This window comes from Myxocyprinus asiaticus, chromosome 28 (assembly GCF_019703515.2).
Source record: "Myxocyprinus asiaticus isolate MX2 ecotype Aquarium Trade chromosome 28, UBuf_Myxa_2, whole genome shotgun sequence".
NCBI classification, from domain to species: Eukaryota; Metazoa; Chordata; class Actinopteri; order Cypriniformes; family Catostomidae; genus Myxocyprinus; species Myxocyprinus asiaticus.
This window is the reverse complement of record NC_059371.1, coordinates 33,536,113-33,680,291: the sequence shown is the minus strand read 5'-3', so window position 1 is coordinate 33,680,291 and position 144,179 is coordinate 33,536,113. Positions and strand designations below refer to the sequence as shown.

Below are 144,179 nucleotides of genomic sequence, written 5' to 3'. Positions count from 1 at the left end.
TCGTAATGTAACTTTAAAGAATTTGTTACTTGTGCTACCTGTCTTAACTATTTTTAGAAATGTATTGCTCCCTTGGTGGTCTTGGAATTGCATGTTGTGCTTTGGACAGCAACTTGGAAGGTGATTTTGCTCTTGCTGTGCCACTGTCAGCCAAGAGGTGGCGCTGCATACATAAAACACAATGACGGGGGACAATTGAATGAAAGAGCAAACTTATCACTTGCTCTTGGTGGTTGCCATGGTAAAGTTTGAGTTCAGTGGAGTTTTAGTACAAGTATTAGCATTTCTTGCCTAGATTTATTCCAAATATCATAACTGTCATCTTACTTTGATTTGATTTACCTTGCTGTAATTTAAACCATTTGTTCTTTTATCATGGTAATTTAAGGAATATTCAGGGTTTAATACAAGTTAAACTCAATGGACAGCATTTGTGGCATAATGTTGATTACAGCAAAAAATATTTTGACTTGTCCCTTCTTTTCTTAAAAAAAAGAAGCAAAAATCAAAGTTACAGTGAGATACTTGCAATGGAAGTGAATGGAGCCAAATTTTGAAGGGTTTAAAGGCTGAAATGTGAAACTAATAATTTTATTAAAGGACTTACATTAATATTTCTTTCAATTTTATGTATTATTTGAGCTGTAAAGTTGTTTAAATCATCATTTCTGGATTACAGGGTTTACGCAGTATTGTTGTAAAATCGGCTTTACACAGAAAAGGTTAATAAGCAATTTTATCACACTAAAATCATGTTAACACACATATTGTTTACATTTTGTGGCTATACTTTGTATAACAAGTACTTGCAAAACCCCATTTACCTCCATTGTAAGTGCCTGTAACTTAGATTTTTGCTTTTTTTTTTTTTTTTTTTAAAGAAAAGTAGGGACAAATGTAAATTAATCAAAATTATGCCACAAATGCTGTCAACTGAGCTTAACTTGGATTGAAGATGGTATATTCCTTTAATACTGGAATAGAAATTATGCAGTATGTGGTTGCAATTTGTCTTAATGATTTGCCACTGGCTTTTGGGGAATTTCATCAAACAAATATATTTAGATTAAAAGATTTTGAGAAATGCATGTGATTTTAAGAGTTTTTGAACATTACAAAAAGAACTTTGAATATATTCTCACAGCTCCTAAATATGTAATCTGCCAGTCCTGGGGCGAAGTGAACATTACAGTTAAACAGAATTTTTGTATTTCTTATTCTAAAAGAATTGAACAGTCAGGCAGTTCAGCACAAGCTAAGATAAACCATTCCATAACTGTACAGAAACATATTAAATTACTATATAAAACATCTTATACAATATAGATTGTGGTGCTACATTTTTCATGTTGATTTGACAAAGTCTTAACAGCATCTGGCGAGTGGACTGGGGCTGTTCTTTTAATGATAGACCTCCAGTTCAATTCCCGTGTCCATGGAAGTCAGGTCTTGAATGAATCATTTAAGCCTACATAGTTTTAATCAAGGGAGTGTAAGCCTGGCATGCATAAATGAGCACTGGAACCTATTTGCACTTATTTTGTGGGGGAGAGCAGTCAGTGTTTGCATCTGAAGTTGCAGGGAAATGAGGGGCAGCACTCTGGAACGCTAAATGACCAGCCACTGTTTGGAGTGCCCTTCAAAGAGGAGCGACTCAAAGCACCTCGTTTTTTGTCTCTGTTTTTGATTAGCTCTCCGTCTAATGGATTGCACAGATGCCTCTACGAAGAGTGAGAGCAGATGCAGAGGTGGCAGTGACAGAATCAGGACAGGTTTTTTTGGGGGGGTTTTTGCTCTCAGGTGGGTAGATTTGGCACCAGAAAAGAGTGACAGGCCAAAAGGTGTGCGTGCAAAAGACTGGGTAATCATTAGCGGGATACAAATGTTGGTTTGGACAGGGTAATGGATCAAAGGTGTGAAATGCTGTGGTACACACAGTAGTGACAAAGGCAGTGCACTACTTTTCCACAGTGGCATTTCGCTGCTATGCTGCTGCCATAGACTTTCAGTAAATGAAGCCTTTACACAGCATTACTGCAACTGCCTTTTCCCTTCACTTAAAGGGATAGTTCACCCATAAATGAAAATTGTGCCATCGTTTACTCAACCTCATATAGTTCCAAACCCATATAACTTTTTCTTCTGTGGAACACAAAAGGAGATGTTAGGCAGTATTTTAGTTTCAGTCACCATTTACTTTCATTGTGTAGAAAAAAGATGCAATGAAAGTCAATGGTGACTGAGGCTAACATTCTGCCTAACATCTCTATTTGGGTTCCATGGAAGAAAGAAATTCATACAGGTTTGTAACAACATGAGGATGAGTAAATGATGGCAGCATTGTCATGTTTGGGTGAACTACCCCTTTAACAGCCCTCTCTCCCTCCTCATCTGCAGGATCCCAGCCCAGCCCACTGTATAATTGCATACTAATAATACATCCCCAACTGCACAAGGCCATTAGTACTACATACGCAGCATACAAAAAACATGCATGCAAGTCCACCTTTCACCTTAGATGAAGGATCATGGGTTGTTAGATCAGCAAAACAAATAAGTCAATAGCTAGGTTAGGGAGCCCTCCCAGGAGTGGTATCCATCTCGGGAGTGACTGGCAGCTCTGTCGATGAGCAGGAAGGCAGTAATGTGCTGGCATTTGGAGGGAAGGATGAGGGGGAGGGGTGCTGGTAGAGCTGATAAGAGCGGGGGGGAGGCCCATTCTAATCAACACTTTGCTCTATTAATAACACATGAGATAGAGAAAGAGAAGAACTCCCACTGATGAGCTTGGCAGCATTGGAGTATTAGATCAATTTCTTTATAGAGTGGCTTGTAGTGATGGTATGTTTATCGTCCATCGTTTTTTACCGCTTTAATTAGTAACACACAAGAGAGTTGGCCAAGCCTTCAAACCTATGACCTGCTGAGTAAGGGGTAAATTTACAACTTGCAATTACAACTTTATTTTTGCTTTTGCTTAAGAAAATGCCAGTGGTTCTTGCCCGTTCAAAACTGATTTTGATTGAATCAAACCATGATTCTAGGGTGTTCTGGGTGGTTGCCAGGATGTTGCTATGCAGTTGTTAAGGTGCTTTTATCATGTTGCTATGCGATTGCTAGGGTCTTCTGGGTGGTTTTTAGGAAGTTGTTATTAAGGATGTGCATGATAACCGTATGATGTTCAGATAACCACAAGGGTTCACGAACAGCTATTCGGTTATTTGTCGGGACTCAGGAATACAGAACATGTATTACAATGGATATGCATCAGGCACTTCTCAAAATAGCAGGGAATAAAATCCACACAGAGCAATCAGACTGTTCCCACAGTAAAACCGGAAACCCTAGATTGACTTTTCTTTATAAAAAATGTGTCTATGCTTACCAAAATGCGAAACACTGCCCCCAGTGGTCAAAGCGGTCAGTGTTTTTGAGCGCATGGGCAGGTGTGAGTGCCATTTTGTGCATGCATTGTCCATGGAGGGGTGCCAAAAGGGAATTGTGAAGTCAATTGTTTTCAGCTTTACAGGCTATAATACAGTGAAGAGGAATGCATATTTTATAAACTGATCCCTCCAACCTAAGTCCCAAACCAAAACCTAACCAACAGTTGAGTGAAAATGTTACTACCTGGTTTCAACGAGGGATACGAGCCCAGGTCTCCACACACTGCCGATGCAATGTGCTTGAAGTCGCACCACAGGGGAAGGTAAACACCTGAGCCGATGCAAAAATGTCTGGTAAGATGGCGCTTCTCTGTGAGTCGGCATAATGTGGCTGATTTTAGGCTACTGTAACTCTCGAAACAACCCGACTTCCCGTGTGATCGTGTTGGAGCTATGGGCCTAAATAGATCTTCAAATGCTAAAAGTCAAACAAAAATAACCAAACTGTCAAAGCCTGTATCGTAGTATTCCTAACCAATGGAAAATGCATAAATGATGTGCCAAACCTGACATGTGCTCTGCCCGGGCAGGTTGATATTTCCATGAGGCAGTGAATGTTAGTGTTGTCAAGTGTGTGGATTTACACAGCTACGGTTTATTAGCCTCTTTGGGATGCTTAGATTTTTGATTATTGTCTGCACACCAGGGCAAGAAGGAAAAAACATCGGCTTACCGTTTTTTTCAAACGCTGGAACTTTGCCAGGTGAAAAAAAATCTTGAATCATGTGTAAAAGTGTAACAGTCACATTAAGTCCACTATGCAACCTGAACTTTTTTCAGAACATCAAAACTTGTGCTAAAAAATCTAGACGCAGCACAACAAATGAAACAGAACGCAGGTTTCTTGAGAAGCATTTGTAAAAATTGAAGTTCTTTTTAAATTGACAGTGTCTAAAAATGCGGTGGCCCTGTGCAAGAGAAAAACAGTGTGTTGCGGAACAATGGTCAAAGACATCCGTCCAGCGCGTTTAGATAGAAAACAATTACGCAGATGCAAGCAAAAACACGTTTAAACAGGGCCTAACTTAAACTATACTTGAAAAACTGACCCGAACTTAGCCCGAAATCAGACGGTTTGTCAGGTACCATAAGGCTCGTGTCGGATTGAAATGCATGTGTCCTGTATAATAACTGAATAGTGATTTTGGTATTCGAATACAGGCGTGTTAATGGTTAACCAAATAATGACTCTGCAGGTTGGGTTAGGTGTATAGACTGGTTTGTAGCACGTTGCTATGCGGTTGCTTTAGGTGTTCTGGGTGGTTGCCAGATCGTTGCTTGGCTATGTGGTTGCTAGGGTGTTCTGGGTGGTTGCCAGAATGTTGCTGTGTGGTTGCTAAGGTGTTTAGAGTGTTTTTAGCACAATGCACTTTGGTTGCTAGCGTGTTCAGGTTGGTTGCCAGGACATTGCTATGCGGTTACTATTGTGTTCTGGGTGGTTGCCAGGACATTGCTATGCAGATACTATGGTGTTCTGGGTTGTTGCTAGGGGTGTAATAGCTGTTTGTCAGTGTTATCTGGGTGGTTGCATAATGACCTAAATCAAAAAAGCCTGTCCCTAATTTTCTATGATATTTTGGTTCCTAGATATGGCTTTGTTCTGTTCTTTAATGTCTATCTTTCCACCTCTTTTAACATTCACCAGATTAAAAACATAAGTCTGATCACTTAGAAAATTTCTGTAATGGCACACCTCTACTCAATAAACTGCGTGATTTTTCTGTAGCACAAATTGTGCGGGAACATTTACCACAAATCCCTAGCCCTAAGTCTGATCAATAGTAATAGTGATGCATGCCCTAGCGAGCACCACTAATAACTCAGTTTACCACTAGGTTTGGGGATTCTGTGGTTTGTTAGATGCCATGTTTGATTTATTTGTCTGTAAGAATGTGGTTTATTGCAGTGTTTTTACAGCTGGTTTTGCTTCAGCACCCCCAATTTTGCATTGGACAAGATTTTCGTTTTCTTGATATCCAAAAGTAAACAAAAATGTCCTTCTAAATTGATTTGTTATTGGCTTCCAAATGTCCATGAAGTTTCAATAATTTCATGCTCTTGGCAGCTAAAAATTCACATAAAAAATCAGTATGGTTGGCACAAACCATTTTTATCCTCTGTGCACGTAAACCCATATTTACTGTTGTCAGAGTTGCAATCTCATTTACCTCACAGTTTTGTACATGATTTTGAGGATGAAGGCATGATTTGGCATCTGGCTGATTTGGCTACCTTCTACCAAGTGACAGGAGAATTTGTAACACAATATCCTAGAATTTTATTGGACACACGTACAAATAGCAATCATTTTCTCCTTCCTTTTTAAAGTTTATAAGTCTGTCTATTTGTTTTATTATCCTAATGTTGCATAAAATGATTTTTTTGCAGTGTTTTTCCTCTTCTCAGAATCAGAATAGAGAATAGAGCACAGTGCCTTTGCACCTTTTCAGCCACCTTGGTTCTGGAAGTATATTTTCCATTCATTTTTCCCCCAAAGGGTTTTCATAAAATCTGTTGAGGTCATGTAAGGTCTGTCTTTTTTATTATTAAAAACAATTTGCCTATGTAAAAAATTAATGGGAATTTTACTTCGGGAACCAGAGTGGTGCACTCAATAGGTCTGTGACCCTTTTTTAGGTTGCGACCCACCAGTTGAACACGACTGGATTAATGTACAGTGCATACTTTGACAGTCTAAAAACAGTCCTCAGGTAGTCCCACCCAATACTCGTGGTACACCTGCTCCCTTTTTTCCATACCTTTGGAGTGGATATAGAACTAGACCGCTAACTGAAAGGATGCAGGTTCCAACCCAGCAAGTGGCTACCCATGAACTATCACCACCATGCCCTTGAGAAAGCCACTAAACCTTAGGTTGCTCTAGGGGTGTATTGTCCCTGTAATAAGTGTACTGTGAGTTGCTTTGGTTAAAGGCATTAGCTAAATGAAAAATTAGTTAATTCCCTGCTTCTGTTCTGAAATCTTGCTCATTTACCCTATTTCCCACTCTTGCTCTATAATCCTTCCCCGCAATCCAATTTCACATTCTGTCTCCTGAGTCCCTGTCCTGTTCCGCAGTCCTGGTATATTGTCTTGCATCACATTCCTGGCAGTCTTTGAGTCCCCCGAGTGATGGTGTGAACTGGTGAGTAATCTTCCTGCTAGTATGCCTGAGTTTCCATTGATTTTTCTCAGCTTCCAGCTCCCCCAATTACCTCCATTCAAGCCTGTTAGTGGCCATGATGTCAAGGGAGCGATAGTGGATCCTGGTCTTTCCTTTTTGATCTGTTTGTTTGCACAACTAATTGTTCCTGCTGCTTCCTTTCATTAGGAGTAGCTGAGCTACTGGGTTGTCTGGAACACTGTGTGCCTGATCTGTTTAGTGTGCTGGGACTCCAAAGAGTGCCACTGCTGATAATTCAAGGCACAGAGCTTTTGATAGGAGTATCCAAACGTTATCATATACCCTCTTTGTGGGTCTCTGTTTCAAGAGGTGTGCACCCAGCAGTGCTTGTCACATTATAGTCAAGTTTTAATGACATTGTTTGCTGTGCCTTTCAATTGTTTTGCTGCAAGGGCGGAGCTTGACTTTTTAGTGTGTGGGTGCAAGTGAGAAAGTCTATGTTAGGTGCAAGCTCCAGAAATTTTGTATAGCCTCTATCAAAAAGCTGTGAAAAGGAAAACAATGGAAAATGACCCAAAATTGTTCGTGGCACATTTATTTATTTAAATAAAGCATTTTTTTACACAGGAAATTTCATGAACAAAGTGCTAATGGGCTGGGTCAAGTGCAACTTAATTCTGAGTTTCGATATAAACAAAGATAGTACATTCATAAGAATTTGATAGTGTAAATTGGCTGTATGCAATGAATTAGAAGAATAGGAATATTAACTTGCATTCTTTTGTGCATTCCTTGTTGAATGTCTGGCATAATTCTAGTGACACACTCCTTTTATATGTATGGAAAATGTGGTTCTCCTCATGACTTGAGAGTAGGCTCTGTTAAATTAAAGAGAATGTAAGTATTATTAATCAAACTGATCTACTTACACACAAACTGTGGCTAGTATTAACAGTGATTGTATTGGCCTTCAAGGTTAGGCTGTGAATCGAGGGATTGTTTTTTTTTGTTTTTTTTGCACACACCACTTTTACCAGTCGATTTTGCTTTAAAAGTTAAATTAATTAACTGAAAAACGAAAAACTTCAAATCCAAAAATATTTCTAAATTCAAATTACTTTTCAAACTAAATAGAAATATAATTAAACTAATGCACATTAAATTGTATAAAACAAATAAAGAAATAATATAATCACCTCCCCAAATCGAAACATTGTGGAAAAATACTAATACAAATTAGATCATAAATGCAATTGTAATAATGGAATAACGGAAGTGACCCAATTGAGTCCACTTACTATTTTATTTTGAAATATAAAAAAGACAAGAGAAAAAATTTGTTGTTGCAGAGTAAAAGGCACATGTTTGTTAGTGTCATTTTACTTTTAATTTGGAGCCAATCTAATGTTTTGTTCTTGAATTATTTGGGAACATGTGCTTCCACTGTTTGGCGGCCATTTTGGAAGTTGCTCCAAAACTTCACTGTTTTTGATTACCTTAAAAAAAAAGCCATTTTTCTGGAGTCAGAGGAACAAACTGGGCAAGGAATGATAAAAAATGTAAAATTAAATGATACTTGATATTATTTATTTTCTTTGTATTTAACAGCAATACTTTGTATTTGAAAATATTGATTTCATGAGTATCTGGAGCTAGTGCGGGAACCGTAGAAGAACCTTAGAATTGAATTGTACTTGACCCAGCCCGTTAGCACTTTGCGTGCGCAATTTCATCAAACCCACTTGCGCTTAGACTTAGCACATGCTTGCATGAAAATATAAAATCTTAATGGCCATGTCCACTGACTTTGCACGTATGACCTATCACATAGCGCAATAGGGCCCTATACTTGCTTTTGAAACATCTTAGCGCAATGACTTATTTCTGAGGAAAATAGCAAATTGCGCTTTGTGCCACTTCATTAACATACAATACCCCCACAGTTTGCACACAAACACTCCCACCCATGCCCACTTGTGCTTTGCACTTGCACGAAAATTGCTCTTAGAATTAGTGCTCTCACGAAATTTAGATAAGGTGTTGCACACGGTTGTTGTGCGTTGTGCTGCACGTTGTGCTGCGCTGCTCCCATCACGGTCACGAAAATAGAGCCCCTTGTCTATTTAGTTGAGCCAGCCATTGAAGCTATACTATAGCTTTAGTAGTTTGGACATTAAAGTAGTTGGCTTGATTTATTGTTAGCATGTCAATGCTTATTTCTGTTCATTTTATTTAGCTTTTTTTTGCCTCTTATATTGAATTGCTATTTGAAATGGGACAGGAAAGAAGTTGGTGGAAGGGGATCTGGAAATTTTGCAAGCTAAAATCTAACTTGTGTCACCCATTTGAGCACCATCGCTCCATGTGCTAATCCAGGTCTCCAATGAAATGCTAACATTTCTGATACAAACGATAATGCCAAAAGCAATTGTAATTACTGCCCCAGTAATAAAGTATGGGGTAAAGTGCCAGCCTGGTGCCTGGCTTGTGCCTCTCATTGCATCTTGTTCACTAGCGATTGCGTACAAATTTCATCACTTACATGTGCAGAAACAACATGATCGCACAGGAACTCGACCTGTGGCCACCAAGTGTTCTGGTACCCTGACATTGACCCTAGTCTGCATTACTGACAAGTGGCATTTCCCATCAGACATTTTTGCATCAATTGAAATGTGTTTACCATTTCCTTTGGCACTACTGACAGCGCATTGCATCAGCAGCCTCTGATACATAGGTTCTGGTCCCAAGAAAACCAGGAAGTAATTGTGTTCACATAATCTTTTCATTCCAAGATTACATTTTTACTCCACTGATGATTAGATTTAGAATTGGGATTTGGGTTGGGCGGATGGTGAATAAAATATGGATTCCTGTTAATTGTGTTACATAATGTACAAATCTCCTTACAACTCACTTTTGGCACCACTCTGTGGAAATTTCACCTGGAAATTGCAGCTTACACCTGCCCATATGTTCAACAACACAAGCTTTGGCTACTGGGGAGGGCAGTAGTTGGAATTCTGGTAAGCACAGACTGATTTCAGAACTGTTTACCTACTGTTTACGAATACGTAGTGAAATCATTCTGGCAAAAAGCAAGGTTCCCGTGCAAAATTTCAGTTGGATTCACAGCAGGTGCATACGCACATGAATTTGTTCTTAACCATGTTCTAATGTTGATGAATCCTGATTATTCTAAATGAGAGAGTGTATGCCAACAGCAAAAAGCTGGCATCACACTGGCAGATTTTTCAAATGATTTTCAGGCATAAGCTTCATTAACATTATTGCCGGCCAGTAGGGTTAGGGATGACACATGCATTAGCGTCTGCCAGCAAGTGGTCATTAATCCCTTAACTGACAGGACTCCTGACCTGCTGAGTTAATGGTTCCAGCAACTCCACTGGATGATTAGGTATAGAATTGGGATTTGGGTTGGGCGGATGGTGAATAAAATATGGATTCCTGTTAACTGTGTTACATAATGTACAAATCTCCTTACAACTCGCTGTTCCATCGGATTCAAGATGGCGCCAAGTATGGCTGCTGTGTTTTTTGTTTGTTTTGTTTACAATTCTTATGATTTTTGTCTTGGATGTTGTCTGCCTTATTGTCTACGACAGACAAACACTTTTGGACATTGGTTCTGCAATTACACACCGTAAACCGGACTTCAAATTCCTCGATGCCGACCCGCTGTTTACAAACACGCCAGTGGAGCCCTTTGTCTGGGCAGCCCAGCCACGGAAACACAAAAGGAAAAGGGGAAACAGAGCCGGCGTTCTCATCAGAGTAAGACGTCATGCAAATCAGGAGTGGTGGTAGTGTAGTGGACTAAAGCACTGAACTGGTAAGCCAAAGGTTGTTGGTTCAATCCCCACAGCCACCACCATTGTGTTCTTGAGCAAGGCACTTAACTCCAGGTTGCTCCAGGGGGATTGTCCCTGTAATAAGGGCACTGTAAGTTGCTTTGGATAAAAGTGTCTGCCAAATGCATAAATGTAAATGTAAATTGACCCCTGCTACCCAGTATTCTACTGGCAAATGTTCAGTCTCTGGACAACAAGGTCTGTGAGCTGAGAGTGTGGATCTCTTTCCGACGAGGGAAAGACTGCATTATCTTGACTGCATTAACTTGGATGTCTGTGGAGATTCCAGACTCAGCCACTGAACCTGTGGGGTTCTCCATGCACTGAGCAGACAGAGTGAAAGACCTCTCAGGTAAAAGCAGAGGTGGTGTTTTATGATCAAAAAATCCTGGTGTGATCAGAGGAATGTGCATTCTATCAAGTCTATCTGCTCTCCTGATCTGGAATTTCTCATGCTTCTGTGTTGACAATTCTGGCTACCGAGGGAATTCACAGCGGTCATTATCACTGCAGTGTACATCCCGCCACAAGCCGACACAGACCGGGCTCAAGGAACTGTACGGGATTATAAGCAAGCAGGAAACCGTGCACCCTGAGGCTGCGTTCATTGTGACTGGGGACTTTAACAAAGCCAATCTCAAATCAGTCGCACCAAAATACCACCAACACATTTTTGAAACTACACGTTTTTAACACACGAGGGGACCAGATGTAGTGGATGTAACCCCATCCTTCCGACGGGTGAATGTCTGCAAAGCCACGGGTCCAGACGGCATTCCAGGCCGCGTCATCAGAGCGTGTGCGAACCAACTGGCTGGTGTTTTTATGGACATATTCAAACTTTCCCTCTCCTTGTCTGTGGTCCCCTTATGCTTTAAAACGTTCTGCATTGTACCTGTACCAAAGCAATCCAAAATCACTTGCTTAAATGACTGCCGTCCTGTTGCTCTGACCCCCATCATCAGCAAATGCTTTGAGAGACTAATCAGAGATTACATCTGCTCTGTGCTGCCTCCATCACTGGACCCATTGCCGTTTGCTTACCGCAACAACCGCTCCACTGATGATGCCATTGCATCCACAATACACACTGCTCTCTCCCACCTGGAAAAAAAGAACACTTATGTGAGAATGTTGTTTATAGACTACAGCTCAGCATTCGACACCATAGTACCCTCCAAGCTTTATGTGAAACTCTGGGCTCTGGGCTTAAACAGCTCGCTGTGCAGCTGGATCCTGGACTTCCTGTCAAGCAGACGCCAGGTGGTTAGAATGGGCAGCAACATCTCCTCATCACTGACCCTCAACACTGGAGCCCCACAGGGCTGTGTTCTCAGCCCACTCCTGTATTCTCTGTACACACATGACTATGTGGCAACACACAGCTCCAATGCCATCATTAAGTTTGCTGATGATACGACGGTGGTAGGTCTGATCACTGACAATGATGAAACAGCCTACAGAGAGGAGGTGCACACTCTGACACACTGGTGTCAGGAGCACAACTTCTCCCTCAACATCAGTAAGACAAAGGAGCTTGTGGTGGACTTCAGGAGAAGAGAAAGAGAACACAGTCCCATCACCATCAATGGAGCACCAGTGGAGAGAGTCAGCAGCTTCAAGTTCCTGGGTGTCCACATCACTGAGGAACTCACATGGTCGGTCCACACTGAGGCCATTGTGAAGAAGGCTCATCAGCGCCTCTTCTTCCTGAGACGGCTGAGGAAGTTTGGAATGAACCGCCACATCCTCACACGGTTCTACACCTGCACTGTAGAGAGCATCCTGACCGGCTGCATCTCTGCCTGGTATGGCAATAGCACCGCCCACAACCGCATAGCCCTGCAAAGGGTGGTGCGAACTGCCAGACACATCATCGGAGGTGAGCTTCCCTCCCTCCAGGACATATATACCAGGCGGTGTGTGAAAAAAAGCTCGGAGGATCATCAGAGACTCCAGCCACCCGAGCCATGGGCTGTTCTCACTGCTACCATCAGGCAGGCGGTATCGCAGCATCAGGACCCGCACCAGCCGACTACATGGCAGCTTCTTCCCCTAAGCAATCAGACTTTTGAACTCTTGGTCTCTCACGATCAAATACATCAGCACTGCACTTTATTACTCTTATTATCTCACACCGGACTGTCATAAATTATATTCTCTCTTAACAACACATTGGCAACTTACTATCAACTGACAGCCTGAATGTCAATACAGTACAATACAACCTATTGTATATTTTATATATACTATATATACTATTTTTATTGTATGTGTATTCTATATTGTGTGTATTGTATACTGTACATTGTATGTTATTATTTGTATATTGTGTTGTGTGTAATTATGTGTATATTAGATTTTAAATTGTGTTGTGTAAATCTGATTTTTATTGTAAATTGGTATATGTCTCATCACTGTCACGACTACTATGTTGCTCGGAACTGCACCCAAGAATTACACACACTATTGCACTTGTGTATATGGCTGTGTGACAATAAAAGTGATTTGATTTGATTTGAACTGGGAAAGCACAACAAACATGATAGAAAAAAAATTGTTCAGTCTCTGGGCTGGGCTCTTTTGTTCTTTTGACCAATGAGTGACCAATGAGCTCCTTCTTTTACTGAAGAACCGACAATACGTCATGCTGATCTGAAAGCTTTTTCTTGGGGTGCACCTACACTAAAATAACCAATAAAATCAGAAAGCAGATGCAGATCAGTTTGTTTTTATTGAACATAAATCCATACCTTAATGAAGCAGCATATGCTTTCTATGGCAAGCCCCAAGGAGATACAGTCGTGCATATTCACAGGGAAAAGTTACTCCATGAATCGCATATTAAATGCGTATTAAATCTATTATAAATGTTTCTTTTCATGCAGAACTCCTGTTTTTATTTTGGTGAGCTCCATGTGACACACATCTGACTGAAAAGCGTGAGATCTCAGCAAAACAGTAAGTAAATCTCTTGGCCAAAATCGTATTGTTAGGAGTCAGCTAGTGTGACGCCATCGTATAACACTCCCAAACGATCTTTATCCAATATTCCTTTCGAAGACTGAGCTTTAATGCGCATAATTTTTTTTTCCCTCTGAAGTAAAACTTATAAGGTCAATTGGTAATTACATTTTTAATAATAACGTGTTTAAAAAAAAACTTGTTTTGTGGCCTTGGGAGTCCTAATCCTATCCTGTCCATATCTTAAATTTATATTAGAAAAAATGTAAGTGCAAACTTATTGATGTGTAAAAATGTCCGCACAGGTTTTACGCACAAATATGTGTGTATACACAGTTAGTGAATGAAATCCATTGTGCTTTTCAATCATATTTAAATGTTTGGTGATGCTCCTGTTAGCTGGCAAAAGTGAATGTAAAGTGCTTCCTGCGAGAGGTTAACATTTCTGCTGTTTAATAAGACCACTCTAAACAAACCCTTACAACCTGCTAATGAGGACAGGAAGTCAAGAAGACTCTCTCTCATTTCCTCTGAGCCTCAGCCCACTCTTATTTAGTCTGGCTCTAGCAGTCTGTGTGCCTGGGCGCTTGTGTTTGTGTGTTCGTTTTTTTTTGGCCTGTTAAACTTCATTGTAGTGAATTATGTCTGGGAGGGTTGTGCGGGCAAGCAAGACCCTGCATCTGCAGTCCCCCTCCCCCCTTTACCAGCAACCCCAGCGCACTCAGTTAGAGTGGCGAAGAGAGCACAGCCGTGGCTCCTTAATGACTCCCATCCCTCTCCGTGCCACGTTATTAATTAGCTCAATGATCCTTGCCGATGGGACCTGGGCAGCGGATTAGAGGCCCCCGGCACACGCCCGTGGCTGACTCTGTCGGAAAGGTGAAGACGGACAGGACCGCGCAGCGTGTGTCTCTGGAGAACTTGGGCACTGTAGCCAGTATCACTCTCAGAGCCCAGGGGACCAGGTGTATATGTGTAACAGAGAGAGATAGTGAGAATGCAGAATGCACACTGTGTTCATGTGTGTGTGAGAGAGTCAGAGAGATAAGTATGTAAGTGTGTATAGAGTTTTTGTTATATGTTATATGTGTTTGTATTACCTGTACAAAGCCATACGGCCATATCTTCCCCTCATACTGTCTTTCCTCCCAGTATAGAACAGTGCACAAGGGACAAAAGTGAAACCACTGCAGGGCTCAAAAATAAGGATCGCCTACTGGTAGGGAGCCAGTTAACTTATCGGGCCAGTGCTTTGTTGTCAGTAAATTTTACATTTGTTGATCTTGTACATGTGTGTATATGCTTTGTAAACATAATTTTATTTCTTTGATGTTTTGAATATTTCTGCAAATTCTAATGATTTAAACTTGTCACCAAGGTAATGTTATCTAGCAATAGACAGGATTTTGCCAACGTTGTTCAAATGACTTATGATAGTCTAGGAAGCACCAGTAAGAAAAGGCTGAAAATGATAAAGAAACCAGTAATGTTTTGCATATGCCATCGTTAACCAGCAAATGTGTTTCATGTCATTGTAAGTGTAATTTCAAGCTATTAATGCAATTTTAAAACCAAAATATATCATGTATTTTTTTAATATAACATTTAACATTTAAAATACTATATCATAAAATTGTATTATTACAATTAAAATATATAAATTAAATATAAAATATATAAGTAAATGAATATTAAAGGAAATATATGAATGTTTAATTTCTTAATATTTTAATATTTAATTAAAAATGATTTTTTTTTAAAATATATTTACAGTATAAGGCATGTATTTTTATGTGGATCAGAAATAAAGTTTTATTTAAATACATATTTTATTTTATTTATTTTAAGGCTTAATAACATTTTAAGTGGCCGTAGGTCCCTCACTTACCCCAGTACTGTCCTCCTGGCATAGAGCAGTGCACAAATGATAAAAGAGAAGCCTCTGGCCCACCTGAGTGTGACTGAATCTCTCCTCTCCTTGCCCTCCCATCGAATCAGTCTGTTTATCTAAGGCCCAGTGCTGATGACACATACATTTGCAATGGTCAAAATGAAGAAGAAGAAAAAAAAATATATATATTGGGAAAGAGAGTGGGACTGGCCTCTCCAGATGCCTGGCAGTGGTATGGAACAAATTAACATAAATGTCATTGTCAGAATGGAATGAAAAAGAAAAAAATGGGCTTGCGAGCAAGCTGTGCTGCCAGCTGATGACAAGGAGACTCGTTTTAGCACACAAAGAGGTGAAAACAATGATAGGAAAGCATAGTTAGAAGATATTTTATTTAAAGGGATAGTTCCCTCTAAGGGATAGAGAGAACAGAAAATTCTCTCATTTACTTACCTTCATGTTGTTCCGGACCTATATTGACTATAACATTGTTGGTTGACTTCTAAATGAGTGTCTGGTGCTTTTAACATTGCTGTATTTGATTAACTGGTATGATACGTCAACTAAAGGCTTGACTCTAGGGCAGGACTACCTGTTTGGTTGAACAATTGAAGTCGAATCTTTGGAAATGATCATTATGTTGTCTTGACAAAGCCAAAATACTGTTAATCTACAGACTTAGTTTAGAGTTTTTCCAAAAACCCTAAACCAAAACCAACTCCTCCTAGAGCTTCCTAGGTACATCCACCAAACTTGGTACAGACCTTCAGTCTGTTCTGACTTAGTGTGCTAAGTCTTTTCTAACTGATCTTCAGTTTTCCGTAGGGGTGTTACGATTCACTCATCTCACGATTCGGTTTAGTTCACAAAACTGAAATCACAGACTATAAATCAGCCAGCAATATTATCTAATAATTCTGCTTACTAAAAATACAGAATTATGTTCGATACATATGCTGCTTACACACTGCCACTGATTACATACATTTAAAATATTTTACATTAAAAAAATGTTTTTTCGAAAATAGTATTGTCTCTGATAACATCTAAATATTCTTTTCAAATATACATAATGGAAGTGCATGCTTATCCAGTTAAATAACAATTGAATAATAATAATTTAATGTACTGTTGAAATCAAATCAGACATGACATCTGACATTAGTTTCATTTTTAATTTTCTCTCGTGCAGTCAGAGCAGAACACTCTCGCGCTTCAAACTGACGTTCGATCACGTGCGCTGAAAAGACGTGTTGCTCTTCCACTCCTGGTGCTCCCCTGTATTACATTCGCTTTTCTTTTTCAGTTTCAGTTATCCCAGTTACAGCCAAACTCATCGTGCAACACCTGTGGTTGCTACTGTGCAATTGTGTTTTAGAGCACCTTGTGTGCAAGGAAGCAATTTCATTTGTATGCCTGAGTTACGTAGGCATAGGTGGTTGCGAATATTGGACAGAATAGACACTATAATAATAATAATAATAAAGTCCAATCTCCATAATGCGCATCGTTATATTTTTTTAACCGCGTTGTATCATGCCACGATGAACCGTTACACACCTAGTTTTCCTGTTTCTGACCTTCAAATTGGCTAAAAAGTCCCATACACTGAAATATCTATCTATCTATCTATCTATCTATCTATCTATCTGTCTGTCTGTCTGTCTGTCTGTCTGTCTGTCTGACATTTTCATTTTCATGTAAAACCTGCAAAAGTCAAGCTTTTGAAATAATTAAATGTTTTCAAGACAGCATCAAAGTTTGTCTTGACGAACTTTAATTTGCTAGTTATTTTTGTAATTCCCTTTGGTCCAGCTTGTGGTGCAGAAAGTATGCACTTCACCTTTAAATTAGGAAAACATAAAAAGAGATTATGACTTCTCTATAGGGGATGGATCAGAGTATAGATGCCAATTTTTATTTTGGCGCTTTTTTTTCTTCTTTTTTTGGTATTTATTGACTTGATAGTTGTGAGAGGATGAGAGAAGGGGGAATAGGATCAGAAATGTTACAAATTGTATTTAAACTTGCATTGCACCACTGCTCATGTGGGCAATGCACCAGACAGCTTTGGAAACTCATTGGAAACAATAATTATTTTGCAATTCCATTTGATGCCACTAGTGACACGATAATTTCACCTTTAAGCTAGCCAGGCAAACTCACAATGAAAAACCACTTTCCTAGGGTCGGATGTGAGTATAGACCATCAGAACTGTATCTTTATCGGTCCAGCATCTGAGCTTCAACACATGTGGTGTGCCATTTGGGCCCTTTTTGAAAATTGGCATTCAAGTCGCATCTTGCTTGCCGTCTGATCCTGGCGGCGGTGATAATGCTAATAACGGCGTGTTGGCGTGCTGTTGAGACATTCGTTCTCGCGCATCATATGTCTCTATATGGCTCTTGGCATCACCAAGGTGACAGCAATGCGCTGCTTGTGTGATTATTGACTGGGTGAACTCGGCACGACCCCGCTGGTGTGCGAGTAAAGGGCAGGGAGTTAGTGTATGCCGCACTGTCTGTCAGAGACGTCAATACTGTGATGAATGCAGGAGCTGGTTATTAAAGCAGAATTAGAGCGGGGGGCATGTGGAGGGGGGTGAGTTTGGAGGAGGGCGATAAATGATGGTGCAAATGGCTCTGCAGTCGAAGGCTGTAGTGCCGGATGGCACAGCATCAGTGTCATCCATCTTTATTATCCTCCAGGGAGAGGAAAGAGAGAGGAATAGATAGAGAGAAGGTTGAGGAGCAGTCACGGATACAAGAGCCCATCACTGGGCCTCGACTTTCACTGATTCCCCTGCTGGTCACTTTTTCTCTTTTTTGCTCACCTTTTTTCTTGAAGTCATCCTCTTTTCCCTCTCACCCTATTAGTCCTGCTCTCTTTCATTGCCTTCTTGTTCTCCTTCTTTCCCCTCCATTTTCTCCAGCATAGAGGGAGGGGAAGACCCCCTACTGCTATTAATCATGGTGAAGTCTCAAAGCCCAGCGGCTGTGCATACTCATGCACGCAGACGCACCAACATCTACACACACAGGCGATGTGTGGAATGGGCCAGCCGGTGGGTTCACTGCACAGTCACAGAGTGCAGGGAAAGAGGGTGATTGGACAAGCCAGCGATTGGCTGGTCCCTTTGTGACCTGTTGCCATGACTGCAGATGAGGGTGGTGGATACTGCTTGCAATTCGTATTCTGTCCTCATGCGCCACTTAGCCCACAGAGAGGGTTGTTGCTTTTTTTGTAATTAGTGCTTTATATATTGATACCCCAGTTGACATCATTCCTAATTTTGGGGAGACTGAAGAATTCATCTTCTTCAGTTTCTTTATGGCGCTCCAGAGAACATGGAGACATTCAGCTCACCTTCTCTCCATGGTTCCAATATTTATCAGAATGTATTAGAGATGTGCCGATGTATCTGCCAAACATTGGTATCAGCAGATAAAAGCAATTATCGGACATTGGCCGACTGTTTAAAAATGAAGCAGAAAAACACATCAGACAATTAGCTTACAACTCGTGCTGTGTGTGAAAGAAAATGTCTTTTGTGTGGAATCTCTTTTAATTGGGTGACAAAGACAGCAGAGTTGCTATTTGGAAGCTTTGCATTGCTAGAATTTCACAAGGTTGAACTACCCTTAACTTTTAACACAACTCATTTTATTACTTGACACAGCAAGGAATATGAGTTTGTTAAAGCTAAAGCGGAGGCTGCTTCAGCTTAAAAGGGACAAGCTTCATCATTCAGAATTCAGTAAAGAAAATTCAGAGTTAAGGACATTTAAAAATGACCTGACCAATTTAATGTGAGCCTATAACCAGAAACTATTTAGCAAAGACAGCCACTTCTATTAAAATTAATAGGATAAATTGGAATGCCCAGCCAAGGAGTTCACGCCCAATGGTCAACGGATGTAGAAAGGCAGTCCCGCCTTACATGTTAAAGAGCCAATCACCTTGTAGATACAGACACTGCCTGTCAATCAACTCGAGAATGCACATGCACATTAGCAAAACAATCTGGTAAATTGTGTTTTTCAGCGTAATCTGAGGTAATGAAGCACAATTTATGATACCATTGTTGTTTGATTTTACTGCTGATTTAGAATATGTTCTTTGATCGTAATCTTGACCAACCATTTTTTAAATTTCTTTGTTCCCCCATTCAAGTAGAAAGGAGCTGCACTGTCATGACTGGGAATAGCCTCCCGAGAGCATTCCAAAGATGGCCGACAGTGGACTGACTTTCTAGAAAGACTTTGCTATAACAAGAGGCTGTTTAAAATTCAGTTAATGTAAGTTAAAAAATGTAATAGGATTAATAATGTGCTTTATGTTTTAGTATATTCTTTATAACTGTGACCAGTTATTCTGAAACATGAAAGACATATAGAGACATAGTGAATAAAGTTATTTACATTTCAAATCACTGATAATTAATTACACAAGGTAGCATAAAAAAAGAACCACCAAGCTATCAGTATTGGCAGATATTGCTCTGAATAATTGGTATTGGCACACACATTTTTTTTTTATCAGTGCATCCCTAGAATATCTGCTTATTTATTTATGGATTTCAATATATTGCCTTTTTTTCACGAATATTTCCACACATTTGGTCTTTGTCTTAGTCTTCTTTTCCACATCTCAGCTGCCATTATCTGCATGGAGAGCTTGTTGCTTTAGCTTGCCCTGTTTTGGCAAGCGATGCTGTGCCATCTGCGTTCTGTCGTTCCGCCACTTAAGTGAGAGTCTGGAACATTGTTGCTGTAGACAAAACATTTACTCAAGGACTTCAGGAAGAGAGCCAGAACACTTAGAAGGATAACTGTGTTTGAGATTAATATGATCCCAGTTGCTCACTCAAGTCACTCTTATAATCTAAGAGAGACTCTTAACCTCAAAATCTCTTACTCAACCCTCTTAACATCTGAAAAACCAACACAGCAAATCTAAGGAAAAGCACCAAATATCTAGGATGTTTTAAGACAGCCTTTAATTACCAGTCACTCCTTTTCACCAGCATGATATTCACTCTTATTTATGTGTCATCTTAGTGTGCGGCCACTGTAAGACTGATCTCCATAAAATGGGATCTTAACCCCGTGTGTTAAGTTATTCAAAGCTCATGTCCCTTTTTTCCCCACACCAATTTTTTTTATTATCTTCAAGTAAGATAAAACTTGTCTTTGAACTTGCCCTTTTTAGAGCACAGCTAATAATCGTGGAATAAACTCCCTCACTCTTATTTTTTCTTCAGTCAGTTATATTTTGCGCTCAGGTGAATAATTGGGACTTAAAGGAATAGGCCTGTTTCACCCAAAAATGAAAATGCTCTCATCATTTACTCACCCTCACACCTTCCCAGATGTGTATAACTTTCTTTCTTCTGCTGAACACAAATAAAGATTTTTAAAAGAACATCTCAGCTCTGAAGGTCCATTCAAAAAGGACCAAAACTTTAAAGCTTAAAAGCATATAAAGGCTGCATAAAAGTAATCCATATGACTCCACTGGTTAAATCCATGTCTTCTGAAGTGATATGACAGGTGTGGGTGAGAAACAGATCAATATTGAAATCCTTTTTTACTGTAAATATCCACTTTCAAACAGCCTTCCTGAGCACTCTTCTCTCCTGAGAGTTCTTCTTCTTTTGTTTTTGACGATTTGTCTTCTTCGTGCATATCGCCACCTACTAGGCAGGGGGGAGAATTTATAAGAAAAAAGGACTTAAATATTAAACTGTTTCTCACTCACACCTATCATATTAGTTCAGAAGAAACTGATTACTTTTATGCTGCCTATGTGCCTTTTATGTGCTTTTTGGAGCTTCAATATTTTGGAACCTTTGGACTTGCGTTGTAGACATACACAGCTGAGATACTATTCTAAAAACTGTCCTATTCCACAGAAGAAAGAAAGTCACACAACTGGGACGGTGAGAGTGAGTAGATGATGAGATAATTTTCCTTTTTGGGTGGACAGTTCCATTAAACCCTCAGTTAAAGAGATAGTTCCAAAAAGGAAAATTCTTTCATCATTTACTTGTGCTCATGGTGTTCCAAGCCCGTAAGACTTGCTTGCATCTCCAAAAAAGGCAATTTTAGGTATAATGTTTAATCTCAGTCACTACTGACTTTCATTGCATCTTTTTCCATGGTGACTGATGCTGTGTATCCCTAAAATTCTGCCTAAAATCTTTTGTGTTCCACAGAAGAAAGAAATTTATGCAGGTTTGGATTGACATGAGGGTGTGTAAATGATAACAAACATTTCATTTTGGGTGATCTAGCCTTTTAAAACTGTTTTTACCTTCCACTAAGATAAAACTTGACTTAGAGCTTGCCCCTATTAAAGCACAGCTAATGATCTTGGAATAAACTCCCTTCCTTCTATTTTTACTTAAGTCATTTTATGTTTGGCAGTCAGATGATTATGTGGCTGAGGCCTAATTTAATGGCACTACAGTCTACATTAAAGAGATGATAAGCCAAATGGGTCAAATAAGCCCTGCTGTGAGAACCAAAAGGAGCCAATAGGTTAATTAATTATTACATTAGCATCCGCTCCTCTCAGGTGATCAGTCAGTGCCACGGTGCTCCCAGCCTGCCATTCTGGCCACTATCTCGTCCGAACACCTGCAGTGACTGGGTCCTCTTCCCTTCCAATCCTCCATCTCTCCTCCACTCGCCTCTCCGGGCCCTGTTTGCTTCCCCTGTATGCCCAGATGGAGCGCGACCCGGGTGTCACATCAATCCGAGAGTACTGTTTATATTTATGTACAGAAGAGAGAGGGGAGAAACCATTGCACTGTGGGGTTTATTGACTAAGCATTAAGTGGGCATTATCAGACGATAGCGATGTTATTTATGAGGCAGAGGGAGAGACACTGTGGCTGAGTTATGTGTGAACCAGTCTGTGGATGAAAGCTGCTCACACCGAGAGCGCTGATAGCACCCTGCCACTGTCCCCACGCCTTGGTGTGGAAAACAGGGGTGTGAGGTACCCAGACGAAAAGAGCTGCAAATTTATGGGCAGTCGCTTTGTGCCAGCCCATAGGTCAGCCATGGCCTCTTTATCTGGATCTCACTGTCATTGTTATAGTCAGGGATCAATGGCGCTATGCAGAGCAGATGCAAATGTTCACAAAAATGACACCTTGTGCTAGAGAAATGCAGATGTGCGCATAATGTTGGACCTGTGGGAGAAAGAACTGTGGAGATTTATGACATATGGTTGTGATTTTATTTTGTAGGAATTCATGATTTAAATATTAAATGTTAATATGTTGGAAAGGTGTGAAAAAGGGTCACCTTTTTCAACATCGTTTTCATACCTATTTGGGTAAAGTTTATTTATTTACTAATGCGATTTCCTTCAGTTAATTTACTCTCATCACTTCCTCATTAATAATATGTCTTACAGATCAATGTGAAATATGAGTTGTGAACACCAGTGGCAGCCTTGCTTCTTCTATGGACTTTCTTATTTAAAGTGAGTAGTGTACAGAGGTCAGAAAGTGTGTGAATGTGAAAAGGATTTGGAAAAATTATCTATCAGTGAAAGTTTGTAGCATGATGCAAATCAGTTGGCAGTCTTAAAGATTCTTTCATTGTGCAGAGTTTGCATTGACCATAAGAATATCTATGGTTGTTTCTTCAACTTGTGTCACTTTTTTACAATGTGGACTTCTAGAAAGTAGTCTCATTAACACATTTTTCACACCTCACTATTTTATTATTTATTTTTTGTCGATTAACAATGTCCAACAGTGCATGAACATGCATCACAAGAGATTTATGTCATTTTTGTCAGTTTTTCTGAAAGTCATAAAAATTCCCACCACATGTCATTTCCATGGAATTCTGTGGTGGAATTGAGGATGATTTTATTTTGGAAATAAAATGACCTACTGTTTTATCTTGCTGATTCAGTAACATGGTAACACTTTACAATAAGTTTCCATTCGTTAACATTAGTTAATGCATTAGGGATTATGAACAAACTATTATTAATATATTTTTTACAGCATTTATTAATCTTTGTTAGCGTTGGTTAAACAAACTTCAATTGTTCATTGTTAGTTCATAATGCATTAACAAATATTAACTAATAAAACATTTGATTTTAAAAATGTATTAGTATATGTTGAAATTAACATAATAAATGCTGTAAAAGTATTGTTCATTGTTAGTTCATGGTAACTAACGCTGTTAACTAATGTTTACAAATGGAACCTTATTGTAAAGTGTTAACAATAACATTTTATGTATCCTAAAAACACATAATTAAATAATATTTTCACACTTTTTGCACAATTTGACAAAATTACAGTTTGGAAATGATGACGAATACAAATATGCTGCTTACAAGTGATATTTACCTTGACTTTTTTTCTTTAGACATCACTTGTCTCATATTTCATCTCAAGCATGCTTTTTACCGAGACTTTTGATGACTTTAAAAAGTACACTAACTTTAAAAAAATAAATAAAAAAAACTTTATTGAGGGCAAAGTGGTTTGGTGAGATAAAAATGACACCACAACTGTGGGACAGTTGTAATTTTTGGAAAATGAATAAATAAATATTTAATTGCATTTATTTCAGTCTTATTGAATTGAGTCTGATTGCCATTGTTTTAAACATGCAATAAAACATTTTTTGAATGGATTTTCATAGTCAAATATTAAAAGTCTGGGCATTTGAAAAGTACCAAAAATAAATGATGAAGGCCAGGCAAAAAGTTTCCAAGTCAGTTTTAATGTGACCTCCATATAACAAAAAGTAAAAAAGTAAAAATCTCTTTTAATAAAAATCAACCCCTGGGACAGTTGAAGAAACCCGAAGTTGCGTTCACCCCTATATGATTTACAGATAAATTATAGTGCATAATTATAAGTCTTAAACTCCATATTCTCAGCTCAGATTCTCAAAATGGCTCATAGTGATTCCTGTTCAGTACTGTCCCTAAAAATGTGAACATTCTTTGGAGACCATCACTTGATTCATGTGTGACCAAATGCAAGTAATGTTTATAACCATATAACAGTTTAAGTGCTTTCTGCTGAATTATGGTTTGGTTTTAAGACGAATAGACAGAAATGAGAGGAAGGAGTGTTTCATTCACCAACCTCTCAGTTTATTTCAAATTACTTATTGCAATCACAGCTGTTTATTTCGAAACTTAATTGCAGATTTACAGGTCTCATGTTTACCCCTCAGATGCCAGAGGGCCACATAAAAATGAGAAATTGTCCAATGCACTTTCAAGAATAAAACAAAATTCCTTTCCAAAAAGAAATTCAGATGGGTCAGCTGGGCCTTTTAAGGATGAAGCTACATCTGACATCTTATATGATCATGCACACCTTTCCCACTTCCTCACCCTCTATCACGTCGCCCATAAAACGCCAACATGTACAAACACTCACACTTCACCTACCTAAAGCCATCTTTCTCTCCGGTAAACCAGGTCAACAAACAAAAAGCAATTATGTTAGGCAGCTGCCGCCTGGGAGTGGGTAATTACAGTGCTGTGTGGACAGCTTCATTCTAAACAGGTACTAAAAGCATCATTAATCATTTCCATCATGATGCCTCAGTCCGTTAACGATCACGTGACGCGCTGCCTAAGGTCCCGCCAGGGATAGAGGCAGGCTGCTGTGGGAGACGACGCCGTGCGATTGGCTGACGGCAGAAGTCCTTGCGGAGGTCAGCCAGTCAGATTGTCTGACCCACCAATGACCTTGTATCACTTGACCTTTGAAGGGCTGGAGATCACGCCTTGATATCGGCTGGAGAGTGAGCAAAGGAGAGGGAGGGTAAGATAAATGGCACTGAGAAGGAGAGATGTGGAGGGATGGATGAATAGGAGAGAGGGGGAAGATGGAAGATGTTAAAGATGAAAAATAAAACAGTGGGTTGATTGAGCACCGAGGGTTTTCCCCTATGCACCAACTGACCAATAGAAATGCACATCATTATTATGCAGTATTGCTCTTCCAGATGCATTTTTAGGTCATGAGCGAGTCCTGAAACCTTTGGTGCCACCCTTTCTTTTGCTTTTTTGATTTACACCTGTTTTGTATCTATATCACAACTTAAAGACAGAATTAAAATAACATTAAAATGAAAATAAACTGATAAATTGATAGATTTATTATCACAATTCAAATAAGATAGTGTTTAATTTACCAAATTAACACAGTTAATGAGCCTCAGGTGCATGGCTCAGATAATACCATGGTTGCATCCATCATCTTTCTGTGTGAGATGATGTTTCTATGTCGTAGAAAGCTTCGCGGTGACTTGATTTGTGCGCCGCTCTTGAACTGGGTCTCCGTTCGACACGCAGAGGAAGATTGAGCACAATGCTTTATCTGAAAGACAAACAGACAGTGTCCTCTCAGTGTGCCCTGCCTCTTCTCCTCTGCTCCTCTCATTTCCCCCTCCACCTCCTCTTTCTCCTCCTTGTGTCTGTGAAGCTATCACTATGGCAACCTCACCAAAGGCAAAAGGGAAGTGTATGTGCGTCTATGGCAAGGGGGCTGGCTTAGTTCAGACAAATAAGCATTGCATGGCTCATTTATTCCGTTTTTGTTAACCAGAAAATATGAACAAGAAAGGTCAAATATGCTTGCATTTGCAAATTTTTGTTTGTAGCACTTGCGCAATATGTAAGGTAATGTTTCTGTGAATGATGCAACTGCATACAATTTCTGGCAGTACAATTGCGCTTTGTATCTGTTAAGAGAAAGCCTTGAAATATTACTATTAATCTTTTGCCGTTGCTCACTAAAAAATTGTATTTGATGAAGAATATTCAATTTTCCTTTGTTCAGTAAATGTTTTTGCTTCTTTATGTTTTCATACCCCCAAGAAACCCAAATATCAGCAACGGTAGAGTCTACATGCTCTCATTGTCTTGCTTTTTAGGTCCCTGTATTGCTTGTCTGCAACTTTTCAAAGGGCAACCCAAATCCTGAGAGTCCGCAGTACTACACCCCATCTCATGAAAAGTCATACATAATTTATGTGTTGGCTATTTTGCACAATGTTGTTCGCATAAACTCGTAGACTTCATCACGTGCAAATTCCCGGATGTCTAATGCGGAAGCGCGAGTTCCGCGCACAAGGCATTAAGGACATACTTATTAATATTATGCCCTTACCCAAACCCCTTATCTAAACTTAACCAATCAGTAGAGTGTGTAAACATGATAGGAAGCTGTTGTGTGTGACAGAAGCAAGCAATTGTTACCTATTAGATGGAAACGGTGTCCAGAGAAGTCACTGGCTGTAGTGAAAGTCATAGGAATTCAAAAGAGTGCAGTCGCACGATATCATACGAATTAGCCAAATTTAGAGAAGTCGTAAGAATCCTGACATTTTTGCCGTGAGAGTGTGTTGGCAGTACTACACCGCTACAGAGGTCAGCACTGCTTCCCAGGAACCACACATAAAGGCCTCCTTTATTTATACCAGCGAAGCTTGCCGAAGAAGAGCATGCACAGCCGAGTGAGTTGTTGACACACACAAATCAGCTATAGACCCTCTGCATCTCAAAGCTTTGATTGTAAAAATAAAAACCTGAACGTGACCTTGACACAGTTTCACCTCTGTAAGCATTGCCTTTCTCTGCCTCATTATGATTCCTAGACCTGGGCTCTGTGCTCCCCTCCCCCTTCTCCGAGAGCACAATTTCTTAGCCCCAGAAGTGCTGAGTGCTGCTGTTTGCTTTGTACACAGAAATTCGCTGAGGCTGTAACCTGTCCCCAAACGTCTGTTCTCAGGAGTCGTAAATGGTAGGAGAAATGAGGACTAGAAAGTGGTCTGTGTGCACACTCCCTGTGCGATATGCATGCAAGGTGCCTTAAGACCTCATCCACCTTTTGTGTGTGATTGACAAGCAAATAAACAAGCAGCAGTTCTTCATTTTACCGGATGAGGTTGTAGGTTCCAAAGAAGCCAATACAATGTCTGTTTGTTATGGAGTGAGGGTATGCTAGTGGGATGTGAAGAGGTATTGGAAGTTGTGTGTCTCCTTTTGTTAGTGCACAATATAACCAGCCATTTTAAGGACCACCCATCAGAATCATCCACCATAAGAGTGAGCCACACCGGTGAGACATGCAGTGGCTTTTAAAAAGGACAGCTTGAAGGTATTTTAAATTTAAAACAGCCAAATGACATACTAAAGCCATAATAGCAATATTATATAAAGTAGGATAATTAGATCATATTTTGAGTGGGACATTTTCACTCCGTGAAAATTTTATGTCGCCATTTTCTGGGATTATTATTATTATTATTCAAATTATTGGTATCCCTTTAGTTTAATATTGGATGGCTATGATTAGCATGAAACTGCTTGGGAGGATTATAGTGTCTTAATAATATTAAAGCCAGAGAGATCAAAACTGTTTCAATGCATTGCTTATGCAGAAATGTACCATGAGACATGTACAGATTCTATACAGGATAAGCAACTTTTATGTTTAATGTTTAAAGTTGTTAATAAAGATCAAAGTTGCATTAATAATGAGAGGAAGTGCAAGGATGGATATGAGGAATATGAACTTGTGTTTATGTTTAAATTATATCAGTGCTCTCCTTATAAAGAAATCTGATACATGGCCATATATGAACATACTGTATATGTATATAAAACTATAATTCACATATTTGGGTGTATATGTAGCCTACATATTCAAATTCCACTGTAGGGAAACGTATGATGCACATAAATGGCCAGTTTTGTAGTTTTTTTTAAAATAGATGTTGCATATATATACAGATATGTCACTTTTTTATACAGTATATCCGTTAAAATGGTAGGCCTACATGAACATATATGTTTTACATATTGCTTTCAATCAAGTTTTTTTTATGGGTCTGTTTGCATACTGCATAGTTTTATAGTGAAATATATGGGTAATAAATGAAGCGCAATTTCTGCACTCTTGGTACACATCAAACTTTTGCATAAACCAGCGACAGCACTTTAGACTGTGTTGACAGTGCACGACGAAGATGTCATTATGTCAAGCCGATGACGCATCTGGAAGGATCAAGTGTAAAATGCACTGATCCATCACCGAACATAAATGAGCACTACCAAACTACTTTTTTTTTAACAAGAATTAAAATGCTTGATCAGCATTTGAATATCTTTCTTTATGCCAGTCTTTTCTTCGGTGCATCTGTATTTATAGCCATTTTTAGCAATATATATATATATATATATATATATATATATATATATATGTGTGTGTGTGTGTGTGTGTGTGTGTGTCTATATATATATATATATATGTGTGTGTGTGTCTATATATATATATATATATATATATATATATATATATATATGTGTGTGTGTGTGCGTGTGTATATATATATATATATATATATGTGTGTGTGTGTGTGTGTGTGTGTGTGTGTCTATATATATATATATATATATGTGTGTGTGTGTCTATATATATATATATATATATATATATATATATATGTGTGTGTGTGTGTGTGTGTGTGTGTGTCATATATATATATATATAAAGAGGTCTCTGGAGGTCACAAAGTTCAATGTATTTGCGTCTTGAGTCATTGTGCATTCAGAAGCAAATGTTACTTATAGGCCCTTAATACAGAAAATAATGTATGGCTTCGGTCATCATTCTAGCAGCATTGCTTAGGGAGGTAATATCGTTTGCTCTCAATTACTGAGTGAAATGCAACAGCGCAGTGAGGATTATACTTGATCCTATCACGTTATCTGTTTCTGCACCCACATGCCATAACGTGGGCATTAAGCCCCTGTGTGCGGATGTAACTGAGCTAAAATGCACATCAACGTGTGTAGGTGAAATCTAATGAGCTATGCTGAGGAAAACTTAATTCCTAAACGCTGTAAATTGTCATTTGTCAAACTCCCGAGAAGAAAATTGTCAGTAACAAAAACAATTCTGCTTTTCCTATCGCAAAAGCATCAAGTGCGCACATTTAAAAGCGCATAAAAATAATCCAGTCATATATCTGTATTTGCTCTAGAGGTATACATTTGTATTGGCAATAAAAATTATAATGTAAAAAAAAATAAATAAATAATAATAAAAAAAGTACTTATTTTAAAACCCAGACAAAGGTTTTGTGGCTTCATAAAGAAACTTTATTATTTATTTATTTTAATTAAGCCTATTTAATAGCAAGTCGACAATGGGAAAATATATTGCTGTTTAAAACTTTGAACAAACATTGAAAAAACATGCGAGCATGATGATGATGATAATAATAATAATAATAATAATAATAATAATAATAATAATAATAATAATTACTGTTGTATTTACTACTAGTATTTTGTTTTTCTCTTTGTATCATATTGGCATAGCTGAAGTTAATTAAGTTACTTAGAAGCCCACACTGTAACATGAGAATAAACACTTTAAAAAGGAGAGAAGAGTGAAGACACTGCAAGGGCAGCAGCACATATTAATAATGTAGTCTTTTCTCTGTGAGCCACTGACCGGGTCACTGCTGTCTCGAGGCAAAACAAAGGTCAAGAGGTGAAAGGTGAACTCTAGAGTAACTGCATGCAGGCTTAGGCATGCGAGTTGTGCTTCGTGCTTTTAGTAGGCCCAAGTCACAGTGATATACCTCAGAAAATATATTTAACAAGCCCTCTTAAAGAACCTATAATATAATCATTTATTTTAATAAGTAACCTTTATGTTATTTGTTTGATGAACGCATCGATTTGAAGTTTCTGCTCGAAAGTTGCAATGTTATTTAATAGAATTTAAGAAATGTTTTAGATCATTTATCTGCTCTCAAGACTGTATTGCTTTGTTATAGAATTAGGTTACTTTTCTTCGATGAGTAATTTGGAAAATCTATAGAATTAACATAAGGGTATAAGCTAAAGTTTGACCTTTTTTGTTGTTGTTGTTTTGCACAAAAAAAAAAAAAAAAAAAAAAAACAAACAAGAACGAAATTCATGCAGTGAAAATACAATAGGATCAAGTTGTGTTTATTGTTTTTTCTCGCTATGAATTTTGTACTGTTAGTGACAAATTTAATTTGTTGTTATCAGTGTTGCTGATAACCATTTTTAAGTATATACCTACTTCTAATTTAAGTGTGCATTGTCTTAATTTCAGTTACTGGAAAAAAAAAACCAGTGAAACCCCATTCAAATGCTGTAATTATTCAACCCATCAAGTCAAATCAATTAAAAGTCAATTATACTTAAATCCACATATCAATAAATCGACCGTTTAGAAATTACTATAATCTTTCTCATTCAATAATTCCAGCAATTATTCCTGTCCATGCCCATCGATTAGCACAGTGACAACGGGGGAAATTTGGGATCAAACATGGCAAATAAACACTGTGCGACTGAGAAAGAACTGGAAAAGTCATCGTTACTCTATAACATTTTAATGTGGGCAAATCTGGTTAAGTAAAACTGAAAAATGGCATCTCTATAAAATACACCCTGAATGCATTCAAAATAAAAAAAATAGAAAAAATTAATCAAATCAAATAAAATAAACCGTGCTATTTCCAAGAGAAGAGCAATACAAATCTCCTATCTCAGTTCATTCCTCCACCAACATTGTTCATCTACCTATCTATGTGCATCAGTGCTTTGATGCCATCAAAATGAGGAGTTGGTATCAGCGAAGGTTCAACCCGTGGCACTCGATTTAACCTCTTCCAGCAATAAATTGGGGAAATATACGGCTAAGTGGAGGCACTTTGTTCGCTGACAGCTTTTAGCTATTATTTAGAAAGACTAGTATAACGATCATCTTGCGGCGCTCTTTTATTCGCAGATAAAAGCTCAAGCAGCATGGATATGACAGACACAGTATATGTCTGCGAATATCACATAAGGAAAACAGAGAGCTAACCTGTTGAGTGCTTCTAAATGTGTGTGTTGCATGTGATGAAGTCGTATGAGTTTAAGCGAACAACATCGTGCAAGACCATACGAAATAGCCAACTCGTAAATTATGGACGACTTTTCATAGATCGGGTTGGTGTTGCCTATTTGCATGTGTGTGCTTATAAACGTGTCTCTAAAAGTATATAGCATTTCTAAAATTACAAAAATCTGTCCACGTGCATTCAGGATGTATTTTCTTCCCTAGTGTTTTTTTTTATTTATTTAATTTTATTTTATTTTTATTTTTTTCAAAATAGCCTAATAAATTAAAAATATTAGTTTCCCTGTTCTCTGATACTCAGTTCCAAATCTCTGGTTACCAAAATTGAAAATAATCAGTTTTGTCTTGAAGTCTGGAATAAAAATCAAATGAGACCTAATATATAAAATGACTAATTTCCTGAACTTTAATAACATACGCAAATTCAAAATGATAAAACATGATTATAACTAAGTTTATATCAAATAAAACAAAAGATGGGAAAATATGAAACAAGCATTTTCGTTAAATGATTTTCCACTGGCCTCAACAGGTGGGTAAACTGGCCTTTTTATTTATTTGAATTTTTTTTTTTAGTAGAGAGTGACTGTTTTAATTTCTTAATAAGATGGAGAAATTAATAAAAATGTATATTTGGGAACAAACGTCATTTTCTGTGTGTAAATATTGTTGGTCGTTCCATAGGATTATCAATGTCTTGAAAATGTTGACTTGCTCCATGAAGTGCAGATGATCGTCCACGTTTTAGGGAAGCAACATTCCCCAACATTCTTGCCTCACTAAAATGATATTTTCTCTGGAGAGGAACAGGTGTCTGTTTTGTTCGTTGGTGAATCCTCATCACACCCAGGAATCACCATTAATCCTGTAACTAGGCCTTCCCGCAGCATTTTCTTCTGCTTCATGCGTCTGTTTTGAAACCAGATCTTCACTTGTGTTTCACTCAGCTGGAGAGTGTTGGCTATCTCTACCCGTCTAGCTCGAGTCAGATATTTGTTGAAATGGAATTCCTTTTCCAGTTCTGTTAGTTGTTTGGTGGTAAAATTGGTTCGCGGGGCTCCACTGGTTGTAAATCCGCTCGAGAAGTCCTCGTCAGGATCTCGTCCCTGGTCTGTCTTCGGCTCCGGGTCCGAGCATCTACCCAGTTGTATTTTAGCTGTAAAGGCAATGCAATAAATATAAATACAATAGTTGCTCTTTGACGTAGTAGGCTAAAAAATAAAAGTGCTGTTCAAATTCAACATTCACCATCTTTGCATGTTATTTCAAGTTTATAAACAAAAACATTTAGCGGTATGCTATAACGTTACAATTTAGTATATTTACAATGTCAGATCAAAGCATTTTCTTTTTCTAGAAAACGATAAAAAATGATCTATTCAATTAACCAATAGCTAAATATACCTCCATATAAAGCACTATTGCTATTGATTATTAATGATGCCGTTAATGGGACATGCAGCGCAAATTTTGTAACGAACTTATCTACTTTATTTTATTTTTTTAAACAAACAAACAAACAAAAGAAAACAAATGTACATCAACGTTATAAATGTACAGCCAGAATGCATAAACTAGGCTATAATCAAATACGTCTATATTCAGGTGGGTTCATTTGTCTTGGTGTGATAACTTTGTTAAATATATTTCTAAAATATAGCCTGTTAAATATAGGCCTATTAACTAAAACTCGAAAAGACCTTGACAGCATGCATTACAGTTTATGACAGATACAAGTGAGTCAATCAGTGATATCTGTCTGATCCCTGATGTCTGCCTTCAGTTTAAGACTGGGAAACAGTGCAGTTGCATTTGTACTATTTTAGGGTAGCTAGGTTGTAAGAGATCATCTTAAATTAATTAGATTTTTATTTGGAATTTAGATCTATATAAAATCTTCAGACTCTTTGACACTGAAAAAAGCTCTTATTTTCTTCCAAAGATTCCACTTACCAAGCACACATTGTAGCAAAAGTGTATTTTACATTGTAATCACAATTAGTGTTTTTTTCTTTTCTTTTTTCAATTGCAAATAATAATAATAATAATAATAATAATAATAATACAAATTTTCCATTAGGGTGCAGGTCATTCAATCGACTTGTGTGATCTGGAGAGGGTAATTTGCATTGTGTAGGAATTAGTGATTATTAACCTGAGTGCAGAGATCCCTTCTGTCTTTTTAAACTTCGCAGATTACTGTCTATCATGGCATGTCATAAAAACATGCCAGAAATGCTGCTGTGCTGCACAGTGCTTTGCCTACTTTGCATAAGTGCTATGCCTGCATAGGAAGCCTCTAAATACAGCACTCAAGGTGCATTTAAATCTGAATTAAATAAAGGACATCCTAATTTCATCCTGTAAGCAAATTTTAGGATGGGGTTAAACCTGCAGTTGAACTGAGCTACTCAACTAACAACTGTTTTAATAGAAACCATCATGTTTGTTGTTTGCTTCTGGTGTTTGCTCTCTGAAGCACACGGGAAGTTGCATATTCCTTTATGGCATAAACACAGGGGACAGACGGGAAAATACCCTGGAGTGATAGAGGCACACTGAGCACTTACATACTGTTACAGTTGCAAGTGTTTTTCTAACCTCTAATCCATCTGCACAACATATGTGTGTGTGTGCTCTTATCATTTCAGTCAAGGACTTACTGTCTGAACAGATGCAGGAAATGCAAAAGAACAACAAATGGCAAATAAATGCTTTTGGCTGGAATAAAAAAAAAAAGCAAATTTTTTTGCAAAACCCAAACAATCTGCACGAAGAAAAACCACAATACCTTGTCAATTAGAATGCTGACCTAGTGCTGAATAAACTCTTCGTGGCACTAATAGCAAGCTTTTACTCTGACTCTTTAGGCTCAGAGTTCAAACAGTTGATAGTTAATTTTGAGAGCGCTTGGCTCTGATCTTTATTCATTTATTCATTGTGCACAATCAAAATAACTCCCATCTCAACTGTTTAAGTAAACAGAGAGCTGAAAAAGGGCAAATGTAAGGTCACTCTTAATATTCACAAGGGACATTCTAACAATCAGTGCATTCACTGATAAATATGAAGTAATTAAGCAATTTCCCTAGGAAATAATTTTTTTTTTTTTGTGAAAACACTGATGAATGAGTTTCTGGATAATAGAATTGGCAGTTGCCAGAAGGCATAAAGGAATCAGACTAAATATTTGAGGAATGACTTGCAAACTTGGAAATAGCCAGCCAGCCAGAGGGATGACGTGGCCCACTACGCCTAAAAGAGAGCAGAGAAAAGTGGGGTGGGGGATCGATACAGATTGCCTCGGTCATCTGGGCATCCAGCCCACAGTAATTCAGGTGCTGTCAGGGTATAATTGAAGAATGACGCACAGGGACTATGTGCACTGTACTGTGGGATCCAGGTAGACCCCTGTGTAAGCTTTTATTTATATTGAGAATAGGCAACACACTCTCACAACGAAATCGTAAGGATTCATACGACTTTTCTAAATGTGGCTAATTCTTATATTATCATCATTTTGATGTTGCCTAATAAAAACAATAACCTTAACAATGCATGAAACCTCTCACTTTTCTTCCATTTAACTGTAAAACAAAACTGACTTATCCCTGCCTCAACAATTTTTTTATTTTCCTTTTTGCATTAGGTCAAAATTAACTCATGTAACAGTGCAGATAAAATGCAATCGACTACCATTTAAAATGTAGCTTTGGCTGGTGTGTTGATGTGAGTATTATCTTAAGTACTCAGGCTAAGACTTGAGATAAAAACTTAGGCATATAGGAATGGTCACCATTTACAGAGACTGTTAAATAACATTTCATACTGCTCTCATTAAACCTAATGTACTACAGTTAAAACTATGATGGACTGATGACAAACACAAAAGCTGAATTGGGGTGGACAGGCACCAGAAAGACAAACAGCAGAAGCTCCAAAACAGTACACAAATTGTGAACTCCTGGCCTTGCCCCCATTCAAGCTTTTGGGATTTGATAAAGCAGACCTCTCCATCCTATTTTACTAACCACAGCTGCTGTTCATACACTGGGCAATATAGTCTCAAATGCCCTTTTTGCTGACATATTTGCCTGTGGGTTATTTTACATCATCAGTGAGGCCTGGGAAGACATCCTTCTCCTTGACAGTCTAGAGACCATATGAATGCTCTGTTACTGATTTTTAGGAAATGACAAATCAAATAGGGCTCTTCTTGGTTTTGCCATCAAGCCTATTACATGTATTATAATTTATTGAGGGGACAAGTGATTTGCAATTTAACACACAGCTCTCACAACAAACATGAAATACTTTGACATAATACAGGTCAAATGTCATTGAGCATGATATTTTATGAGCACATGTCAAGTAACTCACATTTGAATCACATGAAACGCATACCTATCCAGTCATTACTCTGGTTAAGGATTACGGTGAGATTCTGACAGACATTTTCCAGCATTCAATATAGAAAATTAATTGCAACTTATAAACATTGGGCTGTATTAAGATTTAGGGCTCTGTCAAGAAAAGTGTTTCTCTGAAGTTGATTTGGCTCTGAATAGAGAGCTAGGGGGTGCTGGACTCCATTAAATATGGCCAGAGCTGTTTCTTGTCAATGAATGCATTTTGAGGGGATGCACATTCAGAAAAGAATGGAATTAGCTATTAATAAAAACTGAGGAATTCTGTTTGGCATGTTTTTGCTGACCCTATTGAACACTAGAACTGAGAATAAATTACACCATCATTCATTTTTAAATGTTTCACCTTAAAAATGTTCAGCACTCAGTTTGATGATGGGCAGTCTGATTTGTGAAGCAAGAACTGCCTGCCTCTGACACGTGCCAAAGGCTTTGGAGGATGGGGCGAGATTCATCAGCAGCTTCGTTCTTTTGCTACTTTTCGTGTGGCCTTCAAAGTCTTTACATTAACTTACATACAAATCAGGTGCCTTTAGAAAGCAGTAGAATGTAGTAATGCCTTTACATTTCTGTTCAAACATACACTTTTACTTGATCATCTATTATATATTATTAAAAATGCTAATTACAGTTTATATTATTTCATTTTTTTTTCTATTTAAATTAAATATAGATGTACCCTACCCCTACTCCTATAAGAATATATATATATATATATATACATTTTAGAATTTAAAAAAAAAAGTTTTCCAATTGAGGACATCCTTAGATGACCCCAAGGGAGGTTTTGGACAATTTTGTTCACAGTGTAGTAGTGAGCCCACCTACACAGTTATTTAAGCTATTTAAGTTGTTTAAATGTAACCCCCACTCTGAAGTTTTAGTTTGTTTCTCCTTGCCCTTTTTTGTTCTTGTCCCACTTTGGATTCACCAAAGGCGACTAACTGTAGTTTGGAAATTTTGTGTCATTTTTGAAAAACATGTTCGATATAAAACACAAATAGCGTTATAAGTTAAACCATACCACTAGGATTTCTGAGAAAAATTACCAAATTGGAGGCACAGATGTTGCTGTTTCCCTACGCCAAAGTTATGGAGTGACTAGACCCGGCCAATACATCACCTCACTGTAGGGGTGCGCTGTAGACATTAAAAGTTAAACTCTCCAACTTACCTGCACGTGGCTGATTTCTCCTCACTCTCATCCAATCGAATGTCTTTCCACATTGGAATGTCTCATTTAACGCATATAGAGCCTCGTGTCTGGTATTATTGTCCTTAACTGCGGGGTGATGTCTTGGGCCATCGTATGTGTTGAATGGGCCGACTTCACAGTGCGCACCGGAGAAAGTTCCTAAAGTGTCTGAGGAAGGCGAGAGACCCCGTTCACGACAACTTTGGAAGGAGGGGACTTGGGGTCGGCTGGGGTACACCGGTCTATAGAAATCTTGATTATGGGGGAAGGGGGGTCTGGTCGAATTAGCATGGCCATGGTCCTCACAGAGCTTTGAACACGCGGCTGTCGCCGTGGCACTGAGATTTGTGAAATTATATTGAAGGAAATCCGCCTCACTATTGACATGTCCCTCCTTTCTGGTTCTGAAGTCGGCATTAGCTTCATGATCCTGATGCAGGCGCTTGAGTCCATTAGCATGAAAGCCCTTGATGAAAAGTGAGCTTGTGTCCTCGCCGCCCATAAACCCTTGATAAGAACTCATGAGTGCATTTCATTTATTCCAGAATTTCATCCAAGACGGAAAGCGACAGAAACTCCATCCACTCAGACGCCACTCATAGAGCGTATAAGCACAGAGGCACCGATCTAGACAGGGACATGCCTTGTAGAATCATTCGATCGGTGATGGATGGGGATGACGTGCCCTCTAACTCTTGGCCAATAGCCGGACATCTCCTTCGTCTGAGTGAGCGTTAATTTACCAAAGCAAGCAAGTTTGGACGACTTATTTGACCTGCTAATAAGGTCATGCGGAGTGTGCTGGCGTGTGTGTGTGAAGGGGGCTCAAAATCAGTACTTCATCTTATATTGGATAAAATTATTTTATCATTGCGTGCATCATTTTCTTGGATCATTTTGAGTGATACAAATTTGCAGATGTCAATACATTTGTTAAAAGGGGCATCAAGGGTAGGCTATTAATAAGCTGTTGCTGTCTGTTTCACATCCATAGAATCAAAATCTGATTTTTCATGTAGTATTGTGCTTTATATTTAACAACCTTAGAATTAAGCAAATTAACCCATAAAGAATATTATTTCTTTTCAGGTCCATTTTCTTGTCCATGCATTGTGCTTGTTTTCAGAAGACCCGCACAGAAAATCAATAAAGACATTTTAGCATTGGCTTTCCCGAAATGACTTCAGCTGAGGGAATAAGGTCTTAAGCCAGTCAATAGTTGTTAATTAGAAAACCATGGATTTTGTGGTTCACGCCGGTAAAATAAAACATTTGGCGATTGCAATTGGCCACAACGAAATTTTTAATTGACATGGAAGTTTACAGCTCTCAGGCCTCTTCCAGCGTTGGGTATATATGCAGGTAACTCATGAATGAACTCTTCATTGTGTTTTTAAGAATTGTAACTTTTTCATTGCAGACCATTTCCGTGTTCTTGCACGTTGCTTTCTCGAATTCTTGGCTACAAGGAATCTAACATAACATAACAGCAGAAATGGTTAAAAGTGAATCATAAGGTCATTGTATGAGGAGATATGTGCGCTCTAAACAGCTGTCGTCTCAGGGTCATACATCGGTCAAATTATAATCAGCAGCTGCCTCCCTTGCCATAATGAACCGCTTTGTACAAATAAAGTTTTTCCCAAACAGAAAGAATTTCCAAAATGTTTTGGTCTAACCCGAATGGCAAATTTGTGTGATATATTAAGAAACGTTATTATATATGCAGAATTTTTATGGGCATAAAAGAAAAAATAACAGTTACATTTATATTTAATATTTTTGATATTTCTCCATCAAAGATTTTAGAAATTCGATGATTTCCTCTTAAACTATTTTAAATCCAAATAAATAGTTAACATTAAAATAGTAAGCAATAATAAATAAATAAGCAAAGGGTAAACAGCCGGTAAACAAACAAACAAACAAACAAAAAAAAAATAAAATAAAATAAAAAAGAAAAGTTTTCTTCACTTTTTTAACATATTTTAAATTGTGACGCCATGTACTGTACAATGATTGCACGGGCGTATTAAACTTCAAGTGAAATAGTGCTGTATATGACAATGAAAATGCCGTTTCATGCTTGTTTTTTATTTACTTGTTTACATTTATTCAGCAACGTTGAAAGTATAAACCGTAAAACTATTTGGTCATGTAAGCTAAAATGTGCATCATGTGGTAACGTCACTATTAGCTAACTATATTCAAGAATACTGTAACAGGAAGAAATAGCTCATTAAGGTTTCAAATTCGCATTTTCACTTTTTTACAGTTTAGGGAAAAACAAACAGTTAGGGTTTTGTATTTGATTTTAATCCTCGTTTTTTGCATGTCTAAAACATGACAAAACGTCTGTCAATATAGAACCAGATTCCCTTCTATACATATTTTACATTTTGACGTGTATTCTCTCAAACCCTAATTAAAGTGTTTATATTAGAGCACAACGGGGCTAAAGGCACACCATGAGGAAAATGTGCTTTTTCTTCTGCTCACAAAATTTATCAAAATGAAAAAAATAAAAAATTACATTACTGAATACTGATAGAGCAACATCATTTGTGTGAAAATAAATAATAATGGAAGGTTGTTTTGTTTAAAATTCTTTTTTTAAAAGGTTACCCCACACTAGGGGTAAAAGGCCCCCAGGGGATTTATAGTGATATCATGTAGATACAGGGGCAATAGTTGTAGTGCACAATTTGCAACTTTTGCAAATAATTTTGAGACAGCAAGAGACTTTTTTGAGTAAGAAATTAAGATAATGCTTAATCAAAATAGCTACATTGAGGGGCAGTGGTGGCCCAGCAGTTAAGGCTCTGGGTTACTGATCAGAAGGTTGGGTTTCAAGCCCCAGCACTGCCAAGATGCCACTGTTGGGCCCTTGAGCAAGGCCCTTGACCCTATCTGCTCCAGGGGCACCCTATCATGACTGACCCTGCACTCTGACCCCAGCTTAGCTGGGATATGTGAAAAAAAGAATTTTACTGTATATGTGTGATAAATAATTATAAATTATAATTATACTTCAGAAAAGAGTGCACCATGTTAATTTCAATCACATTTGGCATTTCATAACATCTTAAGTATTCTATAAACAAATTAATCTTCATTTTAATTGGATCTGTCACTGAAAGCCCACTTTGAACATTTTTCATAACAAATCTATTCGCACTACTTAAGAAAAAAATATTTTTAGGGGGGCCTTTAGACCCTGCAACAAGGGGGCTTTTTACCCCAAATACTATCCTTTCACATATTCGATAGTTATTAAAAATCTTTTTATTTTATCACCTTGAACAGAACTGAAAATAACAAGCATTTTGTCTCAAAATAAATGTGATTCAAGGCGTTTCATTATCTTCATAAATTTGCAACATTTTAAAGATCAAATTGCCTCAAAATTTACTTTTAGACATTACATGGAATGATCTCATGGATCAGGAATATTTTACAGTGCATAGTGACAAACAGGTGTTTAGGAAAGTACTGGGGTAGCTTTTGTTGCTATTTAGTGTTTTGGGAGAAAATCAAATCAAATGTGCCTTTGTGGGGGGGGGGGGGGGCATATATATGCCCACGGTTAAATATGGTGGTGGCTCTTTAATGTTGTGGGGCTGTTTTTATGCCAGATGTCCTGGGCATCTTGTTCGGATACATGGCATCATGGACTCTATCAAATACCAACAGATCAAAAATCAAAACCTGATTGCCTCTGCCAGAAGCTTAATATGGGCTGTGGTTGGATATTCCAGCAGGACAATGACCCAAAACACTCCTAGAAAGAGGAGAGTCCAGAGATCTGGAGAGATTCTGAATGGAGGAATGGTCTCAGATCACATGCCATGTGTTCTCCAACCTCATTAGGCATTTTAGGAGAAGACTTAGAGCTGTTATCTTGGTAAAGGGAGGTTGCACAAAGTATTGAATAAAAGGGTGCCAATACTTGTGCCACACATATATTTGACATAAATATTAGTTTTTTGATAAAACTTATGTTGTGTTTGGAACTGTTTGATAACTATTTGAAGATAGATTTTTGTGAATATTTTGATAAACAACAAGGATATATTTTTCACAACCTACTTTTCTCATTTTTACCAAGGGTGCCAATATTTTTGATGACCAATATATATATATATATATATATAGTTGAAGTCAGAAGTTTACATACACTTAAGTTGAAGTCATTAAAACTCATTTTTGAAACACTTTTTAATATTAGCAAACTATAGTTTTGTCAAGTCATTTAGGACATATACTTTGTGCATGACACAAGTAATTTTTCCAAAAATTGTTTACAGACAGATTGTTTCAGTTTTAATTGACTATATCACAATTCCAGTGGGTCAGAAGTGTACATACACTAAGAAAACTGTGCCTTAATCAGCTTGGAAAATTCCAGAAAATGATGTCAAGGCTTAAGACAATTAGCCAGTTAGCTTCTGATAGGAGGTGTACTGAATTGGAGGTGTACCTGTGGATGTTTTTCAAGGCCTGCCTTCAAACTCTGTGCCTCTTTGCTTGACATAATGGGAAAATCAAAAGAAATCAGCCAAGACCTCAGAAAAAAAATTGTGGACCTCCACAAGTCTGGTTCATTTCCAAACACCTGAAGGTACCACATTCATCTGTACAAACAATAGTATGCAAGTATAAACAACATAGGCCATGCAGCCATCATACCGCAATTCTGTTTCCTAGAGATGAATGCAGTTTGGTGCAAAAAGTCCAAATCAATCCCAGAACAACAGCAAAGGACCTTGTGAAGATGCTGGAGGAAACAGGTAGACAAGTATCTATATCTACAGTAAAACAAGTCCTCTATTGACATAACCTGAAAAGCTGCTTAGCAAGGAGAAGCCACTGCTCCAAAACTGCCATAAAAACCAGACTACAGTTTGCAAGTGCACATGGGGCAAAGATCTTACTTTTTGGAGAAATGTCCTCTGGTCTAGTGAAACAAAAATTGAACTATTTGGCCATAATAACCATCGTTATGTTTGGAGGAAAAAGGGTGAGGCTTGCAAGCTGAAGAACACCATTCCAATCATGAAGCATGGGGGTGGCAGCATCATGCTGTGGGGGTGCTTTGATGCAGGAGAGACTGGTGCACTTCACAAAATAGATGGCATCATGAGGAAGTTAAATTATATTGAAGCAACATCTCAAGACATCAGCCATGAAGTTAAAGCTTGGTCGCAAATGGGTCTTCCAAATGGACAATGACCCCAAGCATACCTCCAAATTGTGGCAAAATGGCTTAAGGACAACAAAGTCAAGGTATTGGAGTGGCCAGCACAAATCCCTGACCTCAATCCGATAGAAAATGTGTGGGCAGAACTGAAAAAGCGTGTGTGAACAAGAAGGCCTACAAACCTGTCTCAGTTACACCAGTTCTGTCTGGAGGAATGGGCCAGAATTCCAGCAACTTATTGTAAGAAGCTTGTGGAAGGCTACCCAAAACGTTTGACCCACGTTAAACAATTTAAAGGCAATGCTACCAAATACTAACAGAGTGTATGTAAACTTCTGTCCCACTGGGAATGTGATGAAAGAAATAAAAGCTGAAATAAATAATTCTCTCTACTATTCACATTCTTAAAATTAAGTAGTGATCCTAACTGACCTAAGACAGGGAATGTTTTCTAAGATTAAATGTCAGGAATTGTGAAAAGCTGAGTTTAAATGTATTCGGCTAAGGTGTATGTAAAGTTCTTCAACTTTATATATATATATATATATATATATATATATATATATATATATATATATATATAAGAAATGGCAATAATAAAATATACAAAAGTGTAGTAGATTCTAATTCTTTTTTTTTTCTCCCCTTTTCTCCCCAATTCCCAATGTGCTCTAAGTCCTCGTAGTGGCATAGTGACTCGCCTCAGTCCGGGTGGCGGAGGACAAATCTCAGTTGCCTTCGCGTCTGAGAACGTCAATCCGCGCATCTTGTCATGTGGCTTGTTGCGCGCGTTACAGCAGAGACATAGCGCGCCTGAAGGCTTCACGCTACTTTCCGCGGCATCCACACACAACTCACCACACGCCCCACCGAGAGCGAGAACCACATTATAGCAACCACGAGGAGGTTACCCCATGTGACTCTACCCTCCCTAGCAACCGGGCCAATTTGGTTGCTTAGGAGACCTGGCTGGAGTCACTCAGCAGATTCTAATTCTTGATATATTTATTGTCTGCATTTAAACCATAACACACAGCCTCCCGCAAAATGTCCACTCGAACTACTGCCCAGGACAGAAGGAGGAATTTTCACTTAGTTGGCCAATAAAGAGTTTTACTAGGGCTCAGCAGTGATTAAAAAACAATCTCAAATAATCAACAATGTATAATTGTGCACTCACAACCCCAGAGAGCAGGTCCCAGCTGGAAGAATAAATGGAATTCTACAGGCAGCAATGCACTGAATGACGGAGTGCAATATTTCCCTTCCCTCTGTACATTTGCATGGTACACTTATCCATCTTCATGTCAGCTGTGGGGTTACCCAGGGTTCACGCGCTAGCTTGTTTCTCTCCTCTCCGCTCAATAAATAAATCTCTGCCGCTCTCTGTTTACGGGCTGAATATAAATTTGTTTGCAGTCGATCGCGGTCCTGTGTGAAGGCATTAGAAATTGTATTTCTGTAATGGGTTTCAGCATGAGGAGGTGGGGATAGGGTGTGTGTGTGTGGGGCGGGGGTGCGGGGTGGGTGGGGGGGTGTTGTGTGTAAGGGGGCAGAACAAGAGTTGCAGAAGTGTTTGACTGCAGGGTAAGAAAAAAACAGGTGTGTGCACTGCTCTACCTAAATATGATTATACACACTTTTAGAATCCAGATAAGATACATTTGCTGTGGGCTGAATTATCAATGGATTAAACTGAATGTTAATGTTCTTTACTCTCGTTTTATGAAGATAAAATATTAAGGCTTTATTAGTCTCTCCTTGCGCCATATGTTTGATTAGTCTAAACCTTGAGAGGTAGCAGTGTGTACCTCCATGTGTTGTCTACAGACTTTGACCTCAGTTGAACAGCTTCTGTAAACAAGTCATTGCATACTGCACCCTCCCCTCCGCTCCAGTTCTAAACAGCTTGCATCCCATCAACTTGCATATTTACCATGGCAGATGACAGGAAAATTGTCTCCGCTCATGTTCAGAATAAAGTGAGAGAACATTCACTCATTTCCCTTATTGACTGGAAAGAGACCAAATAATACCACCTTGCCACATCTGAGATAATTCCAGCCAGATCCTGGCAGTTACTATTAGAATTTTGGCAGCAGTAGCCTCTCAGTCCAAGTATATTTCTCACCTCTGCCTCAAACGACAGTGATCAGGCTGTCTCTAAGTTTCCCTCTGTGAAGTAATTACATGAATGTTCCCCTCTCTTCATCCCTATAACTGGTGGGTGATGAAAATGACAGTGTGGGAGAGGTTGGCTTTCATTATGATTTAAATATATCACTCGTCTCATAGGAGAGTCCCTGTTTGATTAACTGATTTGTCTTTGGTGATCCTGCCACCAAGCCAGGGGATCATGGCCACAATGTTGGGATCATATCATTGGCTTATATTGACCTCTAAACACTGTGACAGAGCTCTGGAATGATGAGTCGTGGCCCTAGGGCTGTCAGGCCTAATTATTTCTCATCTTTGAGACCTGAAAATGCCAGGAGTGAGACGCTGCTGACAGATGAGTGTCACCGCTGGCAGAAAGGTCATTGCTGTTAATGCAAAGGGGGCCTGTCGCAGACAATTGGTTAAGGGCTGGTAATCTATGCACTTGTGTACACCTCTTACTTTATCACTGGGGAACACACCTTACAGCCAAAGAGTGGAGGCCAAAGGAACATCGTCCTGGCCTAGAAAGAGAGATAGAGAGAGGGTAAAGGAATATAGAGAAAGAGAAAGACTGAGAACATAAGAGGGATCCATTAAGAGAGAAAGCAAGACAGAAAAATAGAGTGAGAGAGAGGGAAGATGAAGTTATTGATAACATCAACAGCAATAACTGATTGAGCACTTTGCTGACAAGGTGATTGTTTAAACTTACAGTGAAGCATTACTCAAGAGGAGTTAAAACAACTCGGATAACAAAGCATGATGACTGCAGTTTTAGTTTGACCATAACAAGCTTTTCATAAAATAAATAGAATTTTACAGTCTTCATATTTTACGTTTGCCTGTCGGCATCCATTCATTGACAATTTTAGTGTTTGCTAATGCAGGGATTCTCAACTGATTTTGTTTCAGGACCCAGATTTTACATTGGACACTTTGTTGGGTTGCTGGTCCGTCAGTGTAACACTTATCAGTTTGAATCTTTGGTTACTTTATGAATTGATAATTGCCCTTTTCTGTACTTTTCTTTAATTTTACTTTGAACTGAGCGTTACACGGACCTGCAACCCAACACAGTCCCAAAGTTGTGTATGATGCAAAAGAAAGCAAAAATGTCCACAAAATCAAACATTGAAATATAATAATATTATCATGAACTGCAAAGCCCAAAAATATGCAAAAATATTGACATGGCTAAATGCATAAACAACAGAACAATTGTGATTTACAGTCTTTGAAGTTTGAGTGTTTGGTTTCTAAACATTTCTTGAATTTTGGTGGCTTTTAAGCTCTAAGCAGCCCAAAAATTACAGTATTTGCACAAAACACCTGGTTGTTTCACACCAAGTTTTTTCTTGTTGCAAGTGAACCCATATTTAATGTAGTCTGGGTTGTACTTTCTTTTACCTTGCATCGTTTTATCATTGGCTTTTGAGGATGATGTCATGTCACACAACCTATGCATGTTGGCACCTAATTTGGCTAGCTTCTACCAAATAACATAAATCTGAGCCATAGAATTGGATTGGATGCATGATCTTTGACATCAATACCAAAAGATATAGGAAGCATTTTCTCCTCCTTTAAATTTAAACAACATGCTTTTATTCTTGCCTTTTATTGTTTGCTTTCAATAATATTTTCCATGCTGTCCACAAATATATCACAACAGACCTGCAGGCCAGTTTTGGGTCACAATCCACCAGTTGAGAACCACTGTGCTTCCACAGCTGCATTTCCTTTGGGTAGACAGCAATATAGAGCTTCACCTCTTGTAACAAAACAGTTTTTTTTATTTTATTTTTTTTTTTTATTAACAGAACAGAGTACATACTTGACCAGTTGTGTGTCAGTGGTATGTATAGCTGGTACTTAAAGTCACACTGAGATCCCAGCAGGCATGTGCAGAAACAGCTTCACTGTGTAGTGTAGTATTTGGCTCCAAGAATATGAATGCTTCCGGTCTTCACTTCCTACTTGAGCCCAGCAGGTAGCAGCCCAAACAAAGTGACATTAGCAGGGTTAAACAGTCGGTGGGAAGGAAAGCTCTTAGATCTATAGATAGATATATAGATAGATAGGCGGATGGAGAGACAGACAGACAGACAGACAGAGAGATAGTTAGATAGATAGATAGATAGCTGGATGGAGAGACAGACAGACAGGCAGACAGATAGATAGACAGATAGGTGGATGGAGAGACAGACAGACAGACAGACAGACAGACAGACAGTTAGATAGATAGATAGATAGATAGATAGATAGATAGATAGATAGATAGATAGATAGATAGATAGATAGATAGCCGGATGGAGAGACAGACAGACAGACAGACAGACAGATAGATAGACAGATAGGTGGATGGAGAGACAGACAGACAGACAGACAGACAGACAGATAGATAGATAGATAGATAGATAGATAGATAGATAGATAGATAAGCGGATGGAGAGACAGACAGACAGACAGATAGACAGATCGGTGGATGGAGAGACAGACAGACAGACAGACAGACAGACATATAGATAGATAGATAGATAGATAGATAGATAGATAGGCGGATGGAGAGACAGACAGACAGACAGACAGACAGACAGATAGATAGATAGATAGATAGATAGATAGATAGATAGATAGATGGATGGATGGATGGATGGATGGATCATAGATGGATCATAGATGGAGCATAGATGGATCTTATACCTGTACACAATACAATACATGGTAATTGAGCTGTTCAGTATGATAAAATTTGGAGATAAAAGTCCAAATGTGTGTTTACTGTAGTGGTTTCATATGTTAGTTAGTTTGAAACCTTCTTAAATTAGAATCATTTTATTTAATTTTACCCTCCAAAGTTAATTTTCATTATCATCATATTTTTGTAATAGCTCTTGGATAACATAATCAAGCAACACTGTTTGCATTAAGGTAAGGGTAAACTATAAATAGTCAGAAAGGATAAACTATATTAAAAACATAAAGGTTTAAACGTGTTCTTAGGACAGTGGTATTTTTCATAAAAGTCAGGTCAGGGCATGTTGTCACATTTTTATCAAGGCAGGTTATCACGTGTTTTAAATGACATATATTTATCAATTACAATATTTACTGGCCAAAACACTTTTTTTTTTTCAGGTTCATAATTGTTACTTTTTAAATTTAGTTGAAAAGCCTATACTCGTCAATTTAATGCAGGCCTACATTTAAAGAGAGGAGTAGATTTTCTTTACATGAATCGCCAAAGTTTTAATTAAAGGTTCCATTGTGACAGCTTGCCCCATATAATGTGACAACATGCCTCGCTATTGGGGCAAGTTTTCACAAAAGGTCAACGTGTGTTCAATGAACTGTATCTTTTTTTCCTGGGCAATAACAGTGGAAATGTTCAATACATTTTTGGTAGAGAAGACTTTAAGATGTGGCTTTACAGAAATGTACTACCCTGAGGAATATTCACTGAAGTAAAACATGTGACAACTAGCCCTTGTCTTCCCTATTGTACATATACATGTAAATGCACAGCATTGCATCAGAATATTTGTAAAGGCTGCACCAATAGTAATTAAATTAAAATTGCACAGAAACGTATTGCAAATATCAATGGCGCCTCTGCACATTTAGCCTAATGCTTTTGGAATCTAGAGCATGCCAGATCTCTAATGTTCAACAACTTTGATTTAAGTCATCTCAGTGTCAAGTGTTGATTGTGTAGGAAACATGTAATTTGATAAATCCTAAACATCAGAACGTATGATATGGTAATTGTTTTGTATGAACCATCATCAGCACTGGTGAGACACCTCATCTGTGAGACAGTCATCAGCCTTTTTTTAATTTAATGTCACCAATCACCTTTAGCTAGAGTGTATTTAAAAGGCCATTGATCTTTATAATGCAGTGCTTTAATATGACAGTAACAGTTGTACGTGATGCAGGAAGTCAAATTGTGAAGATTGATGAGGGCTTGCAGGTGAATTATAATCCATCTACCTGAGTGATGCTTGCACTGTGTTCCATACCAGCAGGCCGACAAATAAATAAAACCCACAAAGGTGACACTAGGAATTGATACTTAACAATCCCTCTGAGCAATAAACACTAGAAGCAGGTCTGACTGAGAGGAAATCTCCCCCGGAGAGACAGAGAGACTGAGAGAAAGAGAGCGAGAGAGAAATAGCAAAGCTGGGCCAGTTAATGGAAAAGAATGGACTGGATTTGCCAAAGGTCACACATACAGAGTCATCACCTTGTTTATGATTAGAAGAGGTCTGATCACAGCTTGTGTTTGATCTGCTTAATATAAAATGCTATATTGCCATTGATTAATGCTTTGGAAATGGAACTATGAATCTACTATGTGGTGATTATCTATGTAAGCATAAAGTCTACCAGTTTTAATCCTTAATGAGAGCCTGTATGGTAAAGTGCAGTCACACAGGTTGGTCCTCTCATTTTTAATAGGTACAAGGAACTATATTTCATTATAATATATAATGTTGGATCTTCTCATTTCTAAAATTGTAGTCAGCCAATGAGATATTTGAAGACAAATTGTGAATTTTAATGGCCGCTAGAGCATCATTTATGCAAATTGATTGTAGAATTAATTGATTAGATCCAATTTCCAGATCCTTAACTAGATTGTGGGATTACTAACTAAATCTGGAATGTGATGTGCTGTATGTGCGGTGTCCTGTGGGAGATGTGGTACAGGCCTTAACTGGCCATTCTGCCAGTTTTTCAAAAATTCCCAGCATGAACTTATTTGGAGAATACTCTTTAATCTTATTCTGTGTGCTGTATCAGGATGTGAATGTGATGAGCAACTGATGGAAGTGTGTTAGTGCACTCAGCCTAGCACTGAGTCACTAACGAAGTTGCATGATTGTAATGAAGATTTCTTTATTGCAATATTAATATTGAAAGGTGTGTGTGTGTGTGTATTGCTGTGCATTTGTTTAAAGGAATGTTCTGGGTTCAAAACAATTGAAGCTCAATTAACAACATTTGTGACATAATATTGATTATTACCAAAAAAAAAACAACAACAACAAAAAAAATTGCAGTTACAGGAATACACTTCGTACAGAAGTGAATGGGGCCAGTCCATAAATGTTAAAATACACTCTTCTCTTCAAGTCAGTCCAGAAAATCTGTTCTTGAATGCTGAAAGGAATGTCTCTGCTGATGATTTCTCTATAATCTTATTCCGTGTGCTGTATCAAGATGTGAATATGATGAGCAACTGATGGGAGTGTGTTAGTGCACTCAACCTAGCTTAGTCCTTTTGATCAATGCATGACCCTTTTGGAAAAAGAATGGGAGAACTGACATTTAGATGGAGAGAAATGGCATAAGATAAGAATGAAAAGAAACCAACTTCCAGCTGGAAATATGTGTGCAGTCACTTGATGTCACTAATGAGTTTGCATAATTGTAATGAAGATTTCTTCATAGTAATATTAATACTGAAAGGTGTGTGTGTGTGTGTGTGTGTGTGTTATTGTGCATTTGTTTAAAGGAATGTTCTGGGTTCAAAACAATTAACAATTAGCTCAATTAACAACATTTGTGGCATAATATTGATTATTACCAAAAAAAAACAAAACAAAAAAAAAAAATAATAATTATGGTTACAGGAATACACTTGCCACGGAAGTGAATGGGGCCAGTCCATAAACGTTAAAATACATACCATTTCAAAAGTATAGCCACAAGATGATTTTAGGGTGATAAAATCAGGGATATACTGGCGTTACTGCATTTGAACAGATTTAAGAATTTAGCGGCTTTACATCTTCATGACAAGTTGTAATTTTGGATATATCTTTACACAGATAAGGTTAGTAAGTGATTTTATTTCCCTAAAATCTTGTTAACATGTATAACATTTACATCTTGCGGCTATACTTTTGAAATGGTGTGTATTTGAAAGTTTATGGACTGGCCCTACAGTATAAGTACCTTTCCTTGACTGACAATTTTTGCTTTTTAATAAACAAGGGGTGAGTCAAAATCATTTTTTTGGTAATCAACATTATGCCACAAATTCTGTCGATTGAGGTTAACTAGTATTGAACCCAGAACATCCCTTTAAGTGTGCATGTAAATGGGTGCACTCCAGTATTCATAAAGTCACTACACTATCCTCTACCCAATTTGTAATATTTCTCAATACAACCCAGATGCACATGCTTAGCTGTGGCACCATTATACAATAAAGCAGAAACCTGTTTTCCTTTCAATGTGTAGTAATGTGAGCTATTTGCAGTAATGAAATTAAGGTAGCAGTGTCATTATAAGAAATAGTTGATTGATGTCAAGTGTTTTAGTAAAATGTACAGGTGACGGATATCTGTCATTGTGTTAGTTCCTGTATTTTATGATGAAGAGGAACTTGGATTATATTAGAGGCCAGTTTTGGATCAATGCAGTCGTGTAGTGCGGAGATTTTGCGCTGTGCACCCTTTGTGGTTTTAAATGCCTAAAAATAGGTCCTTTTTATTGTGTGAGTGGCCAGAGCGAGCTCACTCATCCTCTGTGATCTTTTGCCAGGGGTCGCGTAACGCTCCTTTATGTGCTCATAAATCACAGCTGGTCAGACCATGCACGCAAGAATGTAAAGAACCCAATGCAGCCTACATCTATCTCTCTCTTCTTTACTCTTCTCTTCAAGTCAGTCCAGAAAATCTGTTCCTGAATGCTGAATGTCTCTACTGATGATTTCTGCAAATTAATTACATACTGAGCTAAATGAAGGATTTAAGAATGTGGTGGACCCATTGTGCTGATCCTAGTTGATATAGTACTATGTCTGAATTAGATCTGATGGTTCTTAGTTTTCAAGCACACTCCCCACCTGGGACTACATCATGCAAGCACTGCCTGTGAACAGGAAGTCCATTATAAAAAAGTAGGTCTGATGTTGTTCATTGGTCAGCCTAATTACAGTGCTTTTCTGTATAGCCACACACATTAGATGTTCATCAAGTGTGTGAATGTCTCATGTCCCTCTGAGCTTCAATTACTTTATTTCTCTCTTGTTACATTAAATCAGGACTACAAAGTCCTTCTTCTGGATTTTTAGTTCTCTAGATACACCTGCAAAATTTAAAGCAAATCTGAAGTCCTTGATGAGTAAAGTTGAATTTTATTGCAATTGGAGCAATTGCAACTTTCTGCTAAGAAGGAAAGTAAATGTCCAGAAGCAAATATTTATAATTATTATAATTAAAGACATTAAACAACGTGGCTTACCTAAGCATTTAAACAATATTTCCTGCTTGTGCAGAAGTTTTACATTCTATGCTACAGAGCAAGTAAGATACAGTTTAAACAACAGCAAAGCACTCAGCATTCTGTTTAGCTGCGCTAAGGGGCCACCGGGAGGCCAACTCCTATTTTGCATATGGAACACTGCTGCCTGGTGATGGATGGTAAATCCAGCAGCACTGTACAGGCAGTGTTTCATGCTCTTCATGCGGCCACTCATATAAAGATACGTTAGCACATTTAGCTGTGAATTACAATATCAGATTATTTTGCTCTGTTTAAATATAAATAAAAATGTGATTTAGCCTCTCAACGATTCATTGGGTCATTTGTTCCTTTAAGCACATGAATGGAATAAAGGGCTGTTTCCAAATCTTTTGATTATAGATGCAATGGGGAAACAACCAGACTAAGAAAATGTAACACTTTAGCCAATTATTTATCGTGTAATGTTGGTAATAGTTCTACAGTCAGTTATACTACCAATTATATTGGATCTAGATTGATCTATGACCGAGAATGACAGAGACTGGCCGAAATGAAATTGCTCAATTAGTTGAAATTTCAGCTGAAGTTAATATTTTTCAAAAGGTAGATTTTTGCTGTTCCTTGCTTAGCTTATAAAATGACACATGGTCGACATCCTAATTAAACATAATTAATCAAAATGAGTTATTGCCAGGGATGATGCCCACAAGCGTTGCTTCCTCACCAGTAGCATTACTGTAGTCCTATTATGCTATAATGTAACAATAGGTTCTCTTTGTAAGAAAGGAGAAAACCAGATCTGCTCTATTTGGTTGTGCTTCAACTAATATACTGAAGAATAGTGTGTAAGAAAGGTGAAAGAGAAGCACACTCTCTGTCATTATGCCTAGCGGCTTGAATGCTTGTGAAGAGAAAGAGAGAGAGAGAGAGAGAGAGAGAGAGAGAGAGAGAGAGAGAGAGAGAGAGAGAGAGGGAGAGAGGAGGGCTTGTCTAAATGATTAATGTGTGAGGTTGGTAGGTGGGGGCGGAGGAAGGCATATATGTAACGATATGTTTTAAGAATACAAAGTACAGTATTGCTTAATGCAAAAAGTATCACAGTAAAAATTCAGAGAGCCACTTTTAGGCTAAATTGAGATTTGCTCTCAGTTGTTTTCAAGGTAACCTTGCTTTGACTAAACCATTAAAGAAAAAAGGTCTCAAAAGCAAAGGAATGACAACATTGTGACAGATTATTTACATGCATTGCACCTTTATTTACTAACCAGAGGACTTCAATTAGTTTGCAGCAACACCTTTTCAGCTGTGCACTTGTTCTCATGCATGCTTTTAATAAGATTCTGATCACTAATCATGTAAATTAAATAAAGATGACAATAAATAGCAATATAAATAATTCCAGCTCTACATTTCCATGTGCATGAAAGTAATGACTGCATAGGTAAGATATAATCAATGTACATTTTAAATGCAAGGGTTGTCAGAGTATTGAGATGCAGCACTAAAATGCAGGTGATCAAAATTTTATGAAACAGTCAATGAAACTCAGAGTAAGCAGTATAGTAGGAAAGGTCTGTGGATGGCTCACGGAGCGGAATGGAAGGACACCCAGGGAGAGAACACACACCAGGCACCCAGTGAAGCATCACCACCAGCAGGTCTACGGGGTCTGGCTGGAAACAGAGGAGGCAGACACTGGGCTATCAGCAGAGAGGAGAACAGTGTAAATAAAAAATAAAAAGGACAAAAATAAATACAAGAAGCGAACTATCGCCGACAGAGTAGACAGAATAAACAGAGAGCAGGAGATTGCTCAATAATATTAACTATATTTAGACACAAAATGATGCAGTGTGGAGATAAACCAGCAACAAACTGGCGAGCGGAGGGGAAAGAAATACACGTGGACAAACAAGACACAGGTACCCAACTTCTCTCCTCCGGACCATACCCCTCCCAATCAATCAAATACTGATGCCCCCGCCTGATGTCCAGTAATCGACTGACCGTATAAGCCAGGCCCCATCAATAAGTCTGGGGGGGGGGGGTCCCGGAGCATTGGTGGTCTGAAATGGGGATCGCAAGACTGGTTTGACTTTGGAGACATGGAAGACCGGGTGTATGCCTCGCAAGGCATGGGGCAGCTTTAGGTGGACAAAAACCAGACTGAGCACCTAAGCCACCAAAAAAGGGCCAATAAATCTGGGAGAGAGTTTATGAGAGGACACTTTGAGTGGTATATCTTTGGCGGACAGCCAGACCTTCTGGCTGATCATATACCTCAGAGATGCTGAGCCTTGATATGTCTCCCGGCCCTGAGAAGCGCCCATCTAGCCAATCTCCAAACACAGCGACAATGTGATAGAAACGCATGGACCAAGGGCACCGCTACGTCGGGTTCGAGCTCGGGGAATAGTGGTAATTGGACCCGATGTAGCACTGAAATGGGGAGAGGCCCATAGACGACGCCGGCTGTGAGTTGTAAGCATACTCAACCCATGTAAGCTGTTCTCTCCAGGATGAGGGGTTCCTAGTGGCCACACAACGAAGCAACCCCTCTAGACTTTGGTTAGCCCACTCCGTCTGGCCGTTGGACTGGGGGTGACACCCAGATGACAAACTAACCGAAGCCCCCAGCCTCCCTCCAGAACCGGGACACAAACTGGGGACCCCTGTCGGAAACCACATCGTCGGAATGCCATGAATCTGAAAGATGTGATCCACGACAGCGGTCGCTGTCCCATGAGCTGAGGGGAGTCCAGGAAACGGAATAAAGTGGAAGCCATCGAAAACCTGTCCACCACCATCAAAACATCCATAAAGCCACGGAAGGCGGGTAGCCCCGTGACGAAGTCGAGCGCGATGTGCGACCAGGGTTTCAAAGGCACAGACAGAGGCTTTAACAGCCCCGCTGGTGGGCGGTTAGATTGTTTACCATGAGCACAGATGGGACAGGCCAACATGAAATGTTGTACATCCCACCCCATTGTGGGCCATCAGAAACGCTGCTGAATAACAGCCTCAGAATGTCTCACACCTGGATGGCAGGCCACATTGGTAGGATGACCCCACTGCAGGATGGAGAGATGGACTGACTGTGGCACAAATAACCGACCCGCTGGAACTCCCTCCGGGGCAGTCACTCCTCGAAGCATCCTCCACACCTCTGATTCGACCTCCCAAGACACAGCAGCCACCACCCGGTGCCGAGGAATGACTGTGTCTGGAGGATAAGAGCAACCAGAGGCTTCAAACTGACGGGAGAGTGTGTCCAGTTTGACGTTTTTGGACCCTGGTCAGTAGGATATAGTGAAGTTGAACCTACCGAAAAAAAGAGCCCAAAAGGATCTGCCGAGAATTTAATCTCTTGGCCAACCTAATGCGCTCAAGATTTTTGTGGTCAGTCCACAGCAGAAAGAGTGTACCTGCCCCCTCCAACCAGTGGCCAAAAAAACTTGGTGTTGGTGGAGGTCAGACCCGAAAGAGGGGCAGCTACTTGGCTAAAATTGCGTATGAAATGCCTGTAGAAATTGACGAATCCCAGAAACCTCTGCAAAGCTTTGCGGGAATCTGGGATTGGCCAATTGGTGACAGTTCTCACCTTGGAAGAGTCCATGCGCACACCCTCAGACAACAGGACGTACCCCAGGAACAGAACCGACTGTGCATGGAATGCACACTTCTCTGCCTTCATGAAGAGCTTGTTCTCTAGCAGCCTCTGCAGCACCCGCCTGACATGCCCCATGTGTACATAAAGAGATGGAGAAAAAATCAAGATGTCGTTCAGGTAAACGAAGACAAACTTGTTAATCATGTCCCGGAGAACGTCGTTAACAAGCTCCTGAAAGAAAGCTGGGGCGTTGGTGAGGCCGAACGGCTCACCAAGTATTCAAAGTGCCCTGTGGGGGTGTTGAAAGCTAACTTCCACTCATCCCCCTTCCTGATCCTCACAAGATGGTATGTGTTGCGGAGGTCCAACTTTGTGAAAACGGTCACCCCCTGCAGTAACTCGGAGGCTGAAGACATCAGAGGTAACGGATACCTGTTCTTAATAGTGAAGTCATTCATCCCCCGATAATCAATACAGGGGCACAAAGAACTGTCCTTTTTACTCACAAAGAATAATCCGCACTAGCTGGGGAAGAAGGGTGGATGAGGCCGGCTGCTAGCAACTAACTTATGTATTTCTCCATAGCCCCACGCTCTGGAGCAGAGAGAGAGAAAAGTCACTCGTGAGGTGGAGAAGTGCCTGGGAAAAGATCAATAACACAGTCGTACGGGCAACACGGTGGCAGTGATGTGGCCCGTGATCTACTGAAGACTGCCCTCAGATCATGATAAACTGCCGGAACTACCGAACAGTTTGACCACCTCCTCCTGAAACACACAAACAGAGGGAGATTCAGACGACAGCACAGATGGGAAGTGGGAAGAACAAAAGGCTCCCAATTTAGTAACAATACTGCCAGCCAGTCTATGCGTGGATTGTGTTTTATCAACCACGGATGACCCAAAACTACTGGGTTAGAAGGAGTCTGTAGTAGATAAAACATCTTCCTCATGATTACTAGAAATCCTCAGACTCACCGGGACTCTGGTTCTAGTAATCTGGCCCATAGAAGAGCCACTGAGGGAGCAGATGTTAATAGGCGGGTCTACTGGCACCACAGGAACACCCCAGGTGACGGCCAGGTCCAATAAGTTAGCTTTTGCTCCAGAGTCAACGAGTAATGACACCCGGCAAAGCACTTGACCCTAGACAACGATGGCAGTAAGAGGTTTATGGAGCATGGGGGACTTATTAGAGATGGTGGCACTCATCCCCTGGTCTCTGGTGAGTGCCTGGCTTTTACTAGGCAGTTTGAAGCGATGTGCCCCTCTCCCCCGCAGTATTCATATAACCCCAATAGACACCGGCGGTCCCTCTCCCATTGAGGCAACAGGGTATGCCCAAGTTGCATGGGCTCTTGCTCCGTTACGGCTGTCAACAAGAAGAAGGGTTCTTGGGTGGGTGGTGTGAAGACAGGACGCAAGCGTCTCAGTGTGCAAGCCATCTCAGTGTGCAAGGCGATGGTCCACCCTTATGGCTAGGCTGATGAGGTCATCAAGGCCACTGGGTAACTCCAGAGTATAAACAGCATCTTTTATAGCCTCGGACAGACCACCGGAGAACACATCCCATTGGGCTTTCTCATTCCATCCGCTGGTGGCAGCAAGTGTCCTGAATTTCGATGGAATAAACTCCCTGTCGAAGCTCAGTCAACCACCGAGCCGCCTCCTTACCATGAGCCGCACGGTCAAAAACCTTTCTCAATTCTTCTGAAAAGGCCTGGAATGACTCACAGCACAGCAACTTATTCTCCCAAACAGCCGTTCCCCAGTCACGAGCCCACCCCACTAGGTGCATGATCACATAAGCCACCCTGGATGCCTCGGTCAGGAAGGAAGAGGGCTGAAGCATGAAGACCAGGAAGCAATGTGACATGAATGCACGACATCGATCTGGCTCACCGGAGCAAGGAGCCGGTGCATTGAGGCGGGGTTCCCTGGCGAGCGTGGCGGGTTGTTCCAGACTTGACAATGACGTAATGGAGAAGGGTGCTGTCGCAATGGGAGAAAGGCGAAGCTCCTCTACCTGGGTGGAGAGCTCGGACAGCTTGACCACCACCGACTTTCATGCCTCATGGGATTCAGCCAGTAGCTCGGAATGTTGTTCCAGCAATTCCGCCTGCTGAATGAGTGTGGCTTGGATTGGGTTGGAACCTACTGAGTCCATCCTGGCTGGTTTATCTGTCAGGGTATTGAGACGCAGGACTCAAATGCAGGTGATCAAAACTGAATGAAGCAGACAATGAATTCAGCAAGCAGTATAGTAGGAAAGGTCTGTGGATGGCTCGCAGAGCGGAATTGAAGGACACACAGGGAGAAACACACATCAGGCACCCAGCAAAGCATCACCACCAGCAGGTCCATGTGGTTTGGCTGGAAACAGAGGAGGCAGACACTGGGCTGGCAGCAGTGTAAATAGTAAGTAAAACGGACAAAAATAAAATACAAGAAGCGAATTATCGCCGACAGAGTAGACAGAATGAACAGAGAGTGAGAGATCACTCAATAATATTAACGGTTAGAACTCTTCAGAGAGACTGACACAAAACGATGCAGTCTGGAGATAAACCAGCAACAAACTGGCAAGCGGAGGGGAAAGAAATACACGTGGACAAACAAGACACAGGTGATGACAATCACAACTCCGACCGATGTGCTGATTACCCCAACGGGTAACACGTGTGCGCTGGCACATGACAACTGTCAAAAACACCAAACACAACAAAGAACACCCACACACAAACACAGCGGATCACACAACAATAACCAATTGGCCCAGAGTCCCAATAAGGGTACTGTACATTCTAACATTGTTGTAGCTTTGGAACATAGTGGATTACTCCTTTTTTGTTGCTGGTGAGATTTTCATAAATTCAGATTCAAATGAACATTACTGTTAATATCATACACCAATAGCAAACTTGTATTCCACACTTAAAAGGTTGTGTGAAGACAAACTCAAATAGAGTAGCATTAATATGAGAATAAGTCAGTGGGATTTAACATGGTTTGAATATTTAAATATTTCTCCCCATTATAATCAACACTGTCTTGGGAAAAGTCTCAGCAAAAGCCTTGGGAAAAATAGCATATCATTGTGGGAGTAATAAAAAAGATGTTGTGGACTTACAAAAAGTTGAGAGGATTTTCATGCTCTGTTAATGGCCATTTGAAGTCATGAATGCCCTTTTAAATTGTACTTTCTGTGCCCAGGAGATAAACTTGCATCCATGTGTAATAAATCTTGAATAAATTGCAGAGATTTAACTCTTGTAGTTTATGCACAATGGAAACGAACACTGTTGTACCATGTACTGGCTGATAACATGCAATCTGGTCCTTTGCCAACTCTTCCAGGTTAACTTTTCCTGAAAAAAGCCTGTGCGGGCATTACATTTTGACTTATGAACATAATGTCAGAGAGAGTTACATTGGGAGCAATAATAGACCAGCATCAGAACATGTACATGCTGTGGCGGTATAAGAATTTGGAATTTCATTCTTATAGAATTCATGCTGTCAGAAGACATTTACAGTTGACAGAGGTCATGTGTGAATCATACATATTTTAGTTCTGAATTAGGACTTTTTGTCTGTAGCATAGACATCACACAAGAGAAGCACAGCAGAAAGCTGAAGTCAGTCGCTGGTTGGTTGAATTGTTGTAGTTTCACCAGTGGCTCTGAGAACAGTTTATAATGGACATATGTGATCTCTCGTAGATATATTTTGATGGCACTGGTGCATCACTGCCACTCATCACAGAGGGCTGGTTATCTATGTCCTTGCATGAGTAGGAGTAGGACTTTGCCTCTGGCCTGTCCTTGTGGTATTTCTTGTACTTCATACGATGATTTTGGAACCAGATCTTAATCTGGCGGTCAGTAAGCTTCAGGAGCACAGCCATTTCAAGCCAGCATGGGTTACACAGTTAAGTGCTGAAGTGAAACTCCTTCTCTAACTCAAGCAGCTGGGAGGAGGTGAATGCTGCCCGCACCCATTTACTGTTAGAACAATTACCATTCCTAACTCTTTTTAGAGAACTTCCTTCACCAATGCTGTACCTGAATCCCCTGGAATACATGCACATAAAAGCAAGAATAGAATTACAACGTGTCTGAGATTGGTCAAACATGCACTGAGTAAATGTTCTCCTTCTCCCATGCTCAGAAATTGAATACAACTTGCATCACAAATTATTAACCATGTTATAAGGCTTGAGACTGTAATAAGAAGTTTAGGAACAAGTTACAGATGGCAAACTACCAGATAAAATCTCTCTCTTTCTTGTTGCCTAAACTATGATGCTTGATTTTTTGTTTTGCTTGACATCCTACATACACGTCAAGTTTAAACCCCCAGTGATAAATCAGCATACTAAGAATACAGTACACTGTCTGTGGGCAGACCATTGTTGGTAGACTAATCGCTTAATTAATTATCTATTCCCTATGATTTCTACTGTTGTTGGATTCCTAATGATTTGTGCATGGACTATTTTGCATTCATCGTCCTAATTATCAACATAAGTTGTCCAAGTAGTGACCTGAAATCCATCTTTATGGTATCATTTTTCAATTACAGTATTTTGATTAAAAACCCCTCACATTCTTATATTTACAATGTCAGTATTTTTCCACTGACATTCTATAAACCGGGGGCAACACCTCAGCCTAATTTATATTTTGGAGAACGTATTCACCAATGTGAATATAAGAATGTAGCATATGCTAAAACAAGGGAATCAGCTTTATCTGTGTGACCCAGAAAAAGCTTAGCTCTGACAATATACAATTTCCATTGGAGACTTTTTTTTAATTATTATTCTGCTTTTTAGTCAAGTTTAAACTTCATCAACTTTAGAGAACAACTGGCTGTCTCCAGAAAATAGTATTACCTTACAAGTGCTCCTCTTCTTTTTTTTCTTTTTTTTTTTATGTATAGGTTTTTATCATGAGGAGGAGATATTTTCACACACTAAAACATTATAAACCCATATCAAAGTCCCTGTAGTTCAGAGATATTTGTTTCATTGTGTTTACAGTTGTCAATGAGTGATAAGCATTTACGGAGGTATAATTGCCAGTTTCTTGTGCTTTCTCTGGCCATATGTCCACATATTGATCTTAGGTTTTTATCTTGGCTTCAACAACAGCCTAAGTGTTTTTGACTGACTAAAATTATTAATTTATAAAACATCTTTAAATTAAAATGACCTTTATTAGAATGCACTTGAATTTACTGAAATGGAAGGATATCTTTATTAGTCAAGTTTTAAATTTTGCCTATACCTCTGAACTTTTTTCTATTTAAGGGGGAAGGAAAAACACTTATAACTGATTAATAAATGTGGTTCTCAATGATGTCAGTCATTGACTACAGTGTCTAAGTGACAAATCACATTGACATACAACCAAATCTGACACAGCTCTTATTCGTTATCGATTAAAATGTGACCGACTGATCAGATTAAGTGGGTATTTCTGAGCAATACAAATCAATACCTAATTTTCACTCCAAAACGAGTTCTCTTACCTGATTCCCTGACATTAATGGTTCTCAAGTTTATAGCTGGTTGTGTCTCTCTCATCCAAGGTTACAAATGCTTGGTTGAAATCAAGCAGGACGTTGACGAGTTGCTCCCCTCGTCTCTTTCCATAGTATTCGCATAAAAAGGCCCACCATTCGCCTGGTCATCAGCAGATGGGGAATAGGACCGCTGGATATGTGCTAGTTTTTGAAAGTCTCACACGTGGTCTTCATAATGACTTGTTAAAAGCTTTTCTTCGCTAGGTTGTGTCCATACAGAACTGCTCTCCTGCAGAACACAAGGGGAGAAATGTTGCTCCACTGAAAGATTAGATTTATTGACATATATCTTGTGCAAGTAGGCATTGTTAATGTGATGTTCATGAGAAGAAACCTTTTGCATCTCTAAATGTCCTTATCACACAAAGTGACAAGGTGTAGAAAAACATAAACGTACACTCGCTCGAGTCTTCAATGTTTTCCCCCAACAAGGGTAAACAACGTAGTCACGTGAGTGCCGCCTCCAATAGCCTCGAGCACTCAGGGCTTGAGTTGTAAAGTGCTCGAAAGCAACCAAACAAGGATTCGGTTTGCCCTCCGCATTCTTGAACTATTTTGCTATTTCGAGTGATTATCATGCGTAACCAAAAGTTATATCATGAGCAGGGCTCAGGCATTTACATTGCTGACAGAGTACTAAGAGCCTGATAGGTAGGAGGGAAAGAAAGAGAGAGAGAGAGAGAGAGAGAGAAAGAGTTGGAAAGAGAAAAAGGCGGGCATGTCTGGGATCGCGTTTCCTTATTTTCGCCTAAACGGATTGCAGAAAACAGATGTTTCTGTGATAATGCTTTTATAATTAACACAGTGTAACCTTGAATACTAACTTTCATGGTCCTCTTGTGGTAGGTATTAAAAAGTAATCGCCTTATTTGGCTCATATTTAACGAATTATTCCTTTAATACGTTGTACAGTTAAAACAGCACCATAAGTGTTTTATGTATTTTTTTTCTCTATTTTTTTTTAACAAATATTTTATTATTTAATCAGCCATGAAGATGAGTTAGCAATGCTTCTTTAAAAAACAATTTTAAAAATTGTCAGCAATATACTATTGTTTGTGTTTCTCCGTCGTCACGGATTTATTATGAAAAGGATAAAAACAATGCATCTGTTGTGAACGGGAAAAATAATCCAACACACGTGCTAAACGGCTCCAGCACATGCTAAGGACATTTTTTTGTTTTGTTTTGTTTTTTTGTAAAACGTTTACTGACATGCGACAGTTCTGTTCGTTTTTGTATAGTATAAATGACATCAATAGAATCAATGGGTCTGGTCAAACAAAGGGATTTCTAACGATCTAAACTGTCAATGTACGTCCAAAATTAATCATGTTAAAGAGTAATGAGTTTACTTTTCCAGTAGTTGTCAGAAAAGATTCGCAAAAACAGGCATTTTCGATTGGTCCTCTGTAATATGAATTGCATTGTCTACTATTGCAATGTCTTGATGAACAAAGAGCAGCAACAGTCCACATTTGCCCTAAACTTGGAATGTTAGGGGATCGATAAGGACTTGTTAAATAATGTTTCCACAAAACCAAATAGCTTTATATTCACAACATAATTAGCTTTTTCTCTGACGTCATAGGGCTGATGGAAGGAAGTGGATCATTACTACCGAGCGTTGACTATTCACACGGTAGCTGCCCAGACAGCTTTTTTTCAGACGCCAATCGACACAACAAGGATTCACTTTTAGCCAATTACGCGAATTAAAACAACTATTTATAGCCTACATTAAACTGTCACGTTATAGGCTCTCCCCGTAATAAACGGTAACAAAATTCAGTGTGAGACGAGTATTAACATGAAAAGTCATCACCCATCCTAATAGCACAATGTCAAAGCAGTGGAAAGCGCTCAAAACGGTTGTCTCTATGTGATTAATTGTGCACAAGGACTAGTCCCTTTTCATTTACTCTCCCAGTGCCTTGTTTGAATATGTACTTAGACACTCGGCTCTGTCAACGACATGTCTAACGTATTTTTTAAAAAAGTCTCTCAGCGATTCACTTTCTTTCTTTCAATGTAGGGGTCGTTTTTGTTCAGGATTATATAGAGCTAAAGAGCTTCCAAGACTCAAGCGTGGAAAAGCGAGTTCAGGACAGATATGTTTTTGAAGCACATATGGGAGCCACATATACACATACCTTGGACACTGTATTGAAACAATCATGTGTAAAATGGGAGTGTAAGGACAGCTCCAAATAGCTTAAACATTTCCAGTCTTCTCGGCTCTGAACAAGTATCTTTCATTTGGAAGACATGGTTCAGACCATAACGAACCGTTCATATACTGTTTATTAAAGAAGATTATCAAGGAGCCATGAGGCTATCCTCTTCAGTTGTAAGGCTAAATCAATCTTGTTTTAAGAACGATTTGTTATTTTGAGTTCAGTGAATGGCTGTCACAAGCCTTGTCAAATAGAAGCATTCACTATGCATATTACAAGTCCGGCATCTGCCGAGCCGCAGCTCCATTAACATGAAATATTACTGCGCCCGAGTGTGCATAGAATGCAAGTGTACTCATACCATAACAACAGATGAATTAGATATCTAATGCGATTGAAGAAGTTATATATCCTATGTTCTATAGGTTATATTCGATATATGACGATGTCCAACATGCATTTTATGTTATTATGTTGTCTTTAATAATAATACAAATTTGAAAATGAAAATGTGTATTATTATTATTAGGCCTATTATTGATGTTCATGGTGGTGTAGGTTAAGGGAAGTTTTTATTCTGCAGGTGTTTTATCTTTCATATTTCTAACTCTTACCGTATATTGTTTGAAAGTCGTCTGTGATCTTGGGAATTTTCTAATTAAGGTAAGTTTGTTCCCTTGTCTCATGCCGCTGGGTCCATTCACTAAATCTGAAAAGGAATCTTTGATGTAGTGGCTCAGCAAGACCATAACTCAGCGCCTCCGCCGGTACACTACAATTCTCAGTGAACTCTGTTTGAACCACTTTGCTGGCAATGAATCATTTTTCTTTCTCTCACAAAAGCGCGCCGGTCGCTTTGGGTGTCAACCCTTTTATAATTCCTCCCTACCTTCTGCGCTCTTGTGGTTGCTGACACAAACAGCTGCATAAAATTTCGATAAAAACATCGCTTTAGCCATTTCATGCAAAAATAGTTCATCTAAAGAGGCTTAAAACAACAGTAAGACAAACGTGGAAAATAATAGACAAACGAAGCGAATGCACATGGTGCCGGTGCACACAACTGTACGGGACAGTCTATAACTCCAAATGGGTTGTGACGTAACCTAAAATTGTTGCAGGTAAAAAAAAGCCCAATTGATTACTGATCTTAGAATGAGTGCACTTTGTAAACTCTATTGAAGGATAAACGAGTTTAAAAAAGAATGGTATTTAAATAGATTTCTTACTTTCCATGTGTTCGCAGGAACATTTGAAATCCACAGTACTACCTTAATACATTAGCTTTTCATAAAAGCATCATAATCTTTTCATTGTTTCTGAGAAACGCAACGGAAGCAGCATTGGAGAGATAAGAGAGTGAATCCAGGAAAGGATTTTAATGAGCAGAGGATGTTGTCGGTTATAACGATGTATACATATGGGCCTGTCTCTGAAGAGCTAAAAAATAGATTTATATCTTCGGTGCCTTGCGTTGCTGTAAACAATCTGCACCTAAATAAAAGGACTCAACTTTACATTGATCTCTTAAGTATTCCTGAAACTTGAGCTGCGGCCATTCTTTTTTTTTTTAAATGAGCTTCAGTTGAGGGTCTATTATAATTATTCATTATTGTTTCTCCCTTTTCTGTTTCTAGTAGACCATGCCACCAGTAACCAGTGGTGCCAGATGACACGAAAGCACATACCACGTCAATTTAGTCGACTATGGAAAAATATAAAAGTAGGATATTTAAACAAGGGAAACGTGAATATGCAACAATCCATACGTGTTACAATTTGTTTAAAGTTATCTTGTTAAAACAACATAAATTTACCCAGTATACTTAAGCTGTAAATGTAGTGACTTAACATATGACAGAACAAAATCAGGTGAACTTATGACTAAAACTGTACCTGCCACAGTGTATGTCAAGAGCTTTTAGATAATATACCTTTGTTGAAATCCACATTTATGGGTTTTATTTCTGAGTGGCCTAATCTTCACCCTTACCTTTACCAATTCTTATAAGTTATTTAAATGGCAACTTGAATTACAGTGCAGCTGCATGTGGCTGTGCTGTATTCCCAAAGCAAATATTCGCCTTATGTCATGGAAGTTTGCGTTGAGTAACGCGCTAATGAGTTTCTAATGAAGAAATTATTGTTGAAAAATTATTTGAAGCTAAAGATGTCTAACGGCTTTGTGCATGAATAAACTGCAAGGTTTGAAAGCAAGTATATCTTTATTTACTGGATGTAATTAAACATTGTCAAAAAGATCTACGAATTTACAATCTACGAATGCTGTTTCACTTTAGAAAAGATTGAATTAATCATTACGACGCAGCAGCACGTCTAGTGACCTCCTCATGACCGCATATGTTTAGACACATTGCAGACACCCCGGAGGCCTGGACAATAGCCTCAATAACACAATTCTGCATCTATACCGTGACACTGGGAACTTAGTTGCACCCAGGGAATCTTTATTTTAGGCTTTATGGGTAGTCAATGAATATAGCGTTATGAATTTATAACCATCGCTCTAAATATTTATTTATTTGTGTAATTATTTATTCCGAAACTCTGAAAACTGGGTGAAAATAAGTTTTCTCAATATCTTGATATCACATGAGGCTACTTAGACTGCTCCTTTATATTATTGGGCATTATAAATGTAGGCTATCATTAAACTCAACATGTAACCACGTCATTAGATATGGATGAGTAGTAGAAGGGATTTAACAAAACTTCCAAGATTCGTTCATCTCGTTGCAAATGTGTCATGGGACGTGTAAATGTGTAAAGACTACAGATGAGAACACTCTGACATATGTGCCCTACAGGACTGCGCCCAGCTCCTACATTCATTTCCCCACCTCTAGTTGTCCTTAATGCCCGTTTACATGAGTTATATGTATGGAAGTTTGAGAAAGAGAGCACTTAAAACGCCAGATGCTCACAGGTGGCCCTTCATTCATTGGACGACCTTTCTCAGTCTTAAACTGCACCCTGTGTCAAACATTTCTGTGCCAAATATCAAGAGATAGGATTCTTTATTGTGTTTCGCAACTTTAGAGACGGAGATGAAGGCTCAGGTTAATGTTATATAAACAGAACATGGGTTCTAGCAGGGGCGGTGCCAGGATTTTTTCACAGGGGGGCCGGGCAGGGCACAGTGATTAGTCTGGGGTTGGGGGGGGGGGGGTGTCTGTGAGTGGAGGGCCAGGCTTCTGTCCGATAATGTAGAACACAAGGCTCTTAAAATTTAGTGCCAGCAATTGTAGCATATTGTTGATTACCACAACAATTAATTTTAAATGGTCCCTCCTTAAAAAAAAAAAAAAAAAAAAAAAAAAAAAGCACAAATCTGGGTTCCAGTGAGGTACTTACAATGGAAGTGAATGGGGCCAATTTTTTGGAGCAGAAATGTGAAGCTTATAATTTTATAAAAGCACTTACATTAATTGTTCTGTCAAAAATTATGTATTATTTTTTGTTGTAAAGTTGTTTAAATTGTATTTTTTACAGTCGTTTTAAGATTTGTTGACATTATGTCATCATCGCAACTAAGTCGTAAAATTGTCTTTAACTCTACACAGAAGGTTTGTAAGCGATTTTATCAATAAAATCACGTTAACACACAAATTGTTTATATCTTGTGGCTATACTTTTGAAATAGTGAGTATTTTACCATTTACGGTTTGGCCCCATTCACTTCCACTGTAAGTGCCTCATTGAAACTCAGAATTTAGCTTTTTTTTTTTTTTTTTTAAGAAAAGGAACAGCAAGTCAAAATTAATTGTTGTTGTAATCAACATTATGCCACAAATGTTGTCGACTGAGCTTAACTTGTATTAAACCCAGAACATTCCTTAAAGATCATCTTGCATTGCACGATGATGCAAAAAAAGAAGACCAAAAACAGTCACTCAAACACGCTCATTAAAAGTTATATCTGATTGTCTGTCAGGTAATTTCAGGGGACTATCATGTGGTATGGACACACTGCGGGGTCGTTTAAAGGCAATTTTTACAAAATATATATACAGTACTGTGCAAAAGTTTTAGGCACTTGTGACAAATGTTGCATAGTGAGGATGTCTTCAAAAATAATGCCATAAATAGTTTTCATTTATCAATTAACGTCATACAAATTCCAGTAAACATAAAAAAGCTAAATCAATATTTGGTGTGGCCACCTTTGCCTTTAAAACAGCAACAATTCTCCTAGGTGCACCTGGACACAGTTTTTCTTGGATGTTGGCAGATAGGATGTTCCAAGCTTCTTGGAGAATTCACCACAGTTCTTCTATCTATTTAGACTGTCTCAATTGCTTCTGTCTCTTCATGTAATCCCAGACTGACTCGATGTTCAGTGGGGGGCTATTTTCTATTTGCAAAAGTAATGTTTGGGAGTCTAAAATGTATTTTTCCAATTGACACACTAAAACTGAAGATATAAATAACTATCTTAAGACAAATGTTTTTGTAAAACATCTTAAGTGCCTAAAATTTTGCACAGTACTGCATATACATATATATTTCTTTGAAATAGTGGCTTTGCATTAATGTATCGTTTGAATCCTTTGTCTCCGATAAACTGTGAAAGCAAGCGGAAAGATCCAGATCCAAAGATTAAATTACGCACAGTTAGGAGTGATCCAGGCAAGGGTGTAGCCAGGAAATTACTTTTGGGTGGGATTTTTTTTTTTTTAAAGCAAATTTTCCTTAACAACAGAGAGGTATGCATTCAAACAGTTCTTTCACACTGTCAGAAATCAGATATTTTGCTTTTTTTTTTTTTTTTTTAACTATTTTAAAAAATATATATTTGAAGTCATAAAATAATCTCTAATATTCTGGGTGGGCCTGGGTCTAATGGCTATGCCACTGGATCCAGGGCTGTCGTAAATTTACGAACGTTTTACTAGATTACGATGCTTTTGGGAAACGTGCTGTAGAGATGAATTACTCCTTACTACTTACGTTCTATTTAGCTTTGGGAATCCCCACACTCGTTAATTGTAAATAGAAATCAAAATTCCCAAAAAGTTGGGTTCATTAAACAGTCAATTGAAGACTCACGAAATTATTAAGTCCTTTTAATGTCGCAAGCCTTCCAACAATTACATGGTGCGTTTTCTGTGGCTGTAGAAACCGACGTGATTGTATCACGGAATTTTCATCAGGTCAGTTACAACTATAGCTATTAAATATTTTAGAATGAAAGAGCCGTTTTCCTCGGCCCAGCCAAACGGTGGCAAGTGTCTTTTCTAAACCATTTTGTGATTTTTGTCCTGCTTCCTCTCTCTCGGTCTGCTTTCGTTTGGGTGGCCATTAGGCATAGCTTTTGGGGTCATGTTGAGTGTAAAGGTGAAGGGGCAAGGCAACAGAACAAAGATTATGGAGATGAGCCCCATGCAGACAATCTGCACTAATGCTTTTTTTTAAAAAAAAAAAAAAAAAAAAAAAGGAAGAAAAAAAAACAAAAAACATCCCAAACAATGCGAAAGTTAAATGCATTGATAGGCACTGACCTAGGATGCATATCCACGGGACAATATATGTATTTACCAGTTCATGAGTCAAGCGCATATAGTCAGTTTCAGTGCTGCTACCTTTCTGCAAAATAACATGATGACCCCGGATTCAACTCTGCGCCTTTTTGCGTTTTTACCACGGCTCAGTTTACACAGACGGCCTCGTAACAATGCTAAGAACTGAAACCTTTCATCACTAACTTAATTATTTTGAGACGACACTTATCTTACAAAAGGGGTTGACAAAATGCATTAAAGAATAGCGAGGCAAATAAGAAAATATTCACTAGGCTGCGTAACAGAAAAATTGCTTATAAATATGGTTCCATATCTTGGATTGTTCAGGGAGTGTTGTTCATTTATTAAATATATATATAATAGTGGTTCTCGGTGGTCCTGGAGTACATTGCATGTCTCCCTTTTCGAATGTTTCCCTTATCTGACACCCAGTTCAGTTGAAGTAGCAGTAATGAGCTGATGAGCTGAATCTGGTGTGTTAAATAAGGGAGACAACCAAAATGTGTCCACACCAAGGACACTCGCTTTGGGTGGGTGTTACAGTACTGTGAGATCCCAGCTCCTAACAATGCCTCTCCACTTAACGACTGCAGACGTCTCTGAAGGTTGCATTAGTATTTGTCTTTAGGATTCAGTCAATGGATGCGATTTTAAAACTGTCCACAAATTCAGTTTAATATCTACACCGATCAGCCACAACATTAAATCCACCTGCCTAATATTGTGTAGGTCCCCCTCGTGTTGTCAAAACAGCGCCAGCCCACATCTCAGAATAGCATTCTCAGACGATATTCTTCTCAACACAAATGTTCAGAGTGGTTATCTGAGTTACCGTAGACTTTGTCTGTTCGAACCAGTCTGGCCATTCTCTGTTGACCTCTCTCATCAACAAGGTGTGCCAAGACTGCCAAGATGCCACTGTTGGGCCCTTGAGCAAGGCCCTTGACCCTATCTGCTCCAGGGGCACAATATCATGGCTGATACTGCGCTCTGACCCCAGTTTAGCTGGGATATGTGAAAAAAAGATTTTCACTGTATATGTGCAAATGTATAATGTGTGATAAATAAATATAATTATTAAATTATTATTATTAAGGTGTTTCCGCCCACATAACTGCCGCTCACTGGATGTTTTTTGCTTTTGGCACCATTCTGAGTAAATTCTAGAGACTGTTGTGTGTGAAAATCCCAGGAGATCAGCAGCTACATTTATACTCAAACCAGCCAGTCTGGCACCAACAATAATTCATGTGATTATCTAATCAGCCAATCGTGTGGTAGCAGTGCAGAGCATACAATCATGCAGATAAGGTTCAGGAGCTTCAGTTAATATTCACATCAACCATCAGAATGGGGGAAAATGTGATCTCAGTGATTTGGACCTCTGCATGATTGTTGGTGCCAGACGGGCTGGTTTGATTATTTCTGTAACTGCTGATCTCCTGGGATTTTCACACACAACAGTCTCTAGAATTTACTCCGAATGGTGCCAAAAACAAAAAACACCCAGTGAGCGGCAGTTCTGTGGACGGAAATGCCTTGTTGATGAGAGAAGTCAACAGAGAATGGCAAGACTGGTTCGAACTGACAGAGTCTACGATAACTCAGATAACCACTCTGTACAATTGTGGTGAGAAGAATATTGGCACTGTTTTGGCGGCAGGAGGGGGACCTACACAATATTAGACAGGTGGTTTTAATGTTGTGGCTGATCGGAATATATTTAATATAGTTACACACTTAACGGTGTAACTTCCTGATTCTTAATTTTTTTGCACTTGTTGCTTTGAAACAACGCATGTTAGAGACACTGCTTATTCGGCAAATTGCATGGATACACTGGCACTAACTTGACAAGTGTAAAAAATTCACGCTAAAGACACATGTGAAACCTGATAATCCTGATGCAACACATCAGCAACAGAGACACTGTAAAAAGTGAAAATGCATGTTTAGCTATTTTTGCAGGAGCTAGCTCTTCCTGATTTGACCCTAAATAATTTGTTTATTTGATGCAATCTAATGTAAATTAGGTTGTTTTAGTCATATTAAATATTTTTTTACTTGAATAAAATAAAATGAAATTACATATTACCACGTGAAGCACATTTTTTGGTTACCTGACTTTTTTTTTTTTTTTTACAGTAAAAGCCTAATTCATACCTAATACAGTACCTGCCTGTCCTCAGTCTCTAACGTCTTATAATACAGAATCCGTCAACAATTCTCATGAAAAATGTGTCTAGTGGTGTTACTAACATGTTTACAATACACATTTGGCAGTGTCAGGGTCACAATAAACGCACAGGAAAATAGTGCTGATTCATTTCCCATGTCGGTGAAGTTTTTGTTTTCTGAGCCCAGTTGCTCGAAAGTACACCTTTAGTACGTGCAAAATGTGTTTTTAAGGCAAGTTTCCCAAAAGCATCCTTACCTGAGTAGCACGTAAGATGTTATTTTAGAATAATGAGAACTTTTTAACACTCGTAGAACTGCAAGGTACAGTAAATTGATCTCTGTCTTTCCGCTTCATTGTACTGGGAGAAACCAATCACCCAATGCACTTTACAACTGTGAACACTGCAAAGTGAATAAAAGCAATAAAGGCCTGAACAATGTTTGCTGTATTTAAAAGCATAATAGTTGATCATTTAGACAACCAATAAGTTAAAATCTTACATGTTTCAACTAATCATAACTAACACAATGAAAATGGATAGATGCTATTTTAATAAATAAAAATATATGAATGTTTGATCATCGTGGTGTTTAACACTAACTAACTAAATAAATAAATGCATTAATAAATAAATGAGTTTGATAGAGCGTGCGGGAAGCCTCGGTTCTGCAGAAAGGTGATGATCTTGTTGTTCAGTCTCTTCCTCCTCTTCTTCCAGCAAAAGCAGGTCTAAAAGTCTAAGCACAACAAATGTTGCATGGTACAACCCTCAATCATCCTGGTGATTCGTGGACGCACATAAAGAAATGTCTGCTTTCCTATACGATACAGTTCACTAGTGCGGATGGTAAGTGTAGTTACAAAATGTGCAATTTTCCGGGGCTCACAATCATTAGCCATTCTGTTAAGTTTTGCATTTGTACATTTTACATTCACATTTTGTTTTTGTTGCAAAACTGCTTATTTTTCTTCATTTATAAAATCACTAATTCTTCGTCACTTGCAGAGACACAATAATAGGACAACGTCTATAACACGAACGTGCAGAGATTTCTGTGTTTTGCAGTGTTTTCACATTATCGCACAACTTTCATGTTGGGGAGACTCGAGATTGTGACGAAAGATCTTAGCACCTTTGGTACGGACACATCTTGAACGGTCTCTTTAAGTTCAACTTTATAAGTAACGACCTATGCGCTGGTTTTGAAAACGATATCCATCATTAAATAATAAATGACATATCTTACAACGAACTTTAGAGTGTGATCTGCAACTTTATCAGAAAACAGGTCTTAGTGCAACTGCTGGCGCCATGTTGTTCACTCTGCATAAATTAAATTATTACGATTAATCTGCCCTCTATATTTGTACACTAACAGTTTCATAACTATATTCAAAAGCGTTTGGTCAATCATGTGATGTCGCAGAATACCTATCTAACAAAAGACTTGCCAAAAAATGTTCTTAATGCTTTTCTTAAATGACAGTCTTAAATAATTTGACCGCCTATGCCTGTTAAAAAACGAGTATCAAGTGTATAGGCAAGTACTGTCTTAAATAATATAAAATCTTAAAATATTTAGAATATTTAACAGGCCTACTTGTGATAATTTGTACTTGTAATCTGATGTAGGCTACATATTTTCAGCAACTAATTAAAAAAGAATATGAGCATTGCAGTTGGTTATATCCCTAGTAGTGTAAAGCTATCTGCTTAATCAAATCATAAAACTATGATCCCTAAGCTTCCCATTCAAGGCATTAATTACCCAGCGTAAAAAAAAACGGTTTCGTCAGGAAAACCATTCATATTTTACCTTTAAGTTTTTTTGTCCGAAACTATTAGTGACGTTATGATCTTTTGCAGTTACATACTTTGACTAAACAGGGCTCACTGTGAAAAAAAGTTGTGTTTGGTAACTTTAAATAACCTTTCAAGTGGTAACGTGACTGAATTAAATGGTTTTGTTAATTTTAAAAGTATTATTTATTATGACCGAATCAACCTGACTAAATTCGCAAACACAAACGAAAGTTGCCTACTTTAACCATCAAATCAGGTTGAAATAGCTCATTAAAGTTAAAAATTCACGTTTTCGCTTTTACAGTGCTGTGTGTAGCTACTAAAATTTAAACTTATAAATAAGTTAGGTGGAGCAGCATAGGTCGAGCGTGATTTGCTTTTTTCACTTTTCTTTTAACATGTAATTTTCGTGATAGAAAAATACCTTTACATATACCAAAAATCAAAAGTGTAAGGCAGTCAGTCAGTGGCAACGCTCCCAAATAATGGGAGAAGGATTCTCAAAAAAAAAAAAAAAAAAAAAAAGCTCTTGTCTGGGATACTAAGTATCGTGCGTTTAAAAGTTGTCATACCTGTATAATGTGATCAAGCAAAAAGCTAATAAGTAGATCTGTCAGTAAAAACTGGTATTAAATAGTTAATAGTGAATGACAATATTTTTGTAAGCTAGGCTATGTATCTTTTGTCCACTTTGTGCGTGATTTTTTGTTTACTGCATAATTGCTATTTAGTCTTTATCTTTAAGAACAAAATGATTTTCTTTGCTCAGGTATTTAAATATTACATTACTAACACACTGAACATGACTTATGTTAACACGTTACACTAACAGCCTTTCTAAAAACTGAAATTTCAAGGTCGCACGCTACAGAAGAGCCTTGTCTCTGAGTTCACCGATGTCGCACATCATACGGTGCAAAGCATCAAAGGAGAAACACATTCAGATGTCTTTCGTCTATTGGCTCATCAATGTAACACACACACACACACACACACACACACACACACACACACACACAAAAAAAAATCCTAGTGCCTGTGAGGGTGCACACAGAAGGTACACGTTAGAAAGCTAGTGGGGTCACGGGGTGGGAAAGGTCGGTCGACCCGGCTGAAATGAAACTAATGGGACAGAAAATGTGTCCCCAAATTGAACTCGACTTTTCTCAGTTGCCACAAACTTCAATAAAGTATCTTTTCAGCCTCGCGACATGGAGGCGACAGCATCTCGAAAGAAACTGCCGGGATGCTACGATTTAGGCGTGCACATTCATTTCTCTCTGCTGTTCAGTCACATAATGGTCTCTGAATGCACCTACTCTTTTCAAGTGCCTTTCCAAAGTCATGGCCAAGCCGAAGCGATGGCCAATGCCTTTCTTCTCATTTAGGTTTGGACAAACTATACGCTGAAACATATTTTGGAGTGACGCTTTTGTGCACAATTTAGTGCCTGTACAACTAAATACATAGAAGTACAATTGACTTTGCTGGCGGACTTGATTGATGGTCTAAAATGACTCACTCCTTTGTGCTTCTCAGCCCCCCACTTAGCAAACCGTTGTGTAATCTTCATTCAGGTCAGGCCGATTTTCAATTAATCAAACACATTCCTTGTTTTCTGTACATTTTTGTGTATCAATAGTGAGACTGAAGTGTTCTAAATGATTTCATAAAAAAAATCTTGTGCATTTAGAATTCAACATCCAGGATTTAAAATCGATCTAATGTCATAAATACCAAAAATTCACAGTGAAGCATCCTCTCCATGCCGCATTGTAACTGTCCAGATTTTGGAACTGTGTGTCTAGTTCTCAATATGTGGCGATGACGTTGCTTCGGAAATGATCTAGCGCCACTTTTAAAAACAAAACAAAACAAACCAAAACAAAAGGAGTGGCCTGAACCAGAACTTTCAAATACACCAAGGAACTGTGAGGATATTTCACCGCGTGCAAACGATTTTTTTTTTTTTTTTTTTTTTTTTTTTACATCACTGTCGACATAGGCTACCTGACCATAAATTCAAAATTACGAAACAATTTCGAAAGGGTGTTTTCACAAATATTGTCTCTATTCATTAGTCCTATGACACACGAATGTTTTTGTCGCCATGTGTAGTATGACGGTTAGTGTTTGGTAATTCGTGTCAGACTCTGCATCAACTGAATCTATACTAATTTATTACCATTCCTTTTAAATAATAACTAATTCAGAGAGCTATTATGCTCTGCATGATCACCATAACATCTGAAAATATTTCAGTAAGACCTTTAAATGCTCAGTGAATCTCTCCAGTTAAAATGTAATTTGTACGACCAAGTTCATAATACACATTTTATGTTTTAAGAACATATTTTCACTTAACGAATATTTTACTTTTAAGTTTGGCTTTGAAAACAATGTGTTTGGAGATATGTCAAAATTAGTTTGTTAGTTTGACAACGTGCATGTTAAAGTGGAATGAAAAGTGGAAATACAGGAAGTGCATCACTAGATTAAATGCTGTAACTAATACGTTGAATACTGTAATTGATTTTCAGAGACATTTTTAGCAATGTTGAAATCAGTAATGAACAGCAAGCCATTCTCCGGAGTGAAGAGGTCCCCACTGAAAAGGCCCGAATTACGTGCTACATTAATCGAATGTGTGAGAAAGTGATGGGTGCACAACCTATCCTAATGGAGCGCACAGGTATAAGAGACGATGTTTTAGATATAAGAAACGGTTTGTCATAAATAAAATGGTTAATTCATTCTCTGCAGCAAAAAATATAATTTTTTAATAAAAACAAAACCCACTCAGGACCACTGGTGTATATTTTGCTGTTAAATGTAGATATAACATGATTTTTCTTTTGGGCCTATATTTGCATTTTTAACTGTCTATTAACAATAAAGTCTGTGCATCCCCTGTTAAAACTGTAGAGAAAACCTTTCGCTGTTTATACGTACGGTATGCATTTAGTCTACATTGTGCAATAATAAAAAATCAGTCTACATTGTGCATTAATAAATATACACCCAAGTCTAGGTAAAACTAATAGACACGTTTTATTGACCAATATAATTAGCACAAATACACTAAACTGGTTTTATTGCATCTAACAACAATCTGCTGTTAATAGCCTAAACACAACGCCATCACAACAAAACTAAATGATAATTTAAAATCGTAACCTTTCCATACGACAGATAATCCACAGCATGTTGTATTTTTAAAGAAAACAAAGACGTTTAAGATTTTCTATCGATATCGACGATAATGTTTTTCATTTACAGTACAAAAAAGTATCCCCTCTCTCGAGCGAGAAATAAATAGATCAGTTGTGCACTTCACCTTGGCAGCTGAGCAAAGAAGGGCCCACAAATATCATTTGAATAAAATGTCCATAACCTGCTTCGTCCAAAACACTACTCCTGGGAAAAACATCATATTGATTCAGCTTTAATAAATTAAACCCTGTTTTGCGTAAAAAATAATCCATAGGTATTCGCAGTAATCCATGCTATATAACATGCATTTTATATAACTGTGGACTGAAAGGAATCCCCTTTATGCACAAGATACCTACGAAAACAAAATATATTATATTTGATCAATAATCAGTCATTTTGATCTCCCCTTCTCTCCTTGAAATAGTTCTCTTATAACCTTGTAATATCCTCGCCACGCTCTGTTCCAGAGAGGTCTTCGGAGGCTGACATGGTGTTAGTGGTGGAAGCTGCCGCCACAACGCCAGCCGTTGAGCTTGTGTTGGACCCAGAGGAAATGCCCGTTGAAGACGAGGATCTGACTTTGGTGTTTGGCAGCCTATGGTCTTTTTTCCACTTCATCCTGCGGTTCTGAAACCAAATTTTGATTTGCCTCTCCGAGAGGACCAAGGAATGAGCAATCTCGATTCGTCTTCGCCGTGTTAAGTACCGATTATAGTGGAATTCCTTCTCCAATTCTAAGACTTGCTGGCGAGTGTAAGCAGTTCTAGACCGCTTGGGTTCCGCTCCATTGTAACTAGAGTTCACTGGAAAGAGGAGAAGCAAAGGGAAAGAAAGAATAGAAAAGAAGCAGCAAGGGAAGGATAGGGTAAACAAGCGTGACTTTAACTGAGAAATGGTGGCGACAGAGCGGGGCGAGGGTGGGTTCAAATATCTCAAACTTATGTAGCTTTCTATAATAAGGCTAAAATCACTTTGGACTCAGCACTGAATTATTAATGTAACATTATAAAGCTTAGTTTTTCTCTGGTCCCAGATCTCCCTCACTCTCTCACACACTCATAACAAGAGAAGCCACATGGTGATACGACTGCCCAGAGTATACCTCGGCTATAAAATTTATGGTGGGTGTAATTACCAATGCCTAGTCGTAAATCCGCCTCAATTGTGCCATTTCAAAGGCTTCTATCCTATCGTAGCAGAGGCTGGCCAGGGGATGTGTAAAAAGGAGTGAGGCAGACGGAGAGAGAGAGTTAGAATGAGGGGCGAGCTTTACAGTGCTTAAGAGAAATACACTCAAGTTGCCTACCGGTGCTGACGTGAATTTTCTTCATCCATGGGTACACCACGGGTTGTTTGGCAGAGGCTGAGCTGTTGGGATGCTCCGGGGTGGCTAGATTGCAGGCGGAGGATGCAGCCGGAGGGGTAGCTGGAGATAGGGGTAACGGTGGGGGCTCACATGAGGCAGATTGCCCTTTTCCGAGCAGGTGCCCCGCATGAGGCAGTCCATGTCCTCTTTGAGTATCAGGTTCAGGGATGCTTGCACAGTTGTATTGACGCTCCTGGTAGCTTGCCCGTGGAGGGTATAACTCCTGGTGGTGATGCTGGTAGCCACTGTCCCTTGCACGGCTGTAATATTCGGGGCTGTGTTCGGGAATGTAGCTATTTTGCGAATATTCCTCACAAGGAGGAAATTTCGGATCGATGTAGTTAGAGTCCATCAAATACGAGCTCATGATCATTAATTTCTGGAGTGGAAAATAATTTTTCTAGCTTTGTCGTTTTTCTGCTCCATAAAGCCCTCCTACTAGCGAGCAACCCTGTAAAGTTACTTTTACCACGTGATATGATGGCCCAATGGCATGGGGCTATGTAGTCCCCGGATAAGGAACCAGAGCATTCGCCAATGTACCTTAAATTTTCCGCCATTGTGCGCCAAGTCTCTCTCTCTCTCTCTCTCTCTCTCTCTCTCTCTCTCTCTCTCTCTCTCTCTCGCCCTATCTATCTCCCCCTCTCTATCACACACGCACGCATACATACAATGGGAAAGACCTCTCCTATCATGCCACACCACCATGGGCTGTTTCCAGAGTTAACAAGAGTTTACCAATGACTTGTTTCGAAATAAAGAACAAATAAGACGTCTAATTGAGACAATAATGGATCAAATATACTCCACTTACTGCCAATAATGATAATACATGATCAAATGCTATTTCTGCCTCGTTTTATTTACTGCAATCCAAGCAGGCAATATGTATTAGAATTAGCAGGGTATATTTTTTGAGGTACCTCCAGAAAACGTGCATGTCTCACTCGTCGTTTTATAGATTTTTTTTATTTTATTATTATTTTTTATTTTATTTTTTTTACTTCGTTAGTGTTGTAGCCAAGTAAAAACGTAAGAAATTATGTTTTGACCTCAGGCAGTTGAATTACTTTTATTGGGGAGTATTCTGTGTTTTTTTAGGCTATAAAAGTTTTAAATAAATCGTTTACAACGGATGGCATGCAGCATATTTCCTCTTGCAGCATACGTCCTATACCGTTTATAGCTCATTATGTTCATGTCGTCCTGTACTAATTCTGTTTATTTAAGCCCATCTACTAATGACTGTAAGAGCAAAAAACTTTAGCACGATGTCACGTGCCTTTGACTAAGACGAATACAAACCCAGCTTGGCTTTCGTGGCTTTTAAGTCGCCCATGTATTCCTGTAGAGACGTATTTGCGATTTTCATTTTTTGGACACAAATTCGGTTCTACAGGGTACATATAGACGACTACTGATTTTCCTCTTCATCTGGAATGGGACTTAAGCATTTTCTGGGTAAAGGTTTTTGGGTGGCAAAAATAATATAAACAAAAGTAATATTTGCTTTGCTATTATTATTATTTTTAAATGTCTAAACATCCACTTTATTATTTCACGAAAGGTTTGTTGAATTATATCCCATTGATATTAGTGTAATTTATTCTTCTACTGCTCGAAAAAGATATGCCAAGGTATCTGAGCTAGTAAGACTTAGGCTGGGTTTCCAGAAGCACTAAGTAGAACGTTAGCAGCACTTAAGTAGTACTTAATCTCTAAGGCGCGTTTCCCAAAAGCAACGTTATCTAAGTAGTTCGTAAAAACTTTCGTAAATTAACGAGAGCTTTGAACCGCTCTTAAGTCCATTAAATGCAGCTTATCTCTCTGACACCTTTCACTGTTTATCAAAGACAATGGGACATTGAATAAATTGTTTAATATTATTTTGATCATTGGAAAGCCATTGTAAACTATTTCAGAGGATACACAAGTGTTGAAAAATCGCTATGAAATCAATAGGCAGTCTCCGCAGTCTGAACATTCAACATGATAGGTTTAAATTACAAGATACAGAATAACCTTATATTAGTAATACAGTATAACCTTATATTAGCCTTCTCTGATAAGCATAATTGTAATGGCAATAATTGTAATGCCATGTTATTAAACAGATGATTTAAGAAGACATGAGTAATATATGTGACCATGCAGTTTAAAACTTAAATAAATATGCTAATACATAATTAACATTTGGTCAACAAAGGAGATTAGAGTAAGAGTGTGCAATAAGAGATTCCCTCTCTCTCTTCCTCCTCCTCTTCCTCCTTCCTCCAATGGATGTTTCAAATCAGCTCGCTTATAGTCTTTTTACAAGGCAGCAACAAATTGCATGATGCATAAGGCTACAAGTGCACAGTGCCTTGAACTCTAACCAGATGATCTATTAATATTTAGATAGGTCTAAGAGTAGTTCAGTACTGATGCCCGTCATTAATTTTAATCCTGTTCTGTGTACATTTGTTCAGTTTCCAGCCAAAAAACTTTAGGCTACATGACAGTCGCTTAAGATTCACAACACGCACATTCAAGTTACATGCATTTATTGCGTCACTTTCATTAATCTATATGATTGAGCATCAATACATCTGAATGTCTGTCTTAAATCCATCATTATTTCTATAAATAAATTCTGTAACAGCTAATACATTTCCGCGCCTCGACAAGGTTAAAAACAACTTCCATGTTTGTTTGTGTTCCCATATTATTTTAATGTTGAGAAGACAAACTCTGGACATATTTGCCAAAATGATCAGCACCTTTGGACTGGACAGCTCCTGTAACGAAGCACTTAAGTTCTACTTTATAACGAGCGATCTACCTACTGGTTTGGGAAACAGGCGTTACTCCATCGTAAAATAAAGAGCGACGTTCGTTAAGACGACTATAAAAGCGTAAGTTACAACGTTATTGGGAAACCCAGCCCTAATCAGTAGTGTGACCAATAAATTATAATCATTCAACAGCTCCGTTTTTTCTCAGTTGGCTGTGGCTTACCTTTTTTTTCTTCCCTTCTTCTTTTTCTTTTTTTTTTTTTACCTGTTCTGCCTTATACACATTTTCCATTTAAGCCTATAGTCTTTGCATCACCCCTTACCATCTCCATTAGGTGGAGTAAAAGAATTGAGACAGAGTGAGCAAGAGACAGAGAAAAGATAAATATTTTTACTATCAAATTTTATCAAATTTCAAACACCTAGAGCACCTACTTGAAAATTCAGTCACAAACACGTTGTGCACAAAGCGGACACGTGACAGCACAGATGAAAAATAAGTGTCTTTTGTTCCGGGGGGGGGGGGGGGTATTGTGAACGCTATTACCATTTGACCGCGCGGTAACCCGCAACACCGTGCCCTGCTGCATTTCTCTCTACAATTTCATCTAAACAGACACAAATAAGAGACAAGGACGCACCCTTTAAAAAAACGTAAACATATATATATATACAGGGTTGGGAGGGTTACTTTTGAAAAGTATTCCACTACAGATTACAGAATACATGCTGTAAAATGTAATTTGTAACGTATTCCGTTAGATTACTCAAGGTCAGTAACGTATTCTAAATACTTTGGATTACTTCTTCAGCACTTGTAGATTTTTTCACTTGTTTTGACTATAAAAACTCTGCCAGTACAGTAAGACAAAATACACATGTTAAAAATACATTCTCTGAAAAACCTAAATATCTTATGCAGTGTTGTTACTAAAACAAGATCAATCTAATTGATCTTGTTTTAAGGATTTTTAGATATTTTTACAGGAAAACAATAAAAAAATATTATCAAGAATACGATTTTTGCCCTAATATCAAAGGTCTTACTAGAAAAAAGAAATTATGATCCAACGTGAATTTTCCTGATAAAAAAATATGATCGTGTCTGGTAACGTGCATGTAAAAAATGCTAGAAATAGCATTTAGCTTAGCATAAAGCTGACGATTTACACAAGGTTTATTTCTATTTCTTCTGCTCCAAACTTACTTCAAACTTACTTCTCTGTCTGCTCGTATGAATGTAACACATCATAAGAAAGTGTTTCACCGCTGTTCAAATGCACTTTGGATCGCATCATTTATATGTATTAATGTTTTCCATCTGAAAGGACTAAATATTAAATGAAACAAATGACAATAAAATGCAAAGTAATCTCTTTAGTAATCAAAATACTTTTTGAATGTAACTGTATTCTAATTATCAATGATTTAAATTGTAACTGTAGTGGAATACAGTTACTTATATTTTGTATTTTAAATACGTAATCCCGTTACATGTATTCCGTTACTCCCCAACCCTGTCTATATATATATATATATATATATATATATATATATATATATATATATATATATATATATATATATATATATATATATATATATATATATATATGTATATATATATATATATATATATTGTTTTCTTTTTTTTTTTAATTGTGTAGATGCAACAGTCAACATTTTGAATTCCGAATTTCAACCCACCATTTCAAATTAAGAAAATATTTGTATTTTTCAACAAATAGATACAACTCTTTAACAAATCAAATTCTAAGGAACAGCCTACTTGCCTCATCTCCTGTATTTTATTTTACTTCTAGACCCTGTAGATGCGATGGGGATTTTTGCCCACCCCCACCAGCACGAAAACGCCCCCATTCACCCACTCGACCCTGTTCCAGTGTTGCGGACGCATTTTAATATTAGTTAGACAGCCTGACCCGCATTTCACCCCTCGCGTTCGACTCGTTCCAATAGTTCACTGCCAAGGAGTTATTGATGAGCTAAAAGCGATGAATTCCCTCTGCACACAAATGGTCTTGGATCTTGCACCTAGCTCAATAACTAGTTATAATGTAGAGAGTTGAAAAAATCTGTACCCGCCGGCGAATTTGCTTGATGACTCTTGTATATTGTTGAATTCCCACTACACACAGACAGACAGACAAACAGACAGACAGACAGACAGACAGACAGATAGATAGATAGATAGATAGATAGATAGATAGATAGATAGATAGATAGACAGACAGACAGACAGATAGATAGATAGATAGATAGATAGATAGATAGATAGATAGATAGATAGATAGATAGATAGATAGATAGAAAACAGACAGACAGACAGACAGACAGACAGACAGATAGATAGATAGATAGATAGATAGATAGATAGATAGATAGACAGACATGTAAAGAAGGTGGAATTTTAAATGGAAGGGAATTGCTATGACAAGGGTCTATAGGTGGTTACGTTTGAAGGAATGACATTTTACGCCTGTGTGACATTTTAACTATCCCCTTTGCATTCATTTTGAATAATTTCAAAATTTTTCGGGTGCAATTTTCTTAAATCTTAGTCTTAAATTTGGAGTGAAATTTAGTTAGTCACCGAAAACTTTAATACAAGATAAAAAGGAGAAGAGAGTTGGAAAACTGAGCCTTACTAATTTTCTACATATGAGCATTTCAAGTCCAATATACATATTTAAATTAAGTCGTGCAATTCTTATGTATCCAGTAAACAACAAAATCAGCTAAATTCAGCGTTTGTCTTATTTATTTTTTATTTAAATTATTATTCAAATACTTAACTAGTCAGGCTAACACATTCTATTTTTTTCTCGTTTTATTTTTATTAAATATAATTTTATTTACATTTTAATTTAGTTAACATAGTTATTTTTGTTATATTTACATTTATTGAAGAAAAAATATGCTTATTTATCAAATTAAATAGTGTTAAGTTTTAGAAAGTTGTTTTCCTCAATGCATTTATTATCATTTATTTATTTATTTATTTATTTATTTATTTATTTATTTATTATTATTATTTTGTATGTCTTGCTTGCATTTAAGACGTTTACAATATGATAAAAAGAACTTAATAGCTCACAAGCGCAACAAATTGCTCAAACTTCACCCCCTTGCCTTTAACAGATTGGCATATGTGCTTTAGTTGCCTTCTATTCTCAGGGAACACTGCCCTCTCTGTTTACTACGCAGCGAAACAAGATGGGACAAGAATATTGTGCTAGAACAAGGAAATAACGTTAAGACTTACCAGTGCAACGATGCAGTCCTTCTCTTCCGCACGTTCATCATTTCCTCATCCGCTAAAAATAAATAAATAAATTTAGAATAATTTAGTGTAAAAAGGCATGGATTTGAAATTAAAATAATGGAATTGTTGTGATGGAAGTCCTGCACTCTCTCATAACCCTGGTGTAAATTAAAAGGCTAAATGAATAGGTAAAATGTATATAACCATATTAAGGCTGTTAAAATGTCTTTAATCTTGTGTGGAAAGTGTAAGTAACAAACATGCAACTCAACACAAAGTTATCAATGATATTCTGACAGCTACATTTCAATTCATGACTGTTTTTGTTTTAGTACAGCTTCTCTTTGTCTCTCTTTGAGGGTGAACTGTCCAAAGGCATGTTCCTTTAAACTAGGACAAGGCAATGTATTTAGCACAGGTTATTTTCAGTAGGCTACTATTTCCATTGATGAATGTAGTTATTTTTGCAATAACAGAGGATCCTAAAATGAGATCCTACTTGCTCAGGTTGACATGCAAAAAAGAATGCGGAACATTTCTTTCTTTTAGGTTTACAGCTTCATACAGTTTGTCTTAACAATAACATGTTTAATATGTCTTCACATAGAGTTGCCCACTCTTTGTCTATGAGATGAATGACAAAAGTGGCCTGATTTACCTGAATTTACGCTATTAAAAAGAGGGTGCAAAGAAAAATGAAAAAGTAATTTTAGTCAATTAACTACAGTGCTTTTACACAGAGACAGAAACATAATTTTATATATAAAGAGTCAATCCAATCAATCAATCAATCAATCAATCAATCAATCAATCAAATCTGCTTCAAAGAGAGCAAATTTGCCTCAGTACTTCAATTTTTCATGTTCAGCACTGAGAAGCTCTCACACAATAAGGCCCATAAACACTCTAGTACAGGCAAAAACACTATGGTATGTTAAAAGCAAAAGCTGTAATTCTTTATTGTAGCAAATACAGTCCATATTGTCCCATGACCAAAAGTGCAATAATTATTTCCTAACTATTTCCCCCCTCATTTATTCACCCCATCCATATAATTCACTGAATAAAAAGAGTTTATCCACTAAGAGGATGAGGGTACTGTCTTGGAATTTTCTAACTGCTTGTGCAAACAGAGATTGTCTATAAACAATATATGGATTGTTACTTGAGGCTATTCCAGCATTTAAAGAAATACCCTTGTTTACCTCTGCATGCAACAGCATTAATGCCTTATAAATTCTGCATCATTTACCCATTCTTTCAAAATGTATCTATGTAACCAACTCTGAAGGGCAATTACTGGCATATTGCTCTTTGTCTAGTTGCAATCTGGTAAATGACAAAAGAATATGCTGAACTCTGTGTAGCCTGCACTCCGAGAGAGTAAAACAGAGGAATATAAAACTATTGCCCCCTATTGGCAGTTAATGTTTTTGGCACTGTATTAAAAGAGTTTAAATCATAGAATAAAAGTAATGACGCATAGAAGGGAGAGAGGACTCAATTTGACCTTTAATTATAAATGTCAGCAAATTAAAGAATTAATTAAGTGCTTTCCATTATTCAGATACACAAATGTGTGTACTAAAGGAAAAATAAAAATGAAAACAGTGTTTCTTTTACTAACACTGGACATTTGATGTTTCAATGGATGTTTCAATGGACAACATTATCTTAGCTTCCTCATTTCAACACCCAATAAAATGCTCTAAATGTAACAATATAAAATATATTAATAATATGTATGTGTATTTTAATATAAATATGCAAAATTAACTATGTAGCTGTTCAACCACTGAATTAATAGTGTAAGGTATAAATAGTGCTAAGTGCTAAGGCACTGTGTAACATAACAGCCAGGGGCAGACTGGGTCTAAAAAGTGGCCCTGGACTTTCTGGCCCAGAGTGGCCCACCAAACCCGGTTTGCAACACACCACACCATAACACACTGGCTCATTGATTTCATTTCCCGGCTCAATTTCACATTTTTGTGTTGAAAAAAAAAGAAGAAAAAAAAAAAGATTATATTGAAGACCCCTATTGACTGTGAGTCATGACTACGGGCACCTCAGTGCAGAAATTGTCATAATTTTAAAAAAAAAAATAAAAAAACCCACTGTAAATGTGATGAGTGGATTTTTTATAGAAATCACTAAAATAAGCACTTTATAGTTTAGACAGATAACATGTCCGAAAACTTTTTTCCCAACATACAGATGTTAAGTTAAAATGTGCATGCAAGTACAAGGGAAAGTCTGTATTTTAGGTGCTGTGAAAAGTCAGCATTTCTTCAAAGTTTTTAAAGATCTTAATCACCTTTCAACTTTTTTCTAGAAGTGCAAATAAACTATTGTCTTAGGTAATATGAGGTTATGGAAACAACAAGTATAATGATAACATATTATATATGTGTGTATATATAGATATACAAGATCATAAAATGTTGTTTAAAATAGTTACACACAGCAGGGCACTGATGACAATGCTTAAAATTTCATGTTAATTACTCATATGTGTAAATGTTTATTTTAAAAAAAATCAGTGAAAACAAATCTGGCCAGAATATGTACATTTATAAATATAAACAAATTTAAATATATGTAAAACAAAATAAACATACCTCTTAAAGTGGAGAACTTTGCAGATATATAGCAGATTAATTTCTCATATTTTCACTCTATGTGAGTTTGTTGCATCTTTATATCTGCAGTGTTTTAATGCCTTCCCCAGATTATTCTGGAGAAAATGTGAAAAGCTCTATGCTTTGACAAGCGCTGTTTCTGCTGTCCTTTAAACAAAGTAAGCCTCAAAGACTCAAATAGCTACAAAGTAATCTTTTTCGTGACTTATTTTCTGCAGTTTTATCAGGCATGAGCATTATTCAGCAAGTGGCACTTCAGCTCTCTGTGGTATGAATAAATTATGCAAATGACTATGAACTGCTCATAGCTTTACTGTTTGCCTATTTTATTTACACTACTGTTATTGTATTTGTTGTAACTTACAGTTATTTCTCATTTTGTGATTATTCAGAGCATCTTATACTTAATATGTTGTCTTTGGTTGTCACTATTATTGTGATTTTTATGTCAGATAATGAGGTCCACGTGAGGTATCGTGTTAGTACGCTTGAATGGAAAAGTACTAGGAGGTGGAAGTAATTTCAAAGTAAAAGTCAATTCAATTATTTAAAAAAAAAAAAAAAAAAAAGCTATTGTACTGGCTTTACATTCCAAAGTTTTTTGAATATTCACTCTGTAATGAGGTCCGCGCGGGCATGTTGGAGCCCAGGGCGGCTGCCTATATTGCCTGTAGGGTGAGCCGTTTTTTTGTGCAGCAGCCCCGGCCTAAATTACCCAACGGCCCACCGGGAAAACGACCGGTGCTCCCGACTGCCAGTCCACCCCTGATAAGTGCCACACATGTCATAATGTATGAGCCAGTGTAAATTCACCAAATTAATTATTGATTAATTGTAATGTACTGAAAAGAAAAAAAGTAATAATTTAGCCAGTGTTTAGAATAAGCTAAACTTTGCATTATGACAAACAAATAACCAAGTCAACAAGTTATAAGTTCTATGAAGTTCACTTTGTTCACTAACATTTGTTTTGACGTCAACCAAAACCCCTCCCATTTTTCTTCTTGCCAGTTCTGTCTACAAAAAAATGAAAGGTATGTCCTCAACACTTAGCACTGGAGGAAATCCCTTGGCAAGTCATGGAATTTACAATTCAGTGGTATTTACAACATAAATTAGCCTTACAATACAAAACTACAGAGTGAAATAAGCCTTTAGTCTACAGTCTTGTGGACACCCCAAACTGTAATCAGTGACTTATAGGGAAGCTGTGCAAAGCAGTTTTGTGAAATGTATGCGAATCTGGCTCTTATCATATTTACATCTCAGAATAATGTCATGTTGTATAAGTCATGCTGGAATTTGTTGCTGAAAAAAAATAAATAAATAAATAATATATATATATATATATATATATATATATATATATATATATAATTTATAAGTACCCTAAAAGCAATGGCATTTGAATATTATTTTTGTGTATAACAAATACAGGATAAACTGAACTGAAGTGATGGAACGCATGACAGAACATTGGAAAGGAAAATGAAGGAATTTTAATTGGAATCCACAGTTTTTCCCCATTACAACTCTCATGAGATTGCACTTCTTTTGAGGGACCTTATAACTGGAAACAAAAGCCTTTTCAATTATTCTCTGAATGGTAAACATACTGCATTCAAGACCCTCCAAAAATTAAGAATGTTGTTTTTATTCTGCAGCCTTATCTTAGTTTTCCAAAAAACATAATCATTACTACATTGGAGATCCCCTGTAGTGACGCTCTTCCGAAATGTACACAACACCCCCTATTATTTACTACTTGTAGATAAATCATCAAAAATGATTGTATGACCATGTCAAAACATTATGGGGACAATAACCTTTCACCTTGTTTTCCCAGTGCTATAGAGCCATACAATGGAGAGTTTTGGCATATGAAAAGAATGGAACCAATATTACTGAGAAGAGATTTATTTTTGTGCACCTGCATAATGTTTGCACAGCAAAAGGGCCCGCATTACTTTATGCATTGGTTCTCATAATATTTCCCAGGCCTCCACAAAATAGTAACAGCTGTATGGCAGTGGAGTTCCAGCTCAGCCAACCTCTGCCTCATTCGCAAATTACAGAGAACATTCAGGAACATTCAGAGCAGTCTAACTTATTCTGTTTCTAAGCCATTCATAAAGTAAGATATGACTTAAACTTATCATACCATGATTATAATGGTTAAGCGGAGCCTCAACTGTATAAAAAAAAAAAAAAAAAAAAAACACACCTGAATGTCCAGTGTTGAAAGCCGACAAATAACTGTGATCAAAAAATGTCATATGCTTTGTATAAAAAATATTTTCTCATCCAATGACTTTAAACCATTTAGAGCCATTTAATCAACCATACACGATTCAGCATATCAATTGTTTATAAATAGTAAATAATAGTTATGTATCTTTTTTGTTTGGTTAATCATGTGACTGTCTCATTATCCATACTGAACTGTTCATGACCCCACCACACAACACCACATCTTCTCTGCCCTGCACATGACCCCACATTATGTCCGATCTAAAGATCTATGCTCTCATCTTGAAACCAATACAACATCGCTTAGCCTCTCGCAGTCATTCATTTTCACTCTCACCACAACATGCACATCCTAGGAACAAAGTAAACCATTTTCATCGTTCAAAAGTTGGTTATTTTGATAAGAGCACATTCTGTGATCCTAGCATACAAAACTTTCAGTGCATAAAAATTGCGATACAAGGTAAAGCACTTCAACCTTTTCCCCCTGAGGCATGCAAATCTTCACCTTCAATCAAGATGCATATATATATATATATATATATATATATATATATATATATATATATATATATATATATATAGTAGAGTCATTATATTCAGAATAAACAGTAATTTCATATAAACTTCATATTGACAGTAATTTTACCAATATGCAAATATTTAAACGTAGAGTCTAATGCCTCCAGTGAACAAAAGGCAAAGTTAATATTGAAAAGAAGAGGTCACCACTTCAAACAATTTCTCAAAGAACTATTGAATTACATCATTAATTAATTCCCGAGGGTGTTATGAAGGAAAGTACATATTTAATTAAGAATGGGAAAACAAGATTATTTACTTACTGCAACCACCTGGGATCCATTTTGGAGAGTCGGACTTTAGCTGTCTACAGACCCAGGCGCGAGAAACCCACACTAACAGGCTCTAAGCCGTTCTCTCTGAGATAAGACTAGCCAACAGCTGCGATTACGGACAGTTAACATTATATATGATGTAAATATATAAAGGGTTTGTCAGGTCTTGCAGGCCATAAAACCCACTTTAATGACCCCACGTGCTCTCCCTGCACCACTCACTGGTCCTGCTTTGGGCAATTGGCATAAATAACCCTTAAAACTTCTAAATTCGTGGCTAACGGGATAAAATAGAGGGGTTTGTGTAAAAAGCAACATAGTAGTCACAGTAACTCTCAAAGTGCCCCTAACGGTCAAGACAGCGAGCGTAGAAATTCAAAGAAGCATGGGAATATACAATGAATCTCCAATATAGGTGAGTGAGACAATTCTAAAATGAAAGCACATTTGGAACAGTAGTATAAATGGAATAGCTGACCGTTTTATTTTTCAGTTTAGTTTTTATTTAATTGCAACATCCATAAACCTCAGAAACATGGATAGTACAATGACCGGTACCACTATAAAAAACATCGCAAGGGCTGTGAGGTAAGATATACAGTATATATATATATATATATATATATATATATATATATATATATATATATATATATATGTGTGTGTGTGTGTGTGTGTGTGTGTGTGTGTGTGTGTGTGTGTATCGCGAAAGATTTCCCTCGCATACAACATGCTAGTCGGAAATTAGCAGTTTGTACACCAAGACAACGCTCTTGTTGTGTCCTCTGTTTCACCTGCATCGTAGCTTGGTCTAAATTATATATTTCAACCATAATGTAATAGCAGAGATGGTTGGTAATTCACTCATTGTGTCCTTGATGATGCAAAACAATGACGTTGTAGACTGTCTTACAGAGATATCCCACAAAGCAGGCAGACAGACAGACAGACAGACAGACAGACAGACAGACAGACAGATAGATAGATAGATAGATAGATAGATAGATAGATAGATAGATAGATAGATAGATAGATATTTTATTGATCCCGTGTGGGAAATTGGGGTAACCATTAAAAAAAGTCTAACAATTAATTCATTAATTCCTGATTTAGGGCGTGGAATACTTGATTACATTTGCAAACCAATCCCTTGTTTGGGGTTTTATACCAAAACGTCACTTTGAAATGTTTGTGTAAACTTCCTCCAGTTTGTGAAAAAGGAAACAGTGTCAGTGTCTGATGGGTGAGAGGAAGCGCTGTAAAAGTTTATTGGGGTCATAAAGTTTTATGTGCCTCCGTCTAGGGCTACTGTAAATAAGTGACCAGAGTGTTAAAGCTCAACCATGCCTCATCACAGGAAGTATAGACATGAAGGCTGGTCCTCTCAGCTGAATACACGAATATTTATCAATATCATATCATTTATTGTACTGCACAGCACGTTTTCTTTTCTTTCTTTTTTCAACTCTGCATAAGAAAATAGGCATTAAACACAAAACAAAAAGTGTTAGCATTTATTAAACGACAGACACAATTTAACTTTTGTTTTAACAAACAAAATAAGGTTAACAATCTTAAGTTTCAACAGGTTTATTTACAATGTTACATTGTTTTCTTGGACACAGATGGCTTTTAAGCCTGAGCTAACGAAAATGGGCGATATTTTGCCACTGTATTGACGTTTTTAGGCATTTAGAGTGAATAATTGATTAAGGACTGGAAGCTTATTAATGTGGCGTACCAGAGAAATTTCGACAAACAAACGGTTGTAATAACATGAAAACAGGATTTGTAGCCTAATTACAAAAAACAACTCCGATTCACACAAAAGTACAGCAGGCCTATGGGCCGTATAGCATGTTTGGTTAAAGATGTATCAATAAGCTGACCTATGTAGACTACTGTCGAGTCTAACAAAAGGCATGCTACCTACTTTAAAATTAGCCAAATCGAATCACTTACAATAAAATAGTAAATATTCTGATTGTACAGTATTTGAACAGACTCCTGGCTTACGGATGATAATAATAGCCATTAATATGACACTGTAGTTGTTGACCTTATTAGCACTATGTGCGGTTTACCCTCCTTGTGTGGATATAATAGTTCATGTATTTACGACAGACAGCACAATTAATAAAAGACAAGTCACATCAAAATGCAAAATACAGTCAGCAGATTGATCAATGTTCAAGCTTAAAGACCACATTATTTGCACACACATTTAAGTCATCGTAATTATATGCAGACCTTGGTATATGTAAAGGCTATAGGTACAACCGATTTTAGCAAAGCACATTCAAGTAAAGTTTTAGATCATACATTATTCAAATAAGCACCTCCTGCTCTCTTGGGATGGGACACTATCAATAAATATGGCAAATGTGGGTATATGCACATAACTACATATTGTAGACACATGAAATACATTATCAACTATGGTAGAACAGGAAACTCAATTTTAAATCGTTTATTTCAGTAAAAATGATCCTTGACATTATTTTCAGGTTGTTGAAGCCGTACAACACATTATTTATGGTCCTCCTTTCACTTTCAACTTTGAGTCCTTCTTCCACTTCATGCGACGGTTCTGGAACCAAATTTTAATTTGTCGCTCGTTCAAGCAGAGGTTATTGGCAATCTCGATACGTCTGCGGCGTGTGAGGTATCGGTTGAAATGGAACTCTTTCTCCAACTCCAGAGTCTGGTAGCGGGTGTAACTGGTTCGTGACCTTTTACCGTCAGATTCTGAGGTGGCATCAGAAAGATATTGGATTACCTATACTTTTATCGACTGCCGTCATCATGCATATTAATATCAAATTAAGTTCGTATTCATTAATGAAGTTGACACCAAAATCCATTAAATGAAATATGGATACCACATACAATATGAAATTTAAAATGAAAACAGTGGGCAGGTGGTATGGCGCTAATGTTTATTTATTTTCTTTAAAATCAGAAGTGTCATGCACAAAAATAACTGAAAAGTAATGAAACATAATCATAAATGTGAGAGGGCCACGAACTTCCCTTCATGTCCTGACCCAAAATTGTAAGAGCTTAAAAAATATGACTCAGAACTTAGACTCAGAACTAATTTGAGAATGAAAATTGACATTACTAGAATAATTTCGCTCCACTTTTTAAAAATAATAATGCAATATGTTCTTAGCAACTTTACAGGTTTATTAATTGAAACATAAATGATTAGAATAGTCTTTCTTTCTCTATAGAGTCATTCTGAGCAAAACCACTGATATGTAGCCTACAACAATTCAGCTGAAATCCCGTTTCATCTGAGTGACATACAAACTCCCTTTAATTCTTACAACAAGAAATAATACGTACATTACATGTTTTCTCATTTTTGCTTTTCTTAAGCAATTATATCTCCATAAATTTAACGGAAATCACCTCTTCACAGTAGCAGGACAGGTTTACGAGCAATAGATGCCTTTGTCATAAAATTTACGGCCACTGGTTTTATTATTTCCTGCGTTTGGCCTATAAAACTCAAGAGGAAAGTATGGAGCGACAAAAACAGGGTAGGAAGTGGATGTAATGACGAGGATGATGAGGTGCGTGCAGTTTTCCTTTCTTCTAAAACATACATTAAACAACGTTACCGTGGCTTATGTGTAGTTTTGTCATCCACGGATATATCTGCGGCTGCGACTGGTTCTGACGCTGAGACTGAGTTGAATTGGTTTGTTGCTTTATCGCCGAAGTAGTCTCCATTTTGATATCGCCTGTGAGGCTCTTGCCGCTGGGCTTCTCCATAACTTCCATATTCCCTTCGGCTTTTTGGCTCAACAGTCCGTGACTGAGGGGGCTGTACCCGCGAGTGCCTACAAAGCTACGAGAGTCCAGAGCCAAACAGGACTGTGGTCGCTGAATTGCTGCACTGGTCCTTGCACGGTCGGTTGTATTTATCGCCTCCCGTTTAAAAGAATTAGAGGGGATTTGAGAAGTGAAGGATCCGCTGAGATCAAGCCCTTCGTACGCGTAATTGGACTGGTGGAACTCAGAGAGTGATCCATAGTTGCCAAAAGTGTGCATTCTACAAGAGGAGGTGTCTTGCGTTTGCTTAGAAAAAGACTTTGCAACGTATGCACTCATTTCCAAAACAAAATAACCAACGAATCACAAAAGTCACTAGCTACGGCACAACAGAGCCTGAATCAGCTAATAAAGTATTCATAAGTTGTTTGGGAGTTTTATTTGTTTATTGTGTTTTATTTGTATTTCTTGGGGACCAGGTTTGTCCAAAAAAAGAGCAGGGTTTATAAGTGGAGGAATTTTTTTTTTTTTTTTTCTTTTTTCTTGATACGACGTATAATGCCCAAATATGGGATGTTTAAATAGAATCACGTGCAACTGTTGGCCAGTCATAAATTGGCTTGATCCCCAGGAGATTATTGATAGACAGAGAAACGTGACCGATAACTTCTCGGTATGGAAATCATCCAAGGATCTGGGCTAAAAAGGGCGAGACCGTTAGACAAGAGCGTCATCTGGCGTTTAATACTGGACAAAGCGGATTCGCATATCACCAACGCGCGCACACTTAGACATGGTAAAGAATATAAGATGCTATCCAATGTTATGACAATTCAAATGACATGATAAAATGAACAATATGGATACGACTAACAGTTACGTATCTGGCAAACACAGGACTACGCTTTTTCTTAGTACTATCAGTAAATTCTCTTGGGTTGTTATTGTGTGTGTGTGTGTGTGTGTGTGTGTGTGTGTGTGTGTGTGTGTGTGCACTGACTTATAGTTTGGGGACAATTTTGTACCCAGATGTTTGCCAAATCGGACAAAAACCTCCCTTAGGAGACATTTTGGGACGTCCACATTTGGAAAACTAATAGACTATATCTATCTGTCTATCTATCTATCTATCTATCTATCTATCTATCTATCTATCTATCTATCTATCTATCTATCTATCTGTCTATCTATCCATCTATCCATCCAGCCATCCAGCCACCCAGCCATCCAGCCTTCCTTCCTTAAGGGCCCTCCAAATATTGCAACCAGAGCATTTGTTTATAGTGGCATCACAAATTTATAATTAATAACGCGGAAAACTGATTCAGCGTTATATTACTTGATATAAAGCAACACAGAAGGGTTTTTTTTCGCCAGCAAAGCATTGCCGCTGTGGCATGAAGTGGTTATTTTTTATTTCTTGATTGAAACGTCGTAACAGACGTTGTAATAGACAGTAATGAAGCATATTTACAATAATTATGTTGCAATATTCCATCCAAGTTATTTGACGTCTATGATTGGAATATGGCGTACAATTAAAGGATAATCCAAATTCCGATACAAACGTGGATTGGACCAACTGGCCGTTGTTGAATTGCTCCAAACATTTAAAAAATTAAATAAAATCAATCAATCAATAAAAGTTCGTAAATAAAATGATCTTCAAAACAAACAAGTGTATGATGACACATTTTTATTTGGTTAATTCCAGCAGAACTTAAAAGTGGAGTCAACATCAGGACAATACAGCTGTTTTTCTTTCATTAATTTTATTAAATAATACACCGTTTACACAAACAATATAGTTGTGTACCAAGGAATATGTTTGATTTCATATGGTTTTGATTCTCACTTTAAGACAATTGTAGGCTATATGCATACAGCTACAAGTATGATGAAATGTATTTTTTACGTTTTTTCAATAGTTAATGTGCCAGTACAGCGGCATTTTGAACATCAAAACACTGAGGAGGCAAAGGCAATATTAAGAAGACAAAATAAAAAAGAAAAAAGAAAAAGAAAATATAATGCATCAATGAGTTAGGTAGTATAGTTCATCCCGTCAGTGTTTGTATCATTGTACAAATACGTGTGGACAAAAACACAGAATGTGCACATAACAAGTTTCCTTCACTTCTGGAATGCTTAGGGAGCTCTGTTTGGAGGCTCTGATAGTTGGGGAAAGGGGAAATTTAGCTTACTTATCAATTTTGAATATATGTCTGAGTAATTTTCTACTAGCCCATTGGCAACATTTTAATACTAGAGCTGTCAACCACACATATAGATCATCTGTGACATTTACCACACAGCCAAAAAAGAGCTATTTTGTATTCAAAGGATAGTGAATTGCATAATGGTGCATGTGCTACTCAATTTCTCCGTTTGTTTCTACGTGTGTATATTTTATTGGCGTGGTGGTAATAAAATGGTGTGGAAGTCGGAGGAGGAGGGGACGGTCGAAAGAATAGCAGAGTATACGGTCCATGCATTAATATTTGCAATTTTCAGAGTGTAGGTAGTTACGTTGCAGTTAACAGGCTTTCGAGAACGAGAAAAGGTATATTCTAATCTTTTTTTTTAGCTTCCTCTGTCTCCTCCTCGGTCTCCTTTTCGGTCTCATGAGAAGCACCCGTTGATTCGGTCCCCGGTACAGTAGAAGTTAGATTAGTCTCTTTCTTCCATTTCATGCGCCGGTTCTGGAACCAGATTTTGATTTGACGCTCGGTTAGGCATAGAGCGTTGGCGATCTCGATACGTCTGCGTCTGGTTAAATACCGATTGAAGTGAAATTCTTTTTCCAATTCCAATGTTTGGTATCTGGAGTAAATCTGGCGACCTCTTCTTCTGTCTGACCCGTACCCAACTCCTGTGTGAGGAAAAATAAGATAAATAAATACAATTTACACTCAAATAAAATCTTAATCAAATGCTATAAAATACATGGTGGGAATCCTGGTGGAGGCACGAAGAGAATTATAGATGTTATATGAAATTTATAAGGTTACTGACATAACATTTTGACAAAAGACTGCATTTCGCAGCATTTGACCCATATTCCATCCACAGTAACAAAGCAACGCGAAATTGTTTTTCAATTTTCTGTAACATTTCTTCCAAATCCCTTTATTACTTTTGTTACCACGTGTTATTAAACAGTACATCAGAAAGGTTTGCTGTTACATTTTTAATTAAATGGTGATTTAAAAGACAGGGGCAGAATATAAATGCATTTTTTGTTGTATATTGTTCTAATTCACCCACACTTAAGGAACAAGTTTTTAAAATAATTTTGGCACTCGAGGATTAAAGGAGGTTAGCCAAATGGGATTCCCCTCTCTGAAAAAGGGGGCTTTTATAGTCTGATGATTTAGTAGTGGTTTTATGAGGCCATAAAATGTAGCTACTCTGTTGATAGGACGTATCGTAAAACAGACCCATTCCACCAGGATGTGTCCCAAATCGCAGTAAAAACTCACCGCTGTGCGAGTTCATACGCTGCATCCATGGGTAGATCTGAATGTTGTTCCCTTTCTGTTCTTGGGCTCCTGCACGAGCTTGTTCCAGGTTGTACTCCTGGGCAACGTGGCTTTGCGCACTGAGTCCCATACCAGTTTGCCTGCAACTGGGAAGCACATCCTTATCTTGGAGAAACACGTTAGATCCATACTCGTACGGTCCTCGACTTGATCCAAACACAACGTTATCTTGAGGTGAATAGAAAGGGGACGCATAAATCCGGTTTTGCGTTACCGTAGTGCCATAAGAAGAAAAATGTCTGACTGAATCATATGTGGTCGTGTTGAGGGGCATATTGGGCAAAACCTCTTGCCCACCAGATAAATGGCAAGAGAGCGACGGGTTCGCGAAATACGAATTCATACCTTCCCTATCGCCCTCTCATCAACTCACCCTCCTATCTTATTTCCTTTCTCAATCTTACACTCTCTTTCGTTGTGCTTTGGGTTCTGTTTCCTCCTGTCACATACGTCTCCCGCCTGCTTTCCTAACTCGCTTTCAAATGAACTTCAGAAGGATTTCAATAATATTAATTTCCAGTCTCCGGTTAAGACGCGCAAACCAAGTGTTATAGCCAAGGCTTGGCTCATGGAAGGACAATATGACAGCGTCACCTGACCACTTTCAGCCAATTGAATGCGCTGTGTACGGAGGAATATCGAGCTTGAAGCTTCTTATCCCCGTGGCTTCAGTTGATAATGTTGAAATAAATACACACTCACACACACAGACAGAATCACATTCACACTGTCTTTTTTGTGCATTCATTAGTGAGTAAGCTTATATGTGCTGGTATAAACAACCTGTTCTCATAGAATCATGTTATTAAAGCCTGTGTACTTGTATTGTGAAAGTGATTCTGGAAGTATTTGAGGCTGTTTGAGGAAGTGCTGATGCGTTTTACAATGAGCTAAATGTAATCTATCAATTACCCGAATGATTTTTGTAGTTGCTTATTGCTTGTGACGTAAACCAAACTGTGCACATGTATACCTTAAATATAACAATATGACTATTCTAATGATTAGTAGGCTATATTTCTACCTTCATGGCGTAATAACTTTATTTTAAGCGTGTTGCGCCTGTTATAACTAAAATGTTAACATCACACACACACACACACACACACACACACACATATATATATATATATATATATATATATATATATATATATATATATATATATATATATATATGTATGTATGTATAATGTTAACATATTAATAATATTATGACAAATAATAAAAGTATATAAAAAAAGATTATGACCAAGAACCTAATTGCAGCTATTGCCGCAGTTTACATGTTTTCAACGCAGATTTTGTTTACCCTCCATTTCATTTTTCCTACTCCGCATTAAATAAATGAAACTTAATGTGCTGATACACATGTATTATTATTTTCATAGACATCCTCACAGCTTCGATGTCAATCAGTGTGTTTCACTGTGACGAAGGACTAGACTATATTTTTTGTTATTCAGAAATCTCCCTGATGTTTGTTTTTTTTTTTTTTTTTTCTTTCTTTCTCTAATTTCCTCGAGCTTTCTGGCGTTGAAGGGGAAACGTCTGTGCCTTTCCTTTCTCCATTTGTAATGTATTGATAATTTCAGTGGTAAAAAGAACCTGAGGAAGGAGGGGGGAAGGGGCATCATACTAAAAGAATGCGTCAAACGCGCCTTGGTGCAATAAAAGTCACAAAACCAGCTGAGGATTTCCAGCTCTGAGGCAATTACCCCTTTGAATGTATGGGGGCTGTGCAGGGAGTCTCTTATCTTGTGGATAGAAAGCTGCTCATTTTTTAGCATGTAACTTTTGAGGAACGATGCAGAACGAATATATATATATATATATATATAAAAACATTTCTATGAGACAAATTTGCAAAAGTAAAGTACTCTCTCTACATTAATATTTTCATAAAGAATTTTTACGAATTTTTGGGACCATATTTATCAACGATGGCTTTACTGTTGAACAATACAAATACAACTAATGCTTTATTTTAATGCTTGAAGCTATATTATAGCTATATGGTCCGTTTATATACATATATTATAGATGGAATCAGTGGTGGAAAAGGGGATGGTTTTAACCGAATGGTTTAGGGTATGCTCCATGACCTTAATGCAGGCCATATGACAGAAAGTGTGAGGCTAAGAACAGTGGTTTAGAAAGAGGTCCGCAAAACAAGAGATTGACAAAATAGCAAAATTTACTTCCAGCCTGACAGGTAGAAAGGGCATTTAACAGCTATAAAACAAGCTAATCTGCTTATCGATTGACTAGGATATAAAGAAATATTGTAGCCTATCCTATCCTATATTGCAGCCTTAAAGTAACTAAAAGCCGGTATTAATCAATATCAAAAATGTACTTAAAATCTTTTTGATAGGTTGTAATATTTTGGACAAAAATCAGATCCACAAAATTTAACTCTATTGGTAAATTTAAAATTTTACTCTATTTCTATAAACATTAAGGAAAGTGATTTTCATCAGTTTAGGACTACTGAACATTATTTTATTATGTTTATTCATTGACAAATTTTTCTAACAACAAAAATATTATTATTATTATTATTATAACGAAGGTTTTTTTTGTTGTTGTTGTTGTTTTTACCGGGTTGCTATATAAAAAAATAAAATAAAAAAATAAAAAATAAAAATAAAAAAAAAAACATTACAGTCCGCTGAAGTATACAATAAATGTATAATAGCCTGTTTATGAGGACGTAAACAATAACATGGCTATTACTATTAATACATTTACAATAATACACCATGCTGTGGAGAGAAGCAAATCTAAATAACAGATAACAGTAATACAAATATTTCTTGCGGGAAAAGCGAGCGTGTTATCCTGTCAATCATTGGCTATATTAGATTGTGAAAACTGAACAGTTACCAGTTTGAAATTTACGTGTACATTTTTCACAGCTATCATTATCTTTTAAATTATGCAAATTATTTTATTATTAAATAAGCGAGACGAAACTGAATAATACAAAAAAAAATTTGGTTCAGGAAGGTACGAATTTAAAAGCTGATCAGAAATGCATTATCAATTCTTACTGCATGCAATTGCTTCTAACATTTATATCGTTCAACACGTTGTTTGACCGAATTGAGAGATCAGATATTAAGTGTATGTTGTGTCTATGCTTGTCTGACTCTTTGATGTTCAATCGTATTACTCCAACGGCTTTGAACTGAAAGCGTTTGATGGTGATATATTTAATATTGTGATCTATTTTACGGTATCAGTCTTGTGAATGAAGTAGTGAGTAAAACATATCACACTCAGTCTGCAGTTGGTATGCTGATGTGACTGGAGAGAAAGAGCTTTAAGTGTTTTATTGCAGCCCTTAAGACAAATCACATGGTTGTGTTTTAGCGTTTGAAGAGGCAATAAATAGACATCCCGTTTGGCCTGTATTCTATTTACCCTTGACGAAACTATACACACACAGAAATGCGTCAAAATCTTACTTCCAATGTGTAATTTACTATGTGTGATATCATTATCTGGGGAAACAACAACAACAACAGCAGCAAGAAGCAATGCACATCCTAACTGCGATTGATAATGGCCTAGTCTGCCCATACTCCAGAGTTAAATGAATGTTATCATTGGCCTATTTTTTGTTAAGGCTTTTCACAATTGCAAATTCCTCCGCTGAGTACATTAGCTTGTTATTCAAAACCCAACTTTCCAAGCCTGTCATCGTTGTCGATGTATCTATGCAAAAACAAAATCCTTAATAGTAGCATGACAGCTGTAACAGAGATCTCATATGCAGCTAAGCACTTACAGCAACACACGAACCCGAAGGAGCATTATGCTTTTTAACTAGCACAAGATAATTCAGTGAAATTATGTGGCCGTGTAATGACCTCCATGAATAAGATGATTTGAAGTGGAGCGAATTCACATTGCCCTGCGGTTCATGTAAGGAAATGTTTGGAATTGAAAGTTCGCCTGGAATTTGTTTTCATTTTCATGTCAACTCTGAATTATGCCTTCTATTATTAAAATTAAATAGCAGTGGCAGACACAAGATTGGCTCAAAATTTACGCAAAAGATAGTCAGATGGTAATACATGTGACAATTTCATCAACTTTTTAGAACGTTGTTATTAGCATTAAGAATAACTGTAATACACAAATGAATCAATCTTAGGCACCTTACAGGCGCAGAGACATGGATTACTTAAATTGGCTCAATTCTGATGCCAAACAAAAGCTTCCCCAAGTTATTATCGGTGGCAAAGAGTAGACTCACAGACAGTAGACTCTATGTCGTGAAAACAACCTCCCCTCCTCTCTCTCTCTCTCTCTCTCTCTCTCTCTCTCTCACACACACACACACACACACACACACACACACATGTTGGTGCAGCTATCATTATGATGACTCTCCAAATACATAATGATTTTTATACTGTACGATCTATAGATTCTATCCCCTAATCCTACCCCTACCCCTAAACCTAACCCTCACAAAAAACTTTCTGCATTTTTACATTTTCAATAAAACATCGTTTAGTTAACGTTTTTTAAGTGATTTGAATTATGGGGACACTAGACATCTCCTCATAAACCACATTTATAGCATAATACCCTTGTAATGACCAGTTTGTAACCTAAAAAAATGTCCTCATAAACCACTTAAATCTGCCCACACACACGTCTAAATGGGGACATGCCAAGGACTTCTATAGTTTTTTATATAAAGCTGTTTATATAAACTATAGACTAAACCACACCCAAAATCTAATAAACAATAAACGTTTTTGTAATATATATATGTATGTATGTTTATATATATATATATATATATATATATAGTATGAATAAATGAGGACGTCCCAAAATGTCCCCAAAGGAAGGTTGGTTGCTATTTCTTCACTTCTTGGTACAAATTTCTTTCAAAACTGTACACACACATCGACAAGCCACATGCGAGCATTCTGCCTCAATGAATCCATTTCGTGCGTTATGAAATGTGTTTTCACAGACCTGGCTCTAAATAGTTTTTTTTTTGTTTGTTTGTTTTTGTTTTTGTTTTTTTCTTCTTTTTCAATATCTTTAAAAATCATCCTGCTCAGAACACGTAGGCCTACTCGTCATTTCACAAACAAAATAGAAGTAATACCAAAACAAAATAAAACGATGTTTCTAACAAATCCATTGACACATTCATGTGTTTACCAGCGAAAGTTTCATGTGCATAAAAATTGGTTTTATTATTGACAGTTTTTTCTTCTGTTTCCCCCCATAACAGCCTCAAGCATGGACTTCAAGAGGCCCATAACGGAAGGTCGCAGCTCTCGTTTTTTTTGAACAGCGGACAGTTTCAACGGACTTTACTAACATGCTACACAATAAGAACAAAACAAGTTGCCTGGCTAGATTTTAAAAGCTTGTTTGTTATTATTGTCTCTGTTATCATGACATATGGCAATATACCTTGTGCTGTGCTGTTTTTGTATTAGTGTTTTGAAATGAATGTTTGTTTGTTTGTTTGTTTTTGTTTTTTGTTTTTTGCTTATAGCCTATTAATACTGGGTGTAAACCACCATATACACACAAATAATAAAATTATTCTGGTTCAAGATGTTTTTTTGTATATTTTTATATAAGTTTATGATTGCTGGTGAAGCAATGTTTTTACCTCATTTTGATGTCGTTTATGATTTTAGATGTAATATTATAATATTATCATGATGTCCTATTGAAGAACCTAATTTTATTTCTATTAAAGAGACTTATATAACTACACCAGTAAATGTCAGGAACATTTCTTGATGAAAATTAAGATTTATGTGACCAGTAGCTCTCCCTTTAGGCTCCGTATAATGACTTGTATATGGAGCGGGCACAAGGTGGCAGTGTTGTTTGATTTCGTCCTCATGAAATTACAGCGTTGGACAATAGTATGTGTGTGTGTGTGTGTGTGTGTGTGTGTGTGTGTGTGTGTGTGTGTGTGTGTGTGTGTGTGTGTGTGTGACACTGAGATACATCCAGAGCGTTTACGTAACACGCTTTACCCTTCTGAAAATACTTAGCCTACATGTAAAGTGAAAATGGACTCTTACAATAAAATGACATTAAGATTTATCTTAAAATTATGAACTTATTCATATGTCAAATGTCTATATATATATATATATATATATATTATTATTATTATTATTATTATTATTATTTAATAAATAATCAGGACTGAGACTAAAATTAATCTACATTCCTCTACGACATAAGACAGAATGAGTGCACGGCATAGTCACCTAATATGGGTTTAGTATTGTCTTTGGTGAAAGGCCTAATATTTATCAACGCAATTGTACAGTCTCATTGATAATAATATAATATAATCACAATAATCACAATCGTAAACAGAACCTGTGAAAGCATGTTTTCAACCATTTAAAAATAAGCTCAATAACGCCAAACCACACCCGTAAGGACATAATTTCTCTTGCGTCTTCTTAAAAATCATCAACTCATTGTCGTTGAGACAAATAATACAATCAACAGTAGGACCAGAAAGCAACAGCACAAGTCACTCGTAAATGAGGGGTTGTGTGTTCACAATCAATTAAGTATTTGGGAAAAGCCAGCGCAAATGGTTCCATAGGTTACATGCCACCAACTATATCCTATGTCAACTCAAATATCTTGCTTAATATCAAATCTCCATGTTGTGTAAGTGCACGTTTGTTACAAGCCAATAAGCAACGTAGAATCATTTACTTACCAGCGTTCTATGTTGTCTGTGTGACGCGCGTTTGGCGGTGTAGCAGCAGACAGATGATATGGCACTGCAATAGGATCTATGTCCCATTCTCCCGCAACATTGAAAATTGGTATCTTTCGAGGAGACAAAATGATATTTAGCCTACGTGCTCTAACTGCGTGCACTTCAGCTATCACTGCTGCGTTTTTCCTCTAGGGGAACAGATAGATAGAAAGAGGATTGGGGAGGCGGCGACGTCTGAGGACATTCAGTCATTACTAGTGACGAAGCAGACGAGACAAGATGGTGTTACAGAGCGTTTTAACATCCGCCTGAGATCGTGAGTAAAAGGAAAACGGGAGAAACGTCTAGTAGTCTAGATCATTTCAACACTACCGCCAGCTCGCTAGTCGATAGATGGTGAGATTCAGGGAAAGACAACAGCACAAAGTTCATGTTCATAGAGTGAGTACCACGTGGTTTGACGCAACCAATGGCCGCGTGTATTCAGTCGTAAACTTTTATTACTTAGCTGTAAATTTCCCCCTCTAAACAACTAGGAATGTGTTGCGTTTCACCCTCTCTCAAAGATCGCCTTTTCCATTTTCTTATTCGTTTTTTTTTTTTTTTCACTGCTTTGAGTTGATGTCAACTTGTTTATTAGTCCAATTTTAATAATTACCCAAGATTAATAAATACAGTAAACGTATATGCTACTGGGTAAAACTATGAGTAGCCTATAATGAAAAAGTGTTTTTGGGTGTCTGTCTATTACTGGCAAACCCTATTTTTTACTCATCAGACAAAAAGGGGAATACCCACTGTTTTGTGTGCCTAAAACGCATAATAGGACAAATATTCAACATTAAACATCCTATCTAATACAGCAAGTACCGGTAAGCTAATTTTAGTCATAGGGCCATTTTCATATTTACCCCATCTGACAATTTAGAGGTATTGTTTGGCCTTGTTGCTCACAGACAACACAAGCTGGTTGAGCCTATGTCTGCAGCCTTTCGAAGTACATCACATAACTCATTATACTTTATAAAACCATCATAGAACACGTTATACTAAACTCAGAATCTTTGGGATAAAGATAGTCCTCAATCCTATACGATAAAATAGGCTAATCTCTTTATCCTGTCAACCATTAAGCATTTGCAAGAAAAAAATAAAAGCATAATTATCACAGAGACAGGACTCATGCGTTCACTTTGTCAGAACCTTATCTCTTTAAAAGTCATAATAGTTACATTTTGATGAATTTATCATTTACAAGTGTTTCTGTAAACAAGCAAATTAAAGGGTGAACCCAATGGTCGCTTAGTAATGCAAGTCTTTCTTTTTTTAATGTATTTATTTATGCTACATTTTTAAACAACCATTTAAATAAAAAAATAAAAAATAAATAAAAAAACAACCGTAAAGATCTGTCCGACTCCTTTTTGGCTGCTCAAATATCTCAATTAGGCTACACAACAAATAATATCAGTGCAAAGCTAAGTCACGTCTCTTCTCTAAAATGAAGTCCCCTCTCAGCATAGCTTTATCAGATTATGTTGATCAGAAGTGTAAAAATGTAATTCGGTTGAAACAATTGATTCAATTAGTATGCTATTTTATACATGTCCAAGTCTACCATGTGTAAAAATGTAAGAGTTCGTAAGTGTGCGTAAGTGTTTTAAGTGTGCACTCTAGTGTAGTATTATGATGCAAGTATAGATGAAACATGCTCATTTTGTTTAACGTTTACATTATTATTAACGAACTAACGCTATTTATCAACACACTTATTGGCCATTTGTTTTCTTTTAACGAAATTCGTTATATGATTATGACAGGTTAATTGAGGGGTATCTGAAACATTTATTGGAAGCTGATATTATTAAAAAATACACCTGCATGTAATTAATTTCAAACATCCGTCAAATAGTTATGTGCAATACAAGATATATTGTATTCAGACAAGTCTGTGCATATTTATTTGTAGTTAATAAGTCAAAACATGAAATGTGGATTTATTAAACAACCAAGACAATATAACACCAAGGATTTTGTGACTAACTCAATTCAACAAGACGTTTCATAAAAATAATCGATAAGGTTCACAGACTTAAAAAGTAAACAAAGCATTCAAGTATTTTCTTTAATTAAAACTATTGCACTCTTCTTTTTCTAAAGTCTGATAACACAAACAGAATGCAAATCGTTGTACAAATATTATATCCTTCACTCTAAACAAGAAATAAAGATAAAAAATAAAAAGAAATCTCACAAACGCATGCATGCACACTTGCATACATACACAAAAGAAAGCATCCCCAGGTCCACGTTGGTTCCCTTGTCACTTGTTCTAGTTTGTCTGCACTGCACGGAAATCAAAAGGCAAAAACGTCTGCCCGGATACGACACTGCCGGGTTTACACCACCAATAAAGTTTACTGCAGGTATAGTAAAGGCCTAATTTGGAATGTAACAGCAGTGCTATATACAATGGCAAGGCAGACGGACAATGACCACTGCAATCGTCACTACCATAAGAACGTCCTGAAAATGCTTATTCCTAAACTAAAAATATATTTTTAAAACAGTGGATCAGCTACGAATCACCACGCACACACACACACACACACGCGCGCGCACACACACACACACATATACACACACACACACACACAAAAAGGGAAAGTGAAACATGTAAACGTTAATCCTTATTATCAGTAATACAACCTCGTTTCAATGCAAACGTAAGAAAATATTTTAGTAATCTTTGCTTAATGAGTCTTATTCATTTTCGGAGGTAGGCAGCAAACCACCGTATTTTTTACGTTAATGTTTTTGTATACTTTGAAGCATTCGTAGCATTTCTGTTGTTTTAAGATATTCTAAACGTAGGCAAATCTTGATATTCTTTCCTATTGATAAGAATCTGGTATTTTCCCGCAAATAACAAAGCATGAAATTCCTTAGGTGTTTCAGGTTTGCTTTTTAAGTGGCCTATAATACCCCGTAACTCTCCATGGTATTGAAATTAAATTCTGACATGCGGTTCACCCTTAATCTCTATGATTATATTTGTTTTTATGTTTTTATTTGGCTCTGATGCCATCAATTACGACTGCTTTATTAGGCACTAGACCCTTGTTATGACCTGTTATTACATGTTGTAAAGGAGACAACACTTTTCAGCCCTCGCACATAAGGTCGGCCACATTACGATTTTCACGGCGATAGCATATATTATTTTTGTACATCAAAACATTTTAAGCATGCATTCTATACATATCTGTTGCTAGTTACTAATTTGATTTCAGAATTTCTGCTGAATACCTAAATGTTCCTCATGAATCTTGTCGTTTCTGATTAAGGAAGACAATGACATTGAAAACATAGTAGCTCTTCTATACTTCAGAAGGCGTCTTCAGTGCACAAATCTATTCTTACTCTAAATAAGTCTTCCATATATGTCTTTTTGCACAGACATAGTTGGCTATATAAATAAGACATTCCTCGGTCATGGAAGGGAAGGTTAATGACAGTGAGTTTTGTTAGCCAACAATTTGGTCAGCTTGCTGGACAAAACATTATACCTTGTGTTCGTTATGGGTTTACTCACAAATCTCTTTGTAATTAGCCAGTATAAAAGAGGATATTCTAATGCATGTACACAATTTCGGTTACTTTCAAGTGACGTTCAGTTCTCTCATAGAAGACCAGCACAGGTGCAGACAAAGGAGATCGTCAAGATGTCTCCTAGCAAGGCCGTGCTATGAGTACATAACATGTGACCTGTCCGTAGATAGCTTATAGCCTACGGTTTGTTTCCCTCTGTTATTTTGTTATTTTGCTTTGAGGAAACTTCAGTAGGAATCAAACCTATTTATTTTCATGTCATTGTTATATATTTAATTTGTGCTTTTACTTTCATTTATTTTGCTGCAGCAGTTCAAAAATTTCAGATGGTATAGTTAAGGTATAGTTGTAGGATCGGTTGGTTATCCCGGTGCAAAGACTCATAAACATATATCTTGAGATCTTTAAGAAAAAGTATATATTTTCTGTGCTCATCATAATTAATAGTAAAATTCGACATACTTGACAATGAAACAACAGATAAAAGCATGATATTAATTTATTTGCACAATATATAACTTGGTATTTACCACACAATTTAGCTTGGACAGATAACGATACTTGTCCTTCACACTGAGAATCAAGTCAGAGAATCAACCCATTAAATCTCTAATGACATTGACAACAAAGAAAATTGTCCTAGCTGTATGCAGAGCTCCAGAGATTGAGTTTTTCTTTCTTTTAACGATGTGAGGACAAATTTTGTCACTTTGCACATATATTCACGTCCAACATCGTTTTCAATTATAAAACAGATCATAGTGGTGTACTTTAAATTTTATTTAGCCTTTTTCAGACATCACACAGATTTGGAATAATGTCTATTCAACAATACCATAAGAGCCCTGCTTTCGTGTTATTTGACATGTAATGTTATTAAGCAAGCAAACAAACAAACGAACAAAAAACAGTTTTCTTTTACATCTGTAGTATAGGCCTACTATCTAAACTTCCTCATTGTGGATGTTGGAGAAAGAAGCTGTTTTACATATTTTGCGACTTCGATGTTTTGTCAACAAGTGGAATCAAGCACAAATGAGACGTGAGAGAATTAGCCATCTTGTTTATTCTTCTGTTGATTTCAACAACAATGGCTAGGACACACGAATTTTTATATTCACACGAGGAACACCAGTAAAACGAGCATATTGATAACAGCAAGATATTACAGGACGTACAGGAAGATTATACTCAGTGCAATTCAAAATCTACGCTATCACACTAGCACGATAAAATGACTTTTTTCCCTTATAAAGTAGGGTAGCAATTAATGTGTTTGATCATCTACACATGAATGTGCATTTCTATAGGCAGTTTAAGTTGTTGGGGGAAATGTCTAAATATTTATAACAAAGCAGCGCCATAGCATGTAGAATAAATTAGCAATTCATTCTTGCCAGCAAGGCTTTGTTTTAGGTAGTGCCGTGAAACAATCTCTTAGAATTGTTAAATTGGCTTTGAGCAAATTGTGTCTTTCTAAGACCTCAAAAAGCTTGATTATAGTAAGTGTTTAAAGGTTGAATTACATAACTTAATTATGTATTTAATACACTAAAAAAGAGTCTATGAAATATCTAGGTAGAAATGTATATTGCAAATTTCCCATGATTAGGTAGCTTCTCTCGAGATTTTCAAACGATTGCAATCTCTGGTGAGTCCAATAAAATGATTAAAAACAAACAAACAAACAAAAAAAAAAAAAATTGTAACCTCACCTACTGACACAGAACAACAAAGAACAGTTAAGTAATCGATAAAGTATGTGTAATACAGAATGCATTTTCTACACTTGACGTCGCCTTTCTCAGTACAGTGGTACTAATGCAATATTGCCATATTCTGATTTCTGAAATAATATTACACCGAATAAACAGTCTATTCTTCTGTCAGTATGTTTTCCAATGTCAGCATGTTAATTTTATATACAAGACCAACATTTTTTGACAAGATGATATAATTATTTCATTATTTCAAGTTGTTGCATCTCGTAACAATTAGTCACTTTTATCCCCCAGACATATCAAGTATGGAATAAATATTAAACGCAGTTGTAGCGCTAATCATGCTGCTTACATTTCCCTAAATAAAATGATGGGTTATTGTGTTTCTGGTAGACGACCACTTTGAGTAATTTGTCAAATACACATCAACTTTTGGCTAATGGTAAAAGTCCTCTTGCGTTGGTTAAAAAAAGCGCTTTTTTCCTCTTTGGGTAGGTTTTAGGGTACTTTTGTATGGAGGGGGATTTTCTCACTTTTTGTCTTCTGTTTCATTGCCCATTCGCGAGACCTCTTCAATATCTGCCATATAACCATAAAAAAGACCATAAAATCACTCTTTGCTTTCCTCTTTCTCTTCCGTTTCCTTTTCTTCTCCTTCCTCCACCTCACCGTCTTCGTTGCCTTCTTCTTCGGCCTCTGCCTCAGTCTCTCCCCTCTGGCCCGGAAATTTGTCTTTGTTATTTTCTTTTTTCCACTTCATTCGGCGATTCTGAAACCAAATCTTCACCTGCCGTTCAGTTAAGCTCAGTGCGTGGGACACCTCAATACGGCGCTTGCGGGTGAGGTATGGGTTGAAGAGGAACTCTTTTTCCAGCTCAAGAGTCTGGTAACGGCTGTATGTCTGTCTTCCATTGCGTCTCCCAGGAGCTTTGGAGTGAAACGAGAATATCTGTCATTTACATGCCTTTACTGCTTCGTTCTTTTTCCATTGACATATTCTGGTGTATTATAATGACATCTAGATGTATTATGTACTAAGCTGCCATTGATATGTCTGTTTGAATGTAAAAAAAAGAATGAATGAACAGTTTGTTGTGCTGTTTATTTTTTATCCTCGTAACACACACACACACACACACGCACACACGCGCACTTCAAGCCAAGGCACAGTGAAGACACATGTAGTGAATTGTCTTGTGCCAGAATATGCCTTATAGTCTATTATATATTATCTCCAATGCCACCGCCATCAGAAAATATTGATATGAATGAATATGAATCTTGGACAGCCATTTGCTAATAATTGCTAATCCCGTCAAATAAAAAAATTGAAAAGCTTCTATGCAAAGATTTTCTTAATGGTAGATATATGCTATGTAATTTGATTTCTCTCATAAATGTGTTGTCTCTATCTTCGAGGTTAGACAGCAGTTATAATTCATGTCAGTAACGCACGCGCCCGTGCGCGCACACACAGACACAGTTACAGACACACAAACACAGGTAGAGGTCTTCATTGTATCCGCCACTCAAACAAAAGAAATTGATGGAAACCATCATGTCTTCATTCAGGTTCCTTAAGAGATAGTTTCTAATTTTAACTTTTGATAGTGTTAGTAGGCATTTTCTTTTAGAAGATCATTTGATCATCATTAAGCTATATTCTAATATTTAACGAGTTTTAGACTAAAAGCTGACGTTCAGAAATGTTCTCTTATATTTGTTTTGCGTCAGCAGGAAGGAAACGTAGACCAATGTAAGCAGTCGAAGAACGTCACTTTAAATAAATGAATTGCAAGACTGTCACCTGTCGACCCCTTCATGCTATAGCCTACTTTTATTATTACTATTATACTACTACATATTACAATCACGAATATCACATCATGTCCCATTAATGGTCACAAATGTGGCAAGGCAAGTGGTTATTTCAAACTGTGGCACTCTGAGTTCGGATAACCTCCATTTATTTTGACATTAACGAACAACTCCCTCGCAACACAGTGTAGCCAACAGCCAAAACCTCTGCAATCGTTTTACAAATAAGCAGTGAATGTCTAGTGAGGTGAACAAATGCGAAGCATGCATATTACAGCCATTATTAAGTACCATTTTGCAACATGAAAATGGTCGGTGTCTATCTCGGTTAATGCAGTTGGTAAACACTCTACACTACATGAGAATAAGGCTTTAACTCACTGACGCACAGTCACACAGAGACAAACAAATGACAGTTGATTGAACAGAATGTGAAATAGTAATTATTCTAACCGTGAGGCCGCATCCATGGGAACATGAGGCTCGGAGAGGAGTTTTGACTTAAGTGGCCTTGTCCTTCTCCAGGGTTAGTGCTATTGGACGATTTACAGTCTGGGTATTGCGCTAAGCTCGCCTCTTGCTGGGTACCATAAAGCGGTTGCCTCGGAAGGGCTTCATATCCATAAAATTTCGTTGCGTCTCCGTGACATGCCAGTGCACATGGGTTCTGTTGATAACCAGGGTTGGAGATACCCGTGGTTCCATGATGGAAAAAGTCCTGTACGTGATGCGACGGGTGTTGAAACCCCGGCGCAGCTGCTCCATGTCCGTACACAAGCGTGTGGCTTCGGGCAACGCTCTGTGGAAACCTGCAATCGTAGTAAGTTGGCTCTAGTGTTTCGCCGCCTTTGTATTTGGAAAAAAGTGGATTAACAAAATAGGAGCTCATGTTTATCTAGCATTAAAAAGAGTCAGTCTGTTTGAAAAATAGTCCCCTCTCTCAATGGTGGCAACCTATTGTTGCCGTTCCGAATGGCATGCAACGCAGACAGAGCAACCGGAACTAGATAGAGAAATGCTGCCCCTTCGGACAATCTGAGGCAGCTCCCACTTCAGCTCCCCTCGCTTAGTCTCACTCTCTTCCTATCGCCAGCCTTTTCCTTTTGCAGCCTCAAATCATGGCGTGAACAGTGAATGTGTGTTAAGGTTAAATCTGGCTAGCTCCGACAGCTCAGTCACAAGCTCTTACTTTTTTTTGCCTCCCACCCAACCACCCCCACTACAATAAGCCCCCTCCACCACCACCCCTTGTCCCCTACACCCCACCCTTTGCCTCCTCATCTTTCCAGAGGCAAACTCCGTTTACAGTCTTTTATTGAATAAGAACGGCTGCACGTAGTAAATGAGACATTGAGGGTTTTAATGATTGTCAGCACTTAACCGCAGGTTATGGCAGCTTCACGCTTTTTAGTCCCACGGTCACTTTAAAATCATTTCTCGGCTATTTCATTTATATGATATAGCTTGCATAATTTTATCTCAAAAAGACTATATACGCTCCGGTCATTACATGTACAGTCTCATAGGTTTATAAGGTTGTGTGTCGAGCCATAACCCACAGGAACTACGTTACCCAAGAGTAACAGTTAAAACTTTTCTCAGTCCAGCGCCAAAATCTGAGGCATTATCATGAAGATGACTGACACCGATATATCAGTTGTAATTCTCTAATATTAGAAAACAGTGAAATACAAAAATAATGGCAATTATTTAACATTATTATTATTATTATTATTATTATTATCATCATCATCATCATCATCATCATCATTATCATCATCATCATTATGTAAAATTGTGACAGATAATTTTGACGGTCACTTTGTTTATCTGAATTATACTGCCAACACACACACACACACGCATTGCGAGAGAGAAAGCTGAACATGCAAGCCTCTCTTGGCCCTCCTAAACCGTACTAAAAAGTTGTAAATCTGCCGCACTGACACAATAAAATTTCACAATCGATGTCTCGTTATTTCACTAGACATATTAATGGCTTGTTGTTTATTTCAACTTGGCTCATTCAGAGTCCTTCCCAAAATATGAGCACATGGTTTTGTGTCGTTATTTGACAATTTTTACACTTTGTTGTTAAACGGTAGAGGCGCACACAAGACATTTATAGACATCTCACAGTCTATAAAGATGCAGATTCTAGGTTATTGTTTGTCTCAGTTACAGGAGCATAGCTACTATGCAATAACAGGAATCGTTTGCTATGTATAAACCAATTATAAAGAAATTATATATAGGCTGTAATAAAAAAATAAAATAAAAAAATAAAATACATCAGTTTATTAATTCAAGGTTGCCCAACATTATTATTACTTTAACTGAAAACATAGGCCTAACGATTTTAATTTACAATTTACAAATGTAACACTGTGTGTTTGTTTTCCTTTTTCGATTTTCTTTTTGTTTACCTTCTTAATCTGACATTTAAAAGCCTAATTATTAAAGCAATTTAATCTTGCGTTCAGTGGAATGTCATTTAGGTGTCCTCAGTGGTATCGGAGGGTTGGTACGTGAATCAAACAAGTATCACAGATAAACAGGCCTTTTTCAAAAATAAACAGAGTGTACAAAAATAAATAAACTGAAAGCATATCCAGCGATGTGTAAATCAGAACTCACACGAAACTAAAAGGTTGTGATGATTTTCCAGGGTCTTCAATAAATTATATCAGCTATGGACGAAGCACACTGCACAGTGTGGAGGTTAAAAAAGTCGACACGTTTGTTTTACAGCCATCAGCGAGTTACACGGATTTCTGACAAAAACAAAAGACTATATAGGGAGTGTGAAAAAAAGGTTCGTAGTATTAAAATTCGAGAATATCTAACGAAACTTAAATACATTTAAAAAGAACAATTACTGTCTTCTAATAATTAGCGATAAAGGTGTATATGTATAGCTTCATTGCTTAAGCGTGTTGACATTTCTTTTTTTATTTTAGCCGAAAAAGTGATTAACAACGACGGCCATTCTTTCAGCACTTTTCTTGCAGTCCACTCCCAGGCCTCAGCGGCCCAAAATGCGTTAACTGTGAGTCAATAGCGCCATCTAGTGTACTTGGGGAAACTTTTACTTGAGGGAACTATCATTGACTGGAGGCCAAGGCCACAAACTTTGTGTCGCGATATATAGAGTAATCCAAATAAAATTGAACAGTGACAAAAAGCCTATTTGAGGCTAAATATATAGGAAATTCTTGACCGCAAAAACAAGTAACACTCTTTGTAATACTGGATATGTGCTTTAAGGCCTTACAACACCCATACTGTAAAGTAGATTTACAAGCATGTGTTAAGTGAAAACCAAGGATTTCGAGTTTAGTGTCTTTAAATGGCTTGGACTGACTCTTCAATGCATCTGTGGCTGTTGGTGGATAACGATTGCCTCTAGTCCAATGGACTAAATGGATCTGCACAACCATGAAAGCGTCCACCACCAACGTCCATTAAACCATAAAGTAATTTAGCCCAGACGTCTAGCCAGTTAGCCAGGTTGGCTTTGTTCGTCTGCATCTGAGACAAACAACACAAGCTTCAACAGGGTTGTAAAACTAGCATTTTTTGTTCTGGGCGGAAACGTAGTAGATCGGGCTTTGAAATCATCGCATCCTGTTCGTATTGTTAAGACTCACAAAAAGGCAATTTCAGCAGAGCGCAGGAAGCAAGTGCTAAACATATTAACTTTAATTATATCAATACCACAACTGCAACGCAGTATAAATAAACACAACATGTTTAAGTCAGATGTACATTGTAAATTAGGTTTATATTTCAACAAATGGGAACGTACACCGTAGTCTTCAAATGCTCAAACGCTTTCTCTTTACTGAGACTTTGGACTTTGATAAAAAATAACCCATTAGTGTTGCATTGGTAGTATTATTTATTTATTTATTTATTTATTTTTGCGCTATGTTGTTGACATTTCAAAAGTTGTTCAATTATATGTTTATATATTTTGTCGCTATAACATATAATCTCAACCTCATACTGAAATTCATGTGTAACTAAAAAAAAAAGACAATAATAATGCTGATAATAATAATAATAACAATAAACTGTTAATATCGTTATTTAATTTTCAAAACCAAATAAATGTATATGGCCTACACACACACATATATATATATATATATATATATATATATATATATATATATATATATATATATATATATATATGTGTGTGTGTGTGTGTGTGTGTGTGCTGTGTGTGTGTGTGTATATGTGTGTGTGTATATATATATATATACTGAGCCGTGTCTATATATATATATATATATATATATATATATATATAAGACAAGGCTCAATATTAATAAAACAGTGTTATAGTACTAGGAAACAGGCTTCCAATGAAAGAGGCAAATATGACATTAAGGCGCGGTAGTGGATGAGGCCTACTACCACAGGCGTTTCGGAGTTTGATCTTTTTGAGATGTGCAATTTTTAGATTTCGGCATACTGGTAGCTATACATACTGACTACCCATTTACAAAAGCCTTGCCATCGTGCACTCATTCCAACCTCGATACTTTCCAGATGAGAACATTGCCTGTGTAGGCCAAACTCTAACAGCCTAAACTCATTCCTGAACGCTGTTTTTGCTGCGAGTGTCGTCTTTATGCAGTCAAATGATTGGAATAAGACACAAAGTCATATTTACATGGTTGTATATATTTGTATATATATCTACAATCTATGATGAAACTCTTTTTACAGTTAAAGAATGTAAACTACACAAACAGGTACAACAGAAACAAACTAAGTACATCGACGTAAACACGTATATTGTTTTAACTCGGCTTTCAAACCTCCTAAAATAACGGAAGCATAGAAAAGAAACAATCACGTAGAGAGCATAAATTAAAAAACTGAAAATAAAGTTCAAGTATTTTCTCGCTGAAACTTCGGGCATCCTCTGTGTAGAGTCCACATTTGTGTTTGTGAGTAAAGAAACGTTATGTAAATCCAAACTACATTTAGCCTACTATTAATATGACTCAAGGCAGGATGGTAAAATTACACTTATATTAAATCATACTTGAATCACCACGTTGTAAAGGATATCCATATGGAAATTCGTTTTCTCCGTTCCTGTTATGGACCGAAGGTGCTAAATGTTAAGACTCGTGACGATACTAAATGATGATATTCCTTCAGTCTGCGTCCAACAAATGACTTTTGATTTATTGTTCTTTACTGTCGTTTTTTTCTTTGTTCATTTTCTTCATCTTCATCCTTCGGTTCTGGAACCATATTTTGACTTGTCGCTCCGTTAGGTTCAGGACCCTTGCTACCTCATATCTCCGGTCCCTTGTGAGGTACATATTGAATAAAAATTCCTTTTCGAGTTCGAGTGTTTGATACTTGGTGTATGGACAACGCTTCTTTCGGGTTGAGCGCGCGTGGATCCAGTTTGCCACGGGATTATCTGAAAAAACAACATTTAAAAAAATAGTGTGATTAGGGACTGCTGTAAGCATACGTGTTGTCCAAAACAGATAAATATCCCATTTTACCGGATTATAGATCCAAACATTTTCTTTCTAGATTATGACAGTCATTAGGCTACTTGTGGATACTTGTGGATACGCCTGACAACAGCTCTCGTTTAGGCAATCTTGATCAGCAATTGCATTTTCAAGATTAATACCTATAAATAGCTAATCATTTCATGAGTAGTCCCCCTCAGCTCTATCTGAAATGGCTTTGCAAACTCTTTAGGAGAGAGAAGTGTCGCCGTAAACTAGTGAATGTACCTATTTGCTTTATAGGCCCATAAAAAAAAAAAAAGGTTGTGACTCAAGCCTTCACAAGTCTACGCTCAAAGTTCTGCTATGCAATTAATGCACTGTGAACATTCCACGTGTTGTTTCTCGACGTAAATTGTAACATGTTAAATGTATATGCAAATTGCATTTAATAGAATGTTTCAAAACACCAGAAACAACTTTCCCTGTTTTCATATTTGTAATTTGTTTAACACCTTAATAGATATGTTGGCTGTAGCCCACAAAGTGTATATTTCAAAACAAGTCATATTAGTATTCGTAGGTTATAATTAAATATATAACCCTTGAAATCCAAACTCGCATCCTCAAGGTAGGCTACACCATTTCTAAATTTGAAAGGGTAATACACATCTTCACGTTTTTAACAGCTTGTATATTTACGACAAGCTAAAATTAATTTCTACACCAAACAAAGCCTAGCATATACATTTAACGGTATCGCAATTGAATTATGGTAGTAATAATAATAATTATAATAACAATAATAATAATAATAATAATGGCAAGGCTATTTCTTAACATCACATGTTACCATCTTTGCCAGACTTGTCTTTGAAGGAGACCATTTTTATAGCCCACTACCCGTTTTACAGCTTAATCCTATGGCGTTTATCATCAATGGATAGCCCCCAAAGCAGACTTGAGTCGGCCGAGTACAGCGGATGATGAAAGAGTATAGAACTTGGTTTTACGACGGACAACAGCCAACCACCAAGCGAATGCAATAAACTGAGAAGCATCCCGTAACCGGTTGTAAACAAGAATGGCTTTAACTTACTTGGGTCTAATTCAGCCTTGTCCTCTTTGTGCTTCCCGGAAGACAGGCTCTCCGTCTTAGGCGATGGTGTGTTCTGTTGTTTTTCTCTAATGTCGACGGCGGAGCAGTAGAGATAATCCGTATAAGTGCGTCCGTTCGAGCCCAGACAGTCTCCAGCACGAGGATCCTGGAAGGTATCGGGCTTCAGCCCATAGTGCCTGCTGTTGCCAGCATATCCTGGAAAAGACACTGTGCCGGGAACAGGCTCCAGCCAAGAGCGAACGTACCTTGAGTCTGTGCCTAGGTGATGTTGGTGAGTGTATGGATGGTAAACCACGGACGATTGGGAGTGAACAGGGGCCCAAGAGGTAGTAAAGACGGGTGGTTTCGGAGCAAAGCTGCAGGACGGGTAATCCGCGCATTCCGGTACCAGTGGCGTCGGGCGTGAGCTGGAGGATATCGGACCAGTAGCTGAGAAACGACTCGCCAGAACATCCTCGCTCTCATGGTTGATTAAGGAATCCACATAATAATTACTTATGGGACCCGTAGCCGACATGGCGATGTCTCCCTTCTCTTTTACATGCATCCGATTATTATATGGAGTGTATGTGTACTTTTTTATCTGACCGTAGAACAATCAAGACAGGTAATTATTTCAGAAAGCTTCTCCTGCTGGGATTGGACGCCTATGGAACACGTGATTACACTTACCCCCCTGAAAAACTGCACAGCAGATCAATGCGCGTTCTCTTGGAACAGCTATGCACTTCGAGCTTGCAGTAGGTTGCTTAATTCTACTGTTTTGTTTTGATTTAGTGCCTAAATACATGAACATGGTTGTGTTTTAATATAATATGATGCGACTGATTAATGCGGATGGGTTATTTGTAGTCTTAAAGAGCAGCATAGTTTATGTTAACGGTCTTACAAAGGGCACTATTTGTTGGTGTAATCAATCTCTGTCGAGTGAATGCTACTGTGCTACGGCTAGCCTTGTGCGCATCCCTCATTGAACAATATTATTCATTGAAAACTATTTAAAAAATAAAATTATTGTAATTTTCTTTCTCAGTTCCACTATTTCTATTTAACAATCACTTACTGGGATGCATTTGACAAATAAACGGCTCTTATGCTGTCCAGAGGGTTGCCTTTACGCACTAGAGTCCTATTTTCCACTAGTTTTAAATAAATACGATTGGGATCTCCCTCATAAAATGTCGTTTAAAAAATGGGGCGGTGGGAATAATAAGACGCCTAAAAACGCACCACAACTGCGGCTATATTCGTCAAGTGGTCGTGCATGCTTTTATGTCCTTCAATAAATTTTTACGAGTACCATTTGATTGTTCATAAACGTGTCGTTAATACAACTGCAGTAGAGTTCCTAGTATAACATGAAACCAACACTATGCTTGTGAAAGTTTTCTTATCAAACCTCTGTCAAACAGGAAGAGGACGAGTGACTGCACATAAACTCTACAAGCACACGTTTGTTTTTAATCTTTATCATCTTTTTAATCTTTACCCGTTTTACTGCGATGTTTGAAAATGCAGCTGCACCATAACGTAGACACATTTTGTAATTTATTTTAATGCCCCCTCTTTTTATTTTTTTTCCCTATTTGTGTGTATGTGTGTAATCAATCAATTTGTCCAGTCCTATTACATTTAATTATAGTTATTGTAATGAAACATGGTTACAGTTATGGTTAACTGTAAAATAACGCGACATTTTAGTTTTGCTTTCCTTTGCTTTGAAATTACTTATGAATATAAATTAATTCAATGATTTGCTTTCGTAGTTTCGAATTATTACCCGCTCACAAATAATATATAGCCTAATCTGATCCAATATATTTATGTAACAGTTTAATTCCATACCCCTTTTAACGCATAGAAAAATACACATTTCGAATACTATTCAATGAACGTCTGAATCGTTAAATTTCATATTTTTTGTTTGGTCTAAGCATATTTCGACACTTGGAACTATTGATTTAGGTCTGCAGTCATTGTCAGTGTTAGGCCCAGTATGAAACCGGCCACATGAGGTCAGGCTTTTTTCCCCCACCCCGGTTGCCGATTTCTGAAGGAACATCAGATATTGATCAAACACAAACTATATAATAATACGTGGTCTATAGTTCAACCCTTTAACATAAGTTACTGTTGCACTGCAAAATAGCTATTAAATCTCTTTATTCTAATAAACATTAGGCTATTTATGTTATGTGTATAGACCTGACCCAATGTAATAATGAGTGCCATTATGCTCCACTCTTGCAGTTTTAAAACATCTAACTGAAGTGTACAACTCTCGATTCAGCAAAACAACGGAAAACACAATAAAGAAAGGAGTTTATAAAATGGTTTATTTTTGGTAGGCCATCTACCGTACCGTACCTATTAACTGAACTTATGTGTTATATAGGAAGGCGTGGCCGCTTGTTGATAGCGTGAATCTGATTTCTACCTCAAATGTTTTATTTAATATATTTAATATTTTATATAGGCTACTCTGAAACAAACGTAAAACCTAATGCTAGAGCATGAATAATTTAAACCCTTGACGCGATGTTTTTATTTATTTATTATTACTATTATTATTATTATTATCATTATTTTTGCGTATTGTGGGAATCAATGCATCCTATCAAACTGTTAAAATTATTCAATAAAAAAACCCGTAGGTTATGTGAAACATTCTCCAACAACCACTGCAAATAACGGTATGCTATTCTTATAAAAACAGTGGCACAATGCAGCCAACAAGCCTTTAGCTGTGTTTTTCAGAGGGCGTGGTACCTGATGCTATCGTTTATCACTATCTGTTGTATCAATATCTGTTGTTCACTTGTGTTTTATAATTATTTTTTTTAAATGCATTTCTTAATAATATGTTCTGATATTTTTCATGCTCGCAATGTTAGCACTAACATTAACAGCTGATGTTGAGTAATATAATATTTGTGTTAATAAAGGAAGAATAGCCTAAATCAGTTTGTTTCCCCTGAATCTCTCATGAATAACACTTCGAGCAATAATTGTACTCTTTTATTCTCTGATTTATATATTCTTTCAGTCAGTGAAGGTACTGTATAAACGAATTAAATTAATTATCTGACTAACAAGGATTTGTTTTTTGTTTTTTTGTTTTTTTTTTCACACTCGATTCCAACTTTCAATATATTTTCAGGATTTTCATACAATTTGCTGGTTTGCTTTCTCCCAAGACCGAGCAACATTTAATTTGAAAACGACTAAATTGAAAGTTGTTCAATTATGTAGTCGCTTTGATTCATTTATTCAAGGATTCATTTACACATTCATTAATAATGGGTTTGTCGTGTTTTAAATGGACAACAGGCTCTCAGTCCTTCCTCTAAGTGTCCAAACTAGTGCAATATAATGTTAGCTAATGTCCTGGCAATAAAGATGTGCTGGGTGACTCAGGATAAAACTAAAACCCTGCAAAACACACGGTATATGCGCTAGCGATATTCCGAGCTCATTGACTGTTCTATTTATCTAAACATTTAGCTTTTAGAACATCACAGATTTTATACACATTTTTCTAAAACAAACCTGATCATAAGCTATCGTGAATTACAAGTACTTTGCAATAGGTACATCTAAAATTACACTTTCCACAATGTATAGCTAAAACACAGCAAAATTAACGTTTATGTGGTAATATTTACAGATGTGAATTTCCATAAACAACAGCTTTACAATATACGTATACATTTCTCTTGTATTAACATAATTTAAGCCTTCAATTAGATTTAAAACACCATCAGGGTACTTCCATTTGCGAGTCAGTACAGTACGTGCAGTAGGCTATCACAGCTAATGCACTTTCTTTTACGGGAATATCTAAACATAAATTTCCAATTTCTGCCTATATAATGGTGAAATAAGACTGGAAATTACACTATTACTGACTTCACTCTGATGGACTGCAATATTTTATTGTTAGATCGCACGATAACAGCTTACACAAGTGCACTTCAAAGTCAGGAGCAGGTTGAAAAAGCATTCTCTTAAATAGTCCTTCATCCCAAGTCATGACATGTTTCTTCTGAAGAATGCTGAGCGTTGTTTTAATGTTGCAGCAGACCTGAAATGTCTTGTTGGGTACACTACGACAATATGGTGGTATGAATATAGGCTACTAGCTACATTTTATTTAATTGTGATCCTATTCGCATGAACAAAATGGTAGGGCTCTGGGACTTTATGTGTGCGATGTATAACGTGCGGCCTTGAAGCTAAGGGCCTTGTTGAAAACAGTTGGTCATCCAATGCACAATGCATTAACAAAGCTTAAATGGAAAGAAAATTTTTGCATCTAAAGATAACTTCCATGGATCTCCAGAGTGAATTATTTACGCTGAAATATCCCCATATATTTGCTCCTGTTATAAAGGGTTCAAAATTATATATTTACAATATATTTGTGAAATGCCGTATTACATGCATCTAATTAAAATAAACGTTTTTTTTTTCTTCTTTTTTTTTTGTGCAAGCTCTAGTTATGTTGTCTTAATATTATTATTAGCCTATAATTATTATGTTGTACCTTTGTAAATCTTGTTATTTTATAGAGCGAGCGAGAGAGAGCGAGCGAGACGAGAGAGAGAGAGAGAGAGAGAGAGAGAGAGAGAGAGAGAGAGAGAGAGAGAGAGAGAGAGAGAGAGAGAGATTGTAGATATACATTGTGTAGTATGTCCTTTGGCGACATATACACCACTTAAGCGACAGTACAACTTAAAATATGGTTGGTCTGTGAACTACAACAACAACTACAGCAACAAAGATAAATTAATGTATAATGTGTCACTGGTCCGGCCCAGGTATTCACACCATCTTGTGTATTAATACAGTACTTTTTTGGCTGTACATTAAATTGATCTGTTGTGTTATTAAAGCAGTATTGAACACTTACCCTAAGAAAAATTACTTTATTTAGCATAGTGACTTGGCTGGTGTGGCTCACAGTACTTTGAAACTATTTTCGATTGGAACCCCTTATTTAGGTCTAGCTGCAGTTAGACTTTGATACAGACAAACACGTAAACTAAATGCAAAGCGAAATGTAATATTCGGTTAATTTGCAGAATATAATATAACCTACGTTTCTATATGTGATGTAATTCAAAATGCTAATTCGTTCAAAATGTCAGTGTGTTCCTTTGCTGGCCTTTATATCTATTCGCTCAAATATATACAGCGTAACATAAGAAGTTGAAATCAAAGAAGAAAAAAAACAATCTTGTCATGGCTAAAAAAAATAATTCCCATTCTTCCTGGATGCTACCGACAAATTCACTGAAAACCAACCAGCTTTCATAAATTATGTTAGATTCCAGTCAAATACTACCTGGGCATAAGGCCATCCATTAACACTCTACATAAAAGTCTTCCCCGAACTAGGGAGAGGCCATTGCTAATGCTTCTGTCTAATACAGTCTGCTACAGTAAATGCGTTACACGTTTGGTAGTATTTCTATGCTTTTAAATGCAAGCCATGAACTTCATTTTTAAACATTTCAACATGCAGTTTATATATTGAGTAGGAGTTGATGTTTTGATGTCCACCAATCCTTAGGCTATTTGAAGATATTGCCGCTATATCCGCATGCTAGGCGGCAGTGTCCTGTGGGGCCAATACGCGTGCTGTAAACTCTTTGTTGGTGACGCATTCCAGAGGAGAACCCCATTCACTCAAATGAATGAAAATGACTTTGGATTCCAGACTGTCTCCTCCCGTCGCAGAACAGCTGAAGACGGGGAGGGGGTTAAGAAAACAAGCAGATATGGTGAAATCCAAAGGCTACTCTCCCACAAGAAAGAGGACCAGTCGTTCATGATGCCTTACGCAAACAAACAAACAAACAAACATCTTTCCATAAAATACTGGCTTAATTACAGTAGCCCTATGACGTACAATACAGTTTAATGTATTTTCTCTTTAGAAGGCATTGCGCTTTATTACTTTATAGCGTCAATAAAGACTGAGATTTTATATAGCGATGTGGAGTAGCTCTTATTTCCATGTACTTGTAACAATTGTGTGATTTAGTACACTAGCCTTTATTCTTTTTTCTTTATATATATATCCAGTTCTGACTGTAATACTTATAAGTGTCTTATTTGCCGGGTATAATTTACAGACAAAACTGTTTTGGCTTGTTCACTGGATTTCCTGTAAAACTGTTCAATGGGGACTTTAAAACATTTAAGACATTAAGGCAAGTTTTCTGTAAAACTGATTTAAAACTAGATGTAATGTGAAAAGCGCTATACAAATAAAAATGACTTTAATTGTTTTGGAGTACTCTATAGCCTATCATTTCCTTCAATTCGAGACCTGTGCATCGTTTTACAAGCGTACAAAAAAGGTTTGCGAAATTTGCAAAGAAAAGACAGAAAGAAAGAAATAATAAATGAAATAAAGAAAGAAAGAAAGAGAGAAAAGAAAGAAATCACCGCATGCATTATAAATCCAGTTGAGAGGTAACCTAAAAATGTACTTCATGTGGTGATATGTATTAACTGGTGTTATTCAAGTTACAATACTCAAGTTATATTTTATTCAAGTTATACAATATTTATTTAACATAACTGAATCAACCTGACTTCATTAGTTTTCAACAACAAAAATAACATTTAATGGTCAACAATGGCACCTTGAGGTAACAGCACAGTTTCACTTTTTGCTGTTTTTCTTTCTTTCTTTCTTTCTTTCTTATTATTTTTTTAGGAAGCTACAGGTCAAGCATTGTTAGCCTTGGATACAGCAAGTGAAGTATGTTGTGGCAACGCTTTTAAAGTATGGGCTAGCTAGTACTGGCTACTGACTACTAATACTGCTGCTCCTAACATCAAGATGTGTATTATAATTATAATGTTTAGTTTGTTATTTACAAAGGCCAATTGAGATGAGGCGCTGGCAGGTTAAATGATGTGTGGCTGCCCAGATGGAAAATGTGTAAAAGAGAAATAAGGAGGAACACCTGATTCCAAACGAATAGTTTGATCACCTTCCAGAAAGAACAGTATCAAAACCAGACAATGACACTTGTGGCAAAATGTATAAAATTTGTAAATATGTTTAGTGTTTGACTTTTACATATGTAGGCTACAAGCCTCTTTGCACGCACGTATAGATTTGGATGTGGAGAGCATAAACAATTTACATGAATCCATAGCTGATCCCCACCTGAACACGACAGTTAACAGAGGATTATAAAAATGGCATTTTATGATTTAGAGCATATGTTGTTATATAATTATGGGGGGAAGATCTTTCTTCTTTTGTCTGTTATTCGAGTTTGTGTCCATTCTCAGTTGTCCACCAATCCCTCAACTTTCTATCTTATCTGCTCCCTTTTTCTCTTCTCTCTTTCTATGACTACAATCGCACTATTTCAGTCACTAACAACATAATGTTGACAAAGTGGATAAAACTCTTGAGAATAGTTTGCAATTAAAGAATTAGCTATATTAAGGAACCGACAACTTTGCCCCATGATGTTTACAGTCCTTTCTCCCTCTGAGAGTCTAAATTCGCTTTACAGCCCGACACATAAAGGCAAGCAAAGGAGAAAAAGAGCCCGCTGTGGCTATAACCGTTCAGTTCATTTACAATGCCATTTGCGAAGACTTCATTGCACAGGGTGTAATTTAACGGCAATTGTAGCCCTTGATGAAGACGAACTGACGTAATCAAGGCAGTTTCTTGTTGTCGAGCCAGGAAGCCAATCCCAACAACATGAAACTACCTAAACCACGCACCAGCCGTGCGTAACGGCGTTATCCAGAGGAGAAGACCAACAACAAACTCTGCACAGTTAAGTAAGGATTTTATTCCATTCCTCAGTGCTTTGAGTGTCAATTTAATGAAAGCTGGTCTGTGATGATACTAGTTTGCCGGACAGTCCAACGCTTTCGGTTGTTTTAATAATTAGCAACCCGCATTAATATTTCGGACGCACAAGTGTCTAAAAACCAACAATTTAATTGTGTCACACTGACATCATTAAGATGCAAATATATGTAGACCTGCAACAAGAATAATATTGTCAAAAGAGATTCCTGTGGCTTTTTTTTTCTTTCTTTCTTTTTTCTCAGAAACCAAAATGCACCCGAAGTCAAATCAATTTCTTAAAATTCCAGTAGGAGAGAAATTGTCCTGCAGAGGCCTTACAGACAACTGATATTTGATTTTTAACACATAATGCTATTTATAAGTCGACCTCCACAACTTTAACTTGTGAATGGAGGTGCATTATCTACAACAAACCTTTCTTATCATCAACTGTTAGACGTACCAAGAGCAAAGTGCATATCTGAAGTCCTAAAAAATGCAACTGTAGTTCAAATCAAAGCTGTTACCCAAGTCAACTCTTTAAACGCAGAACGTATCGAGAATAACCTCACTCGAAAAACAAATAAGGAAAACGTTTTCCTACCTTGAGTTTTCTTTACAGGGTCTGATAAACGTAGCCCATAGGATCCTCTCATTCATTCGCTGTTGTTGTAGTTCTTATCATTCATCCGTGTTCAGTCCATCGCATCATAGCGTTAAATTACTCCATATTGGAAGTTTCTGGTTCCAAACAGCCAGACAGACCGCAGAGCGCGTCGGTGAGGCCAGCACATTGCAGTCCCGAGTATGTGAATTAGCCCTCCTCCACTCACCTTTTAATGCATCTTTACTGCAGCAGCACATTATATTTGCAGATCATAAAATCCACCCCCAGCGCTTTCCAGGACCGTCATGACATTACAATTTTATGACCTTGACTTACTGTGGTCACCTGGATAATATTTAAATCAACTTTATGGGTCTCCCACTCATATTGAAAGTGCTATGCACTTTCTCTTTCTACCTCTCTTCCCTGTCTTCACCAAAATGTCGCTTTGTCAACAGAGTCAAGAGAAAATAGGCAAGGGGAAGGATATACCAGGACATTAGATTTTCCCATCCCCTGTTTTATTTATCAGCCTCTCGAGTTAAACATCAAAATTACAATTACACTTATAGAGCAAAGCATGCAAAATACAGAGCACGCATTGTATGGGACAAGCGCACTGACGGCAAACAAGCTATTCTAAGACATCAACATCTCTTTCTAAAGATTCGGAGTTGAGGAGTTTAGTAATGCAAATCTATCACGAATATTTGCACCAAGCGTCCTTTTAATCCTCAACTGGCATATACAATGTTATTCTTGTGTGTTTCTCAATGATAGGTTAGGTTCGAGTGTTGACTAAATGTATACTGTTTGCAAGAGGTTCCAGTTCTTTTAGCAATAAATGGCAGAGGCCAGCGTTTTACCCCGCTTTGCTATTTTATATTGTATATGAGTCAGCATGTGAATAAATAGGAGAAATTTTAGGGAAAAAATAGAAATGGGCAAAACGTGGGGAAACGAGAGACAGTATGTATTTGATTAATATTTATTTTGTCTGTTTTGTTTTGTTTTTTAGCCCTCAGTTGAAGCTATAGCCAGTTAGCTCCCGGACGCGACTTTCACTGTTGAGCTTCTTTAGCTTCATCCTTCTGTTTTGGAACCAGATCTTGACCTGTCTGTCTGTGAGGTTGATACTCTTGCTGATCTCCAGACGGCGCTCTCGAGTCAAGTACATGTTGAACAAGAACTCTTTCTCCAGCTCAAGTGTCTGATGCTTGGTGTAGGGACATCTCTTCTTTCGTCCACTTTTCGCTTTTAGCCAGTTTCCAGCTGCTTTCTCTAATTTATCCTCATCTGCAGAAGTCAAGAAAGCACAATTGATAAACCGAAGTATGAGTGCTAGTTAACAGCATTGACTGTGACGCTGCATTTGCTTATTTGAACATAATATGTGCTAAAACACAAAAACTTTATATCTCATTATTTTATTTATTTATTTATTGAAGAATAAACATTATACCTAAATGTATATATTTTAAGTCTGTGATCTAATGGTTTAATCTAAAATTGGCTTGTTCTTAGCTACGTTAAATTTTTGGAGATGCCGTCCCCTCAGTTACCCAGATTGAACATGTCTGATATTTGCGATGATGCATGTTTGAATCATTATGCAACATTATTATCTGTATTGTCAGTTTCACTTTTTCAATTACAGTTTCTATCAAATTTCCAGTTGTGTGGCTTCAATCCCTCCAAGCCATAAGTATGCATTTTTTCCCCATTGAAACGGCATCGTCAAAGGTAATATCGGTTCAAGGGAAAAAGGCAATGTTCGTAATGATATTAATGATGTGTGTGTGTGTATATATATATATATATATATATATATATATATATATATATATATATATATATATATATATATATATATATATATATTCGTACTTGTTTCAAATGGGTTACATTTTTCAGACTTGGCTACATTTTAATACCAGGGATAAAATAAAAAGCGTAGGGGACCTTACATTTTATATATAGAATTCGTGGGAGCAATTCAGTGTAAAGTTAGCAAAATTAAGATGTTTAATCTATTTATAACTTGCTTAGTTATATTTTGCTCATATTAATACCACACATTTCGGTTCATATTTCACTTTAGTTTAAATGAAATTCGATCGCTATTTTAAAACAATAACAAAACATGGGTAATTACAAAAGACGCAAGACATATTTAATTAATACAACATTTTAAATAAGATATTTTATATATAAACTTCAATATATCACCTTTAATTTAAACGTAAAATGCTGTTTCGTTAAATGTCTACAAAACCCCCTAGAAATATTTTCACATGTCAGAGTAATTCTGTAGAAATCTGTACTACCTTTTTTGATTTAAAAGTAATTCAAATTCTAACCTAAAGAAAATTACTTCCACTCACATTGATATCGCAGGCACAATACATGTATTATTTTTTGGGGTCATGTTAATGTATCGGTAGATGCGCATCATTGCTTTGCAAGAGTATGGTTACGAATAAAACCTGCAAATAAATATATAAATACATAAAATAAAAGAAAAAATATATATATTAAAGGCAACTGTCTAAATTAAAATTCAATATGGTTGAAAATATTTTCTACAGGAGATGTCCTTAAGTGTAAAACTATTGCGGGTAAAACTATACGACTGTGAGCTACCGACTGGGTGTAATAAAAGTATTTTTTAATGCAATTAATGTGTATTGTTTTAATGCAATTTAATGTGTATTGTTTTAATGCAATTTAATGTGTATTGTTTTAATGCAATTTAATGTGTATTGTTTTGTTTTGCTCTGCTGTTCTTGGATGGATGTGTGTAAGAGCGCATTAAAATCGTTGTGCTAGCGTAATTTTTGTCTCTCTTTGATCCTGCCATTAAAAAAAAACTATTTTAAATACGGTCTTTATTTTAAAATAAATAAATAAATAAATAAATAAATAAATAAATAATAATAATAATAATAATAATAATATATATATATATATATATATATATATATATATATATATATATATATATATATATATATATATATATATATATATATATATGTAAAAAACACTGATTCGGTTAATGATTCTTTTTAAGTAACTTCTGTTATTTTACTTTGACAAAAAATTAAGAACTCATCTTGGGTATATGTTCTTGCTTGTGTGAATATAGGAATCAATAAAAAATGTTAATAGAAGAACTCATCTTGGCCTGTAAGCGACACAGTTTTAAGATGTTAACAGGGCCTAACCAGTCGTCGGTGCAACAAGCTCTTCCATTTTTATATGTAACTTGGTTGTCAGTTCACATGTTGTACAAACATGGAAGCGCACTGTGATTTTGTGTGTGTGTGTGTGTGTGTGTGTGTGTGTGTGTGTGTGTGTGTGTGTGTGTGTGTGTGTGTGTGTGTGTGTATGTGTGTGTGTGGCAGAGCGAGAAGGAAATAATTGTATCACCTTTCAGTTCGCTCTCGGAATCGTCGGTACAACAACTGTCTGTTTTTGAGACACTCTCCTCTTTTCTAGACTGTCTCTTATCCATGTCGTCCTCCTGCGCATTCCCTCCCTTGTCTTCTTTGTTGGTTTTGACATATGGTTCTCCAGCTATAGCCTCTTCTGGCGTTGGTATTCTGGGTATTGGGTTAAAGTCCGAGCCGAACTCATCTCCGTGGCGGCTCCTTTCACTGGTGTACACCTGGCTCCGTTGGAAATAATCGGGGGTGGAGACGGTGCTTTGATTCGTGTGGCTGCTATTGTCTCCCAGACGGATGTAGGTGGATTTCTCCTTGGCGCTGTCGATATCAGTCTGGTAAAGACAAGGGATCGCTTCCTCCTTCACATTACTAGCAGCTGGAAATGAGAATGGGTGCAAAGTCTGGGCAACAGGTTGAGAGCCTCTGTAAGTTTTAGAGCCTGCAGTCCAAGTGTCCCGCTGCGACAGGTAATGCGAATGCTGGTAACTGCTGAGATGCATCCCACTCGGTTGCAGCTCATCCCGTTTGGAGAGAGGGGTACCAGCAATGCCAAAACTACCCATCATCATGGAACAACCATATTCTACAGACGTTTGCATATACATTCCAGAGTTAGTGGAATATCCCTCACCTCTGTAAGGAGATGTTCCTCCCACCAGCGAGTCCATCAGGAATGTGTTGGCTGCCACGTTGTTCGGGCATGACATTTTGTTACTAAGCTTGTTTTTACTTTTGATTTAAAACAATCTCCTTTATGTTGAAGACAAGAAGACAAGGACAGTAGGACGCTGACATCTTTTGGGGGGGCGAAAAATATCAGCAACATAATTATAGATTCAAGGCGCCTTGTCATGTGATTTTCAGACCAATCGGCTTTTGAAAGTGGCCTTGATGCGCCAGACCGTCCTGACGTCACTGGGGTCAAGTTGGTGAATTTATGTGGCACAGCATGGAGCAATAGCGCCATCTAGCCGATTTTTTACGGACAAGGAAACCAATAACAGAACAAAGAACAATCGTTTCCTCCGAATAATCAGTTACGTTTCTTTTGAGGCTGCAAAATGAGCACGAAAGCGTGACAAGTAAATTAAACACTTCGTTAAATGAAAGGCAAATATTAAGCTTAGTAAATATATCAACAAAGATGGGAACACAATTTACAGGACAGTAGATGTAGGCCATGTTTTGAAAATGTAATTTTATGGAAACGGCATGTTATTGACACGTTGTATACTGTCCTGTCTGCCACAATTGTCCGACACTACTTAATCCCTGTTATTTATGAATTGTTATTAGTTGTTTTAAGCTGTATTGCAAAGTCCATTTGGCGAATTAGTTGCCAAAAAACAAACAAACAAACAAAAACCAAAAAAACACTGACGTTATAAATGAATCTTTTTCTGGTATATTGCTGTTTTATGGATGCTTGTTTTATGTTTTGACCATATTTGTTTCTGCGCAGGAAACGTACAGTATTTTGACAAAGAAAGTAACATTTAGGTTCTCCGGAAAAATTTAAGCAATAGTATTCGCTTGCCTTATCAAATAGCACAGAACATGTCAAGCAGCGTATACATTTTTTTTAAATATCCAGTCTTTCGCTTTTGTTCGTTAAGAAGATGGGGCTCTGTTTTGTTGTAGCAATTCACTGTTCATTAAAACTGCATGTGTGATCTTCAACATCAAATGAAAGTAGAACAGAGTGAAAGTCTAAACAGAGCAAATTGCATGCCATTGTGAATTAACAAAATTAGCATTTGCTTGTTAACGTTAGCATTTTTTAGATTAATAAATATCCAACCTGTTCTATATATAACACTGACACATTTCCACATATTTTCTGTCGTATCTCGTAATACATAATTTGTCTCTGTTTTTAACGCACATTTCAACCAATAATAAAAAAAAGTGTTTACATTCTAGAAATTGCACATTTCTTCTACAAGAGTTTCAGAATTACCTGGCCGCATTGTTTGTCCATTTTATCAAACCGACGAACAGTCTGCATACCATTTTGACAAATTTCACAAATTAGTTTGAGGAAAGAAAATACACTAAATGTGTTGATAAATAAACACGTAGGTCTATATAACCTCACGTACTATGTTCACCAACTTTTAGCCTACTTATATATAAAACGTTTGTATAAACACTTACACAAAATAGCCGTACCCTATTTCAATTTAAATTAAAGTGTTTTTATTTGCATTTCTTCTCTCTTTACCGTATAGGCACCAACTAAAAGGTCAGTGCTTGTGACCCAGCGTGAGACAATGGGGATTGTTCTGATTGGTCTATTCATTTGTCTGTCACTCTGCCTTCTCGCTAAGCCTTTTAAGGAATTTCTCTTCATCTAAACATGCTGTCAGTAGAACAATGAATTTGCATTGCTGCACTTACTGACTAATTACTGACTTGCAGGTTTTCTATCTTTTTATTATTATTATTATTATCTTACTCAAACTTTTGTAATTTCACATTCATTAATAATCAATATGTGCATTCTCTTGCCTTTCATTTCCACAAATATTTAAAATGGTTTTATTTTTACCAAAAGCTGCACACACCAGGTTTTTCTTAATGAAGGACAATTTCTTAGTGAAGTGCACAATTTTCAAACTATTATACAAATATAGATATATCAATGAACGTATTTAATTCAATTTGAATTACATGTGTTTTTATGTTTTTTATTTATATTTAAATGTATTTGCACCTGAGCTCATCATAAATACTGCATAATATCGAAATGCACAGACGGTGAATGGGTGTATGGTCAATGGTAAATGGAAACCTGGCATTTAGAACAAAATTACAGAAGTGTCTTAATAAATTAATGCCCACCATTAATTTATGTCAGTATGATGTCAGTATGTTAAGTTATTCCAGAAGATACATTTACATATTTAAATCTCATTTCAGATTTGGTCAGTTGGATGTCTAGAAACAAAGAAAAGGGAAATAAAAACGTAAAATACTTGTACATTGTTTATTTTTATTAGTATTATATTAATTTTGAAAGTGCTACTGCTTTACTCAGCAAATCATGTATTGTTTACTTTCTGTTCACTAACTTAAAAAAGTAATAGGCCCTTGTGTTTTAATAGAAATAAAGAGCAGAAAATTAATGGTTCCTTTGCTACTTGTAATGTTTTCAATACAGCTCATTTCATATGGTGAAAAAAATCAGACCAGTGCTATTTTATTGTATTCTCTTTGAATTCTTCTTCTCTCTTTTTTTTTTCTCCAGGTTTTGTGCGTGTGTTTATGCCGAGAAGAAAACAAGAAAAGGATCTGAGCCTTAGCAATACAATTAATCTCAAACATCCCCTTAACTTCGAGTGACGTGTGTGATATTATCAAGAAGTTAACATCTAGCTTGAGTTACTGTATCACATAAAAAAATGTAGATTACACTTTCCGTTTCTTTCACGCTCCCACATATCCTAGCGCAACATTTGCGTTATTTACACTAAACAAGGTAGTATGTATAACAGTAAAATATATACTTTCTTCTTCGGTTGCATTTAATAACCATTTTCCAATTTTTATTAAAGGTTCTATTAAGGTTTTTATTTTTGGTTATCACTGGTTGTGTTGCCTGGAATGAATATATGTTTGGAGTTCGAGCAGGTATGGATTTCTGATCGTTAAGGGTCATTACATGTGCTATGCCATACATATAGCTAAAACGGCACAGAAAAGAATAAATAAAAGTCGTCAAACCGACTTTCAACACTTTGGAATTCCTGAAGACCTTTGGAAAGCGGAACGCAACACATACAATTTCACCTGGTACAGGCCTAAGTCTGTTGTCCTTAAATGGAGTATAAATAGTGTGTGTTTTGGAACTGAAACCACCATAAAATATATTTCCAGTTTGAAGCAACCTGCTTTTTAGCCGTTTTCCCTCACCAAACAGACATCCACCCGCAGAGCTCAGTGGAAAATTTATGGTAGATGCATGTAATGTTTTAAAGACATTTATAAATCAGAGAGTGGTAATCGGAAAGCACATCAGCATTATATTACATTTAATATCACTAAAGATATACAAAAGGCTAGTGGGCACCAGTGGTGACGGAATTTACAGCTTTTTCATCACATACATGATAGCGGAAGTAAGTATAGCCCTGCAATGTGTGTTAAATAGCCTCTGTCCAAAGTCCACAACTGTACGGTTTGGAGCACAAACAACGAGGACAAACATCAACTAATCTTTTAGTCCACTCACATCGAAAACTGATTATGTTGTCATAATGTGAGGTTAAAGTGAATTGTAAAGGCTGAATTGTATCAGACTCCTTATTGTTATATACAGTGAATTGTGTGTTATTTGATAATGGTTCTTGGAATTCAGATGTGAAAATGTCTGAGATTAATCAGTAAAGTCTGTAATTACACTTCAATTCCATATATATCTTGATTTTTCCTTGCCGTTAACTAAAAGCGCAGTCGAAAGTGTCCCATCGCGCGATTGCTTTCTGTATTTCCGGCAGTCTAATCGAAACAATTGCTTTGGCCAGACAAAAGAATATGTCTAAAAACACCATACAATTTTATTTGAAAGTCACATTTATCAGTCAAAGGAAGCCACGGTCTAATTTTCGCCTTCAGGCGTTTTATTTTTTTATTTTTTTAAGTATACATGTAGAAAGAACGAACTGCATCTCTAGCGTTCGATTGGACCTTCCAAGATCCTGCTCCTCTGTGTGGCAATACAACAGAAAGGAATTCAGCACTGTCACGTCACTGAGCCAGGGCCAAGGTTGGTGGGCGTGACAAGAGAAGTCTTCTAGCCTTGATCCTTGGCTAAGCCTTCCCATTTCTCTTCCACAGTTCTACAAGCAAATATCAGTGGCAACGAAATAAGTGCTACACACATACACAGACATAGGCAGTCTCTATATTTGGAATTTACATGAAGGACTCTGTTGTATGTGTTTTAATACAGTTAATACAAGTAAATGTGTTTAAATCTCGTTAATAAACCAGTACTCTGATTCAGTGTGCAAGGTACCTTCTTCACGTATAATTTTCACATTCAAGAATGTGAAATATATAAATACTCCGATCTTTGTTTCAGATCTGCCTGAAAGAACGAGGCGATGTTACCCGCTTACAAAAACTCACAACCAACCGATTTTAAAGGCCCAAGAACATGCGAAAATATCATTAAATATTTCATGCATGAAGATATTACATTTTACAAGGACAATAAAATGTATTTAATGGGAGTGCTACATTTGGAAAAGTTACCTGCTGTAGTTTAATGTGAGAGGTCAAAGTGTTGCGTCTTAGACATTCCTTGGTCCTTTCTCACTTGCTCTGATTGGTTTTGTCCTGTTCACCACGTTTCCTGACTAAAGGGGCTCCTTGATTCCGCTTTATTGCAATGGGGTAAAGGTGAAGTCCTTGACATTATTGAAGTTCAAAGACAACTTTTAATTATATATTTTCCTTCATACACACTAGTGCCAACAGAACACTTGCAGGCCCACAGGCCCACATTATGAGCCCACATGTTGTGACAAAATTCATGCAGAGTGATCACGTATAAAACCGCACGTGGAGACAACATGCCCCCCCCCCCCCACACACACACACACACACACACGCACACACACACGAACACTCCAAAAACATTCAGCTCATGTATCTTGTCTTTTATAAGTAGAGAAGTGTGCAGAACTGTCAAAGTGAAGAGATAAAATATCCATATGACCAGACAGTAAGGGACGATTTCACTGGATGTTCCTTGCACCTATGGGCTATTAGTGTTTTTTAAACCAGTCTCAGTATTTTGTTCTAGCAGCCGGACTTTCTTGTTTACTATTTACAGCGGAAGTGAACATTCCCTCGAACAGACGGTGCCATTAAGTCAGAAAAAAGGCAATTTAGGGCTCTGGCTTTATTGCAGTGTCTAGACTACAAGAGTGGCGATTCCATTTAGTAGGTACTAAAAGAAGTTACCGAAATTCTCCCTGATTCTTTCACGTGTTCAAGAGCGATTTCATGCATCCTTTTCGTGGCCACGTTGATAAATACCTTTTTTGTTGATATACACATTCCTTTTTCTTAATTTCTTTTTTTTCTTAAATTTGGCAGGCATTCACTTCCGCTTACTCGTCCCTAGATGTTGTTTTTTACACTAACTGGCCAGATATAAGCTTAATATTCTCGTGTGTGAAACGTCTTAGTGAGACAGACAGAGAGAGAGAGAGAGAGAGAGAGAGAGAGAGAGAGAGAGAGAGAGAGAGAGAGAGAGAGAGAGAGAGCTCATCAATTAGCAGTGATTTTGTGTATTTTCTTAGTTTATGCATGTCACACAAATTCCATACTTTTTTATTTTACCATATGGGCTCCTATATGAGTCTTTGTGTTTCAGTGCTTTGAAATCTAGTCACAGTTGAAATGTAACAATTTTTCCATTATTAGTGTTTATTTCTGATTAATATGTGCAGGACCATTCTGATCGTTGAGCTTTTCCTCCGCAAAACAGGAGAACTTCGGGCGTACAGCAAGACAGCAAATAATTTAAAGAAACAAACAACAAAGCTCACAAGGTTACAAAGGCAATGTAAAGAAAAGTAGCAGCAGGGATAGGGTGAGGATACTCAAAATAACATTATATTTACATTCACGAATGCACATTGCATAATTTCTGTACAAGGAATACATTATTACAGATTGTACAATTCACAGTTCTAAATGGTGAAAATGTAAAAATGTATGACATCTCCAGGTTCGAGCCAGAGTCAAGTGTTTTTTAATTTACATATATACAACCAGAAAAGCATAACGGTAAAATGTTACAATATATTATAGTAGGCTATTTTGTGACCATTTTCAAATTAAGGATTTTTATAATTTTACGTAAAAGACGTGACATGCACATAATTGTTTTTACTTCAGTTAGTGAAACACAAACTAGAAATGCAAGTTTAATTGGACACTTATTAAATTCTTTTTCTCTGCCTCTCTTTCCTACTCCTCCATCATTTCTATCCTGTTTCCAGTGGCTCAAAATGCTGAGTACACTTGAGTACTCTTGCTGTCCTTTATAACACTCTATTATTATGGTTTAATTAGATTGAGAATATTTTATACATACGTAATTAGTGTTTGCTGAAATATAAAATAAAAGGAAACGCATTTCAACAATTACAGCAATGGATTCCCAGAGAAATACTGCAAGCGATCTCTGCTTAATTTCTTTTCTTTCATTCTACGATTTTGAAACCATATTTTTACTTGTCTGTCAGTAAGGTTTAACATTCTGGACAGCTGCAGCCGTTTCTCCTTGTTGATGTAAACGTTAAAGAAAAATTCTCGCTCCAGTTCTCGAATCTGAAACTTGGAGTATGGACACCTCTTCTTTCTTGTGCGCGGGGTACCTTGGAATAATGAAAAAGACATCTTAAATGATTACCTTACATTACAATTTTTACAACTTTTTTCTGAAAAAAAAAAAGAAGAAGAAGAAGAAGAAGGAAAAAAAACAGAATGGGATGTTCTTCAATACAAAACAAATTTTTTGTTCGACTAAAAGACTAGAATCATTCATCAGGAGTCTTGACGAAACAGACCCAACTGTGTATGTAAATCCGATGCAAAATTATAGCCTCGATGACCATGTATAAATTGTATAATAAATGCTAAATATAACTAAACAAATAAAATAACATGCTAAACCCTATAAAATCGTCTTCTGGGGGCAAAAAGCAATTGCACGGTTTTTATCTTTTGACCTCGATGTGTTTTTTTGTCTGTCTATCAAATTTCCTTTAGTGTCAGATAAATAAAGTTGAATAAATGAGCTGAATTTACTTTTCTGAAATTAAAGAACCCTTGACCATTAACACAGGAAAGTTTGCGTTCTTTGTTAATACTCTTAATTCAACAAACAACTCCATCTGACTGTGGGCCTAAGGTACCGTCTTCTGTAAATGAACATGACTAGCATATCCTCTATCAACAAAACATAAAATATCCCATTATGTTTTTGGGATTATAATAATGATATGTCTGGTTGGTGTTTCTTCTTTGTTTTAAGACCATATTTTACATAGCAAGTGGTTTCAATTAGGAGAAATGCCTCTAAAAATTGTTTCTTTTATGTCAAATTAGATTGAAATGCATGCGTGGGAATGGTATTCGGGGCTGATAGATGATAGATAGATAGACAGATAGATATATAGATAGATTATCTATCTGCTAACAATCCTACCAACAGTCTTTACCAGCAGGACTACTAACATCATGGCCATTAACTATATACATCAACCCCACGGTAACTCAAGTCACAGCACATTTAAAAGCTAATAAGGGCTTAGCTAGTTTGCATTCAAGCTGATAAAACTAAAACACAGTATGCCAAAAGTAATGTTCTGCCCAATTGGTTTTTAACCCCGACAGCTAAACAGGAAAATCCCCTGAAATGCTCAACGCAAGTTCATGATCAAAGTTAGCATTTGTCACAATAGCGCGCTCTTAAAATTTCACAGACTCTGGGATAGTTGCGTCTGTGTATAACATCCTTTTTTTTCAAAGCGCTTTCCCATCGTAAAAATTATTTTCGTTGGAGGAAAGAGCTTTGTAGGTTATAATAAAATCCTTTGAATGCTTATAAAACTTCACATAAAATCTGACCGACAAAACACCGGGCTAGTCCCTTAACCTTTTCCCATTTACAGCTTCGGTACCTACTCGAGTGGCTGCTCTTGCTCGCGTTCCCATCCTTAGTTGCTGCTGAAATACATGAGCCCGAATTTGTATTTTCCTCCTCATCCTCTGGGTCCTTTTCCGGCTCCTGCCCTGCCGAAACAGTTGCGGGTTGCTGGGACGAAGTCTCTAATTTGTCAATCTCGCTCTTTTGTAAACAATGATCTGACTGATTGTCCGTGCTACAATAAGCGGTTTCAAAAAAGCGGTCAAAACCTTGAGGAAGAACGTTATTTTTCCCTACGTCGGCGTAGAAACCGGTAGAGGGGTGGTTAGAGTTCGGATGATGATGCTGGTGGTGGTGGCTGTACACACTCTCGTTTTTCATGAGCATTTCTGTCATGGTGGATGACGGAAGACCGTCTCTATGCACCAAGTCTTCTCCTGAGTAGCAAGATGCATAGTTTGTTCTGTGGTGCCACTTGCTGGACGGGTCCAGACCATAAGAAACATCTCGCACCGGTTGCACTTGAGATAGATTTGTGGAATAGGGGTATGTGATTTGCCGCGAGGGGCCCTGTGGAAGGAACGAAGAGACGGCGGAAAATTCTGGAACGTAGTAGGTGCAGCTGGGGAGGTAGATGTTAGAGGCACAGCCTGTCCTGTCCCCAAACTCGGACGTCCGGTCTTTACGCATCTGGGAGCAGAAGTTGCCCAGATTTACCGAGTTAAACATCTTTCCCCAGTAGTCTGTGCCACAGATATGATGTTTTGGATTCGAGCTGCAGAAGGAGAAAATTTGGGAAGGCGAGATGACGCGCAATCCGTCTAAGTCGCCCCGTAACACGTGATCGAAAGTAGATATTGTCATATATCAATTTGGAACACATGGATGCGTAGGAGTGGTTCAGTTGGGTAAGATCTGTGAGATTCAAACGATTAAATTTAAAATCATGCAAGACTATGCTGTAATAAATAGTAATAGATTATGACTGTTTAAGTCCTTTTTATAAGAATAAAGGAAGTATTTTCTATTTGTTAATGTGTGTATGTTAGAGCCTGCATACTGAGCAATTCAGATTATATGAGTTTGAGGTAAGACATTTTGTTTTATGTATTTTGTAATGTATGTATGTACTAATCTATGGCTTTCGTGTGTGACAAAACGATTAAACTTAAAATGATTACATTTAATTTTGAATGGTATGATCTGTCATTGTAGTGCTGATTGTTACGCTGTTAGTCAAGGCTCGGGTGCCAAGATTTCTTTTTACAGTATTGTTCAAAGACATAGATTTTTTTATGAGGTTCCATGTCACATTATAGTTTGTAAGCAATTCAAACATTTATATTTATTTATACATGGTTGGAAAAGCAAATATGCCTTCTAGATGTCATGTGCCAGCTCCACCCAATTCTTGAATGTACTGTACATATGGAACATTTGAGAGTTTTTTTTTTTTTTGTTTTGGTGAGAGGAAGACATTGGGAAGACACCCCCCCCCCCCCCCCCCCCCCCCCCCACATCGCCAAAAAGAAAATGCCGACTATTTGTTTAGATTTGTTTCAGTTTTAAAATATATCAAAGTAAAACACTTGATTTGCTCTCAACAAGCAAGTCCACCTGAGTTTCCTCAAGATTCTGTGTTTTGATGTACCAGCGATTAACGATGGCAATGTGCATAGAGGATGACTTCACCGTGTATGTAAAACAATGTCTTAAATCAAATGAAACGACTAAATAAAATTATGTGGAACATACATTTGTGTTCGGCCTTTCTTACACCTCAGGACGCCAACATGTGGCTTTAAACTTGTGGAAAGAGTACATTAAAAGATCCATTTTGAGGTATTCAAAAATATTTTAAAAATCTGTGACCATCTGTTTAAGGCAAAACACACAATCAAATTTCAATATGTACCCTCCATCGCTCATCAAAGCAAACCTAAACATTTTTGGTTTTGTCACTGAATGTTGATAAATATTTATTTATTTATTTATTTATTTTTTTTCTTCATTGAACTCCTTAGCGCTCTGTAAAACAAATTTTAAAACACTGTACAACCTGGTAACACTCAAAATTATTATGAAATCAAATTCGTGAAGAAAAAAATAGCCTTACTTTTGCAAACAAAAGACGTTCTGATGAATTTAACATTTAGCAATCCCTCTAAACATTTGTCTAAAGTGGACAATGATTTTTAATGAACCATTAGGTCATGTACAAATATTTCAAGATATTTAGATCCGTCATGGAAGCATCTTACAGAGCAACATATATAAACTAATATTTAAAATAGCCTATCATCATCGGAAAAAATATTTTCAACTCAAAATAGCATTATGGGTGACCATATTCTTCAACAATAACATTTAAACATGAACATGGTTTGTAAAAAAAAAAACACAAAAAAAAAAAAAAAACACAAAAAAAAAAACATATCACTTGTACTGTGGGACCGAAATGTTTTATTTTTGAAGAAACAACCACGTTGTGTATAGTTGAGGTATATGACAATGACTGTATGAGCCCTCTCTGAACTGACAAAAGGTTTGTGTGCAACATGCCTGTAACCAAGTACAAAGAAAGCAGACAGCTGCCCAGACCCAGCACTTGAATTTGACCACTAAAATTCTCACTGCGGCCGCCATAAAAGGCCGAGCAGCGGAAACCATGAAATTCTTTGTTCTACAAAAAACTAATAAAAAGAAATAATAAAAAAAGATCAATCGAATGAAAAATCTAACTAATAATAAATCCAGTGCAACAATATACAGAATGGCTATGAAGGTTACAGCCATCCAGCTCTGTAAATTTGAACTAACTTGGACTAAACAAACCATTTCACTTATTTGAGACAGCTTTGTTGTGAAACCGTTCCATGAATAGGAACAATATAGATTTTCTCTGTGTCGTATAGTCATTCTATCTATCCAGTACAAATGTGTTAGTGCGAGACAGATTTAATACGAATTTGGGAGATATTAACTACTGTTGCCAACGTAAAATGTTGCTATTTTGTATCACACACGTTCATTAACACATGCTGTGTCCATGCTGTGTATGACATCAACAGAAATAATGCACACACACACACACACACACAAAATAAAAACTATACGAGAAACCCCATCTGACATATTTTGTACATGAACTTTTCATAGTTCTGCGCATCTGTTTGTTCACGTGTCAGCACAGTTAGCATATTATTGTACCCATGCAAGACGAAATCATCTTAATGCTTCAAAAAAGAAACCTAATTGTTCTACAGAAGGTAAGTTCATCTGTGTCAACTATTTGAAACATTACAGCTTCAACATTTTATATCCTACTAGCTATAGGACCCTGAAATTCAACAAAGGCGCGGCCATTTCTTTCCATAAACAAGCACTATATCCCCACAAATGCTCAGCCCCTGCTGGAGATTTCAACAATTGTGGATATTGTGATGTAGCAGATGAATTGGAAGGGCAAGTTCAGCTGGGAAGAAAAGCCAGAAAGGCGTTTAGGGTCTAGAGAGACAGAGGGACAGAGGTGTTGTAAATGTTTGTCATTCTCCTCCTGAAAACCATCACTATGAAGAACAGTGGGCTTTGCGACTATGTCATCGGAATTGTAGCAATGCAGCTGAGGTCTATAATTGTAGAATTAAAATTGAGGTGTATTGAGCGTTACTCATAAATGCTGTTCGGACTAAAACGACGTGTTAACAAGTGACTTAAGACACATCATCATCACCCAGATCACCGCTACGCAAAAAATCCTTTGCATCATTTCGCTGGACCGTCGACAGATAATGAGACATATTCAGAACAGTCTGCAATTGTAGGCAACACTCAAGGGCCCTTCAGTTTACCTCTAGGGCTAAAACCTCGCCAGGGCTAAAAAGGGAAACTGTGTAATAACATAACTGTCCCCTCTTGGCCTAGATAAATTTAATTGGATGTAAGTCGGGCTGTTAAACTCGCTTGTAGGAGCTGTGAACAGTTTCAAGCAACAGCAAAAATGGCCCTTGCTTTTACTGAGGTCTCTAAGAGTGCATCTAACTCTGGAGCATGACACTCACAAGCAACAGTACCCAATCATATCAGTTAGATTTCGCAATCACAGAAATCCCACTTGATATATTTGATATAGCTTATCACTTGAGTGATTTTATTTCGCCCAGCGAAGTACAATTGATTCAGAAAATAACTTTACCAGACAGAGAGAGAGAGAGGCCTCTCTGTGTGCATTTTCATGAAAAATTAAATGGGTTGTATATTGATAAAACACTATTTTTAACAGCTACTGATGCAGAAAAGAACATCTCACATCGATTCGGCTGCGCTTGTCTGCCACAAAAATGATTTTCCTTTGCAAAATAACAAGTTATTTTATTTTTTTTATTTTATTTTATTTTTTTTACGTGGGGTATTATTATAACATTGTTCTTTTCTACTGTTGCCAAGGTACACAAAAGTGTATCATTTTTAAATAATTGCTGTATGCAATTATTTGTATATGTGTTTCCCATATGCAAAACAGTTAAAAATCAATAACTCTGCGTCTAATGGCAATGGCTTTTTATTCCAAATAAAAACCTCCAAAAAAAATCAAGAGACCGAGTGTTTTATGTTGTCTACAGATTCATCACGGAGATTTTCCATTGAAAAGTGACTAGACGTGCATGCAGGCGATTCCTTATCAATTTACCCCACTTTATAAAACAATTATGATATTGTATTTAAGTAACAATGTTCCAAACATGAATTGTATCTCCTGGTTTATGAGACCACATAATATAAAACATATGACAGTATTTCTTAACTTCAAATATTTAAATATGCAATTCAAGGTAAAAAAAAATAAATAATAATAATTAAAAAAATAATTAAAAACAAACAAATTCTAAGCTGTCTTAGAAATAAATGGTCCTTGTGACGTTATTAAATGGCACAGTAAACTGCAAATATTGTCAAATATCAAGGATGGTGAAACTCTACATTATGCATCGATGCTTCATCAAGTAACTTGATTATTTTAAAATAATTTTGATTATTAGTGTAACGTTTCATAACCTTGTTGGATAATTTGCGCTAAAACGCACAACCTCTGCTTATCCACAATGCATGAATCAGTGACTGGAAAAAATAAAAATAAAAATAGGTCGGCCTATATCAAACGGTGATATAAACAAATACACAACAACAATGCAACAGCATCGAATTGTTCCACAGACTACAATGCAATTGGGCTTTACACGGCCACGTAGATGTCATTCGTGTCAAATCAGAGCATTAAATATTTTTTGTGAAAGTTATTTCAGGTGGCTTCTTTTTAATTAGCATGTTTATATTTTCCCCCGTAAAATATTGTTTTAGTCAGACTGCTCAGATAATCTACTGTTTACTTAATATTTGTTGGTCAAACTGATTACTGGCAGTTATTGCTGAAACCAGTTTTTGCCCCACGGCTTGCTGATGACAAGATAAATGTATGTATTTAAAACAAAACTCGACAAATATGACACTGTTTATTACATTACTTTGTTTAGCAACATAACGTTTTAAATAACATGAAGACCATAGCTCATAACACTGTTTTCAGAACACCAGCATTACAAATTATCGTGGCCGCGAAGGGTCTTGTTTTGTCAGAAATCATAGTGTTTTATTGTAATAGAATAGACTATTTATGTATATATGGCGTTTTTAAAACTAACAGGAGACCCACACAATCAAATTGGTAGGTAAAATCATGGTTAGTGTTCTATACTCTAAAAAGCTGATTCACAAATACCTGGACACTGATTGTATGGCAACTTTGAAGATGTTTAGGACAAAGTTTGTCAGTCCTGTCCACCAAAAGCTGAAAATACTTCGCTTTTGCATAGGCACTTTTGTTCAACACGTGCTATACGGTTCATCGCAAAAGAATGCTTATATCCTGCCAAAGTTTTTTCAAAAACATAATCTTTTATGAAGGGTGGTTTTGTTGCCTCATTTGTCATGACTCTCTAAAATGAATTTACATTTTATGTGGTTCATCAACACAATTGTTTATTAAAATCAACTGGTTGATTCAAGTTAAATATTTTGTGTATTGAAAATTCTCATTTATTTAATTACTAATTGCATTTTGTCTACACCAGTAGTATTAGATACTTCCTACCTATATATGGCACACACTAACTTGACCTTCAATTTGTATGTTGCTCCCGCCCACTCAGAACTAACGCAAGGGGTGGGATCGAAAAGAAGGCCCCAATTGTTTGTTAAATGTTATTTTTGTATGTTTTCCCCTCAAAATCGGAATCATTCACTATTCATTACTGAACGCGTGATTGCACTGTCATGTGATGCAAATATTTTTTCGTGTGTTTTTGTTGTTCAGGTAGGTTAGAATACAGATAAAGGTATGTAATCACTATTTTTCGCTATTCGCTATAACTGTTATGAGCCACAATTTATATGATCAAACCTTCAAAACAGTTATTATATTTATATGTATCGTTTCACTCTGTAAGTGTGTCCTTACGCTGTAGCCGCATTTAACATACTCTGAAGACTTTTACAGAAATTGCTGCGCTTGAATAAATACTATATACCAGTTAAAGCAACGAAAAGACCGTATGAAACAATGCAAAGATAAAAGTGCATGCTGAAGTGATTTTATTTTATTTTATTTATTTATTTATTTATTTATTTGACGTCTTACGGAGGCTTCGTAGTGCAAACTTTTATTTTGCTGAGGCTATGTTGAACTGTACGCAAAGCCCTGGAATGTTAAATGCCTAAAATGTTTGTTTGTTTGTTTGTTTGTTGCTTCTTCTTGTGTTCATTGCGGAAATACAAAAGATAGGTCAGTAACCGATTGGGATGGCTAAGACTTTAACATCTTTATCTGAAGTGGCATGTTACCCACTAGCAAGTTAGATGCCAAATTGTTGAAATGTATACATGTTGTTAAGAAGCAACTGTAAACGATTATGTTTATACTTTTATGCAA

At 37.3% G+C, this 144,179-nt stretch overlaps 7 protein-coding genes, 1 long non-coding RNA gene and 1 pseudogene across 8 annotated transcripts; all 9 read right to left on the bottom strand.

Moving 5' to 3' along the window:
* Positions 1-30,369: 30,369 nt before the first annotated feature.
* Positions 30,370-38,350, bottom strand: LOC127419143 (homeobox protein Hox-C1a-like). Its single transcript, XM_051660305.1, has 2 exons — positions 36,859-38,350; positions 30,370-32,413 (listed from the first exon to the last, which is right to left on the bottom strand). Exons 1-2 carry the CDS (start codon positions 37,400-37,402, stop codon positions 32,037-32,039), a joined length of 921 nt encoding a protein of 306 aa, XP_051516265.1. The 5' UTR covers positions 37,403-38,350; the 3' UTR covers positions 30,370-32,036.
* A 14,382-nt stretch (positions 38,351-52,732) lies between these two features.
* LOC127419147 (uncharacterized) lies at positions 52,733-103,257 on the bottom strand. Its single transcript, XR_007893613.1, has 5 exons — positions 102,865-103,257; positions 83,046-83,097; positions 60,647-60,929; positions 58,242-59,175; positions 52,733-57,511 (listed from the first exon to the last, which is right to left on the bottom strand). It is a non-coding gene; the product is annotated as an uncharacterized LOC127419147 (long non-coding RNA).
* hoxc4a (homeobox C4a) lies at positions 75,436-77,710 on the bottom strand. Its single transcript, XM_051660306.1, has 2 exons — positions 76,926-77,710; positions 75,436-76,422 (listed from the first exon to the last, which is right to left on the bottom strand). The coding sequence occupies exons 1-2, from the start codon at positions 77,356-77,358 to the stop codon at positions 76,049-76,051; spliced, it is 807 nt and encodes a 268-aa protein (XP_051516266.1). The 5' UTR covers positions 77,359-77,710; the 3' UTR covers positions 75,436-76,048.
* Positions 90,323-93,558, bottom strand: LOC127419145 (homeobox protein Hox-C5a-like). The gene is made up of 2 exons (XM_051660307.1): positions 92,424-93,558; positions 90,323-91,542 (listed from the first exon to the last, which is right to left on the bottom strand). Exons 1-2 carry the CDS (start codon positions 92,914-92,916, stop codon positions 91,328-91,330), a joined length of 708 nt encoding a protein of 235 aa, XP_051516267.1. The 5' UTR covers positions 92,917-93,558; the 3' UTR covers positions 90,323-91,327.
* LOC127419146 (homeobox protein Hox-C6a) lies at positions 94,266-97,170 on the bottom strand. Its single transcript, XM_051660309.1, has 2 exons — positions 96,060-97,170; positions 94,266-95,449 (listed from the first exon to the last, which is right to left on the bottom strand). The coding sequence occupies exons 1-2, from the start codon at positions 96,460-96,462 to the stop codon at positions 95,148-95,150; spliced, it is 705 nt and encodes a 234-aa protein (XP_051516269.1). The 5' UTR covers positions 96,463-97,170; the 3' UTR covers positions 94,266-95,147.
* Positions 103,258-106,960: 3,703 nt separating the features above from the next.
* Positions 106,961-111,201, bottom strand: LOC127419489 (homeobox protein Hox-C8a-like). The gene is made up of 2 exons (XM_051660913.1): positions 110,472-111,201; positions 106,961-109,127 (listed from the first exon to the last, which is right to left on the bottom strand). Exons 1-2 carry the CDS (start codon positions 110,905-110,907, stop codon positions 108,811-108,813), a joined length of 753 nt encoding a protein of 250 aa, XP_051516873.1. The 5' UTR covers positions 110,908-111,201; the 3' UTR covers positions 106,961-108,810.
* Positions 111,202-114,520: 3,319 nt separating this feature from the next.
* LOC127419133 (homeobox protein Hox-C9a-like) lies at positions 114,521-117,805 on the bottom strand. The gene is made up of 2 exons (XM_051660286.1): positions 116,610-117,805; positions 114,521-115,470 (listed from the first exon to the last, which is right to left on the bottom strand). The coding sequence occupies exons 1-2, from the start codon at positions 117,175-117,177 to the stop codon at positions 115,226-115,228; spliced, it is 813 nt and encodes a 270-aa protein (XP_051516246.1). The 5' UTR covers positions 117,178-117,805; the 3' UTR covers positions 114,521-115,225.
* A 7,788-nt stretch (positions 117,806-125,593) lies between these two features.
* Positions 125,594-129,310, bottom strand: LOC127419198 (homeobox protein Hox-C10a-like). The gene is made up of 2 exons (XM_051660400.1): positions 128,507-129,310; positions 125,594-126,370 (listed from the first exon to the last, which is right to left on the bottom strand). Exons 1-2 carry the CDS (start codon positions 129,228-129,230, stop codon positions 126,096-126,098), a joined length of 999 nt encoding a protein of 332 aa, XP_051516360.1. The 5' UTR covers positions 129,231-129,310; the 3' UTR covers positions 125,594-126,095.
* Positions 129,311-135,687: 6,377 nt separating this feature from the next.
* Positions 135,688-138,058, bottom strand: LOC127419252 (homeobox protein Hox-C11a-like; annotated as a pseudogene).
* Between the last annotated feature and the right edge of the window lie 6,121 nt (positions 138,059-144,179).

Excerpts from the sequence above, each read along its gene's own strand:
- hoxc4a (XM_051660306.1), bottom strand. The coding sequence starts at position 77,358 with ATGATCATGAGCTCGTATTTGATGGACTCTAACTACATCGATCCGAAA. Across the intron at positions 76,423-76,925 it reads GAAAATTCACGTCAGCACCG|TGAACTCTAGTTACAATGGA; the intron begins GTAGGCAACTTG and ends TCCTCTTTCCAG.
- LOC127419145 (XM_051660307.1), bottom strand. The coding sequence starts at position 92,916 with ATGAGTGCATACGTTGCAAAGTCTTTTTCTAAGCAAACGCAAGACACC. Across the intron at positions 91,543-92,423 it reads AAAACTACACATAAGCCACG|AATCTGACGGTAAAAGGTCA; the intron begins GTAACGTTGTTT and ends ATGCCACCTCAG.
- LOC127419143 (XM_051660305.1), bottom strand. The coding sequence starts at position 37,402 with ATGAGTTCTTATCAAGGGTTTATGGGCGGCGAGGACACAAGCTCACTT. Across the intron at positions 32,414-36,858 it reads GAGAAATCAGCCACGTGCAG|CTAAAATACAACTGGGTAGA; the intron begins GTAAGTTGGAGA and ends TTGCCTTTACAG.
- LOC127419146 (XM_051660309.1), bottom strand. The coding sequence starts at position 96,462 with ATGAATTCGTATTTCGCGAACCCGTCGCTCTCTTGCCATTTATCTGGT. Across the intron at positions 95,450-96,059 it reads GCGTATGAACTCGCACAGCG|GAGTTGGGTACGGGTCAGAC; the intron begins GTGAGTTTTTAC and ends TTCCTCACACAG.
- LOC127419489 (XM_051660913.1), bottom strand. The coding sequence starts at position 110,907 with ATGAGCTCCTATTTTGTTAATCCACTTTTTTCCAAATACAAAGGCGGC. Across the intron at positions 109,128-110,471 it reads CCCATGGATGCGGCCTCACG|CTCCTGGGAGACGCAATGGA; the intron begins GTTAGAATAATT and ends TTCACTCCAAAG.
- LOC127419133 (XM_051660286.1), bottom strand. The coding sequence starts at position 117,177 with ATGCATGTAAAAGAGAAGGGAGACATCGCCATGTCGGCTACGGGTCCC. Across the intron at positions 115,471-116,609 it reads CAAGGCTGAATTAGACCCAA|ATAATCCCGTGGCAAACTGG; the intron begins GTAAGTTAAAGC and ends TTGTTTTTTCAG.
- LOC127419198 (XM_051660400.1), bottom strand. The coding sequence starts at position 129,230 with ATGTCATGCCCGAACAACGTGGCAGCCAACACATTCCTGATGGACTCG. Across the intron at positions 126,371-128,506 it reads TTCCGAGAGCGAACTGAAAG|ATGAGGATAAATTAGAGAAA; the intron begins GTGATACAATTA and ends TGACTTCTGCAG.